This window comes from Neoarius graeffei, chromosome 21, assembly GCF_027579695.1.
Source record: "Neoarius graeffei isolate fNeoGra1 chromosome 21, fNeoGra1.pri, whole genome shotgun sequence".
Lineage (NCBI taxonomy): Eukaryota > Metazoa > Chordata > Actinopteri > Siluriformes > Ariidae > Neoarius > Neoarius graeffei.
This window is the reverse complement of record NC_083589.1, coordinates 17,333,283-17,477,461: the sequence shown is the minus strand read 5'-3', so window position 1 is coordinate 17,477,461 and position 144,179 is coordinate 17,333,283. Positions and strand designations below refer to the sequence as shown.

At 42.1% G+C, this 144,179-nt stretch overlaps 2 protein-coding genes and 1 long non-coding RNA gene across 5 annotated transcripts; 2 read left to right on the top strand and 1 right to left on the bottom strand.

The window, feature by feature from the left end:
* Positions 1–33,476: 33,476 nt before the first annotated feature.
* ptprz1b (protein tyrosine phosphatase receptor type Z1b) lies at positions 33,477–123,420 on the top strand. The gene is made up of 29 exons (XM_060903508.1): positions 33,477–33,669; positions 34,143–34,294; positions 35,265–35,360; positions 35,448–35,514; positions 35,923–36,080; positions 51,071–51,221; positions 51,992–52,176; positions 52,419–52,545; positions 52,656–52,708; positions 52,826–53,324; positions 73,515–73,691; positions 75,307–75,451; positions 84,188–84,279; positions 84,405–84,490; positions 87,144–87,164; positions 87,385–87,481; positions 87,618–87,700; positions 90,731–90,865; positions 94,234–94,368; positions 94,500–94,663; positions 100,930–101,065; positions 114,706–114,852; positions 114,933–115,026; positions 119,866–119,939; positions 120,024–120,152; positions 120,246–120,395; positions 122,040–122,182; positions 122,323–122,458; positions 123,268–123,420. Exons 1-29 carry the CDS (start codon positions 33,477–33,479, stop codon positions 123,418–123,420), a joined length of 3,978 nt encoding a protein of 1,325 aa, XP_060759491.1.
* A 947-nt stretch (positions 123,421–124,367) lies between these two features.
* LOC132869542 (uncharacterized) lies at positions 124,368–132,770 on the top strand. Its single transcript, XR_009650983.1, has 2 exons — positions 124,368–124,466; positions 130,680–132,770. It is a non-coding gene; the product is annotated as an uncharacterized LOC132869542 (long non-coding RNA).
* On the bottom strand, positions 127,801–141,714 carry ndufa5 (NADH:ubiquinone oxidoreductase subunit A5). Of its 3 annotated transcripts, XM_060902753.1 has the most exons (5): positions 141,614–141,705; positions 136,248–136,292; positions 135,628–135,744; positions 130,384–130,449; positions 127,801–128,008 (listed from the first exon to the last, which is right to left on the bottom strand). In XM_060902753.1, exons 1-5 carry the CDS (start codon positions 141,680–141,682, stop codon positions 127,907–127,909), a joined length of 399 nt encoding a protein of 132 aa, XP_060758736.1. In that variant the 5' UTR covers positions 141,683–141,705; the 3' UTR covers positions 127,801–127,906. The 3 variants fall into 3 exon arrangements, with proteins under 3 accessions (XP_060758736.1, XP_060758738.1, XP_060758737.1); XM_060902755.1 differs by lacking the exon at positions 130,384–130,449 and having other exon boundaries at positions 141,614–141,714; XM_060902754.1 differs by lacking the exons at positions 136,248–136,292; positions 141,614–141,705 and adding an exon at positions 136,144–136,241.
* Between the last annotated feature and the right edge of the window lie 2,465 nt (positions 141,715–144,179).

The following is a 144,179-nucleotide window of genomic DNA, read 5'->3' as shown; positions in this document are numbered from 1 at the left end:
GGAAACCCACGCGGACACGGGGAGAACATGCAAACTCCACACAGAAAGGCCCTCGCCGGCCCTGGGGCTCGAACCCAGGACCTTCTTGCTGTGAGGCGACAGCGCTAACCACTACACCACCGTGCCGCCTGGGATGCTGTGGAAACTGTAAATAAAAACAGAATGTGATAATTTGCAAATTATGGAAACCCCATATTTCATTGGAAATAGTACAAAGACAACATATCAAATGTTGAAACTGAGAAATTTTATTGTTTGTTGAAAAATGTATGCTCATTATGAATTTGATGTCAGCAACACATTTCAAAAAAGTTAGGACAGGGGCAGGGTTACCACTGTGTTGCATCACCTCTATTTTTAACAACATTCTGTAAATGTTTGGGAACTGATGAGACCAATTGCTGTAGTTTTGAAAGAGAAATGTTGTCCCATTCTTGCCTGATATACAATTTCAGTTGCTCAACAGTTCAGGGTCTCCTTTGTCGTATTTTGCGCTTCATAATGCACCAAATGTTTTAAATGGGAGACAGGTCTGGACTGCAGGCAGGCCAGTTTAGCACATGGACTCTTTTACTACAGAGCCATGCAGTTTTAACATGTGCAGAAAGCGGTTTGGCATTGTCTTGCTGAAAGAAGGAAGGCCTTCCCTGAAAAAGATTTTGTCTGGATGGCAGCATATTGATCTAAAACATGTATATATCATTCAGCATTAATGATGCCTTCCCAGATTTACAAGCTACCCATGTCATGTGCACTAATGCATCCTCATACCATCACAGATGCTGGCTTTTGAACTGTGCACTGATAACAAACCGGATGGTCCCTCTCCTCTTTAGCCTGGAGGACGTGGTGTCCATGACTTCTTCTAAAAAGAATTTTTAATTTTGATTCGTGAGACCTCGGGACAATTTTCCACTTTACTTCAGTCCATCGTAAAAGAGCTCAGGCCCAGAGAAGGTGGCGGTGTTTCTGGATATTGTTTATATCTGGTTTTAACTTGCATTTGTGGATGCAGTAATGAACTGTTTTCATACATGATGGTTTTCTGAAGTGTTCCTGAGCCCATACAGTGATTTCCACTACAGACACGTGTCTGCTTTTAATGCAGTGTTGCCTGAGGGCCTGAAGATCACAGGCATCCAATGTCAGTTTTCAGCCTTGTCTCTTGCAGACAGAGATTTCTCCAGATTCTCTGAACTGTTTTAATGATATTATGTACCATAGATGATGAGATCCCCAAATTATTTGCCGTTTTACATTGAGGAATGTTATTCTTAAATTGCTGCACTGTTTGCCCATGCAGTCTTTCACAGAGCAGTGAACCCCTCCCCATCTTTACTTCTAAGAGACTCCGCCTCTCTGGGATGCTCTTTTTATACCCAATCATGTTACTGGCCTGTTGACAATTAACCAGATTATTTTTTTTTAGCATTACGCAACTTTTCCAGTCTTTTGTTGCCCCGTCCCAACTTTTTTTAAATGTGTTCCGGACATCAACTTCAAAATCAGCATATATTTTTCAAAAAACAATAAAATTTCTCCGTTTCAACATTTGATATGTTGTCTTTGTACTATTTTCAATGGAAAATAGGGTTTCCATGATTTGCAAATCTTCATATTATTTTTTTATTTATGTTTTACACAGCGTACCGACTTTTTTTGAATTGGGGTTGTGTATGTACAGGGTGTTTAAAAAAACTGATATTATTTGAGATGTAACTATCCCAGAATGATATTTACACACACACACTAGGGTTGGGCGGTATTACGGTAAGAAGGTATCCCGAGGTATCCAAAAGTACCAACGGTATCGGTCTCATTACCGTCATTTTAAAAAAAATATATAATATCTAAATAAATATGGAGTACATGAGGTCATAATATAAAATAATAAATTGAAGATCATCCCGAATAACTGTGTGATCGTATTTTCACTAATTCTATCAATTTCCTAAAGAAGTTCTCATCGCGTGCAGGGTTGTTTATGTCGTTACCATGGCAACCCTGCGTGACATTTGGAGTCTGACAGAAAGCTTCGCAAGAGACTGAGACCGAGGGTGTCATGGCTCAGATGGCTAAGGCACCGTACCATAAATCCGGGGACCCTGGTTCGATTCCGACCCGAGGTTATTTCCCGATCCCGTCTCTCTCTCTCCCCCGCTCATTTCCTGTCTCTCTATACTGTCCTATCTAAAAAAAAAAAGAGACTGAGACCGCGGTTGAAAGATGGCAAGTCAAGATAACGAGTTAGTGGCAAAAAAAAAAATACAACATCGGCAGTGTGGCAGTATTTTGGTTTCAAACCAAACGAAAAATCTAATATGTCCCCTAAGGCACACCATAGCCTGGGGTACTCCACTTCCACGAGATCTCTCCAATGAGTTGTGTTTTGAGTAGGTTACATGAGTAACAACAAGGTAAAATAATATAACGTATGACATTTGGGATGTGGGTAATAAACGTTTGAAATGTCATCTACTGAAGAAACGGAAGAAAACATCGTAGCGTAAACTGTTAGGTTTCTGGTGGGAATTAGCAATGCGCTTGCTATCTTTGTTGGGTGTGTTAAACCGTATGGATTTAAGTGGAATAATTGTAAGGAGTTATGTGATCAAGACTACGTTTTAAGCAAGGTAAGGCCATTTGATTATTAATTTCCCCGCCATGGCATGACGTGGGCCCATATGATTTTGCCTTGTGCAGCTATCACGCATTTGAATTAGGTTCGCCTCATTTGCGCTGAAGAATATGGTTTATCGCGCAGTCTAAACGGACTTGGGTGTTGGTTGATTCTTTTTCTTTTTTTTATTTCCCATGCTTGAAAGGGTATGATCCTGCTCATCGTGTCCTTTTTTTTGATGGAGTAGGTGAAATAGTGCTGCAAATGGCGTTTCAACGCAGACGTGTAAACGACAGTTGAATGCTATTTTCAAGATGAAGGAAGAGTTGCGTGATGCTTTGAAATATCTCTTAATCCATTCATCAATGCACAAAATTCGCTTTGCTGCTTAATCCATACCACAATGCACACAATTCGCTATGCTGCTTTTAAATAGTACATTTGAGGCATAGGCGCACGTTACACAGTAGGCCGAAACAAAATATTTTTTTCTCGGTAATACCGTATACCCCGGGAAAACACAGAGACAGTTTAAAGGTATCAAAATTTGGATACCGCCCAACCCTAACACACACACACACACACGCGTGTGTGTAAATGTCATTCTGGGATAGTTACATCTCAAATAATATCAATTTTTTTTAAACACCCTGTACTATTTTATGGAAAACACTGAAAAGGAAAACTCTTGAGAGTTGCTGGAAAAAAGAAGCAATTTTTAATTCAAAAATAAGTTATAACAATTTGTGGGTGACATGGTGGTGTAATGGTTAGCTCTGTTGCCTCACAGCTGGCCTTTCTGTGTGGAGTTTGCATGTTCTCCCCGTGTCTGTGTGGGTTTCTTCCGGGTGCTCTGGTTTCCCCCACAGTCCAAAGACGTACAGGTTAGGCTAACTGGTGGCTCTAAATTGTCCATTGGTGTGAATGTGAGTGTGTATGGTTGAGAGGAGAAAACCTCTATAATAATCTTGTAGAAGGCAATGGGAAACCACTACTATAATGTTCTTTTAACATTTTGATGGCTGAAGTCATCTGAGCGGCCACGTCACTATAGTGATATGCCAAAATGGATGGATAACAATTTGTAGAACAGAGTAATCTTTCAAAACAATTACGTTTCCCAAATCAAAAACCTTTTGTTTACAGTTATGATAATATTTTATCAGATTTATTTCAGTTTTGCTCTTGCTACATTCCTGAAGACACAAACATTCGCCAGACTCACTCACTGTCTGAATCTGCTACAAAGCTGGGACACAGTACTGCTGCTGGTTTAAGCCTCATTTAATGATAATGCCAGTATGATTTTTCAGGAAGGTTTTCTCTGGATGATAATGATGAAGAAACTTCATTCATAAACTTTAGAGCCATTTTCACAGCTTTCTTTCTTGTTATAAATTAATTAATTAAATAAAAATTATATTTGTCTCTGTATTTGTATCCATGGTGGTGTAGTGGTTAGCACTGTTGCCTCGCAGCAAGAAGGTTCTGGGTTCAAGCCCAGTGGTCAATGGGGGCCTTTCTATGTGGGTGTGAGGGTGAATGGTTGTTTGTCTCTATGTGTCAGCCCTGTGATGACCTGGCGACTTGTCCAGAGTGTACCTCGCCTATTGTCCATAGTCAGCTGGGATAGGCTCCAGCTTGCCTGCGACCCTGCACAGGATAAGTAGTTACGGATGATGGATGGATTTGTATCCATTTACAAAAAATCTGAATATCTTAATAATGTACTCATATGAATGAAGGCTCATTGCTCACCATCCATTAGTACAAAAACAAACAAAAAAAAACCTCCAAACATGTCAATACTGTTTATCCATTGTGGGTCATGGGGAAGCTGGAGCCAATCCCAGCAAAGATCAGGTGAGAGGCAGGGTACATTCTGGATGGGCTGCCAATCCATTACAGCGCCATTCATATACACATCTATGGACAATTTAGAGTAGCCAATTGAACTAATCTGTATGTCTTTGGACTGTGGGAGGAAACCAGGGTACCCAGAGGAAATCCACTCGGGCACGAGGAGAACATACAGACTCCACACAGAAAGGTCCCAGTCCGCTGCGGGGCTCACACCCAGAACCTTCTTGCTGTGAGACAACAGTGCAAATCACTACACCACCTTGCCACCCCAAAGAAGAACATAGTACTTCAAAATTTATGAACCAATAATGTTCAATCAAGTTTTATATTCTGCACATTGGGCCATAATAATTAACATTTTAATTGAGGTTATTGTGCTCCTGTTGTTCCCTGAGACCCAAAAATTGAAAGTTTCCAGCCTTGATAACAACAACTTGATTCCCTGCAAGATATAATTTTGTGATTGCAATGCTAATTTGCATACATTTTTCATTTTTGCACATTTTTCTTCAATTTTCTAATAAGTCAGAAAACTAATCGGGCGGAGTTTGCATGTTCTCCCCGTGTCCGCGTGGGTTTCCTCCGGGTGCTCCGGTTTCCCCCACAGTCCAAAGACATGCAGGTTAGGTTAACTGGTGACTCTAAATTGACCGTAGGTGTGAATGTGAGTGTGAATGGTTGTCTGTGTCTATGTGTCAGCCCTGCGATGACCTGGCGACTTGTCCAGGGTGTACCCCGCCTTTCGCCCATAGTCAGCTGGGATAGGCTCCAGCTTGCCTGCGACCCTGTAGAAGGATAAAGCGGCTAGAGATAATGAGATGAGAACTAATCGGGCAACACCATTGGCTACTAAATAAAATCACCAATCAACTGTCTTTTTTTCTTTTAGCTAATGAAATGACCATCAGTATAACAAACTCTCCAAATAAACAGTTTTAAAACTATGCTGGCCTGGAGATTTTTCTTATTAGACAAACAAAAATATTTTAGATGTGAATAGAAAAGAAGATTGTAGTTCTGCACCGGGGATTGTTGATCATTGGCCCACAGCCTGTGAGATTGTGGATCAGGTTTTGACCCTTTAGAATATTTCTCAGCTCAAATCTATTAAGATTTAATCATCATGGGATACTTTTCATGTCAAAGAGCCCTAATTCAAATTTTTATGTAATTTGGTGCATTCATGTTTGTAATTTTGCAGTGTTTGAAAGCATGTATATGTCTGCAGTATAGATAGAACACATCATATGTTCATGTCATCAAAATCTGTCTCTCTCTCTCTCTCTGTGCATCACTGTTGTTTTTGGCAGCCATTTTTGATTTAGTTTTAGTCTTAGTCTTTTGGACAAAATGCTTATTAGTTTTACTCACATTTTAGTCAATTATATCCTTGATAGTTTTGTTCTAGTTTTAGTCGACGAAAACTCAAAGGGTTTTAGTCCAGTTTTAGTCATTCATTTTAGTCAAAAAAATAATTACTTTAAAACATTAAATTAGGCCAATACAGAGATAGGAAATTGTAATCGAGGTTGACAGGTTGTGCATAACATGCTCTCTGCATAAACGCTGTCTAGTGTGCATGCTCTCTACATAAACGCTGTCTAGTGTGCATGCTCTCTACATAAACGCTGTTTAGTGTGTATGCTCCATTGTTCACAGACTCGTGTTTCTGCCTCCGTTTAACATGTCGCAATGCTCTGATAGAGCACAAACATGTCATGATGAACACACAACTAGACGATGACCATGCTGTCCGTTAATATAAATATGATTGTGGCAGGATAGCCACAGCAGCAGAGAAGATGGAGGAGACCAAATAGTTTTCAACGAAAAGACTTCGTTTATTTTTTTCTCTCTTTTTCTCTTTTTTTTACAAATGTGCAAATATTTACAATGACAAGCGTGCATTAAAAATATACAAAAACAAAAACTGTACAAAACGAAAATAAACAAGCATAAATAGCCAAGCTAAGTCCTCAGACCCTGAACTACTATCAAGAGCAACTTCAATTAACAAGACACATTCACTTCACCATCAACCCTCACCTACTGAGGCTCTTGGGCCTAATATAGAGCATTGCTAACTGTAGCCCCACCCACTGGATAGCCCCACTGTCAAAAATAATCAATTAACTAAACAACATAATTATTACCAAATAATAAATCGAATAAGAAAACATAACACAAAAATACATACAATAACTGACATGCACAAAAATAACTTATTGAACCCTCCAAATGGCTTTTAAGTCATTACCCCTAAAACCCCACAAAGCCCCACAAAGAACCCTGGAAACCCCTCTATCCCCCCCCCCCCCCCCCCCCCCCAGTGGAACAGTCCATCTGTTTCCCCAAACGAGATACGGAAGAACGTTTTGAATGCCTGGTGAGTGAATTGCTACCGGAGTTGCAATAACCAAAGTTTTAACCAATAAATGAAGTTTTTAACAGCCAGTGTGAATTATTTTACTTTTTGATACTAGACAAAGATTATACAGATGAAGAATGAAAATGACAATATGTTTCAAGCGAATATTTTGAATGAGTCAGATGCACAAACAATAGCCATCTAGAAGTGCCAGTAGGCCTTTCCCTGCACTGTAAACACTAGGGTTGGCCCTGCGTAATTAATCTATGGCAAATGATGATTAATGACAATATGAAAGAGATCTTAAACAGTACATATGGTGGTGGCAATGAGAATAGCGACAGGACAGGACAGCAGTGATTTAAAAATGCCGGCAAATGGCTGCCTGCGCACTGCGCACTATGTCAGCGTCACGGCTCAGCCCGTGACACTGATGGCTAAACATGCTGCTAACGTTAGAGTAGCCAGGTGTGCTGCTGCTCGTTTAGACATATTAAGGCACAGCAACAGGTCTGAAAAGCTACATTTCCCCCCATATGTTTCACAGTAATTCAAATATGGGTCAACATATGACAAAGCATTCAGTTGCTGTCCCACCAAAAATCCCTGCAGGACAAGTTTTACTCATGACATGTTAATTGAATTTAAGTTAGCTTAACCAAGCCAACTTTAGCATGAAGCTAGTGGTCCTATTCATTTTCGCCAGGTCACGGTGTTTTGGAAAACTTCATAGGAAATTCATCACAGACCGATTGTTGAGTGACATTAACCAAAGCTAGCAAATGTATACATGATCTGTTAAGGACTTCTTGTAACGTTAACTTACCGTCGCAGAAATATCAGCATGGTGAGCCTTTAGATGCCTCTTGAGGTTGGTTGTATTCTTGCCACGTAGTTTATAGCCACAGCGTGTACCTCTGTCTCCCACTACAAGGCATTCCATTTTATTTTCTGCTGGATTATGTGTAAAGTATGTCCATAAATCACCACGTCTTTTCCACCCACCAAGCCCTTGTGCTGGCGTTGCCGCCGCCATGGTCCATGAACTGTGTGGCTGCCCCGGTGTGCACTGTGCCTGGTGGGTGTGACCAAACAAGGACAGGATGCAGGTGCATTGCTGATATTTTCAGCATTTGGCAGACAGGTTGCATGCACCATTGGAGGAAACGCCATGCATTTTGATAGTCCTATAGCCAACCCACTAACATTTTCGTCTCATCAACGAAAACAACAGATACGTCTCGTCATATTTTCGTGATCAAAGAATTATGTTTAGCTCGTCACTGTCCCGTTTTAGTCATGAAAAAAAGGTGCGTTAACTTTCGTCATTGTCATTTCGTCATCGTCATCATTAACGAAAACAAAAACAACACTGCTGTGCATGCGTACATGCATGTTTTGTCTCTGTGTGCTTGAGAGAGAAAAAAAACAGCGAGATCCCATGAAGAATTTAAATGATAATGATTCATTTTCATACTCAACATGTTAATTTACACAAGTAATTGAAGTGATACTGCTGCTGTGAACACAGAACTACTGAAACAGTTCTGGTTCTTGCTGGTTCGAACAGAAAGAAAGTGTCACACAGTTCAATCACAGATCACAAAATAGTCACTGTGTATAGATATATATATATTACGGAAGCCGAGAGAGGCCCTTCATATAATCCTTTTTTTTCACCTTGTTATCCCAAGATAACGACATAATTAATTCAGGATCTCGAGAAAACAACACAACTAATTCGAGATCTCGAGAAAACAAAACCGTTATTTCGAGATCTCGAGAAAACAAAACAATTATTCCGTGAGCTTGAGAAAACAAAACAATTATTTCATGATCTCGAGTAAACAGCTGAGAAATGGTTCATTCAGGTGCACCAAGAGACTTGTGATATGCTGACTTTGGGGCTATTTCTCATTCTGTATAGACGCGACTTTGGTCATTAGAATGTCTGGAATAATCGATCACCTAATAAGGCAATATTTTGATCAGGGGTTGACACAGGGAGAGATTGCATTAAGTCTTTTAATAAGGGATAATTTCAAAATTAGTCCGCGGCACCTCCGCAGAAGACTGGCCCGGCTTCGTCTCTACCGACGGAGATACAGTGATCCAGCTGAGATCATGAAATAATTGTTTTGTTTTCTCGAGATCACGGAATAATTGTTTTGTTTTCTCGAGATCTCGAAATAACAGTTTTGTTTTCTCGAGATCCTGAATTAATTATGTCGTTATCTCGGAATAACGGTTTTGTTTTCTCGAGATCTCGAATTAGTTGTGTTGTTTTCTCAAGATCCTGAATTAATTATGTAGTTATCTCGGGATAACAAGGTGATTAAAAAAAAGGATTATATGAAGGGCCTCTCTCGGCTTCCGTAATATAATATAATATAATATAATATAATATAATATAATATAATATAATATAATATAATATAATATAATATATATTTTTTTATACACACCTACTCATTCATAGGTTTTTCTGTATTTTTACTATTTCCTACATTGTATAACAATACTGAAGATATCAAAACTATAAAATAACATATGGAACGTATATGGAATTAACTGGTGACTCTAAATTGACCGTAGGTGTGAATGTGAGTGTGAATGGTTGTCTGTGTCTATGTGTCAGCCCTGTGATGACGTGTCCAGGGTGTACTCCGCCTTTTGCCCGTAGTCAGCTGGGATAGGCTCCAGCTTGCCTGCGACCCTGTAGAACAGGATAAAGCGGATAATGTGATAAGATGAGATGAGACAAAAAAGTGTTTAAAAAAAGTTTACAATTTTAGATGTTTCAAAGTAGCCACCATTTACCTTGATGATGCTTTGCACACTATTGTCATTATCTTAACCAGCTTTATGTCACCTGGAATGCTTTTCAATTAACAGGTGTCTTGTCAAAAGTTAATTAGAGGAATTTCTTGTGTTCTTAATGTGTTTGAGATCAAATAAAAACACAGTAAATAGCCCAATTCCACAACTATAGTAATCCATATTGTGTCAAGAACCACTCAACTTCATAAAGAGAAACGATATGTATCATTACTTTAAGACATGAAGTGACTTTTAATCAATAACAGTAAAGAAAAACCATTGAATTTGAAGGTGTTTCCAAACTTTTGACTGGTACTGTATACTCACCGGCCACTTTAATAGACACTTGTTCTTGATTCCAAGGATTCCTGTTTTTGATTGGCAGGAGTGGAATCCAGTATGGTCTGCTGTTGCATGCTCAGATGCTTTTCTGCTCATCATGGTTGTAAAGAGTGATTATATGAGTTACTATATCCTTCCTGGCAGCTCAAACTAATCTGGCCATTTTCCTCTGACCTCCCGTATCAAAAAGGCATTTCCTATCATAGTCTTTCACTCAATGTTTTTTTTTTTTTGTTTGTTTTTTCTCACCATTTTGTGTCAACTCTAGAGACTGTTATGTGTGAAAACCCCAGGAGATCAGCAATTTCTGAAATACTCAAACCAGTCCATCTGGCACCAACACCCATGCCACAGTGAAAGTCACAGAGACCACAATTTTTCCCATTCTGATGCTTGAAGTGAACATTAACTGAAGCAAGATTTGTATCTGTATGATTTTATGCATTGTGTTGCTGTCAAGGGATTGGTTGATTAGATAACTGCATAAAACAGCAGGTGTATAAATGTACCTAATAAAGTGGCCAGTGAGTGTATATATCAAATGTTTATTCTATTTTCAGTGTTGTTTGAATATCCCTCTCTCTCTCTCTCTCTCCCTCTCTCTCTCTCCATTTCTGTCTGTCTTCTAGTGGGCCTCAGCAGCAAATACCTGAGAGAGCAGCACAGGCTTACAGAGGATGTGGACTGGTCTTACACAGGTGGGTGTTTCAAGAATAAATCCTCTTATTGTCTGTGTGCTTTCTTTCTTTTCTCTCCACAGTGTGTGTTGTATCTGGACAAAAGCCAGCAGTATTTATAACGCTGCTTCCTTCCTCTGGAGGAATGGAGATGGTTGGGGTATAACATTCCTGATGGAAATGGATAAAGTAGGATCAGTGTCATGGCCACTATCTGACTACTGTACTGAATGAACATTCTGGATAAGCTCCAGCACCACCTACAATGCCAAACTGGCATTTACAAGAAATGCCAGTTTGGTAACTGAATGGCATTAGTAGGCATTAGGTTGAATAATATTTAGTAATATTTGGTTTATTGTAATCTTATAATAGGAAATTCTAGATACATTTGGCTATGTTCAAGATATTTTCATTTGCTATGATGACTTTTTTTGCAGTGTAGTATATTACAGCAAGAATTGCTACAATGTACTTAATGATGTACACTTTAAAAAAAAAAAGACATTATTAGTAACCTGCTGTTAATGTTAGATGATAGAATTACACATTTACTAATGTTTACCAGGTAGCATACATTATCTGTATATGTAATGAATTTGTAACTAGTATAGATGCGTAGTAACAAAATCTCAGCTCGTACTGTTTCCACAGGAAAATTTAACATTAGCTGGCTAGTTTACACTGGGCCTATTTTCTAAATTAGAACTTTTTCTGAAGTTGACAAAATGTAATGGTTGACAAAAATCATGTTATCATGTTGGAGATAAGGCTTACAACATTTAGCTGCTGAATACCAAGCTAGCTGTATTCCTAGTTTCATGGTCATATTTTATAATAGGATTCCTTTAACAAACATTGTCTACTGAATTAGTTCTCATTAGCAAACCACTTTATCTTTATTAAACCATAGATAATAAAGTAACTTAACAAACATATTGATATTTTGTTTCAGTGATAATGAAATGCATAATGTTTATTTGATCCATGACTAAAAATGACGAAAAAAAGTCAGCATCCCTTCTGAATTTTGCTAGTTGAAAACCACAATCATGTTCTTTAAGGTTTTGGTTTGTTGGTCAGTGTGGCCTTTTATTCACACAAGTGTTAGGTTACTTATGTTACTTTAGTAAAGGAACAGTGGTTCCTGAACAATATTTCAATAGTATGATGTTATGAACATTTCACCAACTTGGCATTATGTATCAGACTCTCTCACATGGGCCAAACTTGCTCTGTTTGCACTCCTTTATACTGGGCTAGCATTTCTTGCTGCATTGTGTGACAATTGAATAGAAAATAGACAATTAAAGAGTAAATATTTATGTTTCAGATGTTACATACAGGGCGGCATGGTGGTGTAGTGATTAGCACTGTCGCCTCACAGCAAGAAGGTCCTGGATTCGAGCCCAGTGGCTGACGAGGGCCTTTCTGTGTGGCGTTTGCATGTTCTCCCCGTGTCTGTGTGGGTTTCCTCTGGATGCTCCAGTTTCCCCCATAGTCCAAAGACATGAAGGTTAGGCTAATTGGTGGCTCTAAATTGACCATAGGTGTGAATGGTTGTGTGTCTCTATGTGTTAGTCAAGTCAAGTTTGTTTGTATAGAGCTTTTAACAATAGACATTGTCCCAAAGCAGCTTTACAGAATCTGAATGACCCAAGACATGAGCCAATTTTATCCCTAATCTATCCCCAGTGAGCAAGCCTGTGGTGAGGGTGGCAAGGAAAAACTCCCTCAGATGACATGAGGAAGAAACCTCGAGAGGAACCAGACTCAAAAGGGAACCCATCCTCATTTGGGCAACAACAGACAACATGACTATGACATTAACAGTTTTAACATGAAGTCAGTTTCATTGATGTTATAACTCTTCATTAATGGAAACTTGAGTGCAAAACTGTTCATGACAACTGCAGTCCTAAAGTTAGCAAGTCAACTGTAGTTCTCAGCCATAAAAGCATGACTGTAAGTGTCCAGAGCGTCTTCCAAGTGTGACTTTCAACTGTCCATATGGGGCCGTCCTCCACAGGAGCGATGTGATGAGACTCCAACCAGACATAGGGCATCAGGATGGATCAGGCAGGTCAAAGGAGCAGAAGAGGTCAGCATCTCGATCTCAGGATTGACATGTAACTCAGAGGGACAGATTTTTTTTTTTTTTTTTTTGGGGGGGGGAGAACACAGGTTGTTAGGTATGCCCAATGTCACCTGAATACGTAGGAACATTATACATTTTGTGCTGAGTACAAGCAGGGACTCTGGCAAAACTAACTATGACAGCATAACTAAAAGGAGAGAGCCAGAAGGTAACACAGGTATGAGGGAGCCCCCGGGACATAAAGCAGCCAGCCACTACACCGTCAACAAACTCGAGTGAACAAGCGAGTGAGGGACTGACAGCATCCATACATCCCAGTTTACCAAAACACTATGTCTGAGGACCCTCCAGATCTACACCTTTACCTCATAAACACCATTAACAAAAGGCTTGACTAAACAGATATGTTTTCAGCCTAGACTTAAATGCTGAGACTGTGTCTGATTCCCGAACACTACTTGGAAGGCTGTTCCATAACTGTGGGGCTTTATAAGAAAAGGCTCTGCCCCCTGATGTAGCCTTCACTATACGAGGTACCAGCAGATAGCCCTGCGATGACCTGGTGACTTGTCCAGGGTGTCGTCCATAGTCAGCTGGGATAGGCTCCAGCTTGCCTGTGACCCTGTACAGGATAAGTGGTTAGAGATGGCTATTACATACATGAAATACATTTGATTCACAAGTAACAAACATTCATGTCTGCATGCCTTCTTTATCAAAATCACAGCTAAAGCATTATCTTAAAAAGCTTTCTATACAGTAGTGCTTTAAAATTTGTGAACCCTTTAGAATTTTCTATATAGCTTTTTATTTTTATTTTATACAACCCTGATTCCAAAAAAGTTGGGACATAGTACAAATTGTAAATAAAAACGGAATGCAATGATGTGGAAGTTTCAAAATTCCATATTTTATTCAGAATAGAACATAGATTACATATCAAATGTTTAAACTGAGAATATGTATAATTTAAAGAGAAAAATTAGGTGATTTTAAATTTCATGACAACAACACATCTCAAAAAAGTTGGGACAAGGCCATGTTTACCACTGTGAGACATCCCCTTTTCTCTTTACAACAGTCTGTAAATGTCTGGGGACTGAGGAGACAAGTTGCTCAAGTTTAGGGATAGGAATGTTAACCCATTCTTGTCTAATGTAGGATTCTAGTTGCTCAACTGTCTTAGGTCTTTTTTGTCGTATCTTCCGTTTTATGATGCGCCAAATGTTTTCTATGGGTGAAAGATCTGGACTGCAGGCTGGCCAGTTCAGTACCCGGACCCTTCTTCTACGCAGCCATGATGCTGTAATTGATGCAGTATGTGGTTTGACGTTGTCATGTTGGAAAATGCAAGGTCTTCCCTGAAAGAGACGTCGTCTGGATGGGAGCATATGTTGCTCTAGAACCTGGATATACCTTTCAGCATTGATGGTGTCTTTCCAGATATGTAAGCTGCCCATGCCACACGCACTAATGCAACCCCATACCATCAGAGATGCAGGCTTCTGAACTGAGCGCTGATAACAACTTGGGTCGTCCTTCTCCTCTTTAGTCCGAATGACATGGCGTCCCTGATTTCCATAAAGAACTTCAAATTTTGATTCGTCTGACCACAGAACAGTTTTCCACTTTGCTACAGTCCATTTTAAATGAGCCTTGGCCCAGAGAAGATGTCTGCGCTTCTGGATCATGTTTAGGCTTCTGAACTGAGCGCTGATAACAACTTGGGTCGTCCTTCTCCTCTTTAGTCCGAATGACATGGCGTCCCTGATTTCCATAAAGAACTTCAAATTTTGATTCGTCTGACCACAGAACAGTTTTCCACTTTGCTACAGTCCATTTTAAATGAGCCTTGGCCCAGAGAAGATGTCTGCACTTCTGGATCATGTTTAGATACGGCTTCTTCTTTGAACTATAGAGTTTTAGCTGGCAACGGCGGATGGCATGGTGAATTGTGTTCACAGATAATGTTCTCTGGAAATATTCCTGAGCCCATTTTGTGATTTCCAATACAGAAGCATGCCTGTATGCAATGCAGTGCCGTCTAAGGGCCCAAAGATCACAGGCATCCAGTATGGTTTTCCGGCCTTGACCCTTATGCACAAAGATTCTTCCAGATTCTCTGAATCTTTTGATGATATAATGCACTGTAAATGATGATATGTTCAAACTCTTTGCAATTTTACACTGTCGAACTCCTTTCTGATATTGCTCCACGATTTGTCGGCACAGAATTAGGGGGATTGGTGATCCTTTTCCCATCTTTACTCCTGAGAGCCGCTGCCACTCCAATATGCTCTTTTTATACCCAGTCATGTTAATGACTGTAACACTCCCTACGTGTGGGTGGAGCACTGAGGACGGCAGGACAGAGATCAGGTTTGCAAAATGGCTTTATTGCCACACTTTTCAGTGAACAATGTTATATTGGCTAGACACACACACAGCCAGCGCCTAGTCCGGAGATCAGCTCCTCTGCTCTCACTCTCCCTCCTTAAATAGGGCGCGTCACTGGGAAGACACACACAAACACAGGTTGTTCTCAGGTGTCGTGATTCTGCCACTTACCTTCACTGACTCCGCCCTCCTGTCACAGACCGGTGCTTGACCACGCCCCCGCTGCCACATACCCCCACCGTCACGCCTTGACGGGAGAGGAAGTCCGCCACGACCATCTGCGCCCCCGGCCTGTGGACCACCTTGAAATTAAAGGGTTGGAGCGCCAGATACCAACGGGTGATCCGCGCGTTGGCATCTTTCATGCGGTGGAGCCACTGGAGGGGCGCGTGGTCCGAACAGAGGGTGAAAGGGCGCCCCAGTAGGTAGTACCGGAGGGTGAGAACCGCCCACTTGATGGCCAGACACTCCTTCTCTATGGTGCTGTAGCGCCCCTCACGCACCGACAGCTTCCTGCTGATATACAGGACAGGGCGGTCCTCCCCCTCCACCTCCTGGGACAAAACCGCCCCCAGCCCCCTGTCCGACGCATCGGTCTGCAACACAAAGGGGAGAGAAAAGTCAGGGGAGTGTAGAAGTGGCCCCCCACACAGTGCAGCCTTTACCTCTGAGAAAGCCTGCTGGCACTGCTCCGTCCACTGGACCGGATCTGGTGCCCCCTTTTTAGTGAGATCAGTCAGCGGGCTGGTGACGTCCGAATAATTAGGTATAAACCTACGATAATAGCCAGCCAGCCCCAGGAACTGTCTCACCCCCTTTTTGGTCTTGGGCCTCGGGCAGGCCGCAATTGCTGCCGTCTTATTAATTTGGGGACACACCTGCCCGTTGCCCAAGTGGAAGCCCAGGTACCGTACTTCCACCCGCCCAATCGCACACTTCTTTGGGTTGGCTGTGAGCCCCGCTCGCCTCAGCGACCTAAGGACGGCCCTCAGATGTTCAAGGTGCCGCTGCCAGTCATTGCTATAGATGATGATGTCATCTAAATATGCTGCCGCATACGTGGCGTGAGGGCGGAGAACTCTGTCCATCAGCCGCTGAAACGTCGCAGGCGCCCCAAACAGCCCAAACGGAAGGGTGACGAATTGGTGTAAACCAAACGGTGTGGAAAAGGCCGTTTTTTCTCGGGATAGTGGAGTCAAGGGGATCTGCCAATATCCCTTCGTCAAATCCAGTGTCGAATAAAATCGAGCAGTGCCGAGTCGATCAAGCAGCTCATCAATACGAGGCATTGGGTATGCGTCGAATTTAGACACCGCATTGACTTTTCTATAGTCCACACAGAACCGGACCGACCCGTCGGCCTTGGGTACCAAGACCCCCGGGCTGCTCCAGTCACTGTGGGACTCCTCGACGATGCCCATTTCGAGCATGGTCTGAAGTTCTTCCCGAACCACCTTTTTTTTGTGTTCGGGTAGCCTGTAAGGGCGGCTACGCACTACCACCCCCGGGGGTGTCTCTATGTGGTGCTCTATGAGGTTAGTGCGACCGGGCAGGGGCGAGAACACATCCGAAAACTCGGTCTGCAACTGGGCGACCTCCGTGAGTTGGGTCGGGGAGAGGTGGTCTCCACAGGGGACCGGAGAGGTACGTGATGCCAATGTTCCTTTTTGAACCTCCGGCCCCAGCTCCGCCTTCTCCGGAACTACCGACACCAACGCCACGGGGACCTCCTCGTTCCAGAGTTTAAGCAGATTGAGGTGGTAAATCTGTAGCGCCCCACCCCTGTCCGTTCGCCTCACCTCATAGTCGACATCCCCGACTCGCCGTGTGACCTCAAAGGGTCCTTGCCACTTGGCGATCAATTTGGAGCTCGACGTGGGCAACAGTACGAGTACCTTATCTCCCGGAGTGAACTCTCTAAGGCGCGTACCCTTGTTGTACAGGCGGGCTTGCCGTTCCTGGGCCTGCCGCAAATTCTCCTGAGTTAGGTGGGTGAGCGTGTGGAGTTTTGCGCGCAGGTCCATAACGTACTGAATTTCATTCTTACTTTGTGAAGGTCCCTCCTCCCAATTTTCCCGCAGCACGTCCAGGATGCCGCGCGGCTTACGCCCATATAATAATTCGAACGGGGAGAACCCCGTGGAGGCTTGGGGGACCTCTCGCACTGAGAACAGCAAGGGTTCGAGCCACTTATCCCAATTACGTGCGTCCTCACTTACGAATTTTTTAATAATATTTTTGAGGGTGCGGTTGAATCGTTCTACCAAACCGTCCATTTGTGGGTGATACACGCTGGTGCGGATCGGCTTAATCCCCAATAACCCATACAGTTCGCGCAGTGTTCGTGACATAAACGTAGTGCCTTGATCAGTCAGAATCTTTTTCGGGATTCCAACTCGGGAGATGACGCGGAAGAGTGCCTCTGCAATACTGCGTGCTGAGATATTGCGCAGAGGCACGGCTTCCGGGTATCGCATTGCATAGTCCACCAGAACTAATATAAAGCGGTACCCTCGTGCTGACCGATCTAATGGCCCGACGAGATCCATCCCAATTCTCTCAAACGGGGTCTCGATTAACGGTAGAGGGCGCAAAGGCGCTTTTGGAATGGCCGCTGGGTTTACTAACTGGCATTCGCGGCATGCCCGCACACCACCTACGGACATCGCCGCGAATCCCCGGCCAATAGAATCGGGCCATTATTTTGGCTAGTGTTTTATCCTGCCCCAAGTGTCCAGCCATGGGATTAAAGTGAGCCGCCTGGAATACCAATTCCCGGCGGCTTTTCGGAATTAAAAGCTGCGTGACTCGCTCTTTAGTTTGAGTGTCCTGCGTCACTCGGTATAATCTATCCTTCATAATAGCGAAGTAGGGGAAGGACGGGGTGGCGTTCGGCTGGAGCGTTTGACCATCGATTACTCTCACTTGGTCAAACGCATGCCGCAGAGTCTCGTCTCGCGACTGCTCTAATGGGAAATCCGCGAGGGATTCCCCAATAGAGAGAGGAGGAGCCGGCGGCTCCTCACTCTGACGCGGAGATGACGTAGACGGCTCTGTGACAGCTGCTCCCGCCAAAGCGACACCGGGACCTCCCCCTGTCAAATGGCAGGACCCACTCTCTACTAGGCGTGTCATTAAACCCCGAAATCCCGGCCAATCAGTCCCCAAAATTAAAGAGTGGGTAAGGCGAGGATTAACCGCCGCCTTCACTATAAATTTTTCCCCTCTGAAAATAATGTGGACCGACACCAAAGGGTAGCTGTGAACATCCCCGTGCACACATAACACCTTCACCCCTTGTGCTCCCCCCAATGCCTCGTTTTGAACCAGGCTTTGGCGAATTGAGGTCTGATTACAACCAGAATCCACCAACGCCTGATATGTAGCCCCTTGGATACTCACCGGTATGCGATACGCTCCGGCCCGATCGAGGGCGGCCTCTGGCGCGTCGGGGATCCGAACCACCGCGCCCACTTCCATTGCTGTGCACTGCTGATGAAGGTGGCCCGGCTCCCCGCAGCGCCAGCAAACCAGCCCGGGCTTTCCCTCTGCACCGGTGATCTGGGGCTCACTCACCTGAGGTGGGGGAGAGACAGACACAGAAGGGAGAAACGGGAGGGCACCGCGGGTGCGGCGGGCCGGCTGGGGTGGAGCCGGCCCCCGCCTCCGCGGTGGGGGAATGGGGCGAGGACGGGACACAGGAGGAGAGGGGGAGAGAGAGAGAGAGAAGAGGAGAGAAGAGACGATGCCATCTGCTGTCCTGCTGCCGGGACAGCCGCCAGATGATCCTCCGCCAGCTCGACTGCCTGATCCAGCGACGCCGGGCGGTGGCACTGGACCCACTCCGCGGTTCCGTCTGGTAAGCGGGCGACGAACTGTTCCAGTACCACCTGGTCGACGATTCCCTCGGCGTCGCGATTGTTGGCCCTCAGCCACTGCCAGCAGGCGTCCCAGAGCTGCTGGCCGAACGCGAACGGCCGGCCAACTTCCTCCAGTCGCAGCGCGCGGAAGCGCTGGCGCTGTTGCTCTGGGGTGCGCCCCACGCGCTGGAGGACGGCCCGGCGGAGGTCAGCGTAGGCCAGCCGGCGGTCGGCGGGGAGCTGTAGCGCGGCCAGCTGTGCCTCTCCCGTGAGCAGGGGGAGGAGGCGCGCCGCGCGCTGCTCCATCGGCCTCCCCGAGGCTTCGGCGACCTGTTCGAACAACGTGATGAACGCCTCGGGGTCGTCCTGCGGGCCCATCTTGGTGACGATGAGGGGAGACGGGCCCGCGGCCGGAGCGCTGGTGGACCCCGCCGACGCGAGGAGATGCCGGAACGCCTCGCGGTCTTCCTGCTGGGCCAGCACCAGGGCTTCGAAGCGCTGCTCCTGCTCCTTTCGGAGCGTGACGAGTGCCTGGTGCTGGCTTTGCTGAGCCGTGGCGAGGGCGTGGACCAGATCGGCGAACGGGGAGGATTCCATGGGGCTGCTGATTTGGTGCTCCACGTCCCGGGTTTCGGCACCACTGTAACACTCCCTACGTGTGGGTGGAGCACTGAGGACGGCAGGACAGAGATCAGGTTTGCAAAATGGCTTTATTGCCACACTTTTCAGTGAACAATGTTATATTGGCTAGACACACACACAGCCAGCGCCTAGTCCGGAGATCAGCTCCTCTGCTCTCACTCTCCCTCCTTAAATAGGGCGCGGTCACTGGGAAGACACACACAAACACAGGTTAATTGTTCTCAGGTGTCGTGATTCTGCCACTTACCTTCCCTGACTCCGCCCTCCTGTCACAGACCGGTGCTTGACCACGCCCCCGCTGCCACAATGACCTATTGCCAGTTGACCTAATGAGTTGCAATTTGGTCCTCCAGCTGTTACTTTTTTGTACCTTTTTCTTTTCCAGCCTCTTATTGCCCCTGTCCCAACTTTTTTGAGATGTGTTGCTGTCATGAAATTTCAAATGAGCCAATATTGGCATGAAATTTCAAAATGTCTCACTTTCGACATTTGATATGTTGTCTATGTTCTATTGTGAATACAGTATCAGTTTTTGAGATTTGTAAATTATTGCATTCCGTTTTTATTTACAATTTGTACTTTGTCCCAACTTTTTTGGAATCGGGGTTGTATTATTTTCTCTTCTGTTTTCCTTTTTTGTGTTTGTGTAGTTTGATGTTTGTTTTTATTTGAGTGTTTTTGTCCGCCGGTTGTGGTGTAGTTCTGGACCCAGTTTTGGGCATCGGTTCCCTCCAGGCCTTGATTCACCGTGGGTGAAGCCTATGCTCCTAGCTATGGACTGCAGTGAGCTCGTTGCTCATTTTAATCTCGTGGTTGTCCAGCACTCTGTGCAGTGGTGCTTTAGTGCTTGGCATGATGTTTCGAGTGATGTTGCTCGGTGGTGTCGCTGCGGCTGTGCAGGCTGTTTGAGACATACCAGCGCTCTGCATGGTGGTGCATCTGTGCTTGCTTTGTGTATCCATTGCGTGGTGTTCCAAGTGATGTAGTCCAGTGCCATCGTGGCGGCTGTGCTGGCATTGTGGGACTTGTTTTCGTGCGCCATTTGGCGGGACTGTGCCTGCTACACCATTGGAATGACATCCTGACCTCTATTTGGTGGACTTTTTTTTTCCTATAATTGTAACCTTTAATTGTATAATTATGACCTTGGGTTTTGATAAAGGTGCTATATAAATTTAATTTATTATTATATTTCTGCATAAATATGACCTAAAACAGCATCAGATTTTCACTCAAGTCCTAAAAGTAGATAAAGAGAATCCAGTTAAACAAATGAGACAAAAATATTGTACTTGGTCATTTATTTATTGAGAAAAATGATCCAATATTACATATCTGTGAGTGGCAAAAGTATGTGAACCTCTAGGATTAGCAGTTAATTTGAAGGTGAAATTAGAGTCAGGTGTTTTCAATCAATGGGATGACAATCAGGTGTGAGTAGGCACCCTGTTTTATTTAAAGAACAGGGATCTATCAAAGTCTGATCTTCACAACACATGTTTGTGGAAGGGTATCATGGCACGAACAAAGGAGATTTCTGAGGACCTCAGAAAAAGTGTTGTTGATGCTTATCAGGCTGGAAAAGGTTACAAAACCATCTCTAAAGAGCCTGGACTCCACCAATCCACAGTCAGACAGATTGTGTACAAATGGAGGAAATTCAAGACCATTGTTACCCTCCCCAGGCGTGGTCGACCAACAAAGATCACTCCAAGAGCAAGGCGTGTAATAGTCGGCGAGGCCACAAAGGACCAGGGTAACTTCTAAGCAACTGAAGGCCTCTCTCACATTGGCTAATGTTAATGTTCATGTGTCCACCATCAGGAGAACACTAAACAACAATGGTGTGCATGGCAGGGTTGCAAGGAGAAAGCCACTGCTCTCCAAAAAGAACATTGCTGCAGTTTGCTAAAGATCATGTGGACAAGCCAGAAGGCTATTGGAAAAATGTTTTGTGGATGGATGAGACCAAAATAGAACTTTTTGGTTTAAATGAGAAGCGTTATATTTGGAGAAAGGAAAACACTGCATTCCAGCATAAGAACCTTATCCCATCTGTGAAACATGGTGGTGGTAGTATCATGGTTTGGGCCTGTTTTGCCACATCTGGGCCAGGACGGCTTGCCATCATTGATAGAACAATGAATTCTGAATTATACTAGTGAATTCTAAAGGAAAATGTCAGGACATCTGTCCATGAACTGAATCTCAAGAGAAGGTGGGTCATGCAGCAAGACAATGACCCTAAGCACACAAGTCGTTCTACCAAAGAATAGTTAAAGAAGAATAAAGTTAATGTTTTGGAATGGCCACGTCAAAGTCCTGACCTTAATCCAATTGAAATGTTGTGGAAGGACCTGAAGCGAGCAGTTCATGTGAAGAAACCCACCAACATCCCAGAGTTGAAGCTGTTCTGTACAGAGGAATGGGCTAAAATTCCTCCAAGCTGGTGTGCAGGACTGATCAACAGTTACTGGAAATGTTTAGTTGCAGTTATTGCTGCACAAGGGGGTCACACCAGATACTGAAAGCAAAGGTTCACATACTTTTGCCACTCACAGATATGCAATATTGGATCATTTTCCTCACTAAATAAATGACCAAGTGTAATATTTTTGTCTCATTTGTTTAACTGGGTTCTCTTTATCTATCTTTAGGACTTGTGTGAAAAGCTGATGATGTTTTAGGTCATATTTATTCAGAAATATAGAAAATTCTAAAGGGTTCACAAACTTTCAAGCACCACTGTAAAGTCAAATAATGTTTTGGAAATGTTTGCCCTAATTCACCGCTAAAATCTCTTTTTCCCATGTTATCCCTGTATCCAACTGATTGCTCCTTGGACATGAATAGATATGGCTGTGAATAATTAAAAGGTCTTGATGATCTGTTTTTCAGGAGCTATTGTGAGTAATGTGACAGTAACCACATTTTGGCAGTTGTTCTGACAGGCTTTATAGTTTTATGAATCAGGCTTTGCTCTATTTGCTGGTCCAGGTCATATTTTCCCAGACAGATACATAAACAAATCAATCATAACCAAGAGCACGCAGCTAACATTTCCTTTTCATTTTGTTTGGCAACACAGCAGCATGGAGTAGTTGGTGTCTAAAAAAGTCAGCATAAATTGAAAATTGAACTGGTTTGGATTTTATACAACAGACAAAATACATGAAGGCAAGATTAGCATGTCAATAAAAACTTTACAAACTTGTTTAACCACAAATTAAGTACCCCAAAGAGAGTACCAAAAGCTAGATAACATGGGAAGGGTACAGGAAACAGAAAAAGGACTGAAGCAAACCCCAAAACAAATGCATTTGAAAAAGGCACTCTTTATTAGAAAACTTGCTAGAAAGACATCACTGAGGAAAAACCTGTCATCACTCAAGTTAATGGCTAAGGTGTGGGAAACCTTTATTTGTTTTACTGATTCAGTGATTTCTACTTCAAAAATTCAAGGTTTTTAGTTTACATTCCTCTGTGGCATTATTGCTAGTTGCATTTGGTAACATGTTTGTTTTGTTTAAGAATATTGAGTAGATTATTGTGCTAAATCTATTTATGTGCATTAGACACATCTTTTTTGTGTAAAATTTTCTGTAAAATATTGTGAAAATCCAGCCCTGAAATTAACTCACACACCATTTGAAAATACACTATTACAAAGTATAAAAAATCAATGTACTGTTAAAAATTTTTTGATTTGGCTGACAGTGCCAAGTTTGAAAGTTGCTTTATGTACATTGATCTTAATTTGTGCATATAGTATGTGTAGAGGTCTGGGAAAACCTATCATACATCACTGTGGCTGAATTCTGAGCAAAAAAGACAAACTTTTTTTGCCAAAATATATAATTTTGTGGATAATAATGTAAGGCCAGTTTAACCACATGATAGTAAAAAACAGTCTGAATGTCTGAAACCTCACTCATCCACTTGCTAGCTCACTCACTTTATCCTGGTCAGGGATGATGTGGATCTGGAGCCTTTCTCAGGAAACTGTGTGTGAGACCCTTGATGGGACCAGTGTCTAAAACCTTGCTAGTGAATTTCCTCACATAGTGAATGTCATGCTTTGGTCAAGGGCGGCACGGTGGTGTAGTGGTTAGCGCTGTCGCCTCACAGCAAGAAGGTCCGGGTTCGAGCCCCGTGGCCGGTGAGGGCCTTTCTGTGTGGAGTTTGCATGTTCTCCCCGTGTCCGCGTGGGTTTCCTCCGGGTGCTCCGGTTTCCCCCACAGTCCAAAGACATGCAGGTTAGGTTAACTGGTGACTCTAAATTGACCGTAGGTGTGAATGTGAGTGTGAATGGTTGTCTGTGTCTATGTGTCAGCCCTGTGATGACCTGGCGACTTGTCCAGGGTGTACCCCGCCTTTCGCCCGTAGTCAGCTGGGATAGGCTCCAGCTTGCCTGCAACCCTGTAGACCAGGATAAAGCGGCTAGAGATAATGAGATGAGATGAGATGCTTTGGTCAAGTAGTTGGATTGCTGTGTACCATAGTAGAGAAGACATGAACTTAATCACTTCAGTTTGAAATCAGATACCATTTGTCAAAATATCTATATGGCACCTTCACCACAGCTGGAATTAACTTTTCCTCTCTTTTCAGTTTTGGGTGTTTTCAGGTATATATAGTAGAAAATAGCACCTTCATTTCTGAGGTGTGAAATTTCGTCAGTGCCGTTGATGCATTTATATTTATATAGCTAACAAGTGGCATCATAAAGTTATATGTAATCTTGGCTAGTTCCTCTTCCTCTTTCTGTACCTCTTCTGTCCCTGGTTCAGAAAGTGCAACATTGCTTATGCTCCATGCCAATCAAACAAATGGTAACCATAATGCTAGTAAAGCTTTCATGGCAAATAAAAAGAGTTGGATGTTTCTGTGAAATTGCTTGATTCTATTTGAATAGACATACAAAGACAGCTAAACTTAATTAGCATAAACACTGAGCAAACACTTATTTATATTAATATCAGTTCAGTTGGTCGGGTTCAATGCCCGAACTGATGATCACATCATCAGTTTTTCTTTGGCTAATCAGACACAAGGTACGCCACCACTCTTGCCGGAGCGATTGGGGGTTAGGTGCCTTGCTCAAGGGCACTTAAGTCAATCCTGCTAGTCTGGAAGTCATGGCCTAATGGTTAGAGAAACAGCTTTGGGACCAAAAGGTTGCTGGTTTGATTCTCCAGACTAGCAGGATTGACTATTAATATTATAAATATTTATTATGGGCGGCACGGTGGTGTAGTGGTTAGCGCTGTTGCCTCACAGCAAGAAGGTCCGGGTTCGAGCCCCGTGGCTGGCAAGGGCCTTTCTGTGCGGAGTTTGCATGTTCTCCCCGTGTCCACGTGGGTTTCCTCCGGGTGCTCCGGTTTCCCCCAAAGACATGCAGGTTAGGTTAACTGGTGACTCTAAATTGACCGTAGGTGAATGGTTGTCTGTGTCTATGTGTCAGCCCTGTGATGACCTGGCGACTTGTCCAGGGTGTACCCCGCCTTTCGCCCATAGTCAGCTGGGATAGGCTCCAGCTTGCCTGCGAGAACAGGATAAAGCGGTTAGAGATAATGAGATGATGAATAAAATATTTATTATTGCCCATTTAAGCATAAATATATCAGGAGACCTGGTCATTTTTATATACATTATCTATTTTGAATTTAAAGGGAGACTGCGTTTCAGATTTTTCAAGTTTAGGTCATTAAAAGACCCAATTATTTTTGTTTAGTGGACCAAAAGCTACTGAATTAGAATCACAGAATTCCAATTTTATTAGTTTTTTAAATAGAAAAACTAATAAAATTGGAATTCTCTGCTATTTTTTCTTGCTTCACCATGACCCAATTCAAGATACATCATGCATCACGTGGTGGGCTTTCCCCATTTGTGCAAGGCATTGTGGGATACAAATTTGTAATAGGAGAGAAAAATGGAAGGGTAGCACAGTGGTGTAGTGGTTAGCACTGTCGCTTTACAGCAAGAAGGTTCTGGGTTCGAGCCTAGTGACTGATGGGGGCCTCTCTGTGTGGAGTTTGCATGTTCTCCCCGTGTCTGTGTGGGTTTCCTCCAGGTGCTCCGTTTTCCCCCACAGTCCAAAGACATGCAGCTAATTGGTGGCTCTAAATTCACTGTAGGTGTGAATGCGAATGGTTATTTGTCTCTGTGTGTCAGCCCTGCGATGATCTGGCGACTTGTCCAGGGTGTACCCCACCTTTCACCCACAGTTAGCTGGGATAGGCTCCAGCTTGCCCATGACCCTGCACAGGATAAACAGTTACAGATAATGGCTGGATGGAGAGAAAAATGGAGGACGTGAGTGTGTGAATGAAACGCGAAAGACCAATTACAGTAATGGAAAGCAAGAAGAAAAGATGTTAGGTTGTGAAGGAAAGGAAATGCAGGACCAAACTAATAAATATGGGTGGTCAGCGAGCACCTTGGTGTGATTAGCTATTCATTTAGCAAGAGAATGATGTATCTATCAATGAACAGCCAAGGTAAACTTGTAGATGGCAGTAAGGCAACACTGGATACCAGCTGCTGTAAAACCCAAATGAACAAGAAAAAGAGGAAGGTAAACGTGCGCATGCACACACAGGCCTCCTCTGTCTGCTTGATTGTGCAAAGCGAGCAATTTCATGCACATTATTTGCTAGGGAATCCCTTCAAATTAAATAACTTCCCAGCCACAGAATGGCCCGTTTTTTTTTCACAGAAATAAACATATATCACAATAACCAAATTTCAGAGGGAACTAAATTTCACTGATTTTATGAAATCGAAAGGCCATCTATCTTTAGTCATATACCAGAGGCTAAATTTACATGTTCAGTGTGTTAACTGAAATGGCCCAGCAAAAACAGACAAAAAACAGATTTGCTGTTCTGTTAAAGGACTTTGTATATGGGGGAAAAAATCCTGCTCTTAAATTTTTAAAAGAAGCCAAATTATTTGTAGCAGTGACAAACTCTTCTCCATTCTGCTGTGGAGCTTTTTCATGAGCTTGAAAAGCTGTTTTCTGGAGTGGCCTGGAGAGGAGGAGGGAAAGTGAACAGTGTGTGTGTGTGCATTGAACTGTGAATAAATATATTAACATGTGAAAGAGTGGGACCAACACAGGCTTAGTCCCGAGACTCCCAAAGAGCAAAAGGGAGGGCAGAAACACACATTACTCCACTGCACAAAAAGTCCTTTTTCTCATTCAATGACAGCAGGACTTAACACACTTCCTACGTGCTTCAATCTTTTAAAAACACTTTAAAATAATATTTAAAAATAAAAAACAGTATTTTTGATTAGTCTCTTCATATTCAATTTATCCTTTACCATCAAAGTAACATAAGGTGAGCTTACTGATATCCTGTACAGTTTAAATTCAATCAAAACACATTCTCCTGCTCCTGTTAATACTCAGTGAGATCCTGGAAATAAGTTAAAGATGTTTATCTTCATTGCAGTTATTAGAAACAGAAATTATATTTATGAAAATAAACAAAATTTGGTTCAATATAATTGTTATAAATACAAACATAAATAGCATACGTTTATTGGATGAATTTATTCAAACACAAAAAGCTTCACTTTGTGCATTTATTGCTTAAAGCTTCGGTTTAAAGCTTCATTGATTTACTCTTGTGGGTGCCATTGCGTTATTAAATCAGTCTCATACAATCAGTCTCATAAAATATCAGTTCATTAATTTTACTAATCAATATTTCTATTAATTATTAAATTAATAAATGAATTACTCTAGTGATACACTAGATCAGTGAAGGCAGTGCGAATTCTATGATGGCAGAGGATGGATTCAAGTAATTCTGCAACATAACAGACAAGACACAGCTTTTTGTAAATATCTAATTTATGAAAATGACAATCAAGTGAGGATAATACTGGTCAGGTACATTCAATAATATTAGCAACAGTTTAACAATCAAGGCACAAAATGGTGATATGAGGTAATAGTGTGTGTGTGTGTGTGTGTGTGTGTGTGTGTGTGTGTGTGTGTGTGTGTGTGTGTGTGTGCAGGCTAATGGTTAACAAAGGGTTGTCTGCTAAGTGAGAGAGGGAGATGTTGTCTGTTTGTGTGTAAGTGAGAGAATGAGCATCTGAGCGTGTACAATGGCGCGGCTGCACCCTGGGTGAAAGTCGGAGGAAGGGAGACAGAGGAGGAGAGGGAGGAGACGAGAGTTTGAGTGACGCGCATGCAAAGGTCCGTAAAATGTGTATGCCAGTGCGTGGAATGTTCGTTAAAGGTGGGGAAGGGGACCATAGGCGCTCTGTGTGACTGATTAGACAAAGGATTTTAACAAAGGACTAGCTTAGTTATCCAGTGACCTAATCACCACAAAGTTTACTGAAGTCTGAGTGCTGAGGTGTGTACAATGGTGCATGGTAAGAGGGTGCTAGAGAGAGGTAAAGAGAGCTAGGGCATGCAAAATCTATCTACCAGAGTAAAACTGAGAAATACAATAACGTGATTAGACCAAAGCTATGTGATTATTGTGCACACACGTATAACAACCTTAGTTTTCACATAAATTAATCAAGCTGAGACTAACATTGCCCAAATGCCAGCCTTACTTGTGACCGCTCTTGTGTGATGGCTGAAGGAGTTTGTCGATGATCCTCCGTTTCTGTGTGCAGAGCACAGTTTCAATTCAGTTTACTGCAGATCTGCTATGTTGCAGAAGTCTTTCCCCGGGCAGGATCTCGTTGATCCAGAAGGTCCTTGGTCGAACGTTCATTGGCTGAAGACATGGAGGGAACCGCTCGCCTCTAAGCTTCCTAATTTGCATTATTACAGTGTAATAATAATGGTAACCGGTTTCAAACACAACAAAAGTGAAACAGTGCGACTGAGGTACTTTTAACCGTGGCCAGTGGTCCAAACAACAATGCATGCTTGTTCCTTTGTTTCTTCGTTTCTGCTTTAGTACCAACAGTGAAATCGGTCAGAGAGAGTGAAATTTGTTCAGGTCACCCAATCGTGAGCTTGTGTCACGATATACAGTAGTACGCTATCCAATCATGGCACAGTGAAAGATGAGATGAGGTGGATATTGTCCAGGGAAGGATGTGAGGGAGTTATGGGAGACATAGTTGCAGAGATGTGCTGTACCTACTAGGGTTGGGCGGTATTACGGTAAGAAGGTATCCCGAGGTATCCAAAAGTACCAACGGTATCGGTCTCATTACCGTCATTTTAAAAAAAAATATAATATCTAAATAAATATGGAGTACATGAGGTCATAATATAAAATAATAAATTGAAGATCATCCCGAATAACTGTGTGATCGTATTTTCACTAATTCTATCAATTTCCTAAAGAAGTTCTCATCGCGTGCAGGGTTGTTTATGTCGTTACCATGGCAACCCTGCGTGACATTTGGAGTCTGACAGAAAGCTTCACAAGAGCCTGAGACCGGGGGTGTCATGGCTCAGATGGCTAAGGCACCGTACCATAAATCCGGGGACCCTGGTTCGATTCCGACCCGAGGTTATTTCCCGATCCCGTCTCTCTCTCCCCCGCTCATTTCCTGTCTCTCTATACTGTCCTATCTAAAAAAAAAAAAAAAGAGACTGAGACCGTGGTTGAAAGATGGCAAGTCAAGATAACGAGTTAGTGGCAAAAAAAAAATACAACATCGGCAGTGTGGCAGTATTTTGGTTTCAAACCAAACGAAAAATCTAATATGTCCCCTAAGGCACACCATAGCCTGGGGTACTCCACTTCCACGAGATCTCTCCAATGAGTTGTGTTTTGAGTAGGTTACATGAGTAACAACAAGGTAAAATAATATAACGTATGACATTTGGGATGTGGGTAATAAACGTTTGAAATGTCATCTACTGAAGAAACGGAAGAAAACATCGTCGCGTAAACTGTTAGGTTTCTGGTGGGAATTAGCAATGCGCTTGCTATCTTTGTTGGGTGTGTTAAACCGTATGGATTTAAGTGGAATAATTGTAAGGAGTTATGTGATCAAGACAACGTTTTAAGCAAGGTAAGGCCATTTGATTATTAATTTCCCCGCCATGGCATGACGTGGGCCCATATGATTTTGCCTTGTGCAGCTATCACGCATTTGAATTAGGTTCGCCTCATTTGCGCTGAAGAATATGGTTTATCGCGCAGTCTAAACGGACTTGGGTGTTGGTTGATTCTTTTTCTTTTTTTTATTTCCCATGCTTGAAAGGGTATGATCCTGCTCATCGTGTCCTTTTTTTTGATGGAGTAGGTGAAATAGTGCTGCAAATGGCGTTTCAACGCAGACGTGTAAACGACAGTTGAATGCTATTTTCAAGATGAAGGAAGAGTTGCGTGATGCTTTGAAATATCTCTTAATCCATTCATCAATGCACAAAATTCGCTTTGCTGCTTAATCCATACCACAATGCACACAATTCGCTATGCTGCTTTTAAATAGTACATTTGAGGCATAGGCGCACGTTACACAGTAGGCCGAAACAAAATATTTTTTTCTCGGTAATACCGTATACCCCGGGAAAACACAGAGACAGTTTAAAGGTATCAAAATTTGGATACCGCCCAACCCTAGTACCTACACTCTGAATGTTAAATTGGTATCCTTCTATAAGAAGAATATCTGATTGAGCTGTGTGTCCTATGTCTTGTGCATATTTCCAAGCCTCTGCGTGCTAGCCTCCTCCAAAATGTCTTTGCCATTTGTAACCATAGCAGCAATGACTGCGGCTGATTATCACATGTCAATGCTGTGCTGTGTGCCTCTGCAGGAGCCAGATGAGACTCGGCAGTATTATGAGAGCTTCATGTTTCCATCACAGCTTGCACTACACAGTTCTTTTTAACCTCTCTGAATATGTTTGGCCTGGTTAGTGCTTCCATCTGATGCCACCAGTCTTTCTAATAAACACTGACTTCACACACCCTGCAGGATGGGTTTCTAGAATACACTGCAAAAGCAGTAAGCTTTTTAAAATCTACTTGGAGATGTGCTAATTATATGTCAGCTTGTGGGAAATTTAAAAGCAAACGACAATGAAGTCAAGGCAAATAATAATGAAGCTGAGGTGAAAATGGAGGCTGAGAATGTGACATAATAAGAGGCTACACAATTATTCAACAGTGTGTGTAAGGTGTTAAAGTACTACATGGGTATGTGAGTGGCATATTTATTTTCCATGCACAAGATCGTGAGACCCATTTCAGTCTGCCTCATACAATCTGCAGACATGAATCAGTTTGCAGCACTGCACCATACAGTTTTGGTGATATATTTCCCACTCTACCATGTGCTGACAAATAGTATTTTCACTCCATTCAGCATGAGGTATACTATAATATGCTTCAGCACTATAAACATATATTACATTAAATAAAATGAAGACAATTTTCATTGCTATCAAAGTGTATCATTAGTTTTTTTTTTTTATTCCCCAGGAAAGAGATTACTGGGTAGAAAGATTACTGCTAGACTGACTCAGCTGGTGAGCAAATATTTGCTGAAATGTTTCCTCAGAGCAACAAGTAATTTATCATAATCAGTTCAGTGATACGAACAGTCAGCTTCTGGTCTCAGAAGGAGGAATATTTCATATGTTTATCATAAACAATTTTAATAGATTGGACATTGGCACTTACCCAAGATAATTATATATTCTTTCTTGCTACATATATGTGTAATCTTTTACTAGGTAAGTGTAACAAGATCTAAGTGTAAAATTGACAATTTTTGCATAACACTAGTATCTGAGAGGATTTGTATTTTTTAAAGGCCTACATGAAGTTTGTGTAATTATTGCCTCAAATCATACATTTAGCACAGAGAGAAGAGTACTTGGGATCAAATTTATTTTCAGTGCATAGTGTAATATGACTGATATATTCCAAATCAGTTCTGAATCACTTGAGTCCTGTTACAAACAGATTTTTTTAGTTGCTTTATCCAAAATAATTTCTCTTGTATCACTTGCAATATTGACTGTAGGTTTCTTTTCCAAAATTTGTCTGAGGCCATCAGACAAAATTTACCAGTATTTGGTAAAATTTATTGGAAAAATTTACCAGTATTTGGTAAATTACTGGTAAATTCTGTTCTGTTTGTATTTAAACACTGTTGTATATATTTGCCCTTTGGTGTATCCTATAGGTACATGTTTTTAAAAGATATTTGATGGTTAAAAATGAAAATGTCTTCAGATATGGGCGGCACAGTGGTGTAGTGGTTAGCACTGTCGCCTCACAGCAAGAAGGTCCTGGGTTCAAGCCCAGTGGCTGACGAGGGCCTTTCTGTGTGGAGTTTGCATGTTCTTCCCGTGTCTGCACGGGTTTCCTCCAGGTGCTCCAGTTTCCCCCACAGTCCAAAGACATGCAGGTTAGGCTAATTGGTGGCTCTAAATTGACCGTAGGTGTGAATGTGAGTATCAATGGTTGTTTGTGTCTATGTGTCAGCTCTGCGATGACCTGGTGACTTGTCCAGGGTCTACCCCGCCTTTCACCCATAGTCAGTTGGCATAGGCTCCAGCTTGCCTGCGACCCTGTACAGGATAAGCAGCTACAGATAACGGAGGGAGCTTCAGATATTGAAGATGAGCAGTAACTGTTAACATAACAGTTACTGGCCCAGCTAGCTGTTTCATTGCATGTTGATCTTGAATTTAACTCTATAGACACAATTCTCTCATGTTTCCTAATCCAAATCAGTAGCAAATTTAAGTGACTGCTCCAAGAACTAGGCTTTGGAGTAAAATCCATACCTACTTACTTGTTCTCTGAAGTGCTCAAACCTCTGTGCTTAGAAAAAAAAATGTGGAAAAGAAACAGAAATTTATGAAGACGCACCAGGGCCATTGTAGGTTAATTTTAAAAAAAGGTGCTGAGGGAGGGGGTAATATTCCACGAAAAATCTCAGAATTTCTGAAATAAGTCATTTGTATCACAGATTGCAGAGATCTCTGAGATCACAGACCTCTGAGATTATAAAATCATACATTTGCAAGACAAATCTGAAATTTTGAGGTCAAAAAGTCACAAATTTATGAGGAAGAAAGCCTGAAAATTGTGCTTTTTTGCTTTACAGAGCTAGAGAGGAGTAATATTCAGAGAAAAATACTCAATTTCTGAGATTTAAAAAATCACAAATTCATGAGAAAAAAAATCAGAAATTCTGTGATTTAAAAAATTGGAAAAATAGTTTTTTTTTCCTGACAAGGAGCCAGATTAATTCACTTTTCAAGGTTAAATCAACGTCATCACTCCACAGACATCACAGCTGAGCCAAGAGTTCATTTGTCTTAGCTGTTTATAAAATACAATTATTGGGCAAGAGCAGTTTCCTGTTACTCTCAGTGCATGGGTTCTTCTCATTTGCCCATTGGCTTAGCTGAGAGTCAGAGGAAATATAGGCTTTCCACCTTGATTGTGCAGTATAAAAGAATAAAGCACTAAGAGATTTTCAAGTACATTTCCCAGAATGCACTGCAACCAGGATAGTTCTGGCTGCAATGCATTCTGGGAAATGTAGCTGAAAATGTGATAGTTCTCAGAGAATATCCAAGTTTTTCTGCTCATAAATTTGTCACTTTTTAATCTCACAATTAATCTTGGAGTTTTTTCCTAACAAATTTATGACTTTATAATCTTAGAGGGGGTTTTTTTCCCTTGTAAATTTACAACTTTAATCTTGGAAATTCTGAGGGTCCCCCCCGGAATATTACCCCCAGCTCCATATTAATTTTTTTTCCTATAATATATTTTGCCCTAATATCCCATCGTACAAATTTAAAAAAAAATGAAACATGTTAATCTCTGCAGGAAGTCTGAACCAGCAACACTGGGTAAAGAGGTACCACTCCTGCAATGGTGCCAGGCAGTCACCCATCAACATTGATGAGAGCTTCACCCAGGTTCAAGTGCAGTACCAGGACTTGCAACTAGAGCACTGGGATCAGCTCATGTCAGATGCTACGATCACCAATGATGGAAAAACAGGTTGGCTTACTGTGTCCTGGCTCAGAGGCATGCTAGATAAAGCAAACAATATCCAGGTTCAATTGGTTTTACTCATAGTATCTAAATCTAAGGTGAGAATACCATGCTCTGCATGTTGGTCAAAATGAAATTCATTTAAACTCTGATATAATTCCTCCAAAAACAAGTCATTTGGTATTTTATACACTTATATCCATTTATCGTAATACATCTTCCCTGAGCTGAATACCCCTGTCTTTGCTGACAGAATAATAAATTATCCTGTAGAATGATATCTGTTGAAATGGCAATCATTCTTTGTGGCACTTATGAGTAGAGGCACCATGTCTCTTCTCATAGGTCTAGAAAAGTACAGAAGTATCTAGTAGAGGAACTAAAAGGCTTTTCTTTTCGCGTTCTCAAGCGTAAAATGAATCTTTTGTGGAAGGACTGTTAATTAGTAAAATTAGTGTTACTGCACTTCCATTTCTCAGTGGTTATCAGTGTGAATGGGCAGTACTACATTAGTGGAGGAGGACTCGGGTCACAGTTCAAAGTAGCCAAGATCACGTTCCACTGGGGCCGCTGCAATGCCTCATCAGATGGTTCAGAGCACAGCATTAATGGTTACAAGTTTCCTCTAGAGGTAAGAGTCACGTCTACCATTGTAACACACACAACTAACACAGCTTCAGAGTTTCCCAAATGCATTGTAGGACCAAGAGATCAAGGTAAATATTAATGCTAGAATCCACTTATCCCAACCTCTGGCACGGAAAAGTGCAATAGAATGGCCATTCAAATTGAAATTCTAACTGGAAGTTGTTAACTCGAGGGATACCCACCTAGCCTGAATTCTCAGACCTGAAATCATAGCAGCATGGCGTTGTACAGTCAACAGCAGCAGAATTCCCTTTGCATCATTTTCTGCTTGATTTTATGGCTTTTGTGTTGTTAAAAAGTGTTTAATTGCTTGGTACATTTAGATTTGTATCAATTCTGGTGAATTAAGTGAAAGTAAAACAATTTATGTTAATCTTGTTGATATGTTTATAAAACTCAGACTAGCCATATAAACATGACCTTTCTCTGGGCATCAACTGGAGCATGTTTAAATCAGAACTTGGGAAAATTGACTTAAAACTGAGTTCTGACTACAATGGCTCAGCCTTATCTACTGTTCACTATCTAGCAATACAATATTTGTATAGTACAATAAATAAATTATTGTTTCAGGATCTGGTATTTATCACTTTCTAGCAATACAAATATAAATAATGTCTGTACTGATTTTTCATGTTTATTAAAGAAAGTAAAATGGTAAAAAAAATGCACAAAAGCAAAGTAGATAAAATTTTTGGTATTGATCAGTGGATGCTAAAATATTCCATATTAAAAGTGTTTTGTGTTAACCATCAGTTTTTACCACTAACGTACTGTAAGTTTTCTGATTTCTCAGACAGAGAAAGTTGCTCATTTTCTGCTGTTATTCCACTCTAATGTGTATAATTGCTGTGACAAATAAATGACAGCTTGCTCAGACAGAAGCTCAGTCCTAGTTTTAAATGCTTTTTATACAGATGCCTCTAATAATGCTCACATGCTGTCACTCACAGATGCAGATTTACTGTTATGAGGAAAATGAGTTTGAATCTATAGATGATGCTCTGAGGGGTAATGGCAGAATCACTGCACTGTCCATACTGTTTGAGGTGAGTCTTCTCAGTTGTACTTCTCAGTACAACAGTACTTTTTTTTTCTTTTTATCTTGGTACTCAGAAACGTACATGGTTTCACAGGAGAGCGCTGATGATAATGAGAACTATGCTGCCTTAATTGATGGGGTCAGTGCCGTCAGTCGTTATGGTATGTGGTGTTTTGTTTGTTTTTATTTTATTCTTGTTAATACACTTCAGTTAAAGTCAGACTTGTTTGCATAGATTATTGGCAGGCTGTGGGTTATTGTCGTAAAGAAAAACTCACTGTGATTGTGATTTTATCAATCTTTAACATTATAAGAGAAGAATATACAGTACATTGTTCATCAGGGTGCACAATGTTCACTAAACTTTTTCAAAAGAAAAAGTTGTTAAAAATTTTTCAGCTGTGTGAGCCTCATTATATTGAAATGTCAGATAAATTATTTTTCAAATTGATTATATATAAAATTTATTTTTATTTGCGCGCATGTATGAGAGAGAGAGAGAGAGAGAGAGAGAGAGAGAGAATTTTATGGTATTTGATGTCATGTTTTTCTTCTTATTTGATACAAAGGTAAAAGTAGTATGCTTGATGCCTTTCCTCTGCTTGGTCTACTGCCTGAGTCAACAGCAAAATATTTCATCTACAATGGCTCCCTCACCACGCCACCCTGCACAGAGACAGTGAAATGGATTGTGTTCAGAGACAGAGTGCCAATTTCTGAACCGCAGGTCAGACCTTCCTGTCCTCTTTTATGTCTAGTTCTAATTTACACATACTCTCAGTTACATACACACAAACTTTCATGTCTTACACTATTTGCACTTTTTGTGTTGACTTATACGTTGCATCATGATCACAACCGTGTCTATTGAGGTATTTCACCTGACGTCACAGGGTCACGTGACGCCCCGGTGTCCGCCATTTTGAACGTCAAGCTAGCTAATGTCAACAACAGTAGCTGGTATGTTACTGTAGCAATGTTTACGTTCAGTCATTTGGATGACTGTTAAAACCTTTCAGTCTCAAGTTTTTCCTTTACTGGATTTACTAGTTTACTGAGCTAGCGCGCTCGGGCAAGCTGGGAGCTAGCGCGCGCTAGCCTGCCGGCCAGCCGGCTAGCGCGCGCGCCAGCTCCCAGTTTGTGCCGGCCGGCCGGCAGGCTAGCGCGCGCTAGCTCCCAGCTTGCCCGAGCGCGCTAGCTCAGTAAACTAGTAAAGGAAAAACTTGAGACTGAAAGGTTTTAACAGTCATCCAAATGACTGAACGTAAACATTGCTACAGTAACATACCAGCTATGATGTTGTTGACATTAGCTAGTGCTAACAGCTAGTTGCTAATACACTGCTACAACTACACCGACCCTAATAATACAGTTCTTAGTCATTGCCTGGTAACAGCAAATTTATAACGGGCCATGTCTCAACAGACTAAGAAGTTATTTCAATGACATTTAATAACATTTTGTTTATCCTGAGGACTGAAAGTAAATGAAAATGTGAACAAACCTTCGCTGTAATAAGATGGCGACCACCGGCTCCAGGGACGACCCGCTGATGTAGGCATGTTACCCAGCCTGACACAAAATATTTGTAGGTATCCAAACTCTTATACGCTTTCAGATCAATACCTGTGTATGGCGATGGGTTTTTAACGACATAGGTATACAGATCATGTGGGCCGAAGTCAGGTAAAGACAAGGGCTTCGTGTACTTCCGTACGTCAGTGAACAATCCTGGTGGAAGCAGGTAAACGTCGTTCTCTAAGCCTGCTAACCTCAATTTTTGCAAATACCTCTCCCTCTGCTCGCCCTGTAAATGCCCTACGTCGCTGGATAGTGAAGGTGTTTTCTGCATCTCGCTCCTTTTTCTTTTATGTTTTTCGTTTGTCGCCTTCCTCGCATTCAAACTGATTCGAGCCGTGCCATCCAAAATGGCAGCATCACATGACTTGGTCACGTGAGTGAAATACCTCAATAGAGTGAATGAGACAAAAGGACATACTGCATTATCTTTGTTTTTCATTCCTTCATTAATTAATTAATTCATTCATTCTTCTGCACAGTACTACATAGTAACCTGAACTCAAAGATGAACCAGGGACCCTGTAGTTGTGAGGCAGCAATGCAACACTGACACCCATTTTTATTTATTTTTTTAAATGTTGTGTTGTAAGCCAACAAAAGGCATCTAAAATGCTAGCAAATTAACTGTGGTAATGTATGAAGTCTCAGAAATACACCTAGCAATGTATCCATACCCTACAAGGTATGGATATAAAATAAAACAAGGTATGTATGCTGTAGACATGTTCTATGAGTCGTTGAGGGGACAGTGGAAAGGGCAAACGAGTTGAATGACTTTTTCAATTGGTTCAACCAGCCCACGTCTCCCCCACCCTCTCCCTCACTGCAGCCATCTCTCCTTCTTCCCTCAACACACCTCCCCCCAGTCATCACAGCAGCCCCCTCCTCCCTCTCCTCAACACAGACTCCTCTATGCATTACTGCAGACCATGTCAGAGGTCAACTGAGGAAGCTTCACCCCAGGAAAGCAGCAGGCCCGGACAAGGTGTGTCCACGACAGTGTTGTTTTTGGCAGCCATTTTTGATTTAGTTTTAGTCTTAGTCTTTTGGACGAAATGCTTATTAGTTTTAGTCACATTTTAGTCAATTCCATCCTTGATAGTTTTGGTCTAGGTTTAGTCGACAAAAACTAAAAGGGTTTTAGTCCAGTTTTAGTCATTCATTTTAGTCGAAAAAAATAATTACTTTAAAACATTAAATTAGGCCAATACAGAGATAGGAAACTGTAATCGAGGTTGACAGGTTGTGCATAACATACTCTCTACATAAACGCTGTCTAGTGCGCATGCTCTCTACATAAACGTTGTCTAGTGTGCATGCTCTCTACATAAACGCTGTCTAGTGTGCATGCTCTCTGCATAAACGCTGTCTAGTGTGCATGCTCTCTACATAAACGCTGTCTAGTGTGCATGCTTTCTACATAAACGCTGTCTAGTGTGCATGCTCTCTACATAAACGCTGTCTAGTGTGCATGCTCTCTGCATAAACGCTGTCTAGTGTGCATGCTCTCTGCATAAGCGCTGTCTAGTGTGCATGCTCTCTGCATAAACGCCGTCTAGTGTGCATGCTCTCTACATAAACGCTGTCTAGTGCAGACATCCCAAGTCTCCCGGAAGTTCTGGGAGTCTCCCGCATATTGATAGTGGCTCCCTGATGCCCGCAAATTGGAGAATATCTCCCAGAATCTAGAGCAAGCGAGCAAGAGCGTGGACGCGAAACATTAATGTCTGCATTGCGCATATGACTGAGTGCGCAAGGGAGAGCGAGAGAGACTGCGTGTGTGCCTGTTCATGTAGCGCATGCTAGACAAAGAGCATCCTGATTGGTTTACAAACATCCAAACTCATTTCAGGGAGGTGTCATGACACCCCCCACCCCCCACCCCACCCCCGCTGATGGGAAAAAAGTCATGCGTCATGACACCTCCCTGAAATGAGTTTCTGCAGGTTGGGATGTCTGATAGTGTGTATGGACCCTTTTCACGTGACGTCACGACAAACGCGGCCGCCATTTTGGACATGTACTACCAGTAGTTTACCACAGCCAGCATTGAGGAACGGCAGCAAAGAAAGTGTTTATTTTCAGCAAGACTTCCATCATGCCACTATATTGTTGTGCACCTGGATGTAGTAACCATCAACAAACAAGGCAAGGGTTATCATTTTATCAGATCCCGACGGAGAAGATGGATAGCGGCCATAAACAGGAAAGATTGGCAGCCCTCGGCATACCAGCGCTTGTGCAGTGACCACTTTGTTAAGACAAATAAAATTAGCCAGAAAAGGCATTACATTGCTGTTAACATTCTGTGGCGGCAAGTGTGTAACCAAATAGGCTAAAATAACCCATTGTAACCTCTTTGTTCTTCTGTAGTAGCTATTAGCTAACAACATTAGCTAGCGTTGTGTTCCTTTGCTGTTGGTAGACTGTAGGACAGATCAGAGGCAGTGTCTTACAAACCGCGCTTAATTTGAGGGGGAGCAAGCCGGAGCGCGCTCCGGAACCTCGGGCGTTGGCTCCGGCAGCTATTTACACTGGATCCGGTGATCCGACACCTCTTTTGACTATGTAACAAAAAAAAAACCAAATAATTAAATAAAAAAATGCAAGTTTATTTAGTGTTAATGTCTGATTTTGATATCTGTCTTGTTGGTGATTTCTCTCATGAAACGACATCCACAAAATATCTGCAGATGAACTTAATTTGCAGTGTTATTACAAAACATGCCCAGAAGCGCAGTGCCACGCCCCCCTCTTTTTTTCCGCACCGGAGCCGCTCATCCTCTGCGCTCCGGGACCTCCCACTTTACAAATTAAGCACTGCCTACAAATAAGTGTTCAAAACAAGAGGAACATGTATTTGTCTCTTAAATCCAGGCCGTTCCCTGTAATCTGTAACAACAGTTGGAGAAAGTAATGGCAAATAGTGAGTGCACAAACCATAGAAGGTAAACTGTACACAGCGCCAGGGCAGTGTGATGGTATGTCTACTTTTAGATTGTGTTAGCTTATCAATGAACACACTCGTCACTCAACGAGTTTCACGTCTTTACGACGGATACTTAAATGTGTGTTAGGTATTATTGTTGCAGTCTAAGCAGTCATTGTAGCAGCTAGATGAGCGAGAACCGAAAGGGTCTGTGCCATAAACCGTTATTTCTGTACAGCGTTGCTAATGTGTCGTTACTGTTATTTCTCCCACTGCTCGCCCTGTAAATGCCCTACGTCGCTGGATAGCGAATGTGTTTTCTGCATCTCGCTCCTTTTTCTTGTATGTTCTCCGTTTGTCGCCTTCCTCGCATTCAAACCAATTCGAGCCGAAGTCCGCTACATGTCCAAAATGGTGGTCGTGTTTATGAAGGTCACGTGATTGAAAAGGGTCTATACTCCATTGTTCACAGACTCGTGTTTCTGCCTCCGTTTAACATGTCGCAATGCGCTGATAGAGCACAAACATGTCATGATGAACACACAACTGGAAGATGACCATGCTGTCCGTTAATGTAAATATGATGGCTGAACATGCTGCTAACGTTAGAGTAGCCAGGTGTGCTGCTGCTCATTTAGACATATTAAGGCACAGCAACAGGTCTGAAAAGCTACATTTCCCCCCATATGTTTCACAGGTAACTCAAATATGTGTCAATATATGACAAAGCATTCAGTTGCTGTCCCACCAATAATCCCTGCAGGACAAGTTTTACTCATGACATGTTAATTGAATTTAAGTTAGCTTAAACAAGCCAACTTTAGCATGAAGCTAGCGGTCCCATTCATTTTCGCCAGGTCACAGTGTTTTGGAAAACTTCATAGGAAATTCATCACAGACCGATTGTTGAGTGACATTAACCAAAGCTAGCAAACGTATACATGATCTGTTAAGGACTTCTTGTAACGTTAACTTACCGTCGCAGAAATAGCAGTATGGTGAGCCTTTAGATGCCTCTTGAGGTTGGTCGTATTCTTGCCACATAGTTTATAGCCACAGCATGTACCTCTGTCTCCCACTACAAGGCATTCCGTTTTATTTTCTGCTGGATTATGTGTAAAGTATGTCCATAAATCATCTCGTCTTTTCCGCCCACCAAGCCCTTGTGCTGGCGTTGTCGATGGTCCATGAACTGTGGGCACTGTGCCCGGACATGCCTGGTGGTGGGCGTGACCAAACAAGGACAGGATGCAGTGCATTGCTGATATTTTCATGATTTGGCAGACAGGTTGCACGCACCGTTGGAGGAAATGCCATGCATTTTGATAGTCCTATAGCCAACCCACTAACATTTTCGTCTCATCTCGTCAACGAAAACAACAGATGCATCTCATCATATTTTTGTGATCAAAGAGTTATGTTTAGCTCGTCACTGTCTCATTTTAGTTATGAAAAAAAGGTGCGTTAACGAAATCATTTTGTCATCGTCATCGTTAATGAAAACAACACTGTTCCACGACTACTGAAGACCTGCGCTGCTGAACTGGGTGAACCACTCCAACGCATCTTCAACCTCAGCCTGCAGCTGGGGAGAGTGCCAGCCCTCTGGAAGACATCATGTATCGTTCCAGTTCCCAAAAAGAATTGGCCCAGCGAGCTGAACGACTTCTGACTGGTGGCGCTCACTTCACGTCTGATGAAGACGTTGGAGCGGCTCTTCCTCAGCCTCCTCAGACCCCAGGTACAACATGCCCAGGACTGTCAGGTCCAGGTTTGCGTACTGGGCAGGTGTTGGTGTGGAAGACACCATCCTCTACCTGCTACACCGAGCCCACTCGCATCTGGATAAGGGAAATGGCATAGTGAGGATCCTCTTCTTGGACTTCTTGAGTGCCTTCAACACCATCCAGCCCCTACTGCTTCAGGACAAACTGAACAGGATGCGAGTGGACCCCTGCCTGGTCACCTGGATCTCCAGCTACCTCACTGACAGGCCGCAGTACGTCAGGCTGAAGGACATCATGTCTGCCACTGTAATTAGCAGCACTGGAGCACCCCAGGGCACAGTGCTGGCCCCTCTTTTCATCACCCTGTACACCGCGGACTTCTGCTACAACTCGGAGCTGTGTCACATTCAGAAGTTTGCCGATGACACAGCCATCGTTGGGTGTATCAGTGACGACAGAGAGGAAGAGTATAGGAGCCTGGTGAGGGACTTTGCTGTGTGGTGCAACAGGAACCATCTGCAGCTCAACACCTCGAAGACCAAGGAGCTGGTCATTGACTTTGGGAGGTCCAGACCAAGGTCACAACCAGTTCTGATCGAAGGAGTCGAGGTGGAGGCTGTGGATTCCTACAAGTACCTTGGGCTGTGGCTGGACAGCAAGCTGGACTGGACTTGCAACACCAATCACTTATACAGGAAGGGACAGAGCAGGCTATACTTCCTTAGGAGGCTGCAGTCCTTTAACATCTGCAGGAAACTCCTGTGGATGTTCTATCAGTCTGTGGTCGCCAGTGTCCTGTTTTATACCATGGTGTGCTGGGGGAGCAGCACATCCAAGAAGGACACATCCAGGCTGGACAAACTGATCAGGCGGGCTGGCTCTGTGGTCGGCATGAAGCTGGAGACTCTGGTGACGGTGGCAGAGAAGAGGTCTATGGACAAACTATTGAACATCATGGACGATGCCAGTCACCCTCTGCACACTGTCATCAGCAACCAGAGGAGCCTGTTCAGTGACCGAATGCTCCTTCCCAAGTGCAGGACGGACAGACTCAAAAACTCCTTTGTCCCTCATGCCATCAGACTGTACAACTTCTCTCGGGGGGGGAGAAGGGGTAACAGGAGGACAGAGGACGGGAAGGAGCAGTAGCCTAGCCTAGCCTAACAATAAGCAATACCAGACAATGTGCAATATAATGTGCAATATAAAGTGCAATATCTTTCCTGCTTCCCCCCCCCACACACACTTACCCTAACCCCACTTCTGCCCCTTCCCCCCTCCCCCTTCCTCTCTTCCCCATATCTTATTCTTTTATATTTGTATATGTAAATACTTAATTTATTTTAATTTATCTCGAAGTTTTTCTCTATTCTTTTCTCTGTTTATCTGTAATGATGCTGCTGGAATCTTAATTTCTCTGAGGGAACCCTCCCAAAGGGATCAATAAAGTTTTATCTAATCTAATCTAATCTAATCTAATCTAATCTAATCTAATCTAATCTAATCTAATCTGTGGCTGTGTGTTAAGACAAGACTGAAAAAAAGAAAGTGTCTGGCATTCAAAGTCAGCTGTGGAACAAATTAAGATCAATGTTGCGGATATTCTAGAGAGAGAGAGAGAGAGAGAGATATTTACATCATGAACTATAATCAGTCAGTCAAGTTTCAAGTCAAGTTTATTTGTATAGCGCTTTTAACAATAAACATTGTCGCAAAGCAGCTTTACAGAATTTGAACGACTTAAACATGAGCTAATTTTATCCCTAATCTATCCCCAATGAGCAAGCCTGTGGTGACGGTGGCAAGGAAAAACTCCCTCAGATGACATGAGGAAGAAACCTCGAGAGGAACCAGACTCAAAAGGGAACCCATCCTCATTTGGGCAACAACAGACAGCCTGACTATAATATTAACAGTTTTAACATGAGGACAGTTTCGTTGATGTTATAACTCTTCATTGATGGAAAATTGAGTGCAAAACTGTTCATGATAACTGCAGTCCTAAAGTTAGCAAGACAACTGTAGCCCTCAGCCATAAAAGCATTACTGTAAGAGTCCAGAGCATCCTCCAGGTATAACCCTCAACTGTCCTCATGGGGCCGTCCTTCACAGGAGCGGTGTGATAAAACTCCGACCAGACACAGGGCACCAGGATGGACCAAGCAGGTCCGAGGGGCAGAAGAGGCCAGCATCTCAATCCCAGGACCAACATGTAGCTCAGAGGGACAGATTGGGGGGGGGGGGGGGGGGGGGGGGGGGGGAGAGAGAAAGAAAACACATGTTGTTAGGTATGCCCTAAAAATGACAAGTATTAAATCTGTGTGGTAGGCTCGCAGAGACGAGAGTCTTTACATCAGGCATAACACACAACAATGGCATGTTAATATGGTAAAAAATATATCATGACCTGTTCTGGCTAATCCTGTCTTTCATAGGGACCATGTGCCTGAGAGATCAGTGTTAACCATGTAGAGTGAGGAGAAGTAGCACAGTGAAAGCCAGGTAGCGGTGAAACATACCTCTATGTAATGCCCATGAGGAGGAGAAGCTCCTTGTAAAGTGGCATTTGATGGTAGGGGCTGGGCGTCCAGCCTGTCTATGGGCCATGGTGATGACTCAGTGGGCTAGTCTCAGGCTAGTTTTAGACAAGGCAATCCCTCATGAATGCTCCCCTTTATGGAACACTGCAATGTCAAAATTGTGTGATTTTACATTGGGCAACACAAGCCTATCTCCAGAGAATGCAGTTCAACCCCCCCAATGAAGTAATTACGAGCAAAAAGGCAGTTTCCAGATCCAACTTGGAAGCCACATACACCTTTAGTATATTTGGTGACTGGTTGCTGTCTGTTGCAGTTCTTCAGGGGCGTAGGTAGGATTTTTCAAAGTTGGGGGGGATCACACACTGACTGGCAACCTGAGTACATTATGTAACAAAAAATAATTACCATTGCAGACATCCCAACCTGACCAAATTCATTTCAGGGAGGTCTCCCCACCCCACCCCCACTGGGGAATTTTTTTTTTTTGAGGACAAATACATTGCTGGGGGGGTATGGGGGTACTCCCCCAGAAAATTCTGGATTTGGTTGATGTGATTTCCTGCATTCTGGTGGATTTTGGGGTGGCCTTTTGGAGATGAACAATACCTGAATTCACTCAGTTCACTCAGATTCATAGCTGACACCCTGACTTGGGGACTTAGCTGCCCCCAACCCATCAACTATGATAACTACAATGTGCCATATATTAAGCTCCTTACTGATTAAATCTGGACACCCTGCCCCCCATAAATAAGGAAGGATGACCAGGATAAATAGATATTTCACCACAGAGCATTGCTTTACTTAGATACTGAAACACAGATGAATATAACAGAACAAGTCAAGTCAACTTTATTGTCAAATATGCTATACATGCTCGACATACAGCACGAAATATCAGTCCTCTCTGACCCACGGTGCAAACAGGCAATGCAATAAATAAAAATAGAATAATTGAAAAAATATATATATATATAAACAGTATAAACACTCTAGATAGGAACTAGACAGACTAAACACAAACAATATAAACAGAATAAATAAACAGTATAAACACTAGATAAGAACAAGACAGACTAAACACTCAGAGAATATAAACAGTATAAAACACTCTAGATATGAACTACACTAAACACTCATATATATACACACACACACACACACACACACACACACACAGATTGGTACAAATAACCAAACAGTCAAGGGCACTTGAGGTATAGCAGGTAAACATGAAACATGAAATAAGCAGTGCAAATGGGCGAGGTAAAGTGAGATGTGCGGTCCCTGAGTTCAGTGTGTTAATGAACGATGAGATGTATGTATATATGTGTGTGTGTGTGTGTGTGTGTGTGTTGGGGGGGGGAACTGTGAGGATGACATGTCAGATGCTGAAGGGGTGTGTACGAGCAGAATCTGTGGCAGGAGGCAGAGGGGGGAGGAGGGGAGGAGGGGCAGAACAGGGAGGGAGTTGAGCCTCCTGACCGCCTGGTGAAAGAAACTGTTCTTGAGCCTGCTGGTTTTGGCCCGGAGACTCCGCAGTCTCCTCCCCGACGGCAGCAGGCTGAAGAGGCTGTGAGATGGGTGGGTGGGGTCACCTGCAATCCTGATGGCTTTTCGGGTGAGGCGGGAGTTATAGATATCCATAAGAGAAGGGAGAGAGACACCAATGATCTTCTCAGCTGCTCTCACGATGCGCTGCAGAGTCTTGCAGCAGGACACGGTGCAGGCGCCGTACCACACGGTGATGCAGCTGGTCAGGATGTTCTCGATGGTGCCTCTGTAGAATGTGTGCATGATGGGGGCCGGGACTCTTGCTCTCCTCAGTTTGTGGAGGAAGTACAGACGCTGTTGGGCTTTTCTGGCCAGTGATGCGGTGTTGTTGTTCCAGGACAGGTCTTCAGAGATGTGCACACCCAGAAACTTGGTGCTGCTCACCCTCTCCACTGCAGCACCGTCGATAGATAGTGGAGCATACTGGGTGTGCAACAATGAATGAATTGCATGAATGACAATGAATGCAATTGTACATGTAGGCCTAGGCCTAAAAGGCTTTCCTATGTTCTATGCCTGTTCCTTTTGCAAGCTTTCATTGTATTTAGAGGCTGCTTGCTTTGCAGATTTGAGCAATTTTTGAGCAAACACCTCCACCTCATAGCACTCTGTGTCAATAAGCTTGTTAATCTTGCAAGACATTAAATTCACAAGTGTTTGGTGAGACATCTGACTCCTAAATTCTGTCCTGATGTGATGCACCATGCTGAATGCCCTTTCCAGATCACAGTTAGAATTTGGCAGCACCAATAGCAGCTTCATCAGCTGACAGAGCTCCCTGAATCTCAACTGCCCTGAGCTCACAGATGTGACTTTGGACAGCTTCCCCCAGAACTCATCAACTGGTAAATTCTTATAATTTGGCACCAGTGCTTCCAGGTTAGATGAGACATAATCCAGGACTTCTAAATGGAGTTGTTCTCTGGCATCTGCCTTCATTACATTTGGAAATCTCTCTGCCAAAGTTAAAATCTGCTCTGGTTTCACATCATCATGGTTCTCAGGATTGACCACTGACAGATTTGTCAAGATTTGATCTCTCACTGGGAATTTTTCCTTTATTTTTTGAAAGCTTTTGACGTAGAATGTTCTTGCATCTCTGTAGAATTGTTTTGTCTTGTGACTGGAGAGTGCTGATTTTTACATCAGAAAATCACATATTTGACGGAAGAGGGATATGATGTGTTAATAGTACCTGAAGATACAGTATTAATTGAACAGCGTAAAATTCGCTCATGTTGTGAGAGAATCTCTTTCAGAGCCTATAAATACAGAAAAAAATGAGTTGAGAGAGATAACAGGATGGTGTGTCCATTCATTTGCTATTGAAATAATGTTTTTAGATGTAATATAACATAACACGTGTTTCAGTGGACAAAAAGGTAACGACAAGATTCAGAAATACACAGGGAATTTTATCACAGAGTGATAAATTATAAATTAATCTTGCAATGGCCTTTTCCTTTGTGCCAATTCCGTGATTATTGTAGGGACTTTACCTTAAAATTTCAAACAGGTTCAGTTCACCTTAAAATCAGCTCTCTGTAAAGGGACACCGCAAGATCATAGGTTTTCGAATTTTGGGAAAAAAATCTTTTACTGCAGAGGTACTATGATTTTAGTAAAATAAATAAATAAATAAATAAATAACGGTAATTGCGCGCTGACCCCCCCCCAACACACACACACCTCTACTTAAAGTTGTAGCACAAAATAGAAAGGGTGTACATGCTCCTAATTGGTTCTGTTTTAACCAGAAAAAGTTGTAGTTTTATGAGCGACTTAGTTTTGGAGGTCAATCCTCACAAGTTCCTGCCTGTTGCGCGCCACCTGCTCCTGCAGCTCCAGCATTGTAAAGTGAAAGTAATTTGTTGCCATTATTTAACCTTGTGCCTAGCAAGTGAGCTTACAAAAATGACAATTACAAAGAGACACTGCTTTATCATAACTGTGAAAGTTGAACACCAGATCAGTTAAAAAAAAAAAAAGCAACAGTGATTTGTACCATGTATTAATTTCCTGGGTTCCAGAAAATGGCTGGAGCAGCTGCTGCTCTTCTTCCTGTTCTATGCACTGACTGACTGGTCGATAGGTTTGTGTGTGTGCTCATTGCTCACGTGTGTGCATGTGTGTGTTCACGGCTTCAGATGGGTTAAATGCAGAGAGGAATGTCACAAGGGTGTGATGAAGGGTGTGCTTTCTTTCTAAAACTTAGCTTCGAAGCCACAAAATGCAACTTTGATGGAAACCAATATATAATAATTTGCTTACCTCTCTTCACATCGAAAGAAGGAGGAAAGTTTCGCTTGTTTTGACATGGCAAATTATTAACACGAGGAAATACTCGTAATTCGCAACTAAAAAGACTGCACCTACACTGGCAGCTTGACCATGCTTTCTAGTGTGATCATGTTGCACTTGCGCAGAACTGGTTTATCGTGCCCAAACCACAGGAACCAAGGTTATAGAAACCCTAATGAGGCTGAGGTGACAATCTAGTTTAAAAAAATGTTAGAAAAATTACAGTGGGCATTTTTCTAATATTCTTATATGGTTATTGAAAAAATGTATGGTCCGACAATGGGGGGGGGGGGGGGGGGGGGGGGTCACGGGCACCCCAGGACGCCCCTGTTCTTGTAGAGGGGGAAAATCAAGCAGTCCACAGGATCTTGCCTAATGGAGTGCACACCATTCAACAAACAGCTTCCATCTAAGGGTGCAAAAAAAAAAAAACATGTTCTAGGGGCTCTTGCATTCAGCAGTCTCCTAGACTGCTGGGCTGCAGTCCTCAGTTGTTGAGTCCAAAGCGAGGAGCCACAGGCACAGGTCACTTGGCTGAGTGTGCTACATCTCTCCTTCCATTGAGGACAGCAGATCTGCTCAGGGAGGAAACTGCCAGTGTGATTCAACCACCAGGTAAAGCACCATTGTGTTTGAACCAAGGTTTTTCCAGTCATCTCATGGTCACAAGCAGGACTCTGTGGGCCAGCAGCTGAATTCTGCCCATTGGGGGAAGAATTAGAGGAACATGATTAGAGGAAATGGTGAGACCAGTCATTGGCCAGTGCATCCTGTCTCAGCAGATCAGCCTTGTACATCCCCAGCAGATGAGTTGTCCTCAGTGAGGCTAACCATGGGTAGGCCCACCTGAGGAGATTCTGTGCAAGGTGGAGAGAGCCACCATGATGGTTGGTGTAGCTAGCCAACACAATGTTGTCTGAGTGAATGAACGCATGGAAATATCTCAGAACCACTAAAAAGAATTGGATGACCAGATGGACCACCCTTAATTCTAACTGGTGTTGGTGTCTTCTGATTTTACACCAGGGAGTTAAATATCCTCTACACCCCTGTGGCACCACAGTGCTTCCCAGTCTGTAAGAGAAGTGTCTATGGTGAATATCTCTCAAGTGGACCACTTTCTCTAGAGTCTGTGAGTCTTTTTTTAGAGTCTGTAGTGGCCCTTCTTGCTGAAATAAGACCAGTTGTTCCAGCAAACCTAAAAGAATTAGAGCTGTGACTGTGCTTGTCAATTATAGTATCCTTAACTGGAGTGACAGGGTGGCTAGCATTCTCAATAAATACAGCTTCTGGAAAAATTTAATTGAAATGCCTGTCTGTGGACAGCAAACCTTAAAAAGCATTTGTTTTCCAGGGTGGTAGGAACATGAAAATAGACATGGCACAGGTCCACAGATGAAAGAGAGGGTCTTTAGGATCCAGCTCAGCCCCCTCAAATCTAGAATTGGACAGAGAACACTGTCCTTCATCTGAAAAAAGAAGTATATCCTCTGTTTTTGAAATGTAGAGTATGCATTCTCTTTAGTGGCACTGTTTCAAGACCTCTCAAGAAGATGGAAGGGGTCACCTGTTATGGGCCACCTGTTATGGGCCTGAGGGTGTGACTTCCCCTGCTGTTGCTTGGCCTAAAGTGTGGACAGCTCATTCGGTCATGCTGGTTTCATAATTCTGAAAGCTGCATTCTCCTATTCAGTGTTTCATTGGAAGCAGGCTCAAAGCACTACCCTAGCATTTTTCACAGTTACTTGGCACATGTCCTGCAGTGCAGATTGTGGTAACCATCTTTGAAGCAATACACAAACTTGTTGGTGGAAAGTTGACCTGTATCCTGGCCTAGGTGTCCTATCTGTAGGAAGGGGGTGTCAACCAGCTTTCCCACAGAGGGATCAACTTCTATAGATTAGACTGATTGTTTTAATGTGGCTAATGCACAACCATTTCCAAAAAAGTCTCAGCTTTAACATTTGATATGTTGTCTTTGTACTATTTTCAATTAAATATAGGGTTTCCATTATTTGTAAATCATCACATTCTGTTTTTATTTATATTTTACACAGCATCCCAATTTTTTTGGACTATTTCCAGTGCATGCCACACCTGTATGTTTCACTAAGATGTCATCTGTAAGGCATCTGTTAGTTTCTGGGCAAAGCAAATCTGGATATCGTGCTTCATCTGGTGAGATAATCAAGATCAAAACATGGGCATTAAGGTAGTCCTGTGGCTCAGCCCAATCTGGTCATGATCCATCATATTAGTGGTTGAGCTGCCTGTACAAATCCTTTGTTAAGTTCTGAATAGAACTATACAGTGTGCAGTAAATGCTGATGTACACTGTGTCTTTGGTTCTGTAGGACTATTTGATTGCACTTATGCAATATTTGCCTACAGTATTATATTGCCACTCCTTTTTAAGAGTGGCTGCCATAAATGCAGCAGTTTAGAACCTGTGAACTTGAAGAACTAGAAGAGTTGAACATGGTGGTACAAGTGTTAGGTCATTATCAGCCTAAAAGAATTACCTAGGTATGGTGGAAGAAAAAGTATCCTTGTGACTCTTAGATAAAAAACAGGGATGACCACTGGGCTATAACAAGTTTCTGAGTTGCATGGTCTCCACTCCTAAATCATTGATGTCTACCATCAGGTCATTAATTTGCCTACAAAAGTAGCTCAGATGGTTTTTGGATTATTTATTATGCTTATCAGTTGTTGCCAAGTGTGGGCATTTGCGATTACCGTACTCCATATGGTGTATATGTGGTCCAACTTGTAGGAAGTGAGAAGAAGAAAGGCTGTATATTTTTTGTGTGATAAGTACAAACACTGCAGACAAATATTGTGTGATATGCGACTTTGTTGGAAAGACTGGGCATGCACGTGTTTGCTCAGAAGATGCATGGTGAAAACCTGTAAATCAGCGCCTTTTAGGTTTAATTTGGCAATAGTATCAAAACATTAGCAGACTTGCTCTGTGTAAGAGTAATAAGGGTCCCTGGACTAAAATTTGACCCTTTTGAGTTACAGTGCTGACTTATTTCTCTCACTGGACAGATATGTTCCTGTGTATGTGTGTATATAGCTGGAGGTGTTCTGTGAGGTGATGACCATGCAACAGGCTGGATATGTGATGCTGACAGATTACCTACAAAACAACTACAGGGAGCAAGGGCAGCACTTTCTGGGACAGGTTTTCTCATCATACACTGGCACAGAGGAAGTCCTTGTTCCTGGTGCGTATAACACACATTCACACACATGGCCATGTGTTCTAATTCAGTAGCTCATTCTCTGAGGTCATGCAAGGTCATGGTTTGTCTCCTTTTTTCTGTCACAAACTCTGACAATGTCCTTCTCTTAAAAAAAAACCAGCAGTGAGTTAGGCGTTGCTAAGTAACATTTTTTTCCCCTCGGCACAGCCCTTCCTTTGTTCCTTTTTTTGCACTGAGTGGAAAAGGTTTTTTTTTTTTTTTGGTTTGGTTTTTTTTGTGTGCATACTGCTTTTCTGGTCCATCTCTCCTTTTGTGTCTTCTAAAATACTGTGAAGGACATTCAGAAATGTGTTTCATTAGATATTCAGCTTCTGTTTTCTTGTACGTGTTAAGATGCTCACAATAAGAACTTTTTACAACCATTTAAAAATAATACTAACTGCTCATCCAACGTTTCATAGAAACTTCGAACACTTTGTTTTATATATCCTCACTTTCTGGTTTACTAATTTTCCCTAAAACAAGAGTGCCCTCTCTGTGGGGGTGGAGGGATCCTGATTATTCAGTTACTTGAGGACCTCAGACTTTGGAACACAATCTCTCCCTGACTGTTCATTGTCCTTTTACAAAACCCTCTTTCAAACACAGCCATACTTTTCTCTCTGAATTTTTCCTCTCTTCCTCCTGGTTTTCTTTTTTATTGTAAAGATACCATGGCTATGACAAAGGCACTGTATGAATGACAGAACTCATGACTATTATAGATTCTGACTCAACTTTCTTGCGGTCAGTGTGCAGCTCAGAACCAGATAATGTTCAGGCAGATCCGCAGAACTACACCAGTATAATGGTGACATGGGAAAGGCCACGTGCTGTCTATGAAACCAGCATTGAGAGATATTCTGTCACCTATCAGAGTCTACAGGGCAAAAATGCTCAGAAACGACAGTACCTGACAGATGGGGATCAAGATGTGGTAAGTTGTCTCTAAATTATAATTAAATGAATAGTAATAAATTTTAATTTGGATCAGTAATTAATGATTGTAATTCTTGAAGGTGGTACAAAGAATACTATAAAAATAAAATCTACAAATATTTTATGTTAAAATAAATATAAAAATGTAATTTTACTTAAAGATTAACTGAAACTAAATTGAAAAAATATACAGTAGATAGTGGCATAAATTTTGCACTGATGTTTTGATTTGTGTTACAGGGAGCTATTATTCACAAGCTGCTGCCCAATAACAGCTATGTTGTCCAGGTGGTGGCGCTGTGCACCAATGGCCTGACTGGTCGCATGAGTGACCAAGTTATAGTAGACATGCCTCTGGAAGACCCTGGTAATGCCCACCCTGCTCACTAATTTATACTCTGTTCCAGAGAAACAGCAAATGTATTCATATCAGTATTGTTTTTTATGGGAATCTTTTTTTTAATACACATTCTCCAGAAAATGATCCTGATCCTTCTGTTGATTCGACACAATTAGAAGAATATACTGAGGTAGGATTACTTTGTTTTGAAAACTAAAGGTATCTTTGACTGCAAAAGTGCACCAAAAGCATATGCTTTATTCTTTGCATGAGACTAATTTTTTATTTTTATTTTTTATTTTATGAGAACTTCCAGACCTTTTTATCTTCAAGTAGAACAACCAGCAAACCCAGGGTTTTGTCTGGCCATACGTCTTCCTCCAAGAGCTCCATAGACTACACCACCTCCACCACTCACCCAACTATTAAGGCAACCACATCATCTGAGCAACAGTGGATCATAGTGGAATCTCCATCCTTTTCACCTGACCAGGCAAGAAGCCATGATAAGCAACCTAGCAGCCACATTTTGCCTGACGAAGAAGATATTATGTTTGTAACTGATGTTCATGACAAGGGCCTGGAATCTAGGACAACAGTGTCCAGCCCAGACCATGAGCAGCTCAGTCTACCCACTCTCATAACCAGAGGTGTTCTGGATCAGGACAATGGGCAAGTGTGGATGAGCAAACCAAGCATCACTTCAGTGACCTCAGCTCTGAATGCTGACAGCAACACGATATATGTCACCAATAATATTTTGTCTATCTCAGTGAAGAATGAACCCACTCAACCATTGTTTAATGGTAAGTCCAAGAATCTTATGGTTTCACCAACCATGAAGTTTCCACAAACAAAAACAGAATACAGTGAATCAGTTTGACATTTTGGAATGTTCAAAAAAAAAAAAGGCCCGGCAGGCCAAAAGAAGTAATGTAGAGGGGAAAAAATGTTAATCATATGAAATACAAAGAGATATGATTCATTAAAGGGCAATTCACACTGGACACCTTTCTAAAGCACATTTTTTCCCCTTCATAAAAATGAAATCTAAGGTACTTGCATGCATGTTCTACCAGCACAAGAACTCATTTACGTCCTACATTTGGTATAAATTGTAGGTAATACAAGATTGGCAGCATTGAGGAAGTTCAAGACTGAGCTCAAAGTTCAGTTCACACAGATTAAAATAAACTAATTCACATTCATTGTTCACACTTTTGAATATTGAACCAAGTTCACAGTCCCAAATATAAATTAGTTCATATTCTGTTGGTGTAGCCATCTTTAGGGTCAGAACACCAGGTTAACTACAACCCTGATTCCAAAAAAAGTTGGGACAAAGTACAAATTGTAAATAAAAATGGAATGCAATGATGTAGAAGTTTCAAAATTCCATATTTTATTCAGAATAGAACATAGATGACATATCAAATGTTTAAACTGAGAAAATGTATCATTTAAAGAGAAAAATTAGGTGATTTTAAATTTCATGACAACAACACATCTCAAAAAAGTTGGGACAAGGCCATGTTTACCACTCTGAGACATCCCCATTTCTCTTTACAACAGTCTGTAAACATCTGGGGGCTGAGGAGACAAGTTGCTCAAGTTTAGGGATAAGAATGTTAACCCATTCTTGTCTAATGTAGGATTCTAGTTGCTCAACTGTCTTAGGTCTTTTTTGTTGTATCTTCCGATTTATGATGTGCCAAATGTTTTCTATGAGTGAAAGATCTGGACTGCAGGCTGGCCAGTTCAGTACCCGGACCCTTCTTCTACGCAGCCATGATGCTGTAATTGATGCAGTATGTGGTTTGGCATTGTTATGTTGGAAAATGCAAGGTCTTCCCTGAAAGAGACGTCGTCTGGATGGGAACATATGTTGCTCTAGAACCTGGATATACCTTTCAGCATTGATGGTGTCTTTCCAGATGTGTAAGCTGCCCATGCCACATGCACTAATGCAACCCCATACCATCAGAGGTGCAGGCTTCTGAACTGAGCACTGATAACAACTTGGGTCGTCCTTCTCCTCTTTAGTCCAAATGACACGGCGTCCCTGATTTCCATAAAGAACTTCAAATTTTGATTTGTCTGACCACAGAACAGTTTTCCACTTTGCCACAGTCCATTTTAAATGAGCCTTGGCCCAGAGAAGACGTCTGCACTTCTGGATCATGTTTAGATACGGCTTCTTCTTTGAACTATAGAGTTTTAGCTGGCAACGGCGGATGGCACGGTGAATTGTGTTCACAGATAATGTTCTCTGGAAATATTCCTGAACCCATTTTGTGATTTCCAATACAGAAGCATGCCTGTATGTGATGCAGTGCCGTCTAAGGGCCCGAAAATCACAGGCACCCAGTATGGTTTTCCGGCCTTAACCCTTACGCACAGAGATTCTTCCAGATTCTCTGAATCTTTTGATGATATTATGCACTGTAGATGATGATATGTTCAAACTCTTTGCAATTTTACACTGTCGAACTCCTTTCTGATATTGCTCCACTATTTGTCGGCACAGAATTAGGGGGATTGGTGATCCTCTTCCCATCTTTACTTCTGAGAGCTGCTGCCACTCCAAGATGCTCTTTTTATACCCAGTCATGTTAATGACCAATTGCCAATTGACCTAATGAGTTGCAATTTGGTCCTCCGGCTGTTCCGTTTTTGTACCTTTAACTTTTCCAGCCTCTTATTGCCCCTGTCCCAACTTTTTTGAGATGTGTTGCTGTCATGAAATTTCAAAATGTCTCACTTTCGACATTTGATATGTTGTCTATGTTCTATTGTGAATACAATATCAGTTTTTGAGATTTGTAAATTATTCCATTCCGTTTGTATTTACAATTTGTACTTTGTCCCAACTTTTTTTGAATCAGGGTTGTACACATTGTGGCCTACACAAGCTGGCCAAGTAGTTAGCATGTCCGCGTCTCAACCAGGACATTGCAAGTTTGATTGAGCGGCATGGGGGTGTAGTGGTTAGCACTGTCACCTCATAGCAAGAAGGTTCTGGGTTTGAGCCCAGTGGCCAACAGGGGCCTTTCTGTGTGGAGTTTGCATGTTCTCCCTGTGTCTGTGTGGGTTTCCTCCGGGTGCTCTGGTTTCCCCCACAGTTCAAAGACATGCAGTTAGGTTAACACCTGGGGCACCCATGGCCTGAGGTTGGGCTGAAGTGCCCTTGAGCAAGGGCACCTAACCCCCAACTGCTCCCTGGGCACTGTAGCATAGCTGCCCATTGCTCTGGGTATGTGTGTGTGTGCTAATGGCTCACTTGTGTGTGCACGTGTGTGTTCACTGCTTCAGGTAGGTTAAATTTCACTGTGTGCTTAGGTCTGTGCTTGAGTGTACATGTGACAAGTGAAGTTTATTTGTATAGCGCTTTTAACAATAAACATTGTTGGAAAGCAGCTTTACAGAATTTGAACGACTTAAAATATGAGCTAATTTTATCCCTAATCTATCCCCAATGTGCACGCCTTTGGCGACAGTGGCAAGGAAAAACTCCCTCAGATGACATGAGGAAGAAACCTTGAGAGGAACCAGACTCAAAAGGGAACTCATCCCCATCCGGGCAACAACAGACAACATGACTATAACATTAACAGTCCTAACAAAGTCAGCTTCGTTGATGCTATAAACCCCCCACTGACAGAAACCCGAGCGCAAAACCGTTCACAACAACCGTAGTCCCAAAGTCAGCAAGTCAACTGCAGTCCTAAAGTCAGCAAGTCAACTGCAGTCCCCAGCCACAAAAGCACCACTGCAAGAGTCCAGAGCGTCCTCCAGGCGCGACCCCCAACTGTCCACATGGGGCTGCCCTCCACAGGAGCGATGCGATGAAACTCCAACCCGACACAGGGTACCAGGATGGATCAGGCAGGTCCGAGGAGCAGAAGCGGTCAGCATCTTGATCCCAGGACTGACATGTAACTCAGAGGGACAGATTTTTTTGGGGGGGAAGAGAGACAAAACACGGGTTGTTAGGTATGCCCAATGTTACCTGAATAAATAGGAACAGTATACATATTGCACTGAGTACAAGCAGGGACTCCGGCAACTAACTATGACAGCATAACTAAAAGGAGAGAGCCAGAAGGTAACACAGGCATGAGGGAGCCCCGGGACATAAAGCAGCCAGCCACTACACCATCAACGAACTTGAGTGAGCAAGCGAGTGGGGACTGACAGCATCCATACATCCCAGTTTACCAAAACACTATGTCTGAGGACCTTCCAGATCTACACCTTTACCTCATAAACACCATTAACAAAAGGCTTGACTAAACAGATATGTTTTCAGCCTAGACTTAAACACTGAGACTGTATCTGATTCCCGAACACTACTTGGAAGGCTGTTCCATGACTGTGGGGCTTTGTAAGAAAAGGCTCTGCCACCTGATGTAGCCTTCACTATACGAGGTACCAGGAGATAGCCTGCACCTTTTGATCTAAGTAGGCATGGCGGGTCATAGAGGAGCAGAAGTTCACTCAGGTACTGTGGTGCGAGACCATTCAGTGCTTTAAAGGAACAGTCCACCGTACTTCCATAATGAAATATGCTCTTATCTGAATTGAGACGAGCTGCTCCGTACCTCTCCGAGCTTTGCGCGACCTCCCAGTCAGTCAGACGCAGTCAGACGCGCTGTCACTCCTGTTAGCAATGTAGCTAGGCTCAGCATGGCCAGTGGTATTTTTTGGGGCTGTAGTTAGATGCGACCAAACTCTTCCACGTTTTTCCTGTTTACATAGCTTTATATGACCAGTGATATGAAAAAAGTTCAGTTACACAAATTGAAACATAGCGATTTTCTATGCTATGGAAAGTCCGCACTATAATGACAGGCGTACTAACACCTTCTGCGTGCTTCGGCAGCGCATTGATATCTGAGCTCCGTATCAATGCGCTGCCGAAGCGCGCAGAAGGTGTTAGTACGCCTGTCATTATAGTGCGGACTTTCCATAGCATAGAAAATCGCTACGTTTCAATTTGTGTAACTGAACTTTTTTCATATCACTGGTCATATAAACCTATGTAAACAGGAAAAACGTGGAAGAGTTTGGTCGCATCTAACTACAGCCCCAAAAAATACCATTGGCCATGCTGAGCCTAGCTACATTGCTAACAGGAGTGACAGCGCGTCTGACTGCGTCTGACTGACTGGGAGGTTGCGCAAAGCTCGGAGAGGTACCGAGCAGCTCGTCTCAATTCAGATAAGAGCATATTTCATTATGGAAGTACGGTGGACTGTTCCTTTAAAGGTCAATAGTAGTACTTTATAATCAATACGAAATTTGATTGGGAGCCAATGCAGTGTGGATAAGACGGGTGATGTGATCACATTTTCTAGTTCTTGTAAGGGCTCTTGCTGCTGCATTTTGAACTAACTGGAGTTTGTTTATGCACTTATTGGAACATCCAGACAGTAAGGCATTACAATAATCCAACCTGGAGGTCACGAAAGCATGGACTAGTTTTTCTGCATCATGTAGTAACATTAAATTTCTTATTTTAGCAATATTTCTGAGATGAAAGAAAGCTATCTGGGTAATGTTATCAATGTGAGTTTCGAATGAAAGACTGGGGTCAATAATCACTCCGAGGTCTTTTACTGCTGCACGTGAAGAAACAGAAAGGCCATCCAGAGTTACTGTGTAATCAGAAAACTTACTTCTAGCTGCATGTGGTCCGAGTACAAGTACTTCATTCTTGTCAGAGTTAAGCAGAAGGAAGTTAATAAGCATCCAGTGTCTAATGTCGTTTACACATTCCTCAATTCTATTAAGCTGGTGTCTCTCATCTGGTTTTGCAGAAACATACAACTGTGTGTCATTAGCATAACAGTGGAAACTAATACAGTGTTTACGAATAATATCACCCAGAGGTAACATCTATAAAGACAGAACCTTGTGGAACACCAAACTTTACCTCAGTATGTCTAGAAATATCACCATTTATATCAACATACTGATAGCGATCAGTTAAATAAGACCTGAGCCAGGAGAGGGCCGTTCCCTTAACTCCCACAACATTTTCTAGTCTATCCAGAAGAATGGAATGATCAATGGTATCAAATGCTGCACTCAGGTCAAGCAACACAAGCAGCGAGACAGCCCTGATCAGATGCCAACAGTAGGTCATTTACTACTTTAACCAAAGCTGTCTCTGTGCTATGATGAGGTCTGAATCCTGACTGATACATTTCATGGATGTTATTCCTATGTAAATATGAGCATAACTGCTGTGCCACAGCTTTTTCAAGGATCTTGGAGATAAAGGGGAGGTTTGATATTGGCCGATAATTGGACAGCTGAGAGGGATCAAGGTCAGGTTTTTTAATCAGGGATTTGATAACTGCTAGTTTAAAGGATTTGAGTACATAGCCAATCGTAAGAGAATAATTTATTATTTTTAGAAGCGGTTCAATTACTTCAGGTATTACCTGTTTGAATAGACGTGTAGGTAAGGTATCTAGTACACAAATTGAGGCTTTTGATGCCGAGATTAATCATTAAAAAAATTCATGAAATCATTGCTACTATATTAGTACATCTCAAAAAATTAGAATATTGTGAAAAAGTTCAATATTTTCCATCAGTTATTTAAGAAAGTGAAAATGTTATATATTATAGACTCATTACACATAAACTAAAATGTTTCAAGCATTTTTCTATTTTAATTTTAATCAGTATGGCATACAGTACAAAAACAAAAAAAACATCTCAAAATATTAGAATATTTAATTTCGAATTTGAGTAAAACAGTATGAACACAGTGTATCTCTCGGTCTAGTTCAGTACACACAGCCACAATCATGGGGAAGACTGCTGACTTGACTGTTGTCCAGAAGATGATCACTGATGCCCTCCACAAGGAGGGTAAGCCACAAAAGGTCATTGCTAAAAAGGGTGGCTGGAAAAGGTGCACAAGCAACAGGGATGGCCGCAGTCTTGAGAGGATTGTCAAGAAAAGTTGATTCAAGAACTTGGGAGAGCTTCACAAGGAGTGGACTGAGGCTGGTGTCAGTGTATCAAGACCCATCACGAACAGACATCTTCAAGAAAGGGGATACAACTTGCGCATTCCTAATATCAAGCTACTCCTGAGCCAGAGACAATGTCAGAAGTGTCTTATCTGGGCTAAGGAGAGAAAGAAATGGACTGTTGCTCAGTGGTCCAAAGTCCTCTTTTCAGATGAAAGTACATTTTGCATTTAATTTGGAAATCACGGTTCTAGAGTCTGGAGGAAGAGTGGAGAGGCACAGAATCCAAGGTGTTTGAAGCCCAGTGTGAAGTTTCCACAGTCTGTGATGATTTGGGGTGCCATGTCATCTGCTGGTGTTGGTCCACTGTATTTTATCAAGTCCAAAGTCAACACAGCCATCTACCAGGAGATTTTAAAGCACTTCATGCTTCCATCTGCTGACAAGCTTTTTGGAGATGCTGATTTCCTTTTCCAGCAGGACTTAGCACCTACCCACAGTGCCAAAACTACTACCAAATGGTTTACTGACCATGATATTACTGTGTTTGACTGGCCAGCCAACTTGCCTGACCTGAACCCCATAGAGAATCTATGGGGTATTGTCAAGAGGAAGATGAGAAACACCCGACCCAAAAATACAGATATGCTGAAGGCCACTATCAAAGCAACCTGGGCTTCAATAACACCTCAGCAGTGCCACAGACTGATCACCTCCATGCCACACCGCATTGATACAGTAATTCATGGTAAAGGAGCCCCAACCAAGTATTGAGTGTATAAATGAATATACTTTTCAGAAGTTGGACATTTCTGTATTGTAAATCCTTTTTTTGATTGATCTTAGGAATTATTCTAATAATTTGAGATACTGGATTTCTGATTTTCATGAGCTATAAGCCATAATCATCAAAATTAAAACAAAAAAGGCTTTAAATATTTCACTTTACATGTAATGAATATAGAATATATGAAAGTTTACCTTTTTGAATTAAATTATGAAAAAAAGGAACTTTTTCATGGTATTCTAATTTTTTGAGATGCACTAGTATAGTACAGGTATGCATGTGTCTATAGTGGACTTATTCCTGGTTAATTTTGCTACAGTATTAAATAGGTATCGAGGATTATTTTTGTTATCTTCTATTAGGGAGGAGAGATATGTTGATCTAGCAGCACTAAGAGCTTTTCTATACTTCAGGAAGCTCTCCTTCCACGCTAATTTGAACACTACCGATTTTGTTTGACGCCATTTATGTTCCAATTTTCGAGTGGTCTGTTTTAATGTGCAAGTGTCATCATTATACCAGGGTGCTAATTTTTTTGTCTCTGACCATTTTCCTTTTAAGAGGAGCTACCTTATCTAAGGTATGGCGGAATGTTGACTCTAAGCATTCAGTTGCCTGATCAAGTTCTGCAGGGGCTGATAGTGACCCAATCAAAGTTGATAACTCTGGGAGATCATTTATAAAGCTCTGTGCAGTAGTTGACGTGACTGTTTAATACAGTAGCGCGGTGAGGTGCATATATTGTTACTCAGACATAGTTTGAATGAGATGAGATAATGATCTGAGATAACTTCAGACTGTGGAAGTATGACTATATTTTCTACATTTAACCCAAATGGTAGTATTAGATCGAGGATGTGACCACCATTATGGGTCGGTATGGCATTCTGATTAATCCCTACTGAATCTAAAATGGACAAAATGCTGTTTTCAAAGGGTCTTCTGGGTTATCGAAGTGAATATTAAAATCTCCGACAACTAAAGCTTTGTCTAAGGAAATAACCAGATCTGAGATAAAATCCGCAAATTCAGAAAGAAACTCAGAATATGGCCCCAGGGGCCTGTATATAATAAGTAATGGAATTAACTGGGTAGACTTATTTTTTGAGGCTGCATACATTATATGCGTATGAAGAACTTTAAATGTATTAAATTTATAACCAGGTTTTTGTGTTACACCTAGATAATCATTATAAATAACTGCAATGCCTCCTCCTCTGCCAGTTAGACGAGGCTGGTGTATATAACTGTATCCAGGAAGACTCGCTTCATTTAATGCTATATATTCATTTGGCTTAATCCATGTTTCTGTTAAACACAGTACATTAAACTCCTGATCAGTAATGAGTTCATTAACCATTAGCACTTTAGATAGAATAGAATAGAATGCCTTTATTGTCACTATACACATGTACAATGAGATTAAAAGCAACTCCAATCACAGTGCAAACAGCATAAAATATAAAATATGGAATAAAAAAGAGAAGGAAAAAAGGGTGCTATGTACAGTGTTGTGTTCCACATTATGGAGTGGGGTATTGCATATTTTAAGTATTGCACAGAGAGAGTCCGGGTATTGCACATTATAAGTATTGCACAGTGAGCGTTAGACTATAAAGTCAGTGCATATTCGAGTTCAGGGTGGTTATGGCTTTTGGAAAGAAGCTGTTTTTGAATCTATCTGTTTTTGTCTTGATCCACCTGTAGCGCCTCCCTGAGGGCAACAGGTCAAACAGATCAAAGTCAGGGTGGGAGCTGTCCTTGATAATGTTCCTAGCTCTGCTGAGGCAGCGTGAGGTGTAAATGTCCATCAGGGAGGGGAGAGGGCAGCCTATGATCTTCTGTGCTGCCTTTACTACTCTCTGGAACCTCTCCCTGTCTGCAGCAGTGCAGCTGCCGTACCATACTGTGATACAGTACATCAGCAGGCTCTCAATGGATGAGCAGTAGAAGGTCAGCAGCAGGTTGGAGTCTAGGTTGTACTTCCTGAGGACTCTCTGGAAGTGTAACTGCTGCTGAGCCTTCTTGATGACTGCCGTGATGTTCTCTGTCCAGGAGATGTCGGCGGAGATGAGAACGCCGAGAAACCGGAAGGTATGGACCCTCTCCACACACTTACCATTGATATAAAGGGGGGCTAGGTCAATGCTGTTCTTCCTGAAGTCAACGATGATCTCTTTGGTTTTCTTGGTGTTCAGAGCAAGGTTATTCTCCAAACACCAGATTGCCAACTTCAGGACCTCCTCTCAGTAGGCTGCCTTGTCTCCCTTCGAGATGAGTCCAACCACAGTGGTGTCGTCAGCAAACTTGACGATGAGGTTGTTGTGGGTTGAACTGCTGTCGTGGGTGTAGATGTAAGAGATCTAATATTTAATAGCCCCACCTTTAGATCAAAGGTGCTGGCAGCAGCTGTACAGTCAGTATGATTAATTTTATATTGATTAGGTTACTGAAACAAACTCTCTGAATATTTCTACCTTTTTGTTTAACTCGGGGAACAGACACAGTCTTGATGTAGTGGACCCTGAGTGACGACTCTGTGCAGCTAGCAGACAGTCAGTTTAGCCTGTTCGTCTGCTCCCTGGCCTTGGCTCTGGATTGTCAGAAATTAACTAGGCCTGTTCTGAGACTATGAACTATGCTGCAGGAAATGAGAGCAGCACCTTCCCGAGTGGGATGGATACCGTCCCGCCCTAACAGGCCAGCAGTGCCCTCAAAATTAGCCCAATTATCTATAAAGCTCACACTGTTTTCAGAGCACCACCTGGACAGCCAACAGTTCAGCAACCAAAACCTGCTGTAAGCTACATTGCCACGCCACATTGGGATGGGGCCAGAGCATACTACAGCATTGGACATCGCCTTCGCTAATTTAAACACCTCTACAAAGTTATTCTTAGTAACCTCAGACCGATGAAGGCGCATATCATTAGCTCCTGCATGGATAACTATCTTTGAGAACCTGTGCTTGCCTAGGACCCTAAGATTACCTGCTATGTCCGGTGCCTTGGCTCCTGGTATACACCTGACTAAAGCTGATGGTGCCCCTAAAGGCTGAGCTAATTTCATGTGCCGTACGATAAAGTCCTCTATAGCCGGAGCTCTTTGAGGTTTCTCAGTGGGTGCATCACTAAGGAGAGCAAAGCTGTTTGACACATGACACGGAGAGGAGTGGTGCTCCCGTGGCCGAGCCTCAGCAGTAGCTTTGGCTCTACGCTTATGCTGCCGAGCCGTCACCCATTCACCCTGCTGTAAGGGCTCTAATGCTGGAGTTGGGGGATTACTAACTCCACCTAGGGCATCCAGACTTTCCCCTACAGAAACTATACTGTTCTCATTCTCACTGGCCTTCTCTAAAGCCTGGACACGTGCTTCTAGCACTGTAATCTTCTCTGTCAGAGAGCTAACTAATCTGCACTTATCATAAGTAAAGCTATCGCTAGCGACGGAGGAAGAATGACTAAACATCCTGCACTCAGTGCACTGAGCAGGCTGAAGGTGTGCCATGATGATTCACATACCTTAATCGAAGATCTGTTGATATTAAAGCAGATCCGATGTAGATGGCCTCTGCTTGTGGTCTTTACACAGGAGGAGAAAAAAAGAAAAAGAAAGCTTCTGGGCTCGACGTTCTTCCAAAAAAAGAGAGAGAAAAAGAAAAAACAGAGAAAGGAAAGCAAAAGTGGAAAGTACAAAAAGGAAAGTGACAGTACAATAAAAATGAAGAGGATACTGGAAAATTATTTGTAGAAAAAAGTTTTAAAAAGATTAGTAATTAACGCCAACACTCGTGGAAAAAAAAGACTCGTCGCAAACAACTCAGGAACCAGAAAGTGCGTAGCACAGAATGCACATGCGCAACCCAATCACCAATCTAGTACCTAGTAATAGACACAACCACTCAATCAAATAAAGGCTTCTTGGCTTCCTTTACTTCACAGAGGATTGTGTCAGTGTTGCCGGAACAGAGAGCTCACTTTATTCTGCACATGAGCACTTGTACATCTCTCATGGGCCATGACGTCAATGTCAGAGCACACCTTAACAGCATGTTAAGTCTATAGCTTAACATGTTAATTTTGTCAGAATTTTTTAATGAGGTGCTCTGAATCCAAAGTCAAATTTTTGATCAGCAATTAAAATATCAAATTTATCAAATATCAAATCTGTTACATTAGCAAAGTACCAGTCAAAAGTTTGGGCATGCCTATTTGTTCATGGGTTTTTCTGTATTTTGACTATTTTCTACATTGTAGAATAGTGAAGACATCAAAACTACAGAACATACACCGATCAGCTACAACATTAAAACCACTGACAGGTGAAGTGAATAACATTGATTATCTCAGTACAATGGTGCCTGTCAAGGGGTGGGATATATTAGACAGCAAGAGAACAGTCAGTTCTTTAAGTTAATGTGTTGGAAGCAGGAAAAAAATGGGAAAGCATAAGAATCTGAGTGACTAGGGACAAATAATGACTGAGCAATAAGGGCCAAATTGTGATGGCGAGATGATTGGGTCTGACCATCTACAAAATGGCACATCTTGTGGGGCGTTCCTGGTATGCAGTGGTTAGTAATTAACAAAAGTGGTCCATGGAAGGGCAACCAGTGAACTGGCAACATGGTCATGAGTGTCGAAAGCTCATTGATTCACATGGGACACAAAGGCTAGCCCACAGGGCCAATCCCACAGAAGAACTAATGTAGCACAAGATAATTAGTGGAATTTCTTGCCTTCTTAATGTATTTGAGATCAAAACAGTAAAATAGTAAAAATACAGTAAATAGCTCTATTCAATAGTAATATTTCAAGAACCACTCAACTAAATAAAGAGACCTGACATCATTACTTTAAGCCATGTCTTAATAAGAAATATTAATTTTTATTTAAGAAATGTTTGGTTTTATTTTATTTAATTCAGTGTCTCGTCTCGTCTTCTTCCGCTTATCCGGGACCGGGTCGCGGAGGCAGCAGTCTAAGCATGGAAGCCCAAACTTCCCTTTCCCCAGACACCTCGGCCAGCTCCTCGGGAAGAACACCGAGGCGTTCCCAGGCCAGCCGAGAGACATAGTCCCTCCAGCATGTCCTGGGTCTTCCCCGGGGCCTCCTCCCGGGGGGACATGCCTGGAACACCTCCCCAGGGAGGCGTCCAGGAGGCATCCGAAAAAGATGCCCGAGCCACCTCAGCTGGTTCCTCTCGATGTGGAGGAGCAGCGGCTCTACTCCGAGCTCCTCCCGAGTGACTGTGCTTCTCACCCTATCTCTAAGGGAGCGCCCAGCCACCCTGCGAAGGAAACTCATTTCAGCCGCTTGTATCCGCGATCTTGTTCTTTCTGTCATTACCCAAAGCTCATGACCATAGGTGAGAGTCGGAACGTAGATCGACCGGTAAATTGAGAGCTTCGCCTTTTGGCTCAGCTCCTTCTTCACCACGACGGACCGGTAAAGCGACCGCATCACTGCGGAGGCTGCACCGATCCGCCTGTCGATCTCACGCTCCATCCTTCCCTCACTCGTGAACAAGATCCCGAGATACTTAAACTCCTCCACTTGAGGCAGGACTTCTCCACCAACCTGGAGAGGGCAAGCCACCCTTTTCCAGTCGAGAACCATGGCCTCGGACTTGGAGGTGCTGATTCTCATCCCAGCCGCTTCACACTCGACTGCAAACCGCCCCAGTGCATGCTGAAGGTCCTGGTTTGAAGAAGCCAACAGGACAACATCATCCGCAAAAAGCAGAGATGAAATCCTGTGGTTCCCAAACAGGATTCCTTCCGGCCCCTGGCTGCGCCTAGAAATTCTGTCCATAAAAATTATGAACAGAACCAGTGACAAAGGGCAGCCCTGCCGGAGTCCAACATGCACTGGGAACAGGTCTGACTTACTGCCGGCAATGCGAACCAGACTCCTGCTCCGTTCGTACAGGGACCGGACAGCCCTTAGCAAAGAGCCCCGAACCCCATACTCCCGAAGCACCCCCCACAGAATACCACGGGGGACACGGTCGAATGCCTTCTCCAGATCCACAAAGCACATGTGGACTGGTTGGGCAAACTCCCATGAACCCTCGAGCACCCTATGAAGGGTATAGAGCTGGTCCAGTGTTCCGCGACCAGGACGAAAACCGCATTGTTCCTCCTGGATCCGAGGTTCGACTATTGGTCGAATTCTCCTCTCCAGTACCCTGGAGTAAACTTTCCCTGGGAGGCTGAGAAGTGTGATTCCCCTATAATTGGAGCACACTCTCCGGTCCCCTTTCTTAAAAAGAGGGACCACCACCCCAGTCTGCCACTCCAGAGGCACTGTCCCCGACCGCCACGCGATGTTGCAGAGGCGTGTCAACCAAGACAGCCCCACAACATCCAGAGACTTGAGATACTCAGGGCGGATCTCATCCACCCCTGGTGCCTTGCCACCGAGGAGCTTGCAAACCACCTCAGTGACTTCGGCTTGGGTAATGGACGAGTCCACCTCTGAGTCATCAGCCTCAGTCTCCTCAGTGGAAGACATGACGGTGGGATTGAGGAGATCCTCAAAGTATTCCTTCCACCGCCCGACAATGTCCCCAGTCGAGGTCAACAGCTCCCCACCCGCACTGTAAACAGTGTTGGCAGAGTACTGCTTCCCCCTCCTGAGGCGCCGGATGGTTTGCCAGAATTTCTTCGAGGCCGACCGATAGTCCTTCTCCATGGCCTCCCCGAACTCCTCCCAGTTCCGAGTTTTTGCCTCCGCAACTGCCCGAGCTGCAGCACGCCTGGCCTGCCGATACCCGTCGGCTGCCTCAGGAGTCCCGGAGGTCAACATGGCCCGATAGGACTCCTTCTTCAGCTTGACGGCATCCCTTACTTCCGGTGTCCACCACCGGGTTCGGGGATTGCCGCCACGACAGGCACCGGAGACCTTGCGGCCACAGCTCCGAACAGCTGCGTCCACAATGGAGGTAGAGAACATGGTCCACTCAGACTCAATGTCCCCCGCCTCCCTCGGAAGCTGGGAAAAGCTCTCCCGGAGGTGGGAGTTAAAGACCTCCCCAACAGAGTGCTCGGCCAGACGTTCCCAGCAGACCTTCACCATACGTTTAGGCCTGCCAGGTCTGTCCAACTTCCTCCTCCGCCAGCGGATCCAACTCACCACCAGGTGGTGATCAGTTGACAGCTCAGCCCCTCTCTTCACCCGAGTGTCCAAGACATAGGGCCGGAGATCAGATGAAACAACTACAAAGTCGATCATCGACCTCCGACCTAAGGTGTCCTGGTGCCACGTGCACTTATGGACACCCCTATGCTCGAACATGGTGTTCGTTATGGACAAACCGTGACTAGCACAGAAGTCCAATAACAAAACACCACTCGGGTTCAGATCGGGGAGGCCGTTCCTCCCAACCACGCCCCTCCAGGTGTCACTGTCGTCGCCCACGTGAGCATTGAAGTCCCCCAGTAGCACAATGGAGTCCCCAGTCTGAGCACCCCTCAGTACCTCTCCCAGGGACTCCAAGAAGGCCGGATACTCTATACTGCTATTTGGCCCGTAGGCACAAACAACAGCAAGAGCCCTCTCCCCAATCCGAAGGCGCAGAGAGGCGACCCTCTCGTTCACTGGGGTAAACTCCAACACATGGCGGCTGAGCTGGGGAGCTATAAGCAAGCCCACACCAGCCCGCCGCCGCTCACCACGGGCGACTCCAGAGAAGTGGAAAGTCCAGCCCCTCTCGAGGAGCTGGGTTCCAGAGCCCAAGCTATGCGTGGAGGTGAGCCCGACTATCTCTAGCCGGTACCTCTCAACCTCCCGCACAAGCTCAGGCTCCTTCCCCCCCAGCGAAGTGACATTCCATGTCCCAACAGCCAGCCGCTGTGTCCGGGGATCAGGTCGTCGAGGCCCCTGCCTTCGACTGCCACCCAATCCACATTGCACCAAACCCCTACTGCTACCTCTGTGGGTGGTGAACCCACAGGAGGTCGGGCCCACATCACCTCTTCGGGCTGAGCCCGGCCGGGCCCCATGGGCAAAGGCCCGGCCACCAAGCGCTCGCATACGAGCCCCAACCCCGGGCCTGGCTCCAGGGTGGGGCCCCGGCTGCGTCCTACCGGGCGATGTCACGGTCCTGGATTTTTTCTCCATAGGGGTTTTTTGGTGAACTGCTCTTGGTCTGGCCTGTCACCTAGGACCTGTCTGCCTTGGGAAACCCTACCAGGGGCATAATGCCCCCGACAACATAGCTCCTAGGATCATTCAAGCACACAAACCCCTCCACCACAATAAGGTGGCAGTTCTAGGAGGGGTTAATTCAGTGTACTGAATTTTATTTAATTCAGTGTTTTTCTTTATTTTTTATTACTTTAAGACATGAAATGTCTTTTCATTAATAAAAAATAAAGAAAAACACTGAATTAGAAGGTGTGTCCAAACTTTTGACTGCTGTTGAACCATTAGAAAACTCTGTCTACTTTATTGATAAACAAATCAGAAGTGTTTTCACCAATGCATCAGAGTCCATCTCTGCAAGGTAGCACTAGTAGAATACACAAGCTCATTAGACAAATGTTTGTCCCTCAGTTTCCAAAATGGTGGCTTTCCTATCTTCTTGTTTCCTGTTGCATTCACACTGAATCACACTTTAAAATTATTCTGTAGCCACTGCTTTGGTGCCCTTGGAAACTTTTCCTCAATTCAGCCTTGCTCTCTGCATTCTAAATTATTCTAACTTTGCTTGTTTCTTTGCTATTGTGTTGCTACCCAATTTTTAGTGTGTAGGAGTTGCAGCAACCCTGCAAAAGCTGTCTAAGTCAGACAAATTGTCCAACAGTCAAAGGCTGTCTGCACTTTTCTACAGATTTCTCCTCCAGGCTCCCTACGTCCTTCTCAAAAGGAGGTTTGACTCGTCTGTTCTCTGTGAATTTGGGTGATCTATCTTTCTGGAAATGGGACAATAAGCAAATTAATTTTTTTAGGAAAAGGGTTGTTGTGTTTCCCTGATATGGGTGTAATACTGAAGTGTGGCAGGCAGGAGATGGTGTTTACACACAACTTTATTTTTGCAGCTTTCCAGCTTCACGTATGTTTTTGCACACACACACACACACACACACACACACACACACACACACGTTCTGGTTAGGAGAGTCCCCTCTCGTCGCCCTCTCCCTCCTTTTCTACCTTCCATCTTCACTGTAACACACAGACACGACGTTAACTGACAACAGGTGTACTGACTTTGCCACTCACCTTCCCTGATACTGCCCTCCATTCACAAACCAATGCTTGGCCACGCCCCCACTGCCACATGCCCCCACTGCCACATGCCCCCACTGCCACATACCCCCACCGCCTGACTCAGACCAGGGAGCCGTCCGGCCTGCAGTGGACTCCCCGACGGGATAGGAAGTCTGCCACCACCATCTGTGCCCCTGGCCTGTGGACCACCTCAAATTTAAATGGCAGGAGGGCGAGATACCAACAGATGGTCCACGCATTGGCACCCTTCATGCGGTGGAGCCACTGGAGGGGTGCGTGGGCCAAACAGAAGGTGAAAGAGCGCCCCAGTAGGTAGTATTGAAGGGTGGGGACTGCTCACTTGATGGCCAGGCACACCTTCTTGATGGTGCTATACTTACTGTCATGCATCGAGAGCTTAGGACTGATGTACAGCACTGGATGTTCCTCACTCTCCACCTTCTGGGACAGAACGGCCCCCAGCCCTCTGTCCGATGCGTCTATCTGTAAAATAAAAGGGAGCAAGAAGTCAGGGGCGTTTAAGAGTGGCCCCCATGCAGCTTTCACCTTAGTGAAGGCCTGTCAACACTGCTCCATCTACTGGACTGGACCTGGTGCTCACTTTTAGTGAGATCAGTCAGCAGGCTGGTGATGTCCAAATAATTAGGTATGAACCTGCAATAGTAGCCAGCCAGCCCCAGGAACTGTCTCACCCCCCTTTTTGGTCTTGGGCCTTGGGCAGGCTGCAATCGCTGCTGTCTTGTCAATTTGGGGATGCACTTGCCCATGACCCAAGTAGGAACCCAGATACCATACTTCCACCCGCCCAATCCACTTTTTTGGATTAGCTGTGGGACCCGCACGCCTCAGAAACTCTAGGATGGCCCTAAGGTGCTCTAGGTGCCGCAGCCAATCATTGCGTCCAGGTAGGCCACCACATAGGCGGCGTGGGGGGGGAGGATCTTGTCCATGAGCCGCTGGAAGGTGACGGGAGCCCCAAATATCCCAAAAGGAAGCATGACAAATTGGTCTAATCTGAACAGTGTAGAAAAGGCCATTTTCTTTCAGGATAGAGGAGTCAAGGGGATCTGCCAATATTCCTTGTGTCGAATAAAATCAAGCAGCGCCTAATCAATCGAGCAACTCATCAATGCATTGGGTATGCATCAAATTTAGACACCGTGTTGACTTTTTTGTAGTCCACACAGAACCGGACCGACCCATTGTCCTTTGGAACCAGGACCACTGGGCTGCTCCAGTCACTGTGGGACTCTCGATTATGCCCATTTCGAGCATGGCCTTGAGTTCATTCTGAACCACTTTTTTTTTTGTGTGTGCGCTCGGGTAAGTGATAGGGCCACCACCCCTGGGGGCATTTCAACATGGTGTCCTATGAGGTGGGTGTGACTGGGAAGGGGCAAGAACACATCGGAAAATTCCTTTTGCAACCTGGTAACCTCTGCAAGTCGGGCCCGTGAGAGGTGGTGATGTCCACAGGGGACCGGAGTGGTTTGAGTATTTTTCTTTTTTTACCTCCAGGCCCAGCTCTGCCTTGTCCGGAATTACTGATACCAATGCCACAGGACCCCCTCATTCCAATGTTTTAGTAGGTTGAGGTGATATGTTTGCAGTGCCCCTCCCCTATCCGTTCACCTCACCTCATAGTCGACATCCTTGATTCGCCATGTGACCTCAAAGGGCCCTTGCCACTTGGCGACTAATTTGGAGCTCGAAGTGGGCAATAATGTGAGCACTTTTTCTCCTGGGATAAATGCTCTAAGGTGCACACCCCTGTTGTACAGCTGGGCTTGACGTTCTTGCGCCTGCAGTAAATTCTCCTGGGTTAAGTGCATGAGGGTGTGGAGCTTTGCATGCAGGTCAAGAACATACTGAATTTCATTTTTACTCATTGAAGGTCCCTCCTCCCAATTTTCCCACAGCACGTCCAAGATGCCACACAGCTTCCGCCCTTATAATAATTCGAATGGTGAAAATCCTGTGGAGGCTTGGGGGACCTCTTGTACTGCAAATAACAGGGGCACAAACCATTTTGTAAGTGAAGAGGCACGTAACTAGGATCAGTTATGTGCATCTTCGCTTACAAACTTTTGAATTAAATTTTTAAGGGTTTGATTAAATCGTCCCACTAAGCCATCTGTTTGTGGGTGGTAAATGCTGGTGTGGATGGATTTAATTCCTAATAACCCATACAGCTTGCAAAGTGTTCATGACATAAATGCCTTGGTCAGGTTCTTTCAGAATCCTGACTTGGGAGATAATGCGGAAGAGCGCCTCCACAATACTGCATGTTGAAATATTGCGGAAAGGCATCACTTCTGGATATTGCACTGCATAGTTGACCGAACTAAAATAAAGCAATATCCTTGTAATGACTGATGACCGACGAGGTCCATGCCAATTCTTTCAAAGGGGGTCTTGATTAGAGGGAGTGGGTGCACTGCAAAAAATGATATCTTAGCAAGTGAAAATATCTTGAAAATAGTTGAAACTATCTAACATTTCCTATTAGAAGAACACAAGACACCAATTCTGAGATTATTAAACTTAGTTCTAGATTGCAACCAACTTATTCTAAGATGTCTTATCAAGTAAAAATATCCGTCAATGCAGCAAGATAATTTCACTAGTATTAAGTAATTTTCTCCTCAAATTCAGTTTTCAATTTTTTGCAGTGAGCAGTGGTCCTTTTGGGGTGGCTGCAAGATTTACTAATTAGCATTCGTGGCATGCCACACATCACTGACGGACATCCCCATGAATCCTTGGCCAATAGAACTGGGCCATTATTCGGGCTAGTGTTTTATCCTGTCCTAAATATCTGGCCATGGGAGTGAAGTGAGTCACATGGAATATGAGTTCCCTATGGCTCTTTGGGATTAACAATTGGGTTAACTGTTCACCGGTTTGAGTGTCCTGCATCACTCGATACAGCCTATCCTTAATAATTGCAAAGTATGGGAAGGAGGGTGTCATATTTGGCTAGAGAGATTGACCATCGATTACTCTCACTTGGTTAAATGCATGATGTAGAGGCTCAGTTCACAACTGCTCTAATGGGAAATCCTCAAGGGAATCCCCAAGAGAGGGAGGAGGGGCAAGCTGCTCCTCACTCCTCGTATTGCCCTGACATGGTGCTGATGTAGACAGCTCTGTGACAGCTTCCACAGTCAATGCCACACCAGGATCCCCCCCCCCGTGATATATTATCCTACTACTATGTACTTCATTAAGTCTCTAAACCCCAGACAATCAGTCCCCAAAATCAGCAGGTGGTGAGACGTGGGTTAACTGCTGCCTTTACGGTATGCTTTTCTCCCTGAAATAGAATGTGGACTGACACTAATGGATAATCATGGACATCCCCATGCACACACACAACCTTCACTACTTGTGTTCTCCCCAATGCCTCACCCTGTACTAGGCTTTGGTGGATTGAGATCTAATTACAGCCGGAATCTGCCAGCGTGTAATGCGTATCCCCTTGGACACTCACCGGTATACGACACGCTCCAGCCCGATCAAAGACAGTCTCTAGTGCTTTGGGGATCTGGACCACAGCTCCCACCTCCATCATGGAACACTGACTCTGGAGATGTCCAGGCTCCCTGCAGCACCAGCATACCAGCCCAGGCTTCACCTCTGCACCAGCATTATGGGCATCACTTCCTTGGGGGGGAGAAGACACAGACACAGAAGGGACAGACAGGAGGACACCACGGGTGCAACAGGCTGGCTGGGGGGGAAGCCGACCCCCGCCTCCGCAGTGGGGGAAAGAGAAGGGGAGAGAAAGAAAGAGGAGGCAGCATGTCCTCCTGCTGCTGGAGCCACCACCAGATAGTCCTCCACCAATGCCATGGCTTGCTCCAGCAATGCCGAGCAGTGACACTGGATCCACTCCACTGTTCCTTCCAGAAGTCATGCAATGAACTACTCCAGTGTCACCAGGTTGATGATCCCCTCAGCATTTTGGTCATCCGCCCTCAGCCACCACTGGCAGGCATCCTGGAGCTATTGACCGAATGCAAATAGCCAGCCAACCTCCTCCGTCAGCTTCCGGAAACGCTGGTGATGTTGTTATGGGGAGTGGCCAACACACACTGCAAGATGGCTCACTTCAGGTCTGCATAGATGAGCTGGCTGTTGGCAGGGAGCTGCTGTGCGGTGAGCTGTGCCTCTCTAGTCAGTAACGGTAATAGGCGCGCCATACGCTGCTCGACTGGCTACTCCATGCTTCGAGCACTTACTCGAAGAGAGCTATGAAGGCTTCTGGATCGTCATGTGGCCCCATCATGGTGAGAGTGACATGGGGAGGGTCTGTTGTGGGGGCGGTTGAGGACCCTGCCAATGCGAGCAGGTGCTGGAACACCTGGCCCTTTTCCTGCTGGGCCAGCATCAAGGCTTCGAACCGTTGTTCCTGCTCCTTTCAGAGGGTGATCAGTGCTTGGTGCTGGTTCTGTTGGGCAGTAGTGAGGACATGGATCAGGTCCTTGAATGGGGAGGACTCCATGGGTGGTTCCCTTCAGTATCCCAGCTTTCAGCACCACTGTAGTATTTCCCTAATGGGGTGGAATACTGAAGCGCGGCAGGCAGGAGATGGTGTTTCCACAACTTTATTTTTACAGCTTTACTTATGCGGTTTTACTTACACACACACACACACACACACACACGCGTTCTGGTTGGAAGAGCCCCCTCTTGTTCCTTCCAGAAGTCATGGAGGGTACATGGAGGGAGAGAGTACTCTCCCTCCTTTTCTACCTTCCATCTTCACTGCAAGACACACACATGCATGTAGAGTTAATTGACAACAGGTGTACTGACTTTGCCACTCACCTTCCCTGATGCTGCCTTCCATTCACAAACTGACATTTGGCCACACCCCTGCTGCCACAGGGGTATCTGGGAGATTTCTCATAAACCTGGATATATCCACAAACCTATGAATCCCTGACTTATCAAACAGAGCCAAATGCATGTGAAACCTTCGAGTATCTCAGTTTCTGAATTCTTTTGTGCCTTTAGAACCAATCAAGACTCTCTAGACTCCAAATATACAAATTTAGCTATGTAGTAGGAACTCATGGGGACTGATATACTGTGCCACTCATCCATGGAAATTCATCAAAAGATTTAGTGTAGTGGTTTCATATGAATGGAAGTTGTGGGACAGTTGTAAACTCACCATGTATAGCAATTGATAAGAGTTTATAACACTATTAATTATCAACTAGATCGATACTGTGACTAAAGTCACAGTGATTTGTGCTAGCTCTTACAAACCAGGAGGTCTGATCATCATACTCTATTGATCTGGAATGGTAAGAGATAGAAAATTATGCTTAGTGAGGGGGGGAAAAAAGCCCGTTTTTCATGGATCATTCTGGTTTGGTGATCTGGATCAGCACCAGAAGTCATAACTTAATTCAGCCCAGAGGCTTCATGTCACTTGATGTGACAAAAGTCACTTCATGTGAAACCTGGTGATGATTGGTTGAAAACTGAGAGAAATGGTGTCCTAAAAACATTAGGAGGATAATAATAAAGTAGAAAGATCCTGAGTGAGAGAGTAACAATTTGCGCCAGCGCTGCTAGCACAAATTAATTATACAAGGAACACTAGTACGTACAGTATATAAATTGTTCAAAGAATGGAATGAGAAAAAGAAGAAAAAATTAATTTGTTTTAAAATTAATATTTGTTTTTATGCAAGCATTAAAACAGATAAGCAAATTAAGTATTCTCTGGCTTAAATAACATTTGTGTTTCCCTGGACAGAGGCAAGCAACAGCAGTCCACAGTCTCGTGTGGGAATGGTGGGAGGGACAGAGAGAGAAGAGAGGACAGTGGTGCCGTTAGCAGTGGTATCTACCCTTACTGCAGTATGTCTGCTGGTGCTGATCAGCATTCTCATCTATTGGAGGTACTACTACCACCACACACACACACACACACACACTTTACATTGCATGGTCAAAAGTATATGGACACCTGACCATCACACTCATATGTGGTTCTTCCTCAAACTGTTGCCACAAAGTCTGAAGCACACAACTGTACAGATTGTCTTTGTATACTGTCGTATTACAATTTCTCTCCACTGGAACCAAGAGGCCCAAACCTGTTCCAGCATCACAATGCCCCTGTGCACAAAGTGAGCGCAATGAAGACATGGTGTGTTAAGGTTGACGTGGAAAAACTCAAGTGTCCTGTACAGAGCCCTGACTGAACTCAATCTGATGAATGACAGCTGGAGCCTCCTCAACAAACTTGATCGTACTAATGCTCTTGTAGCTGAAGGAACAGCCATGACCCAAAATCTAGTGGAAAGGAGTCCCATAAGAATGGAGCTTATAACAGCAAAGGGGCGAGCCAACCCTATATCAATGCCCATGGTTTGATATGATTCATTATTCAGTCCCCCCAGGATTTCGCAGGCCTTTTTTTGTGATTGTTGTGGGCAAAAATGTCTGATATTGTGGGGGGTTTTCCAAAAAATTGCGATGACAGCTGCAGTGTTTTTTAGGTTTTTGTTGTGATTACATTGCGGGAGGAAATGAAAGTTGCGAGAAATTGTTGCAATTTTCTCTTTTTGTGATTAAAATTGAGTGATATGTTAAATATTAAGTTATTACTGAAAAACTATTGATTAAAAAACAAAGACACTGAGAAATGGTCCTATAAACAACTTTACCAATATAAAAGATTACCAGGACTACAAAAATGCAGAAAAATAGGCTTTACTTATCCAAATGCACCTGTTGGTTCAAAAGTTAAAGTGCATAGAACCTCACAGCACAACATGAAGTTACCTTAAAATATAATATAAATGCCTCAGCTTTCATGTAAGAAAAAAAAACTATTAATACTAGTACTGTGTGCAGGCAGTCTCTCCTGAAGACTAATTTAAACAATAATTATAAACTAATAAAATAAATGGCTCAGGCTTCATAGAAGAAAAAAAAACAATTTGAACAGAATCTCACAGTATGATGCTGAAGCTGCCTAAACAATGGAAAATAAAATACCATTTTGGCAAAAATGTTGGCATCCATTAATTTATTGTATTAAGTAAAAAAATAATGTAAAGTGCACACTGTAAACATAACACACTTTCAGTAACAGAATTTAAGCCTATATAAACACTAACTCGCACATGCTGCTTCTCTTGAACGTATACACGGAAGTAAGGCAGAAGGTAGTTTGTTGACGTCACCTCAAGACGACGCCAACGATTGGTCAAATTTGCGGGAAAGTGGCGGTGATTGGATATAATTGCAACACCGCCCTGAATTCGCGGGGATTGGTTGAATTTGCGTTGAAGTTGCAAATCGCAACATCGCGAAATCCTGGAGGGTCTGATTATTCATGTGAACGATTCAGCAAATAATAGATTAAAGGGGTTGACTCACCCTTTCCAGAATCCAGTTCAATGTTTTTGTTTTGAAAGCATGCGAGTGCTATTCTGCTAGCTCTATGTACAGCAAAACCCTTCACAAATTCACTGTTAGTGATTCCTTCAAATCCCATCTTGAACATTTTCTTCATCTACATGTCATATGCTTATCTTTTCTTTCCTTTGCAGCCACCCACTAGACAGGCAAGGCAGTTCAGGTCCCTTACAATGGAATAACCAAATGAAAACAATGAATCGGTCAAAAAAAATTTAAAAATAGAGATGTTTTGAAAAAATATTTTCAATTTCACATTATAATTTAAGCTCTATGCCTCAGGATGTCACCAAACTATTGCAGGGTTTTTTTTTTCAGTGTGAGGAACAACTTAACATTTAACATCGTGTTACTATTAACATCTGATTTAATCTAAGGCAGCTGGGCCATAGAAGGTTCACGCTGCACGCTGCATGCTGCACGCTACACGTTCACGTGAAGAACCGGACCCTGGGCCATTAAACTTCATGCTTGGATGTTCACGTATTGCGTCTGTTCTACTTTGACCGAGTAACCAACAATATGGACTCTTCGGATGACGACGATTGCCTCATTCTGCTTTTACTGAGACAGAGGAAGAGAAAAAGGAACAGAATTTGGAGCCGAGAACACTTCCTTCTGAGAGAAACCCGTGGTGAATTTCACCGAACATTCTATAATCTGCTTGACAATCCCGATGAAGAACTATTTTTCAATTATACCATTCAATTATATTTTTTTCTGAAGTTTTCCCCTGAAAGCATAGAGTTATCTCCCTAGACCCGTTCTGATTGGCTGGCGCGGCGGTGACCGCATGCATTGACTGGAATTTCCATCTTCACGCCTAGAAAAAAGTGTGCATGTTCATTTCTCGCTTCACGCGTGAAGTGTGCAGCGTGCAGCGTGCAACGTGAACGCCGTTCTATGGCCCAGAGCAAGTCATGCTACGTTTGTCCACTTTTCTTTACACGCGTGTAGCGTGCAGCATGCAGTGTGCAGCGTGAACCTTCTATGGCCCAGCTGCCTAAGGGTTATTCCCTGGTACAGTAGAATCACAATAACCAATTTGCATTACATTACTGTAACAACTTTGGACAGGTGGAAAAATGAGGAACTGGAGACAGCTGCCCTTTTAGCTTTATTTTCACTTTTCAGTGCTTCCAGTGCTCGCTCACACACACGCACGCATGCGCGCGCGCACACACACACACACACACAGGGAGATACAGTTCTCTCTCTGTACTAGCTATCTGAAAGTCACACAGACACACATTAATAGACAGCCAGTAATTAGACACCGGTATAACTCGTCACATGTTACCTGCTAGTTCAACCGGACTCCTTGCCGTTCACAGCCGATGCTTGACCATACTCTCACTGCCATATACTCCCACTGCCTGACAGACCGGGGAGCCATCTGACCTGGAGCTGGAACACCCCCCCACCCCCAGCGGGAGAGGTAATCCACCACCACCATCTGTGCCCCCGGCCTGTTGACCATGTTGAATTTAAAAGGCTGAAGGGCCGACAAATGATCCATGCATTGGCATCCTTCATGCAATGGACCCACTGGAGCAGGGCATGGTCGGAACAGAGGGTGAATGGGCATCCTAGCAGGTAGTACCAGAGAGTGAGGACCACCCACTTGATAGCCAGACATTCCTACTCCATGGTGCTGTACTTTGACTCTCGCAGGGAGAGCTTGTGGCTGATGCACAGCACTGGGTGCTCATCCCCCTCCACCACCTGGGACAAAACAGCCCCCAGCCCTCTGTCTAATACATTGGTCTGTAAAGCAAAAGGGAGAGAAAAGTCAGGAGAATGCAACAGTGCCCCCCACAAAACTGCTTTTACCAAAGCAAAAGCCCATTCGCACGGCTCCGTCCACTGGACGGATCTGGTGCCCCCTTTTTAATGAGGTCAATCAGCTGGCTGGTGATGTCTGAAAAGTTAAGCACAAATGGCCTGTAATAGCCAGCCAGCCCCAGGAACTGCAGCAATTGTGGCTTGCCCAATACCCAAGTGGAAGCCCAGATACTGTACCATCCATCCAATTGCACACTTTTTTGGGTTTGCTGTGAGCCCAGCATGCCTCAGCAACCTCAGGACAGCCCTGAGATGTTGGAAATGCCACTGCCAATCATTACTATAAATAATAATGTCATCTAAATAGGCAGTGGCATATGCATTGTGGGGACAGAGGACTCGGTCCCTGAGATGTTGAAATGTCACTTGGTCTCCAAACAACCCAAAAGGAAGGGTAGCAAATTGGTGTAAACCAAAGAGAGTGGAAAAGGCCATTTTCTCATGGGATAATGGAGTCAAGGGGATCTGCCAATATCCCTTTGTTAAATCCAGTGTCGAATAAAAGCGAGCCATGCCTAACTGATTGAGCAGTTCATCAATGCAAGGCATTGGCTATGTGTCAGATTTAGACACTGCATTGACTTTTCCATAGTCCATACGGAACTGGACCGACCTGTCGGTCTTGGGAACCAAGACCACCAGGCTATTCTAGCTGCTGTGTGACCCCGCAATTACACCTCATCTCAAGCATAACCTTGAGTTCATCCTGAACCACATTTTTCTTGTGCTTGGGGAGCCAATACAGGTGGCTGCGCACCACCACCACCCCTGGGGTAGTCTTGATGAGGTCAGTGTGACCAGGGAGGGGTGAGAACACATCACAGAACTCCTCCTGCAACCTAATAACCTGTGCTCCCTGGGAGAGTGAGAGTTGGTCTCCACAGGGGAACAGGGTGAACTGGGCCACACTTTTTGGACTTGCCTCTGGTCCCAGGTCTGCCCTCTCCAGAACTACCATTGCTAGAGCCACAGGAACCTCCTCTCTTCACAGTTTTAGGAGATTGAGGTGGTAAATTTGACATGTACCTGGCTGTCTGACCTCATAGTTGACTTCCCCTATTCACTGTGTGACCTCAAAGGGCCAATTGGTGAGTAATTTTGAGCTTGACAGCCATTGAAATGAGTACTTTATCTCCTGGTGCAAATTCCCTCAGCCGTGTCCCTCTGTTGTACAGGCAGGATTGATGTTCTTGCACCTGTAGCAAATTCTCCTGGGTTATGTGATTCAGCACATGAAGTTTTGCTCTCAGGTCAAGAATGTACTGAATTTCATTTTTGCTTTGAGAAGAAGGTCCCTCCTCCCAGTTTTCTCTAATGATGTCCAAGATGCCACAGGGCTTGTGCCCATACCACAATTTAAACAGGGGAAAACCTGGTGGAGGCTTGTGGAACCTCACTGCAAACAGAGGGTCTAGCCACCTATCCCAGTTTCGTCTCTTCTTTAGTTTAAGTGTCCTGCATCACTCGATATAGCCTATCATTAATAATACAAAAATATGGAAAGGAAAACATAAAGTTAGGCTGGAGTTTCTGGCCATCACTTTCACTTGGACAAAAGCATGCCTCAGAGACTTGTCATGCATCTGTTCCAATGGGAAATCCCCTGAGGAATTTCCAAGAGAGAGAGGAGGGGCACTTTCTCTGCCTCTCCATATCATCATGATGTGGAGCTGAAGCGGACGGCCCTGGGACAGCTGATGTTGCAATGGGATACCCCAGGGCATACTACTGCAGGACCAATCCACTACTAGCTGTTTTACTAACATTTCAAACCCTGGCCAATCTGTCCCCAGGAGAAGTGGATGGGTGAAGCTTGAACTAACTGCCACCTCCTGCCACAGGTGTAACCTAACTCCTTGCCGTTCACAGCCGACACGCAACCACACCCTTGCTTCCACAATTACAGATATGCTAAATGAAAAGTGAACTAAGAAACATGAAATTTGTGGATTTAATGGACCTTTCTTTACTTTTTTTAACAGTGCTAAAATAAAATTTTAAAAAAGATGTTTGTTGTCATTACCCTTAACAAGCCAAAATGAAACAGGATAATTTTAACCAGCCTTATTCAACTATGAAACTGATACACATTTTACTACATCAAAAAAATAACAAGCCCCTTCGATGAAATGTTACATGAGGATTTACTGTCAAGCAGTATATTTTATTTCAATTACCAAGCATGAGTTTTCAGGTGCGTTTAGGTCCATGCATCATTGATGTACTGCTGTTTGTGCAGACTATATTGCACCATGTAGTTGTACAGGTGTACGCAGGTGTTGCAAGGAATGAAGACTTTTCCATGTGTTTTCTTGTGGTTATGTTTTTAAGGTAGGGTGACCAGACGTCCCGGTTTTACCGGGACAGTCCCAATTTGGGGTTGTGTGTCAGGACGACAAAAGTCTGTCGGGACACGGATATGTCCCGGTTTTCGCCACTCGCGACGTTTGTGACTGAGCAGTGTGGGAATCATTAGTGGAGAAATGTCTGCATTTACTATTTTGATGAATTGACAGGAATCGCAAACTTTCCTGGTTACTGCCCCCTGGCCCTGTGGCATGGGTGTTTATTTAGCCACATTATTCCAGACAACAGAATGTGTTGCCATGCAACAATAAAATAAACATTAACTGGCGCGAATGTTCTTTGTCTAGCAGCTAGCAGCAGTAATGCCGCAGCAATTACGCTGAAAAGAAAATGTACCTTTTCCAAAGATTTACAGGGCACCTACCCCTTCCTCCGAGAGGTGCAGAACAATGCGCACGAAGCCTACTGCACACACTGTAAGTGCTTTGTTCTTGTACTGAGTTGGGTAGCCTATGTTGCAAATGCTGTGCGCTCCTGTGGGGGCTTTCCTTGGGCTGTCGCCCCTCTCCTCCTTTACTGCTGTTTTGTTTGAGTGTATATTTATGGAAGCTGAGAGAGGCCCTTCATATAATCTTTTTTTTATTCACCTTGTTATCCCGAGATAACGACATAATTAATTCAGGATCTCGAGAAAACAACACAACTAATTCGAGATCTCGAGAAAACAAAACCGTTATTTCATGATCTCAGCTGGATCACTGTATCTCCATCGGTAGAGACGAAGCCGGGCCAGTCTTCTGCAGAGGTGCCGTGGACTAATTTTGAAATTATCCCTTATTAAAAGACTTAATGCAATCTCTCCCTGTGTCAACCCCTGATCAAAATATTGCCTTATTAGGTGATCGATTATTCCAGACATTCTAATGACCAAAGTTGCGTCTATACAGAATGAGAAATAGCCCCAAAGTCAGCATATCACAAGTCTCTTGGCGCACCTGAATGAACCATTTCTCAGCTGTTTACTCGAGATCTCGGAATAACGGTTTTGTTTTCTCGAGATCTCGAATTAGTTGTGTTGTTTTCTCGAGATCCTGAATTAATTATATCGTTATCTCGGGATAACAAGGTGAATAAAAAAAAAAAGGATTATATGAAGGGTCTCTCTCGGCTTCCGTAGTATATATTTTCAAATCACTTGTCTCTTTTTTGTTTCTGTTTAACATACCATTCTGACAGCAATATGGCCAAACTGTGTTGAACAGCTTGTTGCACCTTCCATTAAAGTGTTCACTTTTGTACACATCTTCTTGCTTTATTCATTCAGTTGTGGGGAATGGTTAGAAAGGTTGATTCTGACCTAGGCTATGTTGAGGTCACATATCTACTTTTTAAGTTCATGCTATAGTGCATACAATTTTAGAGATATAGCCTACATGTACATATGCATTCTTCTTGGTGTTCTCACAAACAGATGAAATAAATCAGTTTCAGTGATTCAGTTACAGTGATCAGGCCTTTTTTTTGTTTCCGTTTGAGAGTACGTCGTGTGCGTTCTGGCTGCCGCTTCTCACTGGAGCTTCTTTATTTTATTTTATTTCTTTTTCTATTTTTTTTCCTGTGTGTTTGTGTGGTTTGATGTTTGTTTGAGTGTTTTGTCCGCCGGTTGTGGTGTAGCTCCGGACCCAGTTTGGGCATCGGTTCTCTCCAGGCCTTGGTTCGCCGTGGGCGATGCCTGCGCTCCCAGCTGTGGACTGCAGTGAGCTCGTTGCTCATTTTACTTCATGGTTGTCCAGCGCTCTGTGCTTTAACGCTCGGCGTGATGTTCCGAGCGATGTTGCTCGGTGGTGTCGCGGTGGCTGTGCAGGTGGTTTGGGACACACCAGCGCTCTGCGTGGCGGAGCTTCTCTGCTCGCTTTGTGGATCCATGGCGTGGTGTTGAGCGATGTTGCTGGCGGCATCACGGCGGCGGTGCTGGAGATGTGGGACTTGTTTTCATGTGCCTTTTGGTGGGACTGTGGCTGCTACACCACGGGAATTACATCCTGACCCCTACTTGGTGGACTTTTAACTTTTTATTTATTTATTATCTATATTGGTGGCACGGTGGTGTAGTGGTTAGCGCTGTCGCCTCACAGCAAGAAGGTCCTGGTTTCGAGCCCCGGGGCCGGCGAGGGCCTTTCTGTGTGGAGTTTGCATGTTGTCCCCGTGTCTGCGTGGGTTTCCTCCGGGTGCTCTGGTTTCCCCCACAGTCCAAAGACATGCAGGTTAGGTTAACTGGTGACTCTAAATTGACCGTAGGTGTGAATGTGAGTGTGAATGGTTGTCTGTGTCTATGTGTCAGCCCTGTGATGACCTGGCGACTTGTCCAGGGTGTACCCCGCCTTTCGCCCGTAGTCAGCTGGGATAGGCTCCAGCTTGCCTGCAACCCTGTAGAAGGATAAAGCGGCTAGAGATAATGAGATGAGATTATCTATATTTTTTTTCTTTTGTTTATAATTGTAAAGCGTCCTTGGGGTTTTTGAAAGGCGCTATATAAATTTAACTTATTATTATTATTATTATAGTTTAAATTTGGCCTATGGACATAGCCTGGCCTATTCTCAGCCATTACAAAATCTGTTGTCTGACCATAATTTAACTGATCTGTATACCACTATGCTACTAGATAACAAAATGCCTGTTTGTTTTATTTCATGTGAGATGTTGATAAACGTGAGCTTCAACAAAATGATAAGAGCACCTCTCTGAGTGTCACGTTTACATAAAAAAAGGTGTGCGTGCACGAGCATGGTCGCGCGCAAAAGTGTCCCGGTTTCAGACTAGGGAAATCTGGTCACCCTATTTTAAGGGTAATTGAATTTGCATCTTTTTTGCCTGTGCAGTCTTACATTACAGCACACCAGTTTACTAAATAGCACATCAAATATAAAAATCCAAGTTGACAATTTTTCATAATTAACATAATTGATTATTGCTGACCAATTGTTGCAGCTGTAATGGTGTTTAGCATTAAAATCTGAGTAAGAAGTGAGGTTTTTTTGTGCGTGCGCACGCAGGAAATGCTTTCAAGCAACACATCTTTATGCAGAGGACAAAGCATCTCCCAGAGTCATAACAGCTCCATCAACACCTCTGCTCCTTAATACCGGTAAATGCACACAAACACACACACACACACACACATATACACATATATATATATATATATATATATATTATATATATATATATATATATATATTCTGTATATACACGTGAACACATCCTTTTCAGAAGAACATGAAGCCATTCCAGTGAATGAATTTGTGAAGCACGTCTCCAACCTTCACTCCAACAACACATTCTCAAAGGAGTTTGAGGTATTCATCACTTCATTTGTTTGGTTAAATTGTTGCACCATTTAATTCATTAGGATCTGTTAAGAACTGTGAAATATAACAGGAATGATTCCATGGACTTGCGGAACTGGGACTGAGCATGTGCAGTGATGGCACCTGAGCATGCTATGTGCAGGAACTTTGCCTAACTTACTCAACAGCATGCTATCAAGCATGCACTGCCTCATACTTAATTGGGTTCTCTCTCAGCTCTCCTAACCTTCTCTATAATATCTTCTTAACCCCTTTGTGTGCCTGTATGCTGAGATATTAGAACAATGTCACAGTCATGGATGAGACAGTACTCAAACTTTTTTTTTCTTAAACAATACTACTCTCATACAACAATCATTCCCTTTTATGGATTCTCACGTGAGCATGTTGGACTACTTGAACACTGTATCTGTTTAGCAGCTTGTGACTTGTAGGAGCTACAGTTTTCCTGCCCTTTGAAGACATAAATAACCCCCTCTTATTATCATTCAATGTTAGGGAGTTTCACTTTTGATATTTCAACCGTCATTTTAAAATGCTGCTGGCCACTGTAGCATCTGGTAGCCTTGAGTGCTTCTGTATTTTCTCACTTCAAGTGTTCCACATTGTCAGGTTCTGCTAATTACCTGGCTAATGCAGCTTGTTGCCATCATGTGCTCCTAAGTTAGTTTACTGACAAATCTGCTATTCTTAGCTACAATTCCCATCAATTTGCAGCTCTTTGTTTTGGAGTAGGCACTCCCTCCACAATGTCTGATTTTCTATAACAAAGTCCTCTGCTGTAGCTGTGCGTCCTAAGCGATGCAACACAGACTGATGGACCTAGTGGCTGAAGGAAAGGAGGAAATGTTTTTCGTGTGAAATTTTAGTGCATGCCACACTATAAATGGATTTTATATACCTTTTACACTTATATAATTGTATGTACATATATATTTTAATCATCTAAATAAATACTTGAGCAATTTTTTTTTTTACTTCCAGAGAACACCTCCCCTCCTCTCTACTTAATCATCTTGCACTTGATTCCATTTTTGTACTCACACTCTAAAGCTCCCTTTAGTGATATTTCTTTTAAGACTTCTTTTATGTATCTTGATTGTTAATTTTCTTTTTGTAAGTCGCTTTGGATAAAAGTGTCTGCTAAATGAATAAACGTAAACGTACTGTATAACTGGGTTGTGGATTAACCCCATAGTCTATATTGTATCAAGTAAGCAGGCAATGCTACATAGTTTGCGCTTCAGGGTTTACCATCATTATCACGGATGCCATGTCTGACTCAGGCTATATATAGTGTTGACTGCGTGGGGATGCCAGTGTTGAGATACATACTCAGCTGGCAGATTTTATTCCTGACTCAGAACTACTGCAGTGGTGTTGCTGTGGTTGATGCAGTAACTCACAGTGAAGTCTGTAGTCAGGCTTAAACAGAAAAACATTCATTCAAATTCCATCTGCTTCTCTTTTCTGTAGCTTTCAGCAGTCTGTAAAAAAGAGGGCTCCAATTTCTTGTTAAATCTATTTGTAGTCATTCACACAACAGCTCTTTCAAATCTGTTTTTGTGTGCTTTCACAGCATTAGAACTGTGTTACTGCCACCTAAAGTGATGTCACACACGCGCTATTGTGCCCTCTGCTGTCTAAACAATGCAATTACGCCTAGGAAAAACAAAGAGATTACACAGCCTAATAATAATAATAATAATAATAATAATAGCAGTTCATTATTTGTTTCTTCCAATTGTATCATCAATTTTTACCGTGATTTATCTTCACACAATATATCGTTGCATGCTTAGATATAACTACAGAATTTTTTTAATCAACAAAAATACATTTTAAAAAATTTTGCTGAAACACTGCACAAAAAAAAGTCATTTTGGTGTCACCCACTTTGATGGTCCGCATTCCCTTAGACACAAACCTTAGAAAATAAAAACCAAACATCCTGTAAGCAGTAGTTTTGTGAGTGGACACACCTTGTTAATGAGAGAGGTCAAAGGAGAATTGACAGACTTGGACTTGTTCAAACTGACAGGAACTCAAATAATCACTCTTTACAGTAGTTGTGAACAGGAAAGTATCTCCAAATGCACAGTGTTGCCAAGTATGGGGCTCTTAATGATTTGTTTGTTGAGTGCATTCAATTTTCTTCATCAAAAGAAGGTCCAATCTCAAATTTGAAAGTGTTGAACTGGTTTCCAGCTGACTCAGGATTTACACTGCGGTTAAAATCTTGTGGATTATATGCACCTTCTCCAGATTTGATACCAGGAATACAACCCAGCAACCCCTGAGTGTTTTGAATGTGGCACCTTTGAGCATCTCCAGCACCTTCCATCTGTTAAGACTAATTACATATATAACCATAGGTCTATAACTACCAGTGTTCATGAGAAGTTTCTCTAGAATGATTGTTGTATGATACCAGGATTTGATGTGAATACTGCATCATGCAGTTGAACATACAAGGGGTTATTCCAGTTGTTATACAGTGCCCTGGGAGGTTATACATGGTTCATAGAACCACAATTACATATGTAGCTAGCGCTATATGTATCAGCACTGGTTGTTCTATTTGTCCTGGACACTCATTGTTGTATTTTTTCTGCATTTCCACTCCCCATCCCCTGAGTAGAGCTTGAAAGAGTCTTATGAGGTAAGACACATCTGCCTGTGTTCATTCTCCCTTTAAATGCATATGTAGTTAGTTCTTGTCTCAGCTTTCCTGGTTATTGTTACCAAAAGCATCATTGCATGCACTTTGCATGACTCCAGTGTGAAATGTGAGGATGCTTAAACTGCAAAAAAACCTGCATTTGTTGATAGAATATAGGGAACGAGACTGGCTTTGACACAAATGTGTGGGTTATTCACAGGAAATTCAGTCCTGCACTGTGGACATGGGTATTACAACAGACAGTTCAAATCACCCAGACAACAAGTGCAAGAATAGATACATCAACATCCTGGCCTGTAAGAGAACCAATTACCTGAAAGTACAAAAACACATAGAGCACAGTCTGTAAACAAACCTGTAACAATCTTTCTTGAACTGTAAATGGACACACCCCAGAAAGAAACAAAACAAGTAATTTTTCCCTTTTTTCAGATGATCACAGTCGAGTCAAGCTAAATCATAATGCAGAGAAAGATGGAAAGACTGGAGACTATATAAATGCCAGTTATGTGGATGTAAGTGTAATAAGTGCACATGTACACATTTGAGTGTGTTCAGTGTAAAGTATTAGTCACTAGAGAAAGCTACAAATATTGTGCTAGTTATATCAGTGCTCCTAGAATAAGTGTTGAATTTTTCAGGTTAATCTCATTGGGCTGGAAAATATGCTCTTGGCTCTATAAGTGTAATCTATTACAGTTTGTTACAGTTTGGGTTGGTTTATATTGACTTCTAGTGAATTAGACCGATTTTAAACTCCTTACAATCCTGACCTTGGGCAATGATACTTTGAAGGGTTTTTTTTTTTAAGTGATGCCTTAGATATACTTAATACTAGTGCTGGGTTCAAAACCAACACCATAGCCAGCAGAGTTTAAGTATGATGGGGGCGAGACCAAGACAAGACCGACACCAAACATGGCCAAAACGCAGATGTGTTAATTTGCTGGTTGTAGTATCGTCTAACCTGAAGTGAAATTTCTGAGTTATACTATTTTAAATATCCTATCTACTTTGGTATCGGATGTTAAGCATAGCCCACTCTTCTAGGAAGTGGTACAGTATAATTCTGTTTTATATCATTTGCTTCATTTGGGGGGGATGGCCCAATGGTTAGAGAAACAACTTTGGGACCAAAAGGTTGCTGGTTTGATTCCCTAGACCAGCAGGACTGGCTGAAGTGCCCTTGAGCAAGGCACCTAACCCCCAACTGCTCCGGCAAGAGTGGTGGTGTACCGCCTGTCAGCTTAGCCAAAGAAAAACTGATGATGCGATTATCAGCTCGGACAGGGAACATGGCCATAATAAATAAATAATCATTGCAGTGGGAGTTTAGGGAGCATGCACAAGGTAAACAAGTTTACTAATTATATAAATTATTTTTTTAAACAAATGCAACAGCACACAAAGATTTACAAATCAAAGCACATTTCCTTCTATTTAACCACATAGCAGGCAAATAAAATGCATTAAAAACTAGAATTTGTTTTGGGTCATACAACTTTGAGACCAAATGCAGCTATGCATTACAAGTACAGTCCCAACATTTTGTACACCTAATTCAGTAGTTTATTTTTATTAATTAAAAGTCACTTCCTGTCAAAGTAATGATGAATGTCATTTCTCTTTACTCAGTTGAGCAGTTCTTGACATAACTTGGCCCTATTCCACAACTGTAGTAATCCAGTTACTGTATTTTTATTATTTAATCTCATATGCAATAAGAAGGCAAAAAATTTCCACTAATTAACTTTTAATGAGGCACACCTGTGAACTGAAAAGCATTCCAGGCGACTACCTCATGAAGCTGGATAATGCCAATGGTGTGCAAAAGGTCAAGGTAAATGCTGGCTACTTTGAAGAATCTAAAATATCAAAACATTTAACACTTGTTTACCACACAATTCCATATTGTTATTTCATAGTTTTGATGTCTTCACTATTGTTCTCCAATGTAGAAAAAAATAGTCAAAATACAGAAAAACCAATGAATGAGTAGGTGTCCAAACTTTTGGCTGGTACTGTACTTGCACAATATTATTCTGAACACAAGAAGTAGTATTTTGAAACATAGTCACTTGAAATTTATAGTCGCTGTATAACTCCATGAGTAGAGATATACATTTTGTATTGTAACTGGAATACATTACAAAATACTTGTTCATGGAAATGATGTTATGGTCTTGGATGGTGTCATATTGTTGCCATGGCAGAAGATAAACAGATCAGTTATCATGAGATGTGAAAAAAAATAACAATATTCTTTTCATACTTTAACAATATATTTCTCATGTTATTATGACATATAAACTTATCACAAACTTTTCTTGTTATACTATTTATCTAATGTGATTCATTGTTATAACAAAACATTTCATGTTATAACATAACGTATAACATTCTTAATTGAACTATAAGGTGAAACTCATATTTGAATGAGGAAACACTGTATGGAGAATGGATAAACTGAGGAATGTGGCTCATTTACACAATTTGATTAAGTTCTGCTTCATGCCTGGGTTGAGACATGGTGAGATTCTGCTATGATTGAGCATGGGGGATGATATTGTAATAAGTCAGTGGCTGTCCATCGCAAGCGATAATGACTACTTCATTAGGGTGCACAGAAACACAGATGGGCCACGAGGCCTACACCAGAGTGACAGAGTCGCCCGCACCGGCGGCACGAACAGCCCAGCTGAGCCACCACGGAACGTCTGGCCTCGTGAGCTCTCGCATACTATTCTCTTACTAACGAAGTGCCTTGCACAGTAAGGTAAGACAAACGATATTGTGCCTCCATCGTGTTGTCTCTCTGGACCTCCAGACTTGATGTCAAGTGGCGCACAAAAGTGCCACAGACCTGATGGGTACAGAAGTTGCACCGTAGTGACAACTGACTTGCTGAGTGATGCCATCCATTGGCCATTTGAGTGGCTCTTCTGCATGCCATCTGGTGGTGTGCCATTGACCCTGTTGGGTTCATCTGCCACATTGCATCAAAAAGCACCCTGCTGCCAGCGCCTTATTAGTGATGTACTATTTAACCCATAGCTGGAACCCAGGCAGGTGCTACCACCCTGGGTCAGAGCAGACCTGGGAACAATGGTGATTAAGGGGTAACTCCACTTTCCCCAATACTCAAGTCCTTCTGGGACCAGAGACTCCCCACTGGTTGCAGTTTAAAGTCATACCCAGGACTATTGTAATAAGTAGGCCTATGCGCAAGATAACTAGTATATTGTTATTGCATATTGTTTCTTGTTAAAATGTGAAAAATATCTCATCACAATACACTTCTCACAGTATAACATGCTGCTGATCTTTTTTCTATTGTGACCATAATATACTGCTATATGAGACCGAAACAAGACCAAGTAAAATTTCACCTGAGTTTATGAACAAGACCATTGATTTCTGGTCTCAAGTATCACAACTACTTAATATTGCTGGGAACATTCTCCTCAGGCATTCCTTCATAGACATGATTGATAGACACTGTACTTTTTCTTATTAATCTTAACTAGAATTATACATTGTTCTAGGGCTACAAACATCCAAAAGCTTACATAGCAGCCCAGGGTCCACTGAAGACAAGCCTGGAAGACTTCTGGAGGATGGTGTGGGAGCAAAAAGTTAGCATCATCATCATGATAACCAACCTGTTGGAGAAGGGTCGGGTAAGAGGACAGATTTGCTTTATGAAAAGATTGTTCAAATTTTTAGATAATGACTTATACAGCATGCCAGGAATGTGAATAGGAATTTAAGAGACAGCATTGTTAGAGTTGGAAATAAATTCTGCAATGAAAGTGAATGCTTTGATTTACACACACACACACACACACACACACACACACACACACACACACACACGACATCTGTCTTTATTTGGTCATCAGAAACTGGTGATTGAGAATGAAAAATTTGTGATGCCATTTATTTAATTTTATGCATCATACATGAAATGTTCAATATTTATTAGAAATAGTTTAACAGATAGTAATGAGAAATGATGTACTGTAACTGGACAGATGTAACTAATTATTAGTCATGATCTCAGACATCTGGAGTCCACTGTAAAGTACTAGTGCATCTTAAAAAATTAGAATATTATGAAAATGTTCAATATTTCCATCAGTTATTTTAGAAAGTGAAAATTTAATATACTCATTAGAAAAATGCTTGAAATATTTGTGTATTTTGATAATTATGACCTACAAAAAAAAACCCACAGTATTTAATTTTAACTTTGAGTAAAACAGTATATCTCCAGGTCTAGTTCAGTACACACAACCACAGTCATGGGGAAGACTGTTTTCAGGATAACTGTCAAGTCAGCAATCATCAACACCCTCCACAAGGAGAATAAGCCACAGAAGGTCATTGCTGAAAAGGCTGGCTGGAAAAGGTGCACACACAAAAGGGATGAGCGCAGCCTTGAGAGGATTATAAAGAAAATTTAATTCAAGAACTTGAGAGCCTCACAAGGAGTGGACTGAGGCTGGTGTCAGTTCATCAAGAGCCACCATGCACAGATGTCTTCAGGAAAGGGACTACAACTGTCACATTCCTAATATCAAGCCACTCCTGAACCAGAGATGTCATCAGAAGCATTTTACCTGGGCTCAGGAGAGAAAGAACTGGATTGTTGCTCACTGGTCCAAAGTCCTCTTTTCAGATGAAAGTAAATTTTGCATTTCATTTGGAAATCAAGGTCCTAGACTCTGGAAGAAGAGTATAGAGGCACAGAATCCAGGTGTTTGAAGTCCACTGTGAAGCTTCCAGTCTGATGATTTGGGATGCAATGTCATCTGCTAGTGTTAGGCCACTGTGTTTTATCAAGTCCAAAGTCAATGCAGCCATCTACCAAGAGATTTTAGAGCACTTCATGCTTCCATCTGCTGACGAGCTTTATGGAGATGCCAATTTCCTTTTCCAGCAGGACTTAGCACCTTCCCACAGTGCCAAAACTACTACCAAATGGTTTGCTGACCATGATACTGTGCTTGATTGGCTAGCCAACTCACATGACCTGAACCCCACAGAGAATCTATGGGATATTGTCAAGATGAAGATGAGAATTTCAAGTTAACTTTATTATCAATAATGCCATATGTGCAGGATATACAGAGAATTGAAATTGCATTTCCCTCTTATCCGCGGTGCAAACAGTGATAAACATGAAATATAAAATATAGGTAAAAGATATAAACTTAAAAAAGGGGGTATATTTACACACACAAGCTAAAGCTATTATAAGAAAAGACAGTGGCAATCCAGAAAGTATAAATATGGCAAATGTGGCAGTGTGAACAGAATTAACGGTATAAATTTAAGTGTGACGAATGACAATATAAACAGAATGAACAGTGTAAACGGGAACAGCATTCTGACAGTATAGTAGGGCAATATAGCACAATATAAACAGAATTATCAGTATAAATATAAATATAAATAAATAAATATGGCAGTATGAGAAAAACCCAACCCAAAAATGCAGAGGAGCTGAAGACTGCTGTGAAAGTAACCTGAGCTTCAATAATACCTCAGCAGTGCCACAGGCTGATCGACTCCATGCCATGCCGCATTAATAATGCCACAGTAATTCATGCTAAAGGAGCCCCAGCAAAGTACTGAGTCTATAACTGATGAGCCATAATCATTAAAACTATTTTTTTAAAAAGGACTTGAAATATTTCACTTTATATGAAATGAATATAGACCCCTTCACATGTTTGTAAACAAAGCGACCGTTGCCAGGATGCGCGCGCAGCCTGGACTCAGAAACAATGGCGCTGCCCATAGACCGGCATTATGAGCTGTCAGATTATGCAAAACAATTGTCGTTACAAGATCGAGAATGCTACATAAATAAGTTAACTCTAACAAGTGGACATCGCCTACCGGATCCGTATTTAATTAAAGAGTGGACGGACGATGTTAGTAAGTTTTCCTCTGATACCTGAAGGCAGTCATACTATTTACAAAAAATGTCAAACTCAAAAAAAAAAAAAACCTATCTACAAAAGTAGCCTGCCATCAACATTCTGGTTACAGCGAGACTACAACTTGATTAACAATGGGACATTCATATTCATTTTGTTTTAATCAAATTATGCCAGTGATGTGATGGCAATGTGGCTTTAGCTACAACAGCAAATACCAACACTAAACAGCAATTTGCAGGAGGTAATGGCATGAAAGGAATGATAGTGTAAAGAGTGCAGCTAAGAGAAATCAGAGCTGCGTAAAAAGCGAGAGGCAGAGACCAGAAATGAAACTGAACGGGGCGGGAGCTAGGTTAGAGAAGTCAACGTAAGTTGGCATTTAGAGTGAGGGCACACAATTTTACCTTTCCATCCTTGCTTTAAAATTGTGATTTTCGGCATACACAAATAATGATGGCACAAAATCTGGACTGCTTGAGTCAAGCGAGACCTCTCCTACAAACAAAATTGCATGCAAAGCTAAGTTAACATGCTAACAATATTCATTACATTGTGTAACTATGACCCAGCTAATCAGACAAATGTTACCAAAGTATTTTGCTACATCAATAAACGAAGACTAGAAAGAATAAAAAAGAAAGATTTAATAAATAGCCTGATCTTACCTGTGATGAAGTGGGCGCTGCAAACCCGCGCATAGTGCTTTCATCCCAGTCTACACGTTTGATGGCTTGTAGCCATAGACGTTGGCGATTTTTTTGGAATGGGTGAGATCCTGCTGGAATTCTGTACATTTTAACCCCATCACTGCTACGATTCTGACACCCGACAACACAACAACTAGGCATTTCTTCCAAATATTTCTTCTCGTCTCTACCGTCGCTGAGTCTTTTTTGGGTCCAGGCTGCGCGCGCAATTTCCTCTTACGTATGAATGACGTTTAATGCGAAGGGGTCTATACAATATGAAAGTTTACATTTTTGAATTAAATTACAAAAAATAAAAACTTTTACACAGTATCCTAATTGTGTGAGATGCACGAGTACATATACAATCATATAGTGTGGACAAAACTATCACATAACTCTTGCCCACAGAGAAAATGTGACCAGTACTGGCCAAAGGAAAGCCAAGAAGAATATGGGAGTTTTCTTGTCACACTGAAAAGTACCATAACGCTGGCTTACTATACCAAGAGGACCTTCACTCTGAGAAACATCAACAACAAAAAGGTTCTCCATCAACATGGGTCAACAGTCTGAATGAGATTTATACAGCATGATGACAAACCTGTCAGAAGTTTGGAACTGAATTTTTTTTTTTAAAGAAAGGACATGGGTTCATATTGGTGTTCATGTCATAGGGCTCTCTGAAGAGTCGCGGTCAAGAGAGAACCATTGATCAGTACCATTATACTCAGTGGCCAGACATGGGCGTTCCTGAGTACACACTTCCAGTGCTCAAATTTGTACAGAAGTCATCTGAGAGACAAAGTGCTGACTCGGGCCCTGTTGTGGTACACTGCAGGTAAATCGCTGGAGGGAGGCTGAACTGAGATGTGCGTGTGTGTCTCTCTCTCGCTCTCTCATGTACATATACATTATATATATATATATATATATATATATATATATATATATATATATATATATATATATATATACATACACAGTGGTGCTTGAAAGTTTGTGAACCCTTTAGAATTTTCTATATTTCTGCATAAATATGACCTTTTTCACTCAAGTCCTAAAAGTAGATAAAGAGAATCCAGTTAAACAAATGAGACAAAAATATTGTACTTGGTCATTTATTTATTGAGAAAAATGATCCAATATTACATATCTGTGAGTGGCAAAAGTATGTGAACCTCTAGGATTAGCAGTTAATTTGAAGGTGAAATTAGAGTCAAATGTTTTCAATCAATATGATGAAAATCACATGTGAGTGGGTACCCTGTTTTATTTAAAGAATAGGGATCTATCAAAGTCTGATCTTTACAACACATGTTTGTGGAAGTGTATCATGGCATGAACAAAGGAGATTTCTGAGGACCTCAGAAAAAGTGTTGTTGATGTTCATCAGGCTGGAAAAGGTTACAAAACCATCTCTAAAGAGTTTGGGCTCCACCAATCCACAGTCAGACAGACTGTGTACAAATGGAGGAAATTCAAGACCATTGTTACCCTCCCCAGGAGTGATCAACCAACAAAGATCACTCCAAGAGAAAGGCATGTAATAGTCAGTGAGATCACAAAGGACCCCAGGGTAACTTCTAAGCAACTGAAGGCCTCTCTCACATTAGCTAATGTTCATGAGTCCACCATCAGGAGAACACTGAACAACAATGGTGTGCATGGCAGGGTTGCAAGGAGAAAGCAGCGGCTCTCCAAAAATAACATTGCTGCTCATCTGCAGTTTGCTAAAGATCATGTGGACAAGCCAGAAGGCTACTGGAAAAATGTTTTGTGGATGGATGGGACCAAAATAGAACTTTTTGGTTTAAATGAGAAGTGTTATGTTTGGAGAAAGGAAAACACTGCATTCCAGCAGAAGAACCTTATCTCATTTGTGAAACATGGTGGTGGTAGTATCATGGTTTGGGCCTGTTTTGCTGCATCTGGGCCAGAATGGCTTGCCATCATTGATGGAACAATGAATTCTGAATTATACCAGTGAATTCTAAAGGAAAATGTCAGGACATCTGTCCATGAACTGAATCTCAAGAGAAGGTGGCTCATGCAGCAAGACAATGACCCTAAGCACACAAGTCGTTCTACCAAAGAATGGTTGAAGAAGAATAAAGTTAATGTTTTAGAATGGCCAAGTTAAAGTCCTGACCTGAATACAATTGAAATGTTGTGGAAGCACCTGAAGCGAGCAGTTCATGTGAGGAAACCCACCAACATCCCAGAGTTGAAGCTGTTCTGTATGAAGGAACGGGCTAAAATTCCTCCAAGCCGATGTGCAGGACTGATAAACAGTTGCTGGAAACATTTAGTTGCAGTTTTTGCTGCACAAGGGGGTCACACCAGATACTGAAAGCAAAGGTTCACATACTTTTGCCACTCACATATATGTAATATTGGATCATTTTCCTCAATAAATAAATGACCAAGTATAATATTTTTGTCTCATTTGTTTAACTGGGTTCTCTTTATCTACTTTTAGGACTTGTGTGAAAATCTGATGATGTTTTAGAATGATGTTTGTAAAAACAGTCTGCATGCCTAGGTGCTTGATTTTATACACCTGTGGCCATGCAAGTGATTGGAACACCTGATTCTGATAATTTGGATGGGTGAGCAAATACTTTTGGCAATATAGTGTATATATACACAACCCCGATTTCAAAAAAGTTGGGACAAAGTACAAATTGTAAATAAAAATGGAATGCAATGATGTGGAAGTTTCAAAATTCCATATTTTATTCATAATAGAACATGACATAGCAAATGTTTAAACTGAGAAAATGTATCATTTAAAGAGAAAAATTAGGTGATTTTAAATTTCATGACAACAACGCATCTCAAAAAAGTTGGGACAAGGTCATGTTTACCACTGTGAGACATCCCCTTTTCTCTTTACAACAGTCTGTAAACGTCCGGTGACTGAGGAGACAAGTTGCTCAAGTTTAGGGATAGGAATGTTAACCCATTCTTGTCTAATGTAGGATTCTAGTTGCTCAACTGTCTTAGGTCTTTTTTGTTGTATCTTCCGTTTTATGATGCGCCAAATGTTTTCTATGGGTGAAAGCTCTGGACTGCAGGCTGGCCAGTTCAGTACCCGGACTCTTCTTCTGCGCAGCCATGATGCTGTAATTGATGCAGTATGTGGTTTGGCATTGTCATGTTGGAAAATTCAAGGTCTTCCCTGAAAGAGACGTCGTCTGGATGGGAGCATATGTTGCTCTAGAACCTGGATATACCTTTCAGCATTGATGGTGTCTTTCCAGATTTGTAAGCTGCCCATGCCACATGCACTAATGCAACCCCATACCATCAGAGATGCAGGCTTCTGAACTGAGCGCTGATAACAACTTGGGTTGTCCTTCTCCTCTTTAGTCCAAATGACACGGCGTCCCTGATTTCCATAAAGAACTTCAAATTTTGATTCGTCTGACCACAGAACAGTTTTCCACTTTGCCACAGTCCATTTTAAATGAGCCTTGGCCCAGAGAAGACGTCTGCGCTTCTGGATCATGTTTAGATACGGCTTCTTCTTTGAGCTATAGAATTTTAGCTGGCAACGGCAGATGGCATGGTGAATTGTGTTCACAGATAATGTTCTCTGGAAATATTCCTGAGCCCATTTTGTGATTTCCAATACAGAAGCATGCTTGTATGTGATGCAGTGCCGTCTAAGGGCCCGAAGATCACGGGCACCCAGTATGGTTTTCAGGCCTTGACCCTTACGCACAGAGATTCTTCCAGATTCTCTGAATCTTTTGATGATATTATGCACTGTAGATGATGATATGTTCAAACTCTTTGCAATTTTACACTGTCGAACTCCTTTCTGATATTGCTCCACTATTTGTCGGCGCAGAATTAGGGGGATTGGTGATCCTCTTCCCATCTTTACTTCTGAGAGCCGCTGCCACTCCAAGATGCTCTTTTTATACCCAGTCATGTTAATGACCTATTGCCAGTTGACCTAATGAGTTGCAATTTGGTCCTCCAGCTGTTCCTTTTTTGTACCTTTAACTTTTCCAGCCTCTTATTGCCCCTGTCCCAACTTTTTTGAGATGTGTTGCTGTCATGAAATTTCAAATGAGCCAATATTTGGCATGAAATTTCAAAATGTCTCACTTTCGACATTTGATATGTTGTCTATGTTCTATTGTAAATACAATATCAGTTTTTGAGATTTGTAAATTATTGCATTCCATTTGTATTTACAATTTGTACTTTGTCCCAACTTTTTAGGAATCAGGGTTGTATATATATATATATATCACACAGGCAGCATGGTGGTGTAGTGGTTAGCGCTGTCGCCTCACAGCAAGAAGGCCCGGGTTCAAGCCCTGTGGCCGGTGAGGGCCTTTCTTTGTGGAGTTTGCATGTTCTCCCCGTGTCCGCGTGGGTTTCCTCCGGGTGCTCTGGTTTCCCCCACAGTCCAAAGACATGCAAGTTAGGTTAACTGGTGACTCTAAATTGACCATAGGTGTGAGTGTGAATGGTTGTCTGTGTCTATGTGTCAGCCCTGTGATGACCTGACGACTTGTCCAGGGTGTACCCCGCCTTTCGCCCATAGTCAGCTGGGATAGGCTCCAGCTTGCCTGCCACCCTGTAGAACAGGATAAAGCGGTTAGAGATAATGAGATGAGATATATATCACACACACATCATCAGATTTTCACACAAGTCCTAAAAATAGATAAAGAGAACCCAGTTAAACAAATGAGACAAAAATATTATACTTGGTCATTTATTTAGTGAGGAAAATGATCCAGTATTACATATCTGTGAGTGGCAAAGGCATGTGAATCTTTGCTTTCAGTATCTGGTGTGACCCCCTTGTGCAGCAATAACTGCAACTAAACATTTCCGGTAACTGTTGATCAGTCCTGCACACCAGTTTGGAGGAATTTTAGCCCATTCCTCCAGACAGAACAGCTTCAACTCTGGGATGTTGGTGGGTTTCCTCATATAAACTGCTCGCTTCAGGTCCTTCCACAACATTTCGATTGTATTCAGGTCAGGACTTTGACTTGGCCATTCCAAAACATTGACTTGATTCTTCTTTAACCATTCTTTGGTAGAACGACTTGTGTGCTTAGGGTTGTTGTCTTGCTGCATGAGCCACCTTCTCTTGAGATTCAATTCATGGACAGATGTCCTGACATTTTCCTTTAGAATTCGCTGGCATAATTCAGAATTCATTGTTCCATCAATGATGGCAAGCTGTCCTGGCCCAGATGCAGCAAAACAGGCCCAAATCATGATATTACCACCACCATCGTGTTTCACCACCATGTTTCACATGTTTCTTATGCTGGAATGCAGTGTTTTCCTTTTTCCAAAAATAATGCTTCTCATTTAAACCAAAAAGTTCTATTTTGGTCTCATCCATCCACAAAACATTTTTCCAATAGCCTTGTCCATGTGATCTTTAGCAAACTGCAGATGAGCAGCAATATTCGGAGAGCAATGTTTGGAGAGCAGTGGCTTTCTCCTTGCAACCCTGCCATGCACACCATTCATGTTCAATGTTTTCTTGATGGTGGACTCATGAATATTAACATTAGCCAATGTGAGAGAGGCCTTCAGTTGCTTAGAAGTTACCCTGGGGTCCTTTGTGACCTCGTCGACTATGACATGCCTTGCTCTTGGAGTGATCTTTGTTGGTCGACCACTCCTGGGGAGGGTAACAATGGTCTTGAAGTTCCTCCATTTATACACAGTCTATCTGACTGTGGATTGGTGGAGTCCAAACTCTTTAGAGATGGTTTTGTAACCTTTTCCAGCTTGATGAGCATCAACAACGCTTTTTCTGAGGTCCTCAGAAATCTCCTTTGTTCATGCCATGAACAACTTCCACAAACATGTGTTATGAAGATCAGACTTTGATAGATCCCTGTTCTTTAAATAAAACAGTGTACCCGCTCACACATGATTGTCATCCCATTGATTGAAAACACCTGACTCTAATTTCACCTTCAAATTAACTGCTAATCCTAGAGGTTCACATACTTTTGCCACTCACAGATATGTAATATTGGATCATTTTCCTCAATAAATAAATGACCAAGTATAATATTTTTGTCTCATTTCTTTAACTGGGTTCTCTTTATCTACTTTTAAGATTTGTGTGAAAATCTGATGATGTTTTAGGTCATATTTATGGAGCAATATAGAAAATTCTAAAGGGTTCACAAACATTCAAGCACCATTGTGTGTGTGTATTTTATATATATATATATATATATATATATATATATATATATTAGTGCTGTCAAAAATGTCGCGTTATTATCGCGTTAACTTGACTCAATTTTAACGGCGATAATTTTTTTATCGTGAGATTCACGCTCTGTGACATGATGTAGGTTTTTCATAAGCTTTTGAAACTGCTAGGAACTTGGAACAGAACAGAGACTTTGCTTAGAAAAACGATAGCAGCTAGACTGTAATGTCACGCCCCGCACAGCCAGAGTCCTCTGCCCTCCCCCCAAAGAACCAGCGCGGGCAGCTCACGCTGCCACGCCTCGGGACGAAGAGCCATGGTGCTCGGCTTAGGTTTCGTTTTCCCATCGGCGGCTCCAGCCCGACTTTGCAGTGGCTGTGATAAGACGTGTTATATGGAGCCGTAGTAACTCGTCCCCTCACTTTTAATTACCCAAGCGCACGCCTTAACGTAAAGCGTGTGCACGGGTTATAACTCGTGCGCGCGCATTAATATCTCGTGCACACGCCTTATAAGTCGTTCCCACGCTTTATTTTTTTATTCACCATGTCCCCTCTACGGCTCTGTAGTGTTATGCTCTGCAGTAAAATAAAAACAAACAAACATTGGTACAACGCAAGCCCATTCACTTTTTTATGCTGATAAGAGAATCACAATGATTTTCATGTGACAAAAATGTGCGATTAAATTGCGATTAATCGCGAGTTAACTATGACAGTCGCGACATTAATCGCGATTAAATATTTTAATCGCTTGACAGCACTAATATATATATATATATATATATATATATATATATATATATATATAAAAACACAATATGTACTTTATAAATACGATTACAGTTTAAATGATGCTTGGTAAAGATGCTTTATGTATGTGTTTAGTGCTGGAGTGGGAAGAACAGGAACTTACATTGTGATAGACAGCATGCTGAAGCAGATAAAGGCTGAGGGGACAGTGAACATCATGGGTTTCCTGAAGCACATCCGCACCCAGAGGAACTATCTGGTGCAGACTGAGGTAATGACAACTCACATGCAGAATAGTAATTATGCTATTACAGGAGCAACACCTGAGAAATACATTTCCAAAGAATTGAAGACAATACAGTCTGAAAGTTTACCTCTCAAATTTTAATGGCCCATATAAATGATGGGAGAAATTACCCAAAGATTTTATGTGAATCACAGAAGGTATATTAATCATCCAGTGAATATGAATATACTGAATTATGGTGTGTTGGAAGCTTTTAAAGACACACAGAGATACAATCTGACATTAAGCCTCAAACACATCTGTAAACAAATTCACGTTTTTAACTGTGCTACTGTAGCTGTGTATGTTTATAATGCAACGCTACACGTTAGAAATCTGAGCAGCAAAATTCCAAGTATCAAACTATGATTTATAAGTTAAAATTAAGTTACTTCTCAGGAAATCTCATATCTGTTTCATCTGAAACAACAAGACTGACAATCCAAATGGTCATTAGCAGACAGTCGTCAGTTAAAGGTGCTGACTGCAAAGTCATCTGAAATTTTCAATTTTATTATTTTTTTTTATTGTGCATGGCATTTTCCTATGTCTTCAAAGAGCAATATCATGCAGATAAGATGTGATCATTTTGATGTGCCAAGGGTCGCTTTCCTCCATTTTGGAACCGTCAACAGTATGGCCCTACAGAAATAGCTGAACATGAGGAGCTTTAATGAGTATAACTATGGAACTGCGTCACACCAAGATGGCAACATGCGGAAAACATTGTGGCAATTTAAAAAAAATTATACTTTACCAGCAGCTCATGTTACATCCAAAAGCTGAAACATGCAGGCCTCACAGATCCATATAATTTACCCACAAATGTTTTACTTATTATGTCCACTGCACACGCTTGTGCGTGCTCGAGCTCGCTCGCTCTCTCTGTGCGCATTCACAGCCTCAGATGAGTTAAATGCAGAGGAGGAATTTTGCTGTGCTTGAGTGTATACGTGACAAAAATAAAGGCTTCTTCTTAATTTACCCTCAAACGTATTTATTCCACTTGAAAAGTTTACAGCAAACCAGCTACCAGATTTGAGATATTACAACATCCATCCATTATCTGTAACCACGTATCCTGTGCAGGGTCGCAGGCAAGCTGGAGCCTATTCCAGCTGACTATGAGGCAGAGTACACCCTGGACAAGTCACCAGATCATCGCAGGGCTGACAGAGGCAGACACTTCACATCTATAGTCAATTTAAAGCCACCAATTAGCCTAACCTGTATGTCTTCCGATTGTGGGGGAAACTGGAGCACTCAGAGGAAAGCCATGCAGACATGGGGAAAACATGCAAACTCCACACAGAAAGCTCCACTGGGCTCGAACCCAGGATCTTCTTGCTGTGAGGTGACAGTGCTAACCACTATGCTACCATGCCGCACTGATATTATGACATTCAGAAATATTTCGTATTTGGGACTTTTAAATACACTAGAGATGCTAAAGGCATATTAAAGTACAGATGCCTACCAATATTTCAAAACAGATTCTGTGTATGCCAGAATGTTATGGGAAATTCCCGATACTGAAAAAAGAGCCTTATTATGACAAAGGTAAGCTCAAACATGGACTTCTAATAGTAATAAACAAGCCAGAGCCTAGATCTAGCATATTTTATGGTGTTTAGCCGTGTCTACATTATCAGTACATAAACATGCTGCTAGTTTAGCCAAGCATTAGCTCTAAAAACATATATTGCGTCCAAAGTCCACATCCAAATATACATTTTAACATTGCACAGAGCTTCGACATGAACCAGATAAATGTTCTCTACACACACATGGCAATGCTTTGTTGGCATCCAGGCTTCCCGTTTAACTGCAGCTCGCCCTTTCTCTCGTCGGGAAGCAGTGAAAAATTAAACCCCCACGCTGTCACAGCCTAAAGGCAATAGGTGTAGACTAGGGTGGAGCTTAAATGACAGAAAATTTTCATTAATTTTATTTGGCCTTACCCCCTGAACATGTTCCATTTGTACTAAAAACCATATAGACAAAGTTTGTGCATTATATTTTAAATTTTAATGGTAGCTCAATCAGCTTACAAAAGTAACACATTTTATGCAAATCGTAAATTGTGTACAAAGCTCAAAAATATAATTTTTTTATACATTAAACTCACCGCAACAAAATAATATTTATAATAAGCTATATTCAGATAATTGCACACAGACATGTATTTAAAAGAAGTACCCATTCTACAGGCTTTTTTTAGCCTGTTGTTACTTCTTTTTTGATATATTTTATCAATAAAGTAAATAAAAAAATATTGTTCAACAAAATAGTTTATTTATACATTGACAATTATAACAATGTAGCATATTTACCGTGCACTAGTTCTGTATCCAGACTTCAGAGGTACTCAAAAAAAGTGTCTTCAATATGGATATAGGTAGCTCTAGGGCCAGGAGAGACTTTTTTCCTAAGCATATTTTCAGCTTATGTTGCCAGGCACTGTGGGATGGGATCAGCTAGATCGATTAGCACCATAATGTTAGTGATCAGTTTTTAAAATGATTAACACTATAACAATTGCACAGTGTACATTTCAATGTATACTAGCAGCTCACCGTTTTTTGTATATTGTATACTTTAATAAACTGATAATAATTAATGCTGCCCCAATCCATTCCAGTGTAGTATTATTAAGGGCCCTATATTGAATAATGCCTCTAATGACAGCAGTACTTAATTTTGGTGGACTTTGTGGCTTGGCTGCCAAACTTCATGCTGATTGAGCTACCAGTTAGATTTCTTTATTTTTGTTAATATTTTACCAAAATTTTATATATATAAAAAGAAAAAGAAAACCATATCCTGAGGCAAAGACAATCCCGTGCCGAATGAATATCCGAGCGGCATAATATGGATAATATACCATGGATGAGCTGATGAGAGACAGGTGTGCTGGCCACAGCGCAGGGAAGGCTCAGGGGAAAACCAGGGAATGGAGTAAAAGATCAAATCAGGACCTAGATGTTCCCAGCTGGCTCATGACACATGCCTGTTATTATGTCCAAAAGCTCTACAGGTCTCTGCCATTGTTCTTTTAGATGTAACTTTGACAAGTTTATCTGTAGATGTACTGAGTGGGGCTTACAATCACTTGTGTACACTTGTGCCAGTTATCATCAAACTTGTCCAGATAAACAAATCTGCAGTTACAATAAAGTCACGTGAAAGGGCTCTAGTCTATAACTCTATACTCGCTACTGTGAAATCGAGCCCATGTATTTTAACCCCTTAGGACATAAAGTTTACAATTGCACACATGAAGTTCCATAACAGTAAGTTCCATAGCATTTTTTCTTGTGTCCATAGGGGCTAAGGCTAAGATAGCTAAGTGCTAGCTAGAATGATTTAGTTATCTGTCCAGAAAAATTGTCATTTAACCTTGCTCTATCTTGCAGCTGCACTCACGAGGCAGGCTTTCCTTTTCTTTACCACTGGCGGAAGCGCGGAGTCTGCCATGTTTGCTCATGCTGACTTGTTTTGGTTAAAAGTAGGTCAAACATGTCCCATGGTGGTCATGTGATACTTCTGCTCACTTGCTTCGGCAATTTTCGGAATTGTAAAATACAGGATGCATTTTATCTCCGCAAAATAGTGAGACAGGGTACACAATTGCCGCTTTTCCACTACAAACGCGGCTGAGTTGGGCTGAGCCGTGCCGTGCTGAGTTGGGCTGAGTCGAGCTGAGCGGGGCTGTTGGAGTTGCATTTCGACTACAACCGTGCTGAACCGTGCTGGCTGGAAGTGGGTGGACACATTGAGTGGAGTTAGCGAAAGTGGGTGGACGTTACGTGATGTCGTTAAGCAGCGCAAACAGTGACATCAGTGATCTTTTAAGCGGTAGTCTCACGACCCGGATAGTAAACAATAAACATGGAGGACATGGAGTCGTTAGTGTTGCTGGTCTTGGTGCTGTGGCTTGTTGTCACCGACAACGCCAACAGATACTGGCAAGAGCGTATAGATGAGGCGAGGCGCATAAGGCTTCAGAAATTCTCGTAATTCGTAATTCTCCTTCTTCCGGGTTTACGGTGTTTACAGATCCCAGCGTGCTCGCGGGGCGTGTGTGGGCATGTGAGGACACTCCTCCTCACCAATCAGTGCACAGGGGAGTGTCTCCTCACGCCCCCAGCCTCACTCGGCACGGTTTGGCTCGCTTCAGCCCCACTCCAAAACGGTGCGAGTTTTAGGGGCTAAGCAGGGCTGAAGCGAGCTGAGTCGTGCTGTTTTTTGGTAGTCGAAACGCGAGCCGTGTCGGGCTGAAGTGAGCTGAAGCGAGCTGAAGTGAGCTGAAAAAGGGTAGTGGAAAAGGGCCAAATGTGTGCAGCATCACACATCTCAAAACTCCAACAGCTACAGTGGTGCTTGAAAGTTTGTGAACCCTTTAGAATTTTCCATATTTCTGCATAAATGTGACCTAAAACATCATCAGATTTTCACACAAGTCCTAGAAGAGAATCCAGTTAAACAAATGAGACAAAAATATTATACTTGGTCATTTATTTATTGAGGAAAATGATCCAACATTACATAATTGTGAGTGGTAAAAGTATGTGAACATCTAGGATTAGCAGTTAATTTGAAGGTGAAATTAGAGTCAGGCGTTTTCAATCAATGGGATGTAGGGCTGCTCGATATTGGAAAAAATCAATATCACGATTTTTTCAGTAAATATCGATATCGCGATTTTTAAAACGATATTTATACACCTTTTTTTAAAGCCCTGATCATCAACACCTGAGGCACCGGGCCACATTTTTATAGTACAGGCCTCATAGGCTACCTGTCAACCCTTCCCGTTGTACCCTGAAACGCCTTTTACTTAAACTATTTACTGTGCAAGCGCGTACTTTGCATAGGTCCTATCGCCTGCACAAGGCTCACGTTCTCCTCACTCAACATTTCCGATCACAGAGGATGGAGCCAGCGCTGGTATTACCAGTGATTATTGCGTAACGTCCACACTGGCTCGTAGCCAGCCAAGGATAAAATCTCTCTCTCACACACACACACACACTACAACGTAAGCTTGTGTGTTGTTAAGACACCAACATTAAAACACGCACACACACGGACTGGCCATTGGGAGTAGCGGGAGTTTGTGGGCCGGCGGAGAAAAAAAAAAAGTTGCGCGCTGGCCTTTAATATGATAAGCAATGTTAACAGTTTCTTTAAGAAACTGTTAACATTGCTTATCATATTAAAGGCCAGCGCGCAACTGTAATAAACAATGTTAACAGTTTCTTAAAGAAACTGTTAACATTGCTTATCATATTAAAGCCAGCGCGCAACTGTTTTGTTTTTTTCTCCGCCGGCCCACACTGAACCACCGGGAAAACTCCCGCTACTCCCGATGGCCAGTCCGTGTGTGAACACGCACAATATAGAGACAAGTCCTTAAGAATTAACATACATGAAAATAGCTCAGCGGCATGTAAACATTCCCTGAAAGTGTAGGTGGCACTGCGGCTAGATGCTACGTGAAATGGCACAAGGCAAACACCATGCTTCGCTCAGTCAACAGACAAAATCCACGAACCCAGTAGTCCTCCTACTACTGTGGGTTAGTTTTCTGTGGCCAAAAACACCCTATGCACAGTCATTCCAAAACATCCCCACTAGTTGCAGGTTATGTCTCAAATACAGATATGCGTTGTGGATTAAGCGATCTATTTTCAAGCATCAGGCTTCTCTTCCTTCATCTTCCAAATGTGGACTCCGCTATCTTTTTGGCATGTCAGCATTGAAATACCATTTGCAGAGATATTTCACTCGAAAAGTAAAAGCAACACATGATTAGGGCTATATGATTAGCAGGGGGACACCGTTTTAAGCGCACGGAATTTTAAAAACAATGTAATTACATCTGAGTCCGTCTACATCGCACAATAAAGCGTCCTTAGCAGAACCTACTTCAAAGCATGATGCTAGCTGCAGATGCACAAGTCAAAATCAAATGAACCCAAGTAAACATGCCGCGGCGGGCAACATTAATAACCAAATCGCCTTACCTTAAAACGCTGCCTTGACCACAGGTCGACTCGCAATTATTCCACTTAAATCCACACGGTTTAACACATCTAACACAGCTAGCAAGCTGGATATGTGCTAATATTGTTGTGCTTGTTTTCTTCCGTAGATGCCATTTTTACATTACCCAGTCCCACATCCAAAAATATGACGTAAATATATGTTAATTGTATTATTATAACTATTAGCAAGCAAATCAAACAACATATTAAGAAATCAATATATCAAATCACCCGACACGTATGAAAACAGAAGAACTGATTTTTTACTGTTGCGGAGATATCGCGGGAGTAGAATGGATGACGTATGCAAGGCTACGGTGTGCCTTAGGGGACAGAAGGGTTCGTTTTACCTTACTGTCACGTCAATGTTATTGTTGTTTTATTGCCATTGTAGAAATATTGTGCACGTCCCTTTCGACAAATGACAAAAAATCGTTTCATATCGATATTATGAATTTTGATATCGTTTGACACCAATATCGATATCGTGATAAAAATACAATATATTGCACAGCTCTAATGGGATGACAATCAGGTGTGAGTGAGCACCCTGTTTTACAACCCCGATTCCAAAAAAGTTGGGACAAAGTGCAAATTGTAAATAAAAATGGAATGCAATAATTTACAAATCTCAAAAACTGATATTGTATTCACAATAGAACATAGACAACATATCAAATGTCGAAAGTGAGACATTTTGAAATTTCATGCCAAATATTGGTTCATTTGAAATTTCATGACAGCAACACATCTCAAAAAAGTTCGGACAGGGGCAATAAGAGGCTGGAAAAGTTAAAGGTACAAAAAAGGAACAGCTGGAGGACCAAATTGCAACTCATTAGGTCAACTGGCAATAGGTCATTAACATGACTGGGTATAAAAAGAGCATCTTGGAGTGGCAGCGGCTCTCAGAAGTAAAGATGGGAAGAGGATCACCAATCCCCTAATTCTGCGCCGACAAATAGTGGAACAATATCAGAGAGGAGGTTGACAGTGTAAAATTGCAAAGAGTTTGAACATATCATCATCTACAGTGCGTAATATCATCAAAAGATTCAGAGAATCTGGAAGAATCTCTGTGCGTAAGGGTCAAGGCCGGAAAACGATACTGGGTGCCCGTGATCTTCGGGCCCTTAGACGGCACTGCATCACATACAGGCATGCTTCTGTATTGGAAATCACAAAATGGGCTCAGGAATATTTCCAGAGAACATTATCTGTGAACACAATTCACCATGCCATCCGCCGTTGCCAGCTAAAACTCTATAGCTCAAAGAAGAAGCCGTATCTAAACATGATCCAGAAGCGCAGACGTCTTCTCTGGGCCAAGGCTCATTTAAAATGGACTGTGGCAAAGTGGAAAACTGTTCTGTGGTCAGACGAATCAAAATTTGAAGTTCTTTATGGAAATCAGGGACGCCGTGTCATTTGGACTAAAGAGGAGAAGGATGACCCAAGTTGTTATCAGCGCTCAGTTCAGAAGCCTGCATCTCTGATGGTATGGGGTTGCATTAGTGCGTGTGGCATGGGCAGCTTACACATCTGGAAAGACACCATCAATGCTGAAAGGTATATCCAGGTTCTAGAGCAACATATGCTCCCATCCAGACGACGTCTCTTTCAGGGAAGACCTTGCATTTTCCAACATGACAATGCCAAACCACATACTGCATCAATTACAGCATCATGGCTGTGTAGAAGAAGGGTCTGGGTACTGAACTGGCCGGCCTGCAGTCCAGATCTTTCACCCATAGAAAACATTTGGCGCATCATAAAACGGAAGATACAGCAAAAAAGACCTAAGACAGTTGAGCAACTAGAAGCCTACATTAGACAAGAATGGGTTAACATTCCTATCCCTAAACTTGAGCAACTTGTCTCCTCAGTCCCCGGACATTTACAGACTGTTGTAAAGAGAAAAGGGGATGCCTCACAGTGGTAAACATGGCCTTGTACCAACTTTTTTGAGATGTGTTGTCATGAAATTTAAAATCACCTAATTTTTCTCTTTAAATGATACATTTTTTCAGTTTAAACATTTGATATGTCATCTATGTTCTATTCTGAATAAAATATGGAATTTTGAAACTTCCACATCATTGCATTCCGTTTTTATTTACAATTTGTACTTTGTCCCAACTTTTTTGCAATCGGGGTTGTATTTAAAGAACAGGGATCTATCAAAGTCTGATCTTCACAACACGTTTGTGGAAGTGTATCATGGCATGAACAAAGGAGATTTCTGAGGACCTCAGAAAAAGTGTCATTGACCTTATGTAATCAGAACAAGCTGGCCAGAATTGTTAAAATGACAGGGAAAATTATAGGACAACCTCAAACAACACGATAAAATTTACACAGCACTGCAGTACACAGAAACACCATGAACATATTAGATGATGACACCCATCCCCTTTACTCTGAGTTTGAGCTGCTTCCCCTAGGGCGGCGATATGGAGTACACATGGCAAGGAAAAAAAATTTATATTCTTTTATCCCAAATGCAATTTCTATGGTCAACAAACTATGGAAAAGCCAGATGGAAAGGAGGTGTGGCCAAGAGCACTTTAGATTAGCTGGAACTGGTACTATTGACTTGATATGATGTGTATGCATGTGTGTAGGTTGCATGTGAGGTGCTGTGTTAATCCCTTGGATATATGTCTGTGTAATAGAATGAAAGTGTGTTTTTTTTCTCCTTTATGTGTGTTTTATATCATTTTTGTCAGTGAGACCAAAGACAATTTTCATGTAGGACATGACAATAAAGTATATTCTATTCTATTCTATTCTATTCTATTCTATTGATGCTCATCAGGCTGGAAAAGGTTACAAAACCATCTCTAAAGAGTTTGGGCTCCACCAATCCACAGTCAGACAGATTGTGTACAAATGGAGGAAATTCAAGACCATTGTTACCCTCCCCAGGAGTGCTCAATCAACAAAGATCATTCCAAGAGCAAGGCATGTAATAGTCAGTGAGGTCACAAAGGACCCCAGGGTAACAAAGCACCCCAGGGTAATGTAGCTCCTCTTAAAAGGAAAATGATCAAAGAGAAAAAATTAGCACCTTGGTATAATGATGACACTCACACTTTAAAACAGACCACTCGAAAATTGGAACGTAAATGGCGGCAAACAAAATTGGTAGCATTCAAATTAGCGTGGAAGGAGAGCTTCCTGATGTATAGAAAAGCTCTTAGTGCTGCTAGATCAACATATCTCTCCTCCCTTATCTTCTAAGATAACAAAAATAATCCTAGATTCGTATTTAATACTGTTGCAAAATTAACCAGGAATAAGTCCACTATAGACACATGCACACCTGCAGTATGTAGAAGCAACAACTTCATGAATTTTTTTCATGACAAAATTGAGAATATCTGACAAATAATTCAAACTACTAAATTAAGGCCAGACAATGTAAGTGACCCTGTAGTTAACAATATAACTGTATCAGATCAGCAATTAGAATGTTTTACTCCCCTTAGAGAAATTGAATTACTTTCATTATTCTCCACATCAAAAGCCTCATCTAGATCCCTTACCATTATTCCATTCAAACAGATAATACCTGAAGTAATTGAACAGCTTCTAAAAATAATAAATTATTCTCTTAGGATCGGCTATGTACCCAAATCCTTTAAACTAGCAGTTATCAAACCCCTGATTAAAAAAACCTGACCTTGATCCCTGTCAGCTGTCCAATTATCGGCCAATATAAAACCTCCCCTTTATCTCCAAGATCCTTGAAAAAGCTGTGGCACAGCAGTTATGCTCATATTTACATAGGAATAACATCCATGAAATGTATCAGTCAGGATTCAGACCTCATCATAGCACAGAGACAGCTCTGGTTAAAGTAGAAAACGACCTACTGTTGGTGTCTGATCAGGGCTGTGTCTCGCTGCTTGTGTTGTTTGACCTTAATGCAGCATTTGATACCATTGATCATTCCATTCTTCTGGATAGACTAGAAAATGTTGTGGGAGTTAAGGGAACGGCCCTCTCCTGGCTCAGCTCTTATTTAACTGATTGCTATCAGTATGCTGATGTAAATGGTGATTTTTCTAGACTATGTAAAGTTTGGTGTTCCACAAGGTTCTGTCTTGGGTCCACTGCTTTTTTCTTTATAGATGTTACCTCTGGGTGATATTATTCGTAAACATTGTATTAGTTTCCACTGTTATGCTGATGACACAGAGTTGTATGTTTCTGCAAAACCAGATGAGAGACACCAGCTTAATAGAATTGAGGAATGTGTAAAGGACATTAGACACTGGATGCTTATTAACTTCCTTCTGCTGAACTCTGACAAGAATGAAGTACTTGTACTAGGACCACATGCAGCTAGAAGTGGGCTTTCTGATTACATAGTAAGTCTGGAAGGCCTTTCTGTTTCTTCACATGCAGCAGTAAAAGACCTCGGGTGATTATTGACCCGTCTTTCATTCGAAACTCACATTAACATTACCCGGATAGCTTTCTTTCATCTCAGAAATATTGCTAAGATAAGAAATTTAATGACAGAAAAACTAGTTCATGCTTTCGTTACCTCAAGGTTGGATTATTGTAATGCCTTACTGTCTGGATGTTTCAATAAGTGCATAAACAAGCTCCAGTTAGTTCAAAATGCAGCAGCAAGAGTCCTTACTAGAACTAGAAAATATGACCACATCACCCCTGTCTTATCCACACTGCACTGGCTCCCAATCAAATTTTGTACTGATTATAAAGTACTACTATTGACCTTCAAAGCACTGAATGGTCTCGCACCACAGTACCTGAGCGAACTTCTGGTCCTTTATGACCCGCCACGCCTACTTAGATCAAAAGGTGCAGGCTATCTGCTGGTACCTCGTATAGTGAAGGCTACATTCAGGGGGCAGAGCCTTTTCCTACAAAGCCCCACAGTTATGGAACGTAATGTTCGGAAATCAGACACAGTCTCAGCATTTAAGTCTAGGCTGAAAACATATCTGTCAAGCCTTTCGTTAATGGTGCTTTTGAGGTAAATGTGTAGATCTGGAGGGTCCTCAGAGTGTTTTGGTAAACTGGGATGTATGGATGCTGTCAGTCCCCCACTCACTTGTTCACTCGAGTTTGTTGACGGTGTAGTGGCTGGCTGCTTTATGTCCCGGGGCTCCCTCATGCCTGTGTTACCTTCTGGCTCTCTCCTTTTAGTTATGCTGTCATAGTTAGTTTTGCCGGAGTCCCTGCTTGTACTCAGCGCAAAATGTACACTATACCTACTTATTCAGGTGACATTGGGCATAACTAACAACCTGTGCTTTCTCTCTCTTCTCCCCCCCCCAATCTGTCCCTTTGAGTTGCATGTCAATCCTGGGATCGAGGTGCTGACCTCTTCTGCTCCTTGGACCTCCCTGATCTATCCTGATGCCCTATGTCTGGTTGGAGTCTCATCACATTGCTCCTGTGGAGGACGGCCCCATATGGACAGTTGAAAGTCACACTTGGAAGACACTCTGGACACTTACAGTAATTTGTGGCTGAGGACTGCAGTTGGCTTGCTAACTTTGGGACTGCGGTTGTCATGAACAGTTTTGCACTCAAGTTTCCATTAATGAAGATTTATAACATCAACGAAACTGACTTCATGTTAAAACTGTTAATGTTATAGTCATGTTGTCTGTTGTTGTCCAGATGAGGATTGGTTCCCTTTTGGGTCTGGTTCCTCTCGAAGTTTCTTCCTTGTGTCATCTGGGGGAGTTTTTCCTTGCCACCGTCACCATGGGCTTGCTCATTAGGGATAAAATTCGCTCATGTCATGGATCACTCAGATTCTGGAAAGCTGCTTTGGGACAACGTCTATTGTTAAAAACGCTATACAAACAAACTTGACTTGACTAACTTCTAAGCAACTGAAGGTCTCTCTCAAATTGGCTAATGTTAATGTTCATGAGTCCACCATCAGGAGAATACTGAACAACAATGGTGTGCATGGCAGGGTTGCAAGGAGAAAGCCACTGCTCTCCAAACATTGCTCTCTGAACATTGCTGCTCATCTGCAGTTTGCTAAAGATCACATGGACAAGCCAGAAGGCTATTGTAAAAATGTTTTGTGGATGGATGAGACCAAAATAGAACTTTTTGGTTTAAATGAGAAGCGCTATGTTTGGAGAAAGGAAAACACTGCTTTCCAGCATAAGAACCTTATCCCAGCTGTGAAACATGGTGGTGGTAGTATCCTGGTTTGGGCCTGTTTTGCTGCATCTGGGCCAGGACAGCTTGCCATCATTGATGGAACAATGAATTCTGAATTATACCAGTGAATTCTAAAGGAAAATGTCAGGACATCTGTCCATGAACTGAATCTCAAGAGAAGGTGGGTCATGAAGCAAGACAACAACCCTAAGCACACCAAAGCACTACCAAAGAATGGTTAAAGAAGAATAAAGTCAATGTTTTGGAATGGCCAAGTCAAAGTCCTGACCTTAATCCAATCGAAATGTTGTGGAAGGACCTGAAGCGAGCAGTTCATGTGAGGAAACCCACCAACATCCCAGAGTTGAAGCTTTTCTGTCTGGAGGAATGGGCTAAAATTCCATCAAGCCAAGTCCAAGTGCAGGACTGATCAACAGTTACTGGAAACATTTAGTTGCAGTTATTGCTGCACAAGGGGATCACACCAGATACTGAAAGCAAAGGTTCACATACTTTTGCCACTCACAGATATGTAATCTTGGATCATTTTTTTCAATAGCTAAATGACCAAGTATAATAGTTTTGTCTCATTTGTTTAACTGGGTTCTCTTTATGTACTTTTAGGACTTGTGTGAAAATCTGATGATGTTTTAGGTCATATTTATGCAGAAATACAGAAAATTCTAAAGGGTTCACAAACTTTCAAGCACCACTGTATAGACATCGAACATTTTGGCCAGAATTCAACTTTGCAGTCAGCACCTTTAACCAGCAAACAGAATACACTCAGGTAAAGACTAACTTGAAAAATAATGCAAAAAAAAAAAAAACTAGACTAGAATAGCAATTGATAAACACTAACTGAAAGCAGGAATGAGATAGGATGTCAGGATTATTTAAAGCAGGGGTGTCCAAACTGATCCATAAAGGGCCGTGTGGCTGCAGGTTTTCATTCCAGCCATGCAGCAGCACACCTGACTTGGCTCATTCAATCAACTGAACTGTCTTCACACAGTCAAATACTTGCAGCCACACCCACCCTTGATTAAAGGGTGGGTATGTCAGTTGATTGAATAAGCCAAATCAGTTGTGCTGCTGCATAGCTGGAATGAAAACCTGCAGCCACACGGCCCTTTATGGATCAGTTTGGACACCCCTGATTTAAAGGGAGTGTGCTGATTAGTTACAGATGTGATTGACTATCAGGAGCCTGTAACGGTGTTGCAGGTCATGTGATGAATCAGGTGGTGTGGTCTTTTGGTCGTTAGCTGGCTGAGCAACCTGGGAAACCAAAACAACAAAACTTCCAAATAGTCACTGTACTGAGTTTCTTTGACCCTCAAGACTTAGTGTTAAAAAAATCACATTTTATTAGATTGAAATTAATTTAATAAATCATCTTTTTTTCAGGAACAATATGTTTTCATTCACAATGTGTTAGTAGAGGCCATCAGGAGTAAAGTGACACAAGTATCAGCCAGCCACATTCATGCTTACGTCTCTGATCTTCTCACTCCTGGACCAACAGGCAAGACTCCTCTAGAGAAACAGTTTAAGGTATGATGAAAATACTCAATGACTTTGCTTTCAGTAACAAGGAATGAGATGATCTCATCTCTCTCTTTTTTTAATTGTAGATGATCAGCCAGAAGTGTGAAAATCAGGATGACTATGTGACAGCACTGAAAGAGTGCAACATGCCAAGGAACAGGACTTCTGCCCTCATGCCTGGTGAGGTTTATGCCATATTTATTTCAGAACATTAATTTAACCTCAATGTCTAAGACTGTAAGACCAAGGGCAATAGGACTGTTGATCTGGTATATCACTTGTAAATCTTCTTATAGTATGCATACATGAGAAAATATCATCTTGCATACACTATGTCCAAAACTATGTGGACACCTGACCATTACACCCATATGTGGTTCTTCCCCAAATTGTTGTTGCAAAGCTGGTAGCACACAGTTGAATATTTTTTTTTTTTTGGTATTCTGTAGTTTTACAATTTCCCTTCACTGGAACTAAGAGCCCCAACCTGTTCCAGCATCACAATGCCCCTGTGCACAAAATGAGCTCCATGAAGTATGATGTATTAAGGTTGGAATGGAAGAACTCGAGTGTCCTGCACAGAGCCCTGACCTCAACCCCACTGAACACCTTTCGGATGAACTGAAATGTGGGCTGTGCCCAAGCCCTCTCGCCTAACATCAGTTCCCAAACTCTTGTGCTCTTATGCCTAAATAAAAAAATCCCCACAGACATGCTCCAAAATTCTACTGGAAACCCTTCTCAGAAGAGTGAAGGCTGTTATAACAGCAAAGGGGAAACAACCCAATATGATAACAATCCAAGCTTTTGGAATGGGATTTTCCAGACTCCGATTTCCATATACTTTTGGCCATATAGTGTATAATCCACACAGAATGCGACTGGACATAACACACTAAACAATGTAAATAAACTGAAACCTACACTCACTGTCCGCTTTAATAGGAACACTGGTATATTCATGCAGTTATGTAATCAGTCAATCATGTGGCAGCAGCGCAATACATAAAATCATGCAGATACAGGTCAAGAATTTAAATTTTCATATCAATTCATATTTCATATTGGTGTGTGAAAAAAATGTGATCTCTGTAATTTTAACTGTAGCATGGTTGTTGGTGCCAGATGGGTTGGTTTGAGTTTTTGAGAAACTGCTGATCTCTGGAGTTTACACAGAATGGTGATAAAAACAAAAAAAAACACTGAGTGAGCAACAGTTCTGTGGGTGGAAATGCCTTGTTGATAAGAGAGATCAAGTGGAAATGGCCAGATTGGTTTGAGAAAGCATGAGGCCAGAAAGGATGGAATAACACTATCACTTTTTATAACAGTGATGAGCAGAAAAGCATCTCAGTATGCATAACACGTCAAATCTTGAGATGATGGGCTACCACATCAGAACTTTTAAGTCTGTTCATTCTCATTCTCCATGATCTCTCTTATCACCAAGGTGTTTCAGCTTGCAGACCCTCCACATCCAGGATGTTTTTGTTTTCCACACCATTGTATGCAAAAAGATGCTCACTTTCATTCAGAAAAAGAAACCCTCAGCATTGGATCTGTGACTGGCATGCATGCTGGTCTTTCTGGTTAAAAAAAAAATCAGTAATACTACACCTAAAATATAGGCCATCAATAATTTAAAAAAGAGTAGTAATTACTTCTAACCAGCAAAGTTTTAGACATCTTTATTCAGACTGACTGCTTTCATCAGTGGTTCCTTACACAACTTTGCTGATCTTTGCAGGCAGACAGCAAATGCAAAGAGGAAATAGCTTAAATAAAAACTTGAGAGCTATAACTGAAGATAGGGCTGGCTTGGGCACACTGTAATCTACAAGAGTAGATACAGTAGATTGATTGGGTTATTAATATGCTGGTATGTCCTTAACCCAAACACTGCCTGCTGAATACATCTGGCCATAGAGTTGACCAGTTTAAAAAAATTAAAAATAAATAAATAACACCCTACACTATATGGCTATACTGTATGTGGACACCTGACAGTCACACCCATATCATCTGACATCACACTCAGTGCCTTCTGCACTATTGTCACAAAGTTAGAAACACACTTGTAAATTTTGTCTTTTGTATGCTGTAGCATTTAGAATTTCCCTTTCCTGGAACTAAAGGCCCCAAACCTGTTCCAGCATGACAGTGTCCCTGTACACAAAGTAAGGTTAATGAAGTTAACCAGGTTAACCTTGGTTTACCAAGTTTGATGTGGAAGGATTTGAATGTCCTTTACAGAGCTCATAGCAACATCCTCTCAAACCCTCAGAGTTTGAAATGTTGCAAAATTAGCCACACAGCTTTTTTGGAGAGGTTAATAAAAACGCTTAAGTTTTTTCCATGCACTCCTTCAACCTTGCTAGGAAGCATTTGTCATTGCACCCTCCCTCTTGGAATGGAGAATAACCCAAGGGCATGGCTCAAAGGAGGAAATACTGCTGAACTGCTAAAAAACTGTTGCTGTAGTCATCATCCCAGGAACACTCATCACAACATGCTAATATGGAACATACTTTCAACAAACATAGTACTGTTTGCCTTAACTCTTCTAAAGTGTATACTGTAGAAGTGGTGTATACTGCTTTAAAGTGCATATTCTGGACCAATTTCGTGTTTTTTATATGAAAGTATGTCCCTTTACACACTCATCCAGAAGGGTAATTTTATGCAAGGCCATCTGTCTACAGCAGAAAAAAATAAAATAACAAAACGCGTCTGGAAAAATCCCAAGGGAGTCTGGAGCCAGATTCGTGACGTTATCACGAGCAGGCTGCGTGAGCTTTGCACGGTTTAAGTGCACAGCCTGTGTAAACCAAGCGCTCCCATTTCTCTCTCATTGGAAAATGATGAGTACTAATCCCATCCAGACTGGTGTTGCTACACCCTCCTACGAGACATCTGTTAACCATTTTAATAATTACGGGATAACGTTGAAGAAATTTACAGAAAACCACCAGGTCGTTTTCTCATAAACAAACCAGCGCCGACGTAGGATTCAGAAGGAGGCGTCCCGCAGATGACGTCATGAAAATCAGTGTTTGCCGGGAAATTCAAATGCCAAGTTTTTTCAGAGGCGGACGAATTCGCCTCAAATGGCTTGATTTCTACTGAATTTTCCTGGTATTGCGCAAGGTAAAAAAAATTGCAGAAAATGTAGAATGTTACAGATATTTGACCAAAGTTTAATATAAAATAGGAGAATTACATTGATCTTGCTCCTGAATTTACCCGTGATGTGCACTTTAAATCTGGTGTCTCCAAGAAGAGGATGTGGAGGAGTTCCTTTTTAAGTTTGGTTTCTTTAAAGGTTCCTTCTTCATATTATCTTAGGAAGGGATTCTCAACCTTTTCTGCTTTAAGGCCCACCTATTCATACTTGTAACGAGTTGGGGCCCATTAAAAAAAAGATCCCCAATTATTTTGTCAGCTATTAGAATCTAATAATGTATCGTAAAGTGTATTAACAGAATGCAACATCACTCCCTGTTATCGACTGTGGAGCTCAGGAATTAAATAAGTGCAATAAAACAAACTGTTTTAAATTGTATTTATGAATGTGCCAGAAGCCAACATAAAACCATGCATGCAGGGCATTCTCAGCCAAAAGGGATTAATGATCCAAAAGTGGAGTCTGGTCAATTAACACAAGAACCTACTGCCATGTTTGTGTACAGCAAACAAGCAAGTTATTAAAACCAAGAAGTACACTCAAAAGAAGTGGATACAGAAACCACTCAACGGGATAGATCCTTACATGCTAATAAAGAAGGATTTTTCCTATGAGTTGGAAAATTATCCATCCATTGAGTTCCCCGACATCTCAAACTACCTGGTGCTGCAGACATTGTTCTACACAGACAAACAGATGAAAACCTTGAAGAGCATGGAGGTGTACAACTTTTTATATGTGGCTAGGTTAAAGATCTAGAGATCAGGACACTACAAGATAGATGGAAGTAGACAGATCTAAGTGCAGGAAGAGTGTTTATTAGCAGGTGTGATATTTAAGTCAAGTCAAGTTTATTTTTATAGTGCTTTTAACAATAGACTTGGTCACAAAGCAGCTTTACAGAGAATTCAAGACTTTAAACATGAGCTAATTTTATCTCTAATTTATCCCCAATGAGCAAGCCTGAGGCGACGGTGGCAAGGAAAAACTCCCTCAGACAACATGAGGAAGAAATCTTGAGAGGAACCAGACTCAAAAGGGAACCCACCCTCATTTGGGTGATGACAGATAACGTGATTATAAATAACTCGCTTCTATAACTGTGTAACCAGGATATTCATTATACGTAGTTTAACATGAAGTCTGTTTTGTTATAAACTGTTCATTGATGGAAACTTGAGTGCAAAACTGTTCATGACAACTGCATATAATTGGATATAATTGCAACACCGCCCTGAATTCGCAGGGATTGGTTGAATTTGCAAATCGCAACATCGCAAAATCTTGGAGGGTCTGTTTTTTTGCTTGGCCCAGACTCTGTCTCCTCACTCACTGTAGCTTTAGGTACTAAAAATCGGTCCATTTTGTCTCTGGCAAAGGCTAGCTGAAGTTCGCTAAATGTCCGCAATAGTAACTTATTCTGGTTTATTTTTCCTCACGTTGTGCCCCCCCTGAAGAACTCTGGCGCCCCCTAGGGGAGGCGCGCCCCACACTTTGAAAAGCCCTGAACTAGGAGGCTGAGCAGCTGCTGCCTTGGTACTACAACTCAGCAAATGAACTTAAAATTTTCTGTCTAGATGGCTGAATGATTGAGCCTGCTGCAACAACACAGCAAAGGTGCTAACCACATGAGGTCACGGTCACAAGATCATGACTTATTTATATCTGACAATGGAAATGAGCACATAAAAAAAAACCTCCACTAATTCCAAGGGAAGCTGTCCCTGATACCTGAATGTACGAGAGTAGAACTTTTGTGTGCTTTTAAATCAGGTAGACCACATACTGCACACAAATAGTATATTACTGGCTTTAATCTCAATCTTTGTGTGCAGTGGAAAGATCCAGAGTAAGTCTGGCTTCGACTGGTGCAGATTCTTCAGATTACATTAATGCTTCTTATGTCATGGTGAGAACTGGTTCCAGATGGCTCTTTCATTGTAGTGAGTGTGTTTAAGATTGCAATTAGTTTTAGAGTGTGTTCTGTTTGCAGGGTTACCATCAAAGCTGTGAATTCATCATCACACAGCGACCCCTGACCAACACCATACAAGACTTTTGGAGGATGATCTGGGACCATAATGCTCAGATTATCATTTCTCTGCCAGATACACAGAGCCCGGTCAGTCATTGCATGCACATACACACACGCATGCACACTCAATATGTACTGTTGTATAACTTTTTGATGTTGAAAAAATTTGTCTTTTTACAGAGCAAGGAGGAGGAGTGTGTTTACTGGCCAACTAAAGAGCAGCCCATCAGCTGTGAGACCTTTACAGTGACACTGGCAGGGGAGGATCAGATTTGCCTACCTTATGAAGAGTCTCTGTTGGTGCATGACTTTATTTTGGAAGCTTTAAAAGTAAGAAAGTCACTTAAACTTATTAACATATCGTCTGCTGATGACAACCTACATCTCAGTCACTAAAAATAATTGGCTTCTTAAGTTAAAACACATTAAAAACATTGCAATGCTAAAAACCAATTTTATTTTATCAAGTGTTCTGTCTCCTTTCAACATTTTTACATTTTGTAGTGTTACACTTTGGAATTAAAATGGACTTTTTCAATTGTGCTTTTTAACATTTGATTTATACAAGATGTCTAACAATCAAAGATGTACAATATTCTTTTGGGACACAAAGGTTAATTAAACAATAAAAGCAACAATACTGGGTCAATAGTTACAGAATCACTTGGCTACAATTACAGATGCAGGTCTTATGTCACGTGGACATATGTCTCTATCAGCTTTGCACATCAAGATTCTGATATATTCTTTTTTGACAAAATTTCTCAAGACTCGTCAGATTGGATGAAGTGCACTGGTGAACAGCAATTAGATTGTGGTCTGGGCTTTGACTGGGCCATTCTAATATTTTTAGGTTAACCACTCCAGTGTAGCTTTAGAAGTATACTTAGGGTTGTTGTCCTATTGGAAGTTGAATCTCCATCCCAGTCTCAAGTGTCCAGTACAGTGCAGACTGGAACAAGTTTTCTTTTAGCTCTACTAGGCTCCATCCTTCTTGCCCTCAACTCTGACCAGTTTCCTAGTTGCTATTGATGAAAAGTATCCCCAAAACTCATGTTTTGCTACCACCATTATGCTTCAACATGTGCATGTTGTTCTCATTGTTTTCAGTGTCAAATGTGCCATAGCCAAAAAGTTTTCTTCTCATCGGACCAGAGAACCTTTTTCCCCCACATTTCGTCCACATTTTTGCTGATTACCCAACATGCCTGTTGACAAATAGCTCCATATGGCTTTTTTCTATAATGATTTTCTTTTCTCCTCTGTTCCATAAAGCCTGAGTTTGTAGTGTCTGAGCCATGGTTGTCCTGTGAATCGATTCTCCAATCTGAGGTGTGGATCTCTCCTGCTCCTTCAGTTAGTTACCCTTCGGCTCTTGGTTATGTCTCTGACTAATGCCATCCTTCAGACAGAGGTGCATTTGTGCCATATTCTTCCCATTTTTAAATAATGGATTGGCATGTGCTCTTTGAAGTTTTGTGTGGCTTTTTTTTTTAAATACCCAAGCCCTTAATTGATAATATTCCAAGACTTTTCTCCAGACTTGCTTTGATAGCTCCCCAGTCATCATGTTTCTGTTTGTTGAGGCATATTCTCTAACAAACTCTGGGGCCTTCCTGGAACAGGTGCATTTATACTGGGGTCATGTGACACTTTAATTGCACACAGGTCAACTCCATTCAGCTAATTATGTGATGACTGCTAGCTATTGTAAAGTTTCATAGCAATAGGGGTCAATTCTTATGCAATTCCAATTTTTTATGTTGGTTTTTAATTTGTATATATATTTTGGCTATTATGGGCTATTTTTTGTAAATTCATGGCATGTCATCTCAAGTCCATTTCAGTTCCAGGTTCTAACACTGCAAATTGTGGAAAATTTCAAGGGGAGTGACTATTTACTATGTATAAGGCACTATACACCATGAGCTTGTTCTCACCTTTACTTATTATGGTTGTATCACTGAATGACAGGATGACTATGTGTTGGAGGTTCGCTGTTACCAGGCTCCACATTGGCCCAATCCAGACAGACCCATCAGTAATGCCTTTGAGCTCATTAACATCATCAGGGAAGAGGGTGCACGTCGGGAAGGCACTATTGTGGTCCATGATGAGTAGGTGTTACAGTTTCCCTCATTAGTCTTACAGTTAGCTCGTCACTTGCTGCTGTCGGTTTTCCAGGAATTTAAGGAGGAATTCCTAAATTTCCACAATGTCTAAACTTAGAAATTCCTACATTTTTTTTTTTGTGCAGGTATGGAGGCTCCAGTGCTGGGATACTGTGTTCCCTGATCACTCTGATTAATCAGCTAGAGGAGGAGAACCTGGTCGATGTCTATCTGATAGCAAGGATGACCAACCTGATGAGACCAGGAGTATTTAGTAATATTGTGAGAACCCATTTTACTTTTTCCTCCACTTATTTTTTTTTAAATATTTTTCACTATATAGGAATCTGTAAATTTACCGAATCCTTTTGAGATCTCAGTGTCAGTAGCTTTGCTCCTTATAACAAAAGAAACTTGATTTGCATTTCCTGAGGGAAGTAATAGTGCTTGCAAAGCAAAAAAATTAAAAATTCAAAGATGGATACATCTATCCATCTTGAATTTTTTTTGCTGGCTGGGGAGTGAAAGAGAGCGCTGTAGCAGCCGTTGACCGCTATAGAAAGTTAAGTCACAAAAATTCCACCATTCATTTTGATTATTGTTAGCTAGACTGAAAGATAAGGGATAGATAGATAGATAGATAGATAGATAGATAGATAGATAGATAGATAGATATGGGAGAAATAGGGGATGAAAAACAGAAAGCAGGAGTGATCGAGGCATGAAAAGAGGTAGAGTGCTGAGCTGTATTACCCATGTGTAGTAAGTTTGAAAATTGACTATATGGGAACAGTCTGAAAATTTCTGCATTCAAAGTCTATGAGAAAAAATGGACAAAGGTACGGTATTAAAAAAAAAAGGATATGGGTAAATACGTATCAAAAACAGCCATGGTCCATAGTGACAAGCCCTACACAACAAAGTTTGAACAAAAGTTTCTATCGTAAGCGGTAATTGAGTTATTAATCCTGCAATAATAATACTAATGAGCAGCAACCTAGGGATAACCATAATGAATAATAAAATAATGTATGTAAAAAGGTACAATTAAAAATGCAAGACATTGAAGTTGCTCATCTCTGTTTTTCCAGGAGCAGTATCAGTTTCTTTACAAAGCTATATTAAGTTTGGTGAGCACCAAGGAAGATGAGAAAACACTTAATTCCACAGAGAACAACGGCAACATCCCGACTGGCTCAGCAAATGTCACAGAAAGTCTCGAGTCTCTTATGGAATGTAAATAAGTCATAGGCGTTGAAGTTTTCAAATCTAAAGAGATGACACAATTTGCCTTTTTTTTTTTTTTAAAAACATCATGGTAATCTGTCTCAGTACAGGATGCTGATTTGGTCTTTAATTGTGCCTTTTTGTAAAACATGTATTTTATAAAGCAATTTGATACATGTTATTGTTGGAACTAATACCAAAATTTCTACTCTTTTCAGAATGTTGACTGTCATACTGCTAATAACATCTATTTAGTTGAGTTAAAATGTAATAAGTAAAAAGATATGCACAGATTTTATAGACAAATGTAGCTCAAATACATTATTACACAAAGAAACTATATGACTACACACTGATCACATCAACAGACCAAACCCTATTTGTACAAATATTCTATTTTACTACTTTTGTTTGACATGAGTTTAACCAGGTCTTCCCCCACCCCACCCCCATTTAGAATGTGTATACACTTAAGTTACAGTGCTCTTTGATTCCTTGTCTGTTTATTTTGAAGCATGAATTTATGTAGATGTAAAGCAACAATTAATGTCTGTACACTTGTTACTGAGCTTGAGTGTCTAACTGCTGATCAAGTGATAATGCTGTGTATTATGAAGAAACACTACAACCTCTACGCTTGCCACTCACACAATGTAAGCATCTCAATGTAATTGTCCCATCTTAACATATAAATCAAAGCAACAGAGTATCTAGTACTAATTATAACTTTTTCCCCTCAAAGTGAAATAAGGTAAACTTCTGTTTGTATTCTACTGGGGTTTGTTGACTTAAGGCCAATTTATGCTGACAACGCAGTCCTCGCAGATGGCGTCTGCGTAGCCCCCCCTTCGCAGACGCTCTGCGCGCACCTCCCAAAAATTGTGACCACCGCAGAAGCCTCGCAGACAGCGTCGCAGACAAGAGGGCTCTGATTGGTCCACTCTACATCCGCTGTACACGCACTTCCGCTTCCCTACTTTCCCGGTTTGGTTTGTTTTCACGACCGCCATTTTTAAAAACACGAGCGAAGATGGAGCAGCACGAAGAGCAGTTGATCAAGGAAGTACGTACATCTATACGACTCCAGTTCTAGTCATTTTAAAGGCGTCGTGCGGTAATTTCAGCAATCAGGCTATATCATGTGTCAAAATGTCAGGTTTGGTGGGTTATTCAAGCCCCTCGGTTTCCCGCGATCTCAGTGTCACGATGCGCCCGCTACAAGCATTTAAAGTTGACGCGCACAGCCAAATTTAGGCAGCCAGCCGTTAACTAGGTCAACTTGTGTGATGTCATACCAGTAACCTCCCTTGGGTGATGCTGGCCTGTCCCCATGTTTTCTCTATGGCGTGCGTTTACCAGAGTTGTTTACATTGCGGATTTTGTGGATTTATTCAGTTTGTGGATAGTTTTGAACACTCAAAACACTATGAAATGATGTATTAATATTCTGTGATACAAAATGCCTAATCGGTGTATTGTGTTTGGCTGTAACAACGAACACTGAACACTATTTGTGACTGTTATCAATGGATCTGATTTCAAGGTCATGGCTAGGTATTGATAGAAAAAAATAATTTTTTTAAAAACACATTGTGGCAGCGGGGGCGTGGTCAAGCGCCGGTCTGTGACAGGATCATTACACCTGACGGTAATTAACCTGTGTTGTGTGTTTTCCCAGTAACCGCGCCCTATTTAAGGAGGCAGAGCAGAGAAGAGCTCATCCCGGGACAAGAACACAGTGTGTGTGTTTCGCTATCAGATTAAAACTGGCGGTTATACTGAAAAGTCTGGCAATAAAAAGTCTATTTGCATCTGAAGCGTTGTCCTGCCGTCCTCTGTGCTCCACCCACACTTCAGAGAGCTCTACAGTGGTGCCAAAACCTGGGACAAGGTGGAGCACCAACCTCGCAGCCCCATGGAATCCTCCCCGTTCGCGGACCTGGTCCACGCCCTCGCCACGGCTCAGCAAAGCCAGCACCAGGCGCTCGTCACGCTCCGAAAGGAGCAAGAGCAGCGCTTCGAAGCCCTGGTGCTGGCCCAGCAGGAAGATCGCGAGGCGTTCCGGCATCTCCTCGCGTCGGCGGGGTCCACCAGCGCCCCGGCCTCGGGCCCGTCTCCCCTCACCGTGACCAAGATGGGCCCGAAGGACGACCCCGAGGCGTTTCTCACATTGTTCGAGCAGGTCGCCGAAGCCTCCGGGTGGCCGATGGAGCAGCACGCGGCGCGCCTCCTCCCCCTCCTGACTATAACTCCCCGCCGGCTGGCCTACGCGGACCTTCGCCGGGCCGTCCTCCAGCGTGCGGAAGCGCTGGCGCTGTTCTGGCGTGCGCCCCACGCGCTGGAGGACGGCCCGGTGAAGGTCCGCGTAGGCCGCTCAGCGGGGAGTTATAGTGCGGCCAGCTGCGCCTCTCCCGTCAGGAGGGGGAGGAGGCGCGCCGCGCGCTGCTTCATCGGCCACCCCGAGGCTTCGGCGACCTGCTCGAACAATGTGAGAAACGCCTCGGGGTCGTCCTTCGGGCCCATCTTGGTCACGGTGAGGGGAGACGGGCCCGAGGCCGGGGCGCTGGTGGACCCCGCCGACGCGAGATGCCGGAACGCCTCGCGATCTTCCTGCTGGGCCAGCACCAGGGCTTCGAAGCGCCGCTCTTGCTCCTTTCGGAGCGTGACGAGCGCCTGGTGCTGGCTTTGCTGAGCCGTGGCGAGGGCGTGGACCAGGTCCGCGAACGGGGAGGATTCCATGGGGCTGCGAGGTTGGTGCTCCACCTTGTCCTGGGTTTTGGCACCACTGTAGAGCTCTCTGAAGTGTGGGTGGAGCACAGAGGACGGCAGGACAACGCTTCAGATGCAAATAGGCTTTTTATTGCCAGACTTTTCAGTATAACCGCCAGTTTTAATCTGATAGCGAAACACACACACTGTGTTCTTGTCCCGGGATGAGCTCTCCTCTGCCTCCTTAAATAGGGCGCGGTTACTAGGAAAACACAGGTTAATTACCGTCAGGTGTAATGATTCTGCCACTCACCTTCCCTGGCTCCGCCCTCCTGTCACAGACTGGCGCTTGACCACGCCCCCGCTGCCATACACGTGTTAAGTGTTTCTATGTATCAATCATTAATTGTACAAAATGATTTTCATACATTTATGTATTTGTCATATCTTTCTTTGTCACATGAAGTGTTGTCTTGATAACACATGTGGCACATAATTTTAGCAAATGGATGACAGAAGATTAATTGAAAGATTTATGCCACAGAGCTGCCTTTAACTAATAATTATCACTTATTACTGACGATTGTACGTTTACTAAACAATACAATACAAAGCTCAATACTCCCAGCCTATAACATACTGAATATCAAGTTAAAATCAACCGCAATAAAAGGAAAATGATGAAAACTGGAATATCAAGGGGTCTACTGTATCAGAAGGCCCACTGCATTTCGCGAGATCGCAAGCTGTCAAGTTGCTAGAATTCAATCTTTCTAGCTATACTTTCACCCCCTACAGCTATCAGTATTACACACAATCATAGATTAATCACACAGCATTCTAATTCAAGTGAAAATGGTCTTTAAAAATACACATAAGTAGTGATTTAGTCAGAGAAACCAACCAAAACAAGTCTTCAAGTCGCCCGTCTTCGTTTCTGTCATCGTCAGAACTGTCCTCATTTTCTTCTGAAGATGAGCGCTCAGGTTCAAATCTGTAATGCTGGATACCACCAGGACATTCAGCTGTCAAAATCTCTACTTGTGGGCCATTTTCTTCTGTATCGGTAAAATCAAAGCTAATTTCCTCAGCATCGCTCCTATTTTCTGGTGTGTCTGCCATTGCAACTGCACCGAGTGGTTACTGGTATGACGTCACGCAGCTGTTCCATTGACCGAGAGGGGGCGCTGCGAACGCGGAAAATTTCAAGTGATGGGCATGATCAAATAAGGACCGATTACAACCGCGGGAAGCTTTTAAAAAATCGACGGTCAATTTATTTCGAATCTCGAAAGCATTCTGGTGCAGAATAATGCGACTTTTATCGCCACTGCGTGACGCCTTTAAGTAACCGGAGGATAAACACTCCACTAACCACACCCACCAGCTACGCTTAGTGATTTCGTGACTTCGCGCCCCCTTGCATTGTGGCGGTGAATAACATTGCGCATGCCTATTACTCCCCGCTCAACGATAAATTACAACTGTCTGCGAAAAGCTATCTGCGAAAGCCTTGTCGCAAGAGCATGCAGAGGCCCTTGGTTGGTTTTATATTTAAAAAAAAAAAAAAGTTGTTCCTTGTGTCCTTTTTGTGTGAAAAAAACCCTTCTATTTTAGTCACTTTTATTTTTAACACAGCTGGCCCTACATGTGAATTATGTTCCCAACAGTTTCACACAGTGGACACATTAATGTACAATATTTATTAATCATTGTCAAACAAATAAACCTGAAATCAACAAAAAGCCCATTGAAAGCTCAAATTTTTGTTTAGCATGAAGCCACAATGCAAGTTTAGATTGGCCACTTCCATTGGTTTGCAGGGGCTTCTTCGATCAGTGGTTCCCATGGTTTCCATTCTGCCATTTTTCTGGATAAGGTGAGCTCCGTCTCTGCCTACAAAATATAAAAAATATATATTTCTTACATGCCACAACTTCGCAATGTTGTGAGATTTTCAGCTTACTCATAACACTACTAGTTAGGGTCAGTACGCACATATAAAAAGTATACCCAGTATATATACACACACACACACAATATGTCCAAAAGTATGTGGACATCTGACCATTACAACCATATGAGGTTCTTCCCCAAAATCTAAATCTCACAATTGTATAGAATGTCTTTGTAGCTTTACAATTTCCCTTCACTGGAACCAAGAGGCCCAAACCTGCTCCAGCATCACAATGTACCTGTGCACAAAGTGAGCTCCATGAAGGCATGGATTTGCCAAGTTTGGAATGGAAGAACTCAAGCATCCTGCAAAGTGGTGTCATTACAGGGATACAGAATGCATCAGGTGACACCATTAGAGGGGTTGACCAAAAAAAAAAAAAAAGTGCACCATTTCAATAGAATTTAAATAAAAACATCCCTGTAGTTAGTTATAACAAACATTTTTGTAAGCACAACTTACATGCATCAACATACATGCACCAATACCATTTTAATTTTTGAACCTTCCAATGTATTCCAGTCAGAGCTGTCGTTATTACCCAATTACAATGACACTACCAATCTTCAAATATTTGATCTGCACACACTACAAGCATGTGCTGCCATTTTTTATAGTCACTGATTGTCAAATTCTGTTGTTTTAGCTACAAAAAGCTTCCAAAGTATAAATGAAAGAGACCAAAGGGATGCCAGCAAAGGAAAGCAAAAGAGGCAAGAGCTAAATCACTCAAAACACTTGGGGGGGTGTTTAGGGCGTCCCCCGAAAACATTTTAATAACAAACACACAAAACCCTGCATTCTAGTACTTTTCACTAAAACAAGTTAACTTAAGCCTTTTTCTTTCATTAAATGATTAACATGTCAAAAAAATATTAAATTTAATTCCCCTAGTTAATGAGTAATTTTCAGGAGTGCATTTAGAAAATGCGGTGATTTTCCTGGCTACACAGTTAATTACTTTGAAAAATATCAGACAGTTGAAGGTAAACTCAGGAAGGTAGGAACCCTCTACTCATTTCCACAGAACTGTCCTGTTGTTTTGAGCTTTGCAATGGTTTTAAAACTAGCGTTTTGTATCGGCAAAAAGACATGCCCCTCGCACTGCCGTGTTAGCGCTTTCCGGTTGAAATCGCAGAAAACGAACTGTCTCAAAACACATCCGATTGAAGTGATTGTGGTAGCAACTCAACGTATGCAGTCCCAATAATGCAAAAATAGACCTAGAAAGCATATCACTCTGGATTATTCTTTTAAGGACTGTGCCCATGCAAGGATGATGCGAAGTATTATGCCGTGTCTAGGAATGTGAAAAATCCCAAAAATACATTTCTCCATTTGGGAAACCGGAGATTTTCAAGAGTTTTGTCAAATATCTGGATTTCTGGGTAAATCCGGAAGACTTTCATCTATAATTAGACAATAGACATTGTTGCAGCATAACAGGAAAATAAAGATTTTAAACATATAAACTGTTCTGTTATCCCCATCCCTCCTCACCCAACATCAGTGTCTGATCTCACTACAGCACATAGGTGTGGTGGTTGGGTGTCCACGTACTTTTGGCCATTTGGTGTATGTATATTGATATAATTGCAAGAAAACAACACTTACAATTAACAGTTTTGTTAATTTAGTTAATTAATGCAGTTGCTACTGAAAACTGCTATCCTAAAAAAAATTAGAAGGGAATTAGTTTAATTTATAATTAATTTAATAATTACGTTTCATTCAAAATGTCATTATATAGAAATAGTGATAAATGATCGTGAATTTTAGAGCTTTCCAGAAAACTACAAACTGTAAAAGTAAACGACAAATGCAATTATTTGTAAATTTTTCCCCCTTCTATTAAAATTCATTTTTCATATTCAAAATATTTTTTCCAACTGATCTGACGAATTCTTAATGACATGTAGTACTGTATATGCTTATTACAGTACATTACAGATGATAGTGAGTCAATTGTGATGCTGTTTTTTTCTTTTGTAACTTCTTTTTGCAATACAAATTGATTTTGAAAAGAAGACTATAATCTACTGAAAACTTTATGAATACGCACTTATATTTGCACAGATAATACGTGCCGTCATCTAGTTATATCTGATTCCGTTATCCTCTCTCCTGCTCATTTGAGAGAGATCTTTCTGTCCACTGCACAGCTGCAGTATATAGGAGTTTAAGCAAAACTGAGGCCTTGAGAGCACAGTAATTACCTCTGGCTTTGACAAACAGAACAATATTAAATGTTCTACAGCCTTTTTTAGCAAAAATGTGGCTTTCTTCAGTGTTCGTGCATCCGTTTTGTACTCACTTGTGCGATGACCTCTTCAATCTGACCACAGTTAATTTTCCTTTCAAGTTTCTCTACATCAGGTTCCTTTAAAGAACATCATACCATAAGAATCCACATGCCACTGTATGCCAAAGACATTACAGTTCATACATCTTGGTTCATATTCATTCATTATACATTAGGCAAAGATAACAATTGGATAATTCTGATTGATGCATCAATTTAACGCGAATTTAATATCCCTAAAACACACTTTTTTTCCCCTTGTACAAAGCAATCATTATGCTGACTGACCATGTGTTTTCGAACCATAGCTGATCCAAAAGGCCAAAAATTGATGGAAAATCAAGACGATCAGCCGATTTTCACGGAATCTGCCAAGACCAATCCAGAAGATCTCGAAGAGGGGCATGACGTCACACGTGTAACAAAGAACCAGGTATCAATTTCATCCCTGTGCGCAGCAGTGGTTAGACCAGTCTCGATATGGAATCACATTTGAGAGAATTCTGATAGCGATTGGGATTCTTATATGTCGGATGAAGGAGCAGAAGATTATATCCAGAGTTATCTGGAATATCCTTGATAATCTTCTTTTGGTCATCTTTTCAAGCCCCCAAGACGAGAAACTGCCAGTTCACTCAGTCCCACTCACTACCGATAGCATACCACCAGCCGGAAAGAATTAGAAAACAGATTGGTTTGTGGATTTTTATTCTAAGCTGGCCAATGTAAAATATAGGGAAAATTTTTACATGTACCTCAATAAACGCAGAAATATAATCTTTAAAACATACACTTATTCAGTATAATTACTGAAAGAAAATATGAAGTGGGTGATAATAGGAGAACTGACGAACTGTCCAAACGTCAGATCAAATGCCATTTATAAAATAAATGGGTTTCATTTTGTTCCAGTAATTCCCATGTGGTCGTTCTGGTGGTGGTGGTGAACACTTGATGAATCAGGTTTATTATTAGTAGGCAACATGAAATCTGCCCGCTTTGTTTGCACAAAGCTCACCCACTGTCGTTTTAGATTCGTGTCATTTCTCAGAAATTCGTGAACTGAATGTCCTGTTGTGTATGAATTTGAACATTCAAATTCATGCAGCGCTTTCCCATTGTTATTTTTGTAAGATTCCAACAATAACATCTAATTTCAGTGAGTAAACAAGTATGGAGTCAGATGAACAGAAATGACCCAGATAACCGGGTTCCACGCGTGACGTTATGCGAGATTAGCCCTGAGGCAAGGCTGCCTTTTTCCGGGATCCGGACACTGCGATTTACAGAGAATCAGATTGTTTTGCAGGTCAAGGGGCCCACAGGGCCCCTCCTGGGAAAAAACAGGGGCCCATTTCTACAATGGGGGGCCCAGTTATTATCCTTCAGTTGAAGCGAACCTAGTGAGCGAAGCGAGCCCAATGAACAGCTGCGGCAGCCCAGGGGCTGTTTTTTTCTTCTCAATTCTGTTTTTTTTTGGGATTAGAAGCCATACGAAGCAATGTAGATGACAAAAATCAGTGCTTCAACCAAATATATTGAGATATTGTTTAATCAGTGGCAATATTTTGGAATTCAACCACAGGCCACTATATATCACATCTATATTATCTCCTCCTTGTACATTATAGCACAAGAATGGGTTTGTTTTTTGCATGCTGTGACGGTCTAATTCTGCTTGTCTCTAATCATCTCTACTTCTAATTTCAGAGAATCAGATGGGATGCTGATTCTTCAATCTTGGGTTCAAATTCAGGCTATGAAGTTTGAAAATTAACAATGTCTGATACTAATGATACAACAGTTGATTAAATCATCAAAATCAGGATGTGTGTAAATCTAGTATGACTAATTACCTTGGGTATCAGTTTTTTCAGGTTCTTTCTGCCGAAGAATGACAAAATAGATGTATTTTTCTTTTTTTTCTTATCCATGTTTTCTTGTCTCTTTCGAATATTCGTACATAGACCGTAAGACGCCACCTAGCGAAAGACTTGGATCAGGTTTTACTCATTTGGGACGCTACAAACGGGGCGGCGTAAATACACGAACGGGTCCAACGTATAGTCAAGATGGCGGCGGTCAAAACAAATTCATCCGATGCTGAAATCTGTTGAATATCCAGATGTGGTAGCGGGGGCGTGATCAAGCACCGGTCTGTGACAGGAGGGCGGAGTCAGGGAAGGTAAGTGGCAGAATCACTACACCTGACTCCAATTAACCTGTGTTTGTGTGTCTTCCCAGTGACCGCGCCCTATTTAGGCAGGGAGAGCAGAGAGCAGAGGAGCTCATCCCTGAACAAGACGCCAGTTGTGTGTGTGTGTGTATATATATATGTCTGTTTGAGTGAAGTATTGTTAAACTGAAAAGTCTAGCAATAAACGCTATTTTGAACCTGATCTCTGTCCTGCCGTCCTCTGTGCTCCACCCACCAATACTGAACGGCTACACCAGATAATTATGTTGGAAGTTGCATATTTGTGCAAGATTTTCGATATTGAGACCATGAAGTCAAGTAATACGCCACAAAACGTTCCAAATAGGGTATAAAATGCTCGTGTCCATATTGGCCCCTGCCCCTCTCGACAATGCGTTCATTATTCGAAATAGTGCGTCTTAGACGCGGGCGCGCCAACAATCTGAGTCTCTGGATTTATCAGTAGCTTTGTGATTGATAAAAAATATTTTTCCCCCTGCTTTATTAATTCATTTTGGTCATTACTAATGATGTATATTCATTTTAAAGCATTACAATAAGGCATTGCATTCACTTTAAAAGGCAACTACTGATATGAGTCAAGGCAACAATCATAATCAATTATAAGGCATGTATCAATTCACCCAATTCACAATGTTTTGAAAAAAGTGAAATGAAAATTGTATTACTAAAAAAAAAAACCTAACATTTACTTTCCTATTCTTCAGCAGCTTTTGTTAAATAAATAACTTGTTTAATTTCCTAAATAAATAACAATAATTATTACCCACATTTGTAAAGTGTGGAGTAAAATATAATAGCCAATTAACTAAAATATTCCTTTCATTAAATGTGAAAAAAGTTAACAAAATGGGCCTTTTCTTAATAAAACTTTTATGAAAATGTGGACTACCTCAATTTTCTTCTCTTTTCTTTATCTTTCAGCGGTCTAAAAAGAGAGCTCTGATTTCTTGTTAAATCTATTTGGACAATCACACAACAGCTCTTTCCCATTTCAGACCCGGGTTTTTGTTTGTTTGTTTTTTGGCATGTTTTCACAGCATTAGAGCTGCGTTACCTCTGCTTAGGGTGAAGTTACACATATTCCTGCGATTGTATGCTCTTAATAATAAAGAATATAATATTTATTTTTATAGCACTTTTCAAGCCAGGCAACACAAATGCCGCTTTTCCACTACAAACGCGGCTGAGCCGTGCCGTGCTGAGTCGAGCTGAGCGGGGCTGTTGGAGTTGCATTTCGACTACAACCGCGCTGAACCGTGCTGCCTGGAAGTGGGTGGACACATTGGGTGGAGTTAGCGAAAGTGGGTGGACGTCACGTGATGTCGTTAAGCAGCGCAAACAGTGACATCAGTGACAGTGGCGGAACAAGTCAGAGCCGGGCCGGGGGCGGGGCAAATGACCGGGCCCTTTATTAAAGCTTATCATAACATCATTTTAGGCTACAAAATGTCCGCAACTGCGGTGTTTACCAATTTCAACACTACCGGGTGCAACTATGTTATTTAGTACATCAAGTCCTTCAAACGAACATGTAACTCAGAAACAAAAAACATTAGGATACTGTACATGGCTCATAATAAAACATCAATAGCCTATACTGCGCACATTATTTGAAGGGCATACGAATGAGCGCTCAGAGGTTGCAACGGTGACGGGAAGAGTCAGAAATAAAAGGAGGGCGGTGCAAACCTCACTGAATGCACTGTGTTTACCAATTTCAACACTACGGGGTGCAACTATGTTATTTTGTACATTAAGTCCTTCAAACGAACATGTAACTCAGAAACAAAAAAACATTAGGCGACATACTGTACATGGCTCATAATAAAACATCAATAGCCTACTGCGCGCATTATTTGAAGGGCATACGACGAGCCTTACGCTCCGCGAACTCGTCCACGATGCTCTGTATGTCACTGATTCAGTGATCTTTTAAGCGGTAGTCTCACGACCCGAATAGTAAACAATAAACATGGAGGACATGGTGTCGTTAGTGTTGCTGGTCTTGGTGCTGTGGCTTGTTGTCACCGACAACGCCAACAGATACTGGCAAGAGCGTATAGATGAGGCGAGGCGCATAAGGCTTCAGAAATTCTCGTAATTCGTAATTATTCTTCTTCCGGGTTTGCGGTGTTTACAGATCCCAGCGCGCTCGCGGGGCGTGTGTGGGCATGTGAGGACACGCCTCCTCACCAATCAGTGCACAGGGGAGTGTCTGCTCACGCCCCCAACCTCACTCGGCACGGTTTGGCTCGCTTCAGCCCCACTCCAAAACGGTGTGAGTTTTAGGGGCTAAGCAGGGCTGAAGCGAGCTGAGTCGTGCTGGTTTTTGGTAGTCGAAACGCGAGCCGTGTCGGGCTGAAGTGAGCTGAAGTGAGCTGAAAAAGGGTAGTGGAAAAGGGCCAAGTACTATGGTGAAACCATACGTATTGTACCATTTTGCACCCTCTATAGTACGTTATTGCTATTGTACGTTACTGCACCCTCTGCTGTTCAAACAATGCAATTACAGCTAGAAAAATAAGATTACAGTCTGATTATTTTTTATTTCACTGATTTGACTCATCATAAATTTGTATCACAATTTACTGTCGCGCAATAGATCATTACATACCTACAACTTATCATAAATCAATTATCTAAAAAGGAATGGCAGTTGTGTATTAAAAAAAAATTAATAACTTTAAACTTAAATGTAAATAGGCTAGCAAACTGATATACCCGTAACTCTGACACTTTTAAAACAGTTCTTCTCCATGTCTTCACCACTTGTGAATTAACGGTTAGGCCTACCCCGGATTCTGAACAAAGCTATTGATACATCAGTCGAAAGTTAGTACTTACGTTATCGTAGCAGATTTTGTTGTATCATCAAATATGATTTGCATCATCAAATCATCAAAAATGATTTCTTTGCCTTCAAATTGAAATCATATATTGTGTGAAAACCTCACATTTATATTGCTTATCATCACCACCACGTAACCTTATATCAGGAACAAAAAGTCTAATGTTCTAATTAGAGGTTTCTTTACCGATTTCACATGGTTGAGTCGCTCAGTTATTAGCTGCTCAGTGTACTTCCTGTAGGCTGCCTCCTGAGGCATGGCCTGGATGCAGCCCAAAATCTTGGTGTACAAAATCCTAAGACGCTTAGGGCAGAGAAATGGCACAATTCAACAGTTGCATACCTTATTAACTGGCATAAAGTGAACGACTGTATGCCTACATTTACTTTACACTTAAACTTAATTAAAAGCCATCCCAACTTGACTGGCAATAAAAGTACATGCACATAAAATACATAAAAAGACATTGCCGAGGATAGCACAATAAAGCATAAAACTTCCTTAATCTTACAAAATTAATTTAAAAAAATAAAATTAAAATCCAGCCCAACAAGGACAAGACCGATGAACACACTGACATTATGTGTCTGACTACAAATGCAATACTTCATGAGATACAGCAGGCAATTAGATTAGCATATATCTAGAAGTTCTATGTAAAATGTATATAAAATTTATACAGCTCATGTATATGAGATGTACCTTCTTCATTTGGATAACATTTATGCATGTCTTTCCTACTGGTTTCCTCTGTACTGGCTGAATAAGATGCATTAAGGTAGTTGACCAAAAAGCAGGGACTTTACCTCATGTGGGTTCAGCGAAACAGCAAGGCCCACTAAGCCTGTGGTCTGAAAGAAATGAACAATTAACAATACATTAAACATGAAACACATTTACACTTCTGTAACAGAAAAAAAATTACAAGCTGCTAATCAACAGATGGATTATTACAAAAACACAAGTAGCAGGTGAGGAGGCATTGTAAAATATTAAAAACTTTTATAAATATTTGTAAGGTTAATTAGGCTTGTTCTTCAGGCACTGATAGCCGTTTTGCCAAAATGCTTGAAACAGGACATTTTTAAAAGCTCATCATTATTAAAACCCACTGGTACTACGGATCTGACATTAAATAAACACCTGCTATTTGTAGACACATGCTGTAGAGTTAAATGCTATAACTGTAAACATTCATGTAAACTACAATTTTTAGTTTTTGATTCAAGATTGCCTTATCGTCATTATGTAAGATACACAACGAAATTCAGTACACTGTCTTACGAAACAGTCCTCAATGAATACATAGAGATTTACATTTTTAAAAAAAAGATACAAGATTTACAAACAAGAATATGACAGACATAAGGGTTTACAAATTTACAAGGACAAAATTTACAAACAAGAAAGATGTACAATACAATCTACAGACATTCATATAACATACACCAAGTACTTGGTAATAGATACTGCACTGGTAGTAGGTATTGCTCAGAGTTTGACATTAGTTAGTCTTCTTTTACATATATTTACAAAACACTCATAAAAAGTTCCTGATCTCCTCCGAGTCATCCCAACATCCTGTAATGGCCCTTTTCCACTACCCTTTTTCAGCTCACTTCAGCCCGACACGGCTCGCGTTTCGACTACCTTAGAGCAGCACGACTCAGCTCGCTTCAGCCCTACTCAGCACCCAAAACTCGCACAGTTTTGGAGTGAGGCTGAAGCGAGCCAAACCGAGCCGAGTGGGGCTAGGGGCGTGAGGAGACACTCCCCTGTGCACTGATTGGTGAGGAGGAGTGTCCTCACATGCCCACACACGCCCCGCGAGCACGCTGGGATCTGTAAACACCGTAAACCCGGAAGAAGAAGAATTACGAATTACGAGAATTTCTTAAGCCTTATGCGCCTCGCCTCATCTATACGCTCTTGCCAGTATCTGTTGGCGTTGTCGGTGACAACAAGCCACAGCACCAAGACCAGCAACACTAACGACTCCATGTCCTCCATGTTTATTGTTTACTATCCGGCTCGTGAGACTACCGCTTAAAAGGTCACTGATGTCACTGTTTCCGCCGCCTAACGACATCACGTGACGTCCACCCACTTTCGCTAACTCCACCCAATGTGTCCACCCACTTCCAGCCAGCACGGTTCAGCGCGGTTGTAGTCGAAATGCAACTCCAACAGCCCCACTCAGCTCGACTCAGCCCAACTCAGCACGGCACGGCTCAGCCGCGTTGGTAGTGGAAAAGCGGCATAAGAGTTATCTACATTTGCAGCCTAATCGTGCTACTGTGTACTGACACAGTAGCACGATTAGGCTACAAATGTAGATAACTCTTACAGGATGTTGGGATGACTCAGAGGAGATCAGAAACATTTTATGAGCGTTTTGTTCCCTGACTCAATAATCATGCTTTTTTTTAAGCAGAAACAAAAATTACATTGAGGCTTTAAGGTTTACTGTTCCTTCTGATATTATTAATAATGTTGTACTTATTCCTAACCAGTCATATTCACCTTCTTCATTTGCATAACATATGTACATTCTTTTGCATAATTATAACATACAGAAACATACTCCCTTATTAGACTACTATAAGAGGAAAGCAGTTGCCATAAACATCAGCCTGAATTCTGCCAGCACACTAATGCACACTGTGCTCTTCAGCAATATACTCTGTTCGCAGGGTACACAAAGTATTTACTGCAGGGCTCGAAATTCATATTTTTTTTCACCAGCCAGCCAGACTTCCAATACCTTCCAAAGTAACCAGCCAAACAGAAAATCAACTCGCCAAAATTTGCTCATGTATGAATTTTACTTCTGTCAAAAATAACAAAAAAGAGAGTAGTTACCATTGTTCATGACTAATGTGCATTTATTTCAAGACCGGAGTACTGTTTTGTTTTGTTTTTTGCACATTTCACAAACTGACATTTGCTGTTCCACGTCCTCCTCGCGATATCCAAAAAAATGCCAGATGACTGACCCCTTACTAGTTCTTTTAGGAACCAATTCGTCCGCTTCCATTTTTAATTTGTCGCTGAAATTGACAGAGCTTACACGGTAGCCTATGCAGCACCACCGATTGCACGAACTGAGTCAGCCATGAGTCAGCGCTGTAAACCGGAACTCGAAAATCTTCCCGCAAGTTCCTTTCAGCACCTAGATGGCGCCCGGGATTGGTTGGCGACTGCGTGACGTTATTGTTTTTTTTTTTTTACCCTTAGGCAGCCTCTCATGTTACTGCCTGAGGGACAGGGAGAAAACCACCGGAAAAGGTTTTAAACAAACGCAAGTCGGCAGATGACCATTAAATACTCGATAGTTACGATATAATAATTTTATGTATCTCACACAGAATTTTCGGAGATATCGCACAGCCCTAGTCTGAATCTTCGCTTCATATATATTTTTTTATTTTCAACTCGCCAGCCAGGCTGGCTAGTGACAGGAATTACCCGCCAAATGACAAATTAAGTCACCTCGGGGGACCGGACCACCGCGAATTTCGAGCCCTGTTGTACACAAGCCTCTCTCTTGATCCTGAAACACTTCTGGCTGTGACTAGACCCCGAAGCCGCCGCCAGGCGCCGCTAAAACTGCCATTTAGAATTTGAGCCGCCGCTAGCCAATAATTTTGTAAGCCAATTTGAGCCGCTATCTAATAAAATTTGGCTGAGCCACTAAGAATTGTGTACATCAAATAATGGGTTTATCCACATCATGAGCTACAAGAAAAGTGACACAAACATGATCAACTGTACATACTAGTAGTAACACAATAGAGACGTATAGGCATACACTGTAGAGATTTAGATTTATCACAGCACAGAGAGCCACCACAAGCTTGCCGTTGTGACTACCTGTCTGGCTTCCCGCCCCTCACACCGTTACCACGATACACTGGGGAACCCGGGAACCCACCCAGAGCATCAATCAACTCCGATATCGACGAGATGGCTGCATTCTTTGCCGCTGCTGAGGGAAAGTGTAAAGGTATTTTTTTGTTTGTTTGTTTCACATACTTCGAGATTGATAAAAAAAAAAAAAAGTACTCCACCACTACTTTCATCATAGTAAGATAGCTGCCAGTCCTTCACTGGTCATTGCTGGTGAGAGTAGATAGCTAGATGCCTTCCTCGAACAATCCAGATTAGCTTATTATTAGCATTGAACTACAATCTTGCTAGATTTATATTTACAATGAAGTAAGAGACCAGGGGACCTGTGGTAATTTGCTATTTATTCCCACCATTTGTTTGATCCGTTCGCCCGGATATATGCCACACAGTGACGTCCATTAATTAAGCGGGACTCCCTCAGAGACACTCTTTCATGATTCATACTTTGCAGTCTGACCACAGCTAGCAATATACTGACCGCTCTGTTTGCCTGGTAGGCAAGGCAGACCGAACATTAGTGAACTTGGCGGTCGGAGATAATTTAGAGCGAATCCGTCGCCGTACACTGCACAGAATAAAGTCTACTAGGGCCTACTATATTTTAATATCTCATAATTCATATGATTTCATGTTAAATGACCCGTGTGTGTGTGTGAGAGAGAGAGAGAGAGATAATAATAATACATCTAAGTACTTATAATAAATAAATGTAATAAATAAATAACTTATAATCAATAAATGCTATCATAAATACACCATTTGTTGTAGTACAATCAGTTTTTTAACCAAACTGTGTTGTGGAAATAGCCTATGTATCTGTGTAACCAGTACACTGCATCTTATAATCAATTGAACGTAGACCATAGGTGTGAAGAAACAGTATCAGCCATTTGTAGCCATAAACATTTTGGTGGCTGCAGCAGCCATTAAGGTTTTGGCTGAGTCAGCTAGCCAGCCAATAATTTCATCAGCCAGCCATTATCCTGAAAACAAACGGCTTCGGGGTCTAGCTGTGACTCCTCACTCTTCCATATCTGCCAGATTTCATCTTGATGCTTGTGACTCACTTTATACTGTTGGGGACGTTTCCAGATGGCATGTACTGCTGGTTGCTTTTACTCTAACTCTGTTATGATTTATCCACAGTCACCAAGTTCTCCGTGGAGTATGGTTCCTTTAAAGGTTTCTTCATGTCGTGTGAGGGGTTGTTCCCCCCAGGCCATTGTTGCCTATACAGTTAGTTTGCTCAATAGGAACCCAAGTAGATCCAGATTTTCTCTAAAGCTGTTTTGTTACAATATTTAGTCTTAAAATGATAAACAAATCAAACTGAAATTAATCTAATTAATGACAGAAACTGCAGAGTTGTACTTCTGATATACTGAGATGGAAAAAAAAAACAGGGAACATCATCTTGGCTATAATCAGCTGTCTTTGTGCTGTGCTGCTGAGTGTAATGCTACTCACAGATACACACAACTGTGCTGTAATTTCCATCATCAAAATTATTGAACAACAGAACACAAGCTTTACTTTTTGTGCTTTACTTTCAGTAATACCAGGAAAGCACAGCACTTTCTGGGTTATGACCACCTCTCCATCTACACCACAAGTTCAGTGCAGCTTAGAGATTTTGTTGGGCCAACACATCTACTTCAACTCAGGAAGAGCTGTTTGTTAATCAGCTGATTAGTTGAATGAGGTGTGGTGGGAGCAGGAAAGCACTTTAATGTGTGGGGACAAAATAAGGAATACTCTGAACTACACCAAGAACAAAAAGAGCATAGTGCAGCTCATAAAAATACAATGCAACCTTCCCTGAGCTATGGGGATTTTAAAACCCTGATAACCATGCAAAAAAGCATAAAGTAGTTTATCATATCATAAAGTATCTATCATAAAGTAGTTTAAGGATTTAACATATAATGTAATTAACCTTGCATTATCTGCATGAACCTAAGCTCTAAGGAGAATCAATGGAAATGAATATAGATTTAACTTGACTAAAAATCAAACTCTCTCTCACGTAATACTACATTATTAATTTCCTCCATACTTGTCTAAACTAATGTGTCCCTACACTCCAGTCAACGATTTTTGTTTGTTTGTTTTTAACCAATGTCCATACGAGTTCTCTAACGTTTTAGTATCCTGTAGCTCTGTCATTTATCCCAGTAATCTTGCACGAAGAGGACAAAAAAAATCAACAGTTCAACATTAAGACATGATATACAATTAATTAAATGACCTCCACACGTACCTTTCTCATCATACCAGCCATATCGACCAGCCGACTATACGCCTTTCCGTCGCTGAAAGATGACGTCATAAGCTCGCCTCTGCAGTCCTCTGTCTACGGCACGAGTGTTGCGTGTTGTACTTTTTTCTTTTTATGACAGCAAAACCATTGACAAACATTTGAATTTAAAAATATCCTAATCTTAAAAGCCACCGAATTCTTAATATTGATCATTTAATTATATATATATATATATATATATATATATATATATATATATATATATATATCCCCAGTTTTTACAAATTCAGATTCAATAATTTAAGTTTTCAGATCAGAACTTGTGTTCGGGGTGTTAAGTTCAGAGCTCAGATTCAACCAGTCAAATTCATTCTGAAAAATCAATCAGCTGAAAAAATAGCATCCGGGTTATTCAGGTCGATTCGAAGGCCATCTTCTGTTGTTCATGGTGTTCTGCCGTTTTGCATCTCCTGCAGTTAAAAGTCTCCCCCTATCGGCTGCGCGCGCCTGCATCACAACATCAACAGAACACTGAATGCAATCAGGATGAATAAAGAAGTGAATATAATCAGATGAATAAAGAAATCTTTCTTTAGCGGGAGTCTGCAACCGAAGTGTGGGAGAGTTAGACAAAAACCTGACACCTGTTTGTGGCTGTCATTCATTCATTCATTCATTCATTCATTCTCTCTCTCTCTCTCCCCACTGATCAGCAATAACATTAAAACCACCTGCCGAATATTGTGTAGTACTGCCAAAACAGTATTAAACTTAACAGACTTATTGAGGCCTGGACTCCATAAGACTTCTGAAGGTGTGCTGTGCTATCTGGCATCAAGCAGCAGATCCTTTAAGTCCTGTAAGTTGTGAGGTGGGGACTCCATGGATCGGATTTGTTTGTCCAGCACATCCCACAGATGGTGAAATGGATTGAGATCTGTAGAATTTGGAGGCCAAGTCAACACCTTGAACTTTTTGTCATGTTCCTCAAACCATTCCTGAACAATTTTACAGTATGGCAGGGTGCATTATCCTGCTGAAAGAAGCCACTGTCGTTAGGGAATACCATTGCCATGATATTGCCCCATATGCACCAAGCTGTGATGCACTCTTTGTTCTGACAGCTTTCTATCATAAACAGCATTAACTTTTTCAGGAATTGGTGCTACAGTATCTCTTCTGCGGGATCAGACCAAAGCTTTCTCTCCCTACATGCATCATTGATCCTTGGGCACCCATGACCCTGTCACTGGTTCACCATCTGTCTGTCCTTGGACCAGTTTTGGTAGGTTTTAACAACTGCACACTGGGAACTACCCAAAAGATGTGGCATTTTGGAGATGCTCTGACCCAGTCATCTCCCCATTACAATTTGGGCCTTGTCAAAGATGCACAGATCCTTATGCTTGCTAATTTTTCCTGCATCGACTTTGAAAACTGATTGTTCACTTGCTGTATCCCACTCATTGACAGGTTCCACTGTAATGTGATAATGTTTTTCACCTTTCGGTCATTTTAATGTTATGGCTGATTGGTGAATTCTGATATTGTATGAACACAGTAGACCATGTAAAATGGGCTACATATTAAGATGTTGGACTGAGTAACATTCTACATTTAATTTCTTACAGCAATAACAATAATTACAGTGTTTAGAAAATCTTCAATATTTTCCACATTATTAATCAATCATGACTAAAACTAAATATTAAGTATTAAAGATTAAGCAAAAAAAATCACAGTGAGAAAGCTGCAGCTTAATTAAAAATTGATTATTTATTTCTTGTAGTGGTGGCACAGTGGTGTAGTGGTTAGCACTGTCGCTTCACAACAAGAAGGTTCTGGATTTGAGCCCAGTGGTCGGCGAGGGCCTTTGTGTGTGGAGTTTGCATGTTCTCCCCGTGTCTGCGTGAGTTTCCTCTGGTTTCCCCCACAGTCCAAAGACATGCAGGTTAGGCTAATCAGTGGCTCTAAATTGTCCATAGTTGTGAATGTGAGTGTGAATGGTTGAGTGGAGAAAAATATAATAATCTAGTAGCAGGCAACAGGAAACTATAATGTTCCCTAGAAACTTTGATGGCTGAAGCCGTCAGAGCGGCCACATCACTGTAGTGATATGCCAAAATGGATGGATGGATGGATGGATTTCTTGTAGTAGCAGCATAACACAGGATCAACAACAATCTGTACAATCATATTGCACAAAGTAAAATTCTCTAAGGACATAGTCAAAACATACACTATGTGGCCAAAAGTTTGTGGACACTTGACCCATATATGGGTCTTCCCCAAACTGTTGTCAAAAAGTTGGAAGGACACAATTGTATTCCAATTTCCCTTCACTGGAACTAAGAGACCCAAACCTGTTACAGCATGAGAGGTGCCCCTGTGCACAAAGTGATCTCCATGAAGGTTGGAGTAGAAGAACTCGTGTCCTGCACAGAGTCAACTCAACCCCACCTATGGGATGAACCGGAACACCGACTGCACTCCAGACCTCCTCACCCAACATCAGTGTCTGACCTCACTAATGCTCTTGTAGCTGAATGATCACAAATCTCCAAAG

Coding starts and splice junctions, on each gene's coding strand:
- ptprz1b (XM_060903508.1), top strand. CDS start 33,477: ATGTTAATCTCTGCAGGAAGTCTGAACCAGCAACACTGGGTAAAGAGG. Junction 53,325..73,514: donor CACTCAACCATTGTTTAATG/GTAAGTCCAAGA, acceptor ATCCGCCCTCAG/CCACCACTGGCAGGCATCCT. Junction 75,452..84,187: donor AGCATTCTCATCTATTGGAG/GTACTACTACCA, acceptor GTGCGCACGCAG/GAAATGCTTTCAAGCAACAC.
- ndufa5 (XM_060902753.1), bottom strand. CDS start 141,682: ATGACGTCATCTTTCAGCGACGGAAAGGCGTATAGTCGGCTGGTCGAT. Junction 135,745..136,247: donor TTTCGCTGAACCCACATGAG/GTAAAGTCCCTG, acceptor CTCTGCCCTAAG/CGTCTTAGGATTTTGTACAC. Junction 130,450..135,627: donor GACTCAACCATGTGAAATCG/GTAAAGAAACCT, acceptor TGTTCTTTAAAG/GAACCTGATGTAGAGAAACT.